The sequence below is a fragment of the Cantharellus anzutake genome (genome assembly GCF_015039405.1).
Source record: "Cantharellus anzutake strain C23 chromosome Unknown EI90scaffold_61, whole genome shotgun sequence".
In the NCBI taxonomy this organism is placed as follows: Eukaryota; Fungi; Basidiomycota; class Agaricomycetes; order Cantharellales; family Hydnaceae; genus Cantharellus; species Cantharellus anzutake.
The window spans coordinates 220,341-350,257 of record NW_024067011.1 but is presented as its reverse complement, the minus strand read 5'-3'; the positions used below and the strand labels follow the sequence as shown (position 1 = coordinate 350,257).

The following is a 129,917-nucleotide window of genomic DNA, read 5'->3' as shown; positions in this document are numbered from 1 at the left end:
CACAGTCTGGTGATTCAGGTTACAGCGAGCAGGACGCTGAGTTTAGAGAGCTAAGGCCTCTCAGCCCTTGCTCTACTGTGGTTGAGGAGTCTCTCAGCTTCAGTCCTAGCGATTATTCGTATCAGACGGCTGACGATGACGAGGTTAGAGATGAGATTAGAGCGCGAGTGTCTCAGTCGAAAGATCCTCCGGCAATGCGGGGTGACCTGTGGAAGATGTACGGCCCCTGTGGCTACTTCATGCCCTGGCACACATTCCCAGTTGTCGTGGATCCAGCGCAGAGAAGTTCAGAGCAGTTGTTGGGATGCGATCTAGAGATCGAAGCGCCCACGGAGTCAAAGTTAAGCGCAGCGCAGCCACCAATTCAGAAGGGCGGCAACGTGATCGAATTCGTTGAAGCACAACCTACGCGATCTGTGGCCACAGTTTTAGACGAGAACGAGAGTACAAGGACGAGCAGCTTTTCGTTTGAGCGCAACATGGCACAGAACAGTTACCCCAACGACGCAGGAAGAGAGGATGCCGCGAAAGCCTTAGAGTCAGACAGGAAGTTTGCGACGCAGCGGAGATTGGAGCACCAGAGAGGAAGTCGTGGATCAGGAGGACTGTTTGGTCCACCCCATCTTCAACTTCCTGCACCTGGGCGATATTCACCTCCAAGAACCGTAGCCATGGAGCCCAAGTCTGATCGTGAGACGGCTCAGAAAGTTGAGAATCACGCAGCGGAAGTGACCAAGTTGAGACGAGAGTTAGAAGTGGAGAGGCGAAGGAATTCCACACCCCCGTTAGTCCAGGGCACCATCACCCTCTCAGAGAAGTCGAACGAGAGAACGTTGGAAGTTAATGCGAGTACGCGAACAGACAAGAGGAGGCAGGTGAACGAAGATAGAACGACGAGGAAGAACGATGTCAGAGACGACAACAGCACGGTTACGTTGGCGCGAGTGCATCAGTCAACGGATCCTCCAGCCGAGCGCGGTGACTCGAGGATTACGGACGGTGTTATTCATGAAGTTTTCGAGTATGACGGTAATTCCAGACGAGTAGCGCGTGAGCATGAGTTTAAAGAGCTAAGGCCTCCTGGCCTTGAGCTTAGTCGAGTTCTGTGCGACGGAATTAGTGAGACGTGGACGAGCGATAGCAAAGAACGAGTGGCAGGAGTGGCCCAGCCTAAAGACCCTCCTAGCAGGCGGAGCAGTCTTTACATGGAGTCCGAGAGCAGTGACGGAAGCGAGTTCGGGTTCGAAGAGTTGAGACCTCCCGACCCAGACCTTACTTTAGACGAGAAGGGCGGTGTGAGGCAGGCAAGCTCGAGTTTTGACTTGTGGATGGACTTGGCGAGAGGACAGTTCCATCGAGAGAGATCGGCGACGAGAGAGACGGAGATGCGGAAAGGAAAGATCGTGGAAAGAGACGAGGTGAGGCCCTCGGTGGCCGGAACCTCAGGGTCTGTGCGAGGGAAGTTGTACTTCAAGGATGACCCGATGATGAGTAGCGAGAGCAGCGAGAGCGGGGTAGACAGATTGACCTCGGGAGGAAGGAAGTCCAAGAAGACTAGGACTTAGTGAAGGAAGTCATGACCATGTACGATAGGATGAGGACGGAAATTTTGTTTGGAAATATTTATGCGGGGACGGGAAGACATTTATGGTTTAACTTTAATTGTCGATGCTCGCAGGACGAGTCGTTCATTCTCAGGGGACCTCATGCGCATTGTGAGGGACCACAATAAGAGCTAGGCCTGTATGTAGGCGGGATAATCGCCCACGCGCAGAGCCGGCTCGGATACCCGCTTCTACGACTATAAAACGACTTTCATTCACGCGACGACTTGGTACAAATTTGGTATCCAAAAATAGTGCTAATTCGTATGATTCTGACGATACCAAGAACGTCCCAATCGGTGGAGATTTGACGGAGTTCTATGTTGGGCATGTTAGGCATGGCAGGTCACGAGTATGTGCGGGCGTGGGAATCTCAAGCGGCAACCCAGAATTCCAGCCTCACTCGTTCCCACGGCGTCTAATAAATTGGTAAAAATGCTCATTGGCTGCGTGAGAGTTATCTCCGGCTACATTTCCAATTTAGGCTCTTAATTCCGTAAATCCATTGAGATATCGCTTATTTTCTCTTATTTTCATATTTCACCATCATTTCAGTTATTGATTGATATTCTTTTATTGTTACTGTTACCCTTTTATTATTTCGCCTAATAAGGTACCCAGGTGCCATATGGTACCAATATTCACCATCTATTATTTCTAAAAATAATTATTTCTTATAATCCTGTACATACCGGATTTTTGAAAAAAAGTTCTCCCCTCCCCCAATTTTCTCTAAGGTGCTAGGACGCGCTAGAGTTGGTGTGAGTGTGTGGAATTCCAACAGTAGGAATAAGGGCAGCTGTCTAGCTCACAACGAGTGAGTAGTGGACGCTGAGCCCGGACCTTGCGGAAATCCCGGAGAACCCACCACGGAGTTAAGGATCGAGTCAAGCGAAGTTTAGAGAGAAAGTAGAGAGTTTAGGAGAGTTTGGCCCCACGAGCTTAGTCGGCATAGAGAGCCGCTAGCCCTCTTGCAACGCAGCGGGTGGTGTGTACTGCGAAGCGACGAGGGACCGAGGAAGAAGGAAGGTGGGGGAATGGGTGGCTTACCCGAAGCCAAGACAGAGGGTGCGGTCGACTGTGGGAGGTGGAGGCAGTCGGGCGCCAGGTGCTCGATGTCGGAACTAGACAACAGCAACGTGGAGTCCGAAATACTGTTAGAACCGGGCGGAAACAGACGACTCCGGAGTGGAATCGGAGACTTAGCGTGGAGGGACCTTGGCCTCAGTGACTCAAGCGGAGCGCTGTGCCATTGCTGTTTGTCCATTTGGTCCTTAATTTCACAGTAGGTGAGCAGGAAGTCTCTAGGGGGCATTTCAGGTCGATTTCGGACTGAACCAAAATGAGTATGTACAAGCACCGATATATATAATGGAGGGGGCAAAAGCACAAGGAAAACAAAGGGTACTGAATCGGAACGAAGACGTCTGAACGGGAACAAAGGGTAGAAGAAGCGGAGCGGTACCGAAGGTCATAAGGCAGGACCTGTGATACATCCGAAAGGAGGTAGGGAGGGCGAGGCCCAGAGGGGCAGGAGGATGAGGAGAAGTGGGGATGATGACTAACTGGCTAGAATGGGAAGAAGCAGTAGTCCAAATAGGGATGGGGGGTAAAGGCGAGAGATACATTACAAGCGGTGAAAGTGCCGAAGGCGATCCGCAAAGCTCAGGGGTTGCGGAGCTTACGGAGGTTACGGAGGCGGGGTTGAAAGTCCGAGGGATATTGGCAATGGTGTTTACGTAGTATGAGGTCACCAATGCAATGGATTAAGACTGAGGTGGAGTCAAAGTCTGAGGTAGGGACTATGATGGAGGCTCGGAGCAAAGGTACGAGAGGTGTCCGGGTACGAAGTACGGGACAGCGGTGGAAGGTCGTAACTTGGTGGGAGGGTGGCAGAGGAGTACCAGAGGGAGGAGAGAGGGGAAAGGTAAGGGAGGAGGAGTGGCGGAAAGGAGAGTTGTCAGGTCCGAAGGTGAGTATCGGAGTGGACGGGGGAAGCATAGGAGGGTGACGGGAGGGTAGAAGGAGGTGTGTTGCCAGGACCGGAGGTGAGTATCGGAATGGCAGCGGTAGGGTATGACTCCGGAGGTGAAGAGGGTGGAGGTCCGGAAATCGGGTAGGGGTTGGGTATGCACGGATATGACAGCTACTGTTAAAACAAGCAATAAAATAAGACAAAAATAAAACAAACTCAAGGGACACTTCAGACACAATCTAAACCCATTAACTGAGTAGAATCTTTGAAACTTCACCAAGTAGAAGATTTAATTCAAGTTAAAATCCAAATTAAAACGATCCTACACAGAATTACACCCAGACAAATTGAGAAATTACAATAGAGGAACAGCTCCGCAGGAATTTGTTTATCTGTAAGTCAATTCTCAGAAACTTTTAGACTAACCCATAAAATAGAATAAGCCAAAACGCTTGGATTGGTACTATAATTACAACAAATATTACTAGTACACTTCCCCATCCTAACTAAAGAACCAGGGAACAGCTTGGTGGTGGTCTCATTTGAACCTCCCAACTGACCTTCCTTTGTTCTCTCCTTCAGCGGTTAAAGGCCACGTGGGAGATGCCACATCACCTATGCACACAGCCACACTGTATCTCTGCAAGAGATCCCAGGAGTGTCTGGTGTGCAGGACGTCACCCAGTGTGTCTGGGTCCGGGTGTGTTGCACTGCAGCTGGGTCAATGGTATGTACATTGATGCAAGGAAAGTTGTCTGTGTAATAGAAAAGGAAAGAAGAAAGAAAAAAGGCAGGAAGAGAGAAGAAAGGAGGGAAGCAGAAGGGAAGGGGAGGAAGGAGGGCAGGGCACTGGATGAGGATAGTGGGACTGGGTGGAGTGGGGTCAGGCAGGTGTGCCCTGACATCACCCCCTCCTTAAGCCACTTCACCTTGAAGCGGCCAGGCGGTTCTCTCTCTCTCTCTCCCTGGGGTGTGGGGGTGCGTTCAGTGGAATTCCTCGATCCAGTTGGGGGCATGGACCAGGTGGTCATGGGGGAGCCATTGGTTCTCTGAATTTGGCCAGCCCATGAACTTTACCAGATACCAGAGTTTCCAGCATAGCCATTTGGAGTCTAATACCTTCTTGACTTCATACTCCTCTTCCCCATCTATGAGTTCCAGGCCTGGGCAGGGGTTGACAGGTCATTCCACAATTTCATCTGGGCAGTATGGCCTGATGTTCATCATGGATATGACCGGGTGGATTCCCTTCTGTCGTGTGGTGAGTTGGAGTTTGATGGCAGCAGAGGAGACAACTTTAACTATCCTGAAGGGGCCTAGCCATTTGTGGTCCAGCTTCTTGGTGGGGCGGTTGGTTGTATAGTTCTGGGCACTGAGCCAGACTTGGTCACCCTCCTGGTACTTGGGGCTGTCTTGCAGCCCCAGTCATAGTAGCGGGCCATCTCAACTGCTGCATGCCCCAGTGCTGCCTTTGCCTCCTCCTGCATCTTCATCATCCTCGATGAAAAGGTGTCAGCGGCCTCCACTTCAGATGTACAGGTGGGCTCTGTCCCCATTCTGGGGTGTTGCCCGGTGTCAAGTTCAAAGGGCATCTGGCAGGTGGATGAGTGGACGTGGTTGTTGTAAGTGAACTCTGCTAGCAGGAGCCAGTCTGCACAGTCATCCTGATGGTGGTTGACAAATACCCAGAGGCAGGCTTCGATCTCTTGATTGACCCATTCGGTCTGTCTGTCCGTTTGGGGTGGTAGGGTGTCGAGGGGGTGAGTTTGACTCCGAGGAGATCCGCAAGTTCTCTCAAGAAATGGGAGACAAAGGCGCTCCCTCTGTCGCTGAGGATTTCCTCTGGGAGTCCGTGGTGCTTCCAGACATGTTCCAGGAAGAGCTGCACGATGCCCACTGAGTCTATTGTCATCACTGTGGGGACCATGTGGATGCATTTGGATAAGTGGTCTACTACAACCAGGATGGCATTGTAGCCCTTTGACTCTGGGAGCTCTCCCACCATGTCCACTGAGATTACCTGCCAGTGGTGAGTGGGAACCTTATTGGGGGTGAGCTTCCCAACCTTTTGTGAGGGGAAGGATTTGACTTGGTTGCAGGTGTCACACCCATGAATGTACTGCCTGACATACTCTCCCATCTGGGGCCACCAGTAGTCATGGGAGATGAGTTCTAGGGTTTTCCACCACCCATGTTACGGATACAGAGTCTCCAACGGCCATATCCATCGCATAGTCAAAGACTTCTCCTCTCTATCGCTCTCCCTCTTTCTCCCTTTCATCCTCTATCCCGATACCATACCCTCCTTACTCGTTCTACCCTTTTTCCCCCCCCCCCTCATGCAAAGCTTTCCCCATTGGGGTTTTGGTGCTGGCCGAGGTTACTTGTGTTTCGCAGGAAATCCCGCGACTTTACCATTTGTAGATAGTCACGTGTCTTGTATGGAAACCGCCGAAGGCGGTTCCCACTAACTAACAACTACTCTCTACAACTGTCTTGTGTGTCGTCTTCTGTAACAACCCTTCCTGTGACTCAACTGAACCTGTGTGACTGTACAACTCACAACATGTCTTATAAGTCTGGTTATGTCGAGTCCTCTAACGGTCCTCACCATGAGAACTCGAGGTCATGAGTCGAAGACTCACGACATGTGTATCATCCTATGGAATCTGTTCCCTACGGGACTTCATCACTCCGCTCTCCCCCAGTGCTCGACAGATGACGTCACATCACGATCTTGGAGATCGTGAATACTCTGAGGTCCACTTTCCTGTGATGCCGGCACATTTGCTATGCGAACGCCAAGTAGCCGCCCATCCACTGTCTGTTCCCTCCTTCGTCAGTCATCATATTCCCCTGCCAATGGTACATTCCCTTTGGGAATGCCAAGTCACCGAAGGCCCCATTAGTCAATCCTCATTGCATGCTCATGATATCAACCCGCTACCGGTACGTTCGCGCTGCGAACGCCAAGTACCCGATGGCAGTTATACAAAGTTCTCACCCACCTCACGAGTCGCAACCTCGCACACGGTACGCTCCATTGAGGAGTGCCAAGTACCCGTGGCTGACCTGTCTGTCCTGGTCTCTCCGACTACCTACCATCAATTCCTTAATAGCTCACTACATCACCAATCACGATCGATGGGAATTCGATCATCCACTCCCATGCAAGACTGGGATCACTCATCGATTACATATCCCGTTATGGTACAGACTAGATATGACGTTCATCATCCCGCTATAAGAACGGATCAAGGAATGGGGATTTCCCCCCATCCCCATAACAACCCAAGGTGTCCTGTTGCCCATGCATCATGATGTAGCCATACCAGGTCATGGTGAAGCTGCGGGTCTTTCGGTACATACACCCTCCCCTGGTACAGGACCAACTCTCCCTGCTTCTCCCATTCATCTGACCTCAGCATCCCCTCTCCCAGTTCCTGCATGGCTTTCACTACCCTTTCGTTGTGGCCCTTTGCCTCACATATCCTTTCCAGAATGCCCACCCCTCCACCCTCCACTGAGATCGCCTCTGTTGCCTGGGCTTCAAACCAGGTTGGTTGGAGGAGCGTCAACCCCTGTCAGGGCATGCCTTCGGGTTGCTAGCGTAAGTAGCGCATTACCACATGACCCGTATCTCCATCAACTTCTACTTCTTTTCTTCCTCTTCATCTCCAATCTGATCCGATCTGCGGCTGTCAGTTATGACGCCGCATGATCTTCTATCATTCTTGATCCAATACTACCGGTTATTAGCTAGTTGACTAGTTACCGCCTCTACCATGTATATATGACTGTGTGCTGGGATGGGCATGTCCCCCAGCTTTGATATCAATTAGGTTTCTGGGGCATCCTTCGTTGTGAGCACGCACGACCCTGACAACCCCTCGTTGTTGTCTCTCCCCTTCAGGTGGTCAGCACATCGTGAGAGCATGTCTGGTTTCCCCATGAGTTTCCCTGGGAAGTGGATGAGGGTAAAGTAGAAGTGGGAGAGGAAGAGAGACCACTGTGCTTGGTGCTGGTTCAGCTCTGAGCCATGCAGAAGTACCCCAGGTTGCAGTGGTCCATGTAGATCTCAACTCTCTCTCTGGTGCCCTCCAGAAAGTGCCGCCACTCCTCAAGGGCTCGGATGATCGCAAGCATCTCCTTGTCATATACCTCATAGTTGTGTTCCACATCGGTAAAGCTTTTAGACATGAATGCCACTGGGTGGAACTCCCCATCCGACTGGAGCTGGGAGAGGACTGCACCGGTTGCGAAGTTGGAGGTGTTGCATTTGAGCCTGAAGCAGCCGGAATCGGTGGGGAAGGAGAGGACAGGGGCAGTGGTGATGGCCTCCTTAAGGGCATGGAAGGCATGGTCCTTGTCCAGGCCCCAGCTCCAGACCTTGGTCTTTCAGGTCAGCGCATGGAGTGGGTGTGCCTTCTTGTCAGGGACGGCTCAAGGAAGGCAGAGGTAGCGGCATAGCGCTTGGCGCTAGCGGCCTGGACGGCAGCGGGGCGGTGAGACCGTATAGTGGACAGCCCTTACTTGGGCTTACATCCCTGTGTGGCTTCTTAGGCTGAAGCGGGAAATGTATTGTTATTAGGGTGGGAAGCCAGACTAAACTAGGGTACTTGCCTGAAGCGGGAAATGAGAAGAAGGTTACTTCTTCGGTCCTGCTTCGGCTTAGTTTATATACATGTGTGAATGGGTCACGTGGAGGTGCCACGTCACCCTCGGACGAAGCCGGGTTACCGCGGGTGGTTCTGCGGTCGATCCCGAGTGTTGGAGGGGAAGTACAAGTAGAAGTGTGCAGCACATCCGGCATTGCGGTGCCCCTATGGGGTGCTCAGCGTCGGATGCATCCGTGCTACAAGGGTAGGAAAGAAAGAGAGGTCGTCTGTATAAAGATAGAAAAAGAGAAGAAGGAAAGAAGAGAGAATGAGAGGATGGGACAAAAGGAAAAGGAGGCGGCGGCAGTGGCGGCAGCGTGCCCTGACACTTCTCTGAGAAGTCCTTGATGAACCGGTGGTAGAAATTCACAAACCCTAGGAAGGACTGCACTTCCTTCACCTTGGTCAGGGCTGGCCAGTCAAGGACTCCCTGGATCTTCACAGGGTCCATTGCGATGCTTCCCTCAGAGATGACAAGTCTGAGGTACTCGATCTGTGTCTGCTTGAACTTGCACTTCTTGTCATGACCAACAAATCCCGGGACTCCGTCAGCGGTGAACCAATGCCGATAGGCGAATCTGCCAACCCGAAACCCATCCTAACCAGCCCCCAACCTGGTGTCTGGCCCCCTGCCTTATTGTGTGAGACTTGGCCAACAATCAGAACCTAGACCCTGCCGGCATTCCAACCTTACCTCCAGTTCCCAAGCCCTTGGCGCTCCCGGCATTCAGTCCCTCCAGTTCCTATGCCAGCCTTGTCTCCATCTGAACCACACTCATTGCTTCCCACTATGTGGTCACAGCCATGCCCCGCTTCCATGCATTCCGCACCCTCTGCCCACTCCATGCCCTCTGCCCATCTCTGCACCCTCTGGCCACTTCTGGTTGCCCTTGACACCTCTGGTCAGGTCAACACTCCCACTCCCCTCTGTATCTCTGTTGGCCTTCATGCTGTCCTTGTGTGACAGTGCTGACAGATCAACCTCTGTTCGCGGACTTGTGTCAGCACCGCACCGACCCCGCTTATTTGCGGACTTGTATCAGCGCCGTGCGCTGACCTCCACTTTTGTCCTCTGGCCATTTTTGTCACTCGGCAACATAACATTCATTCCTTGCCGAGTGCCTATTATGTTCACCCCAATATTGGCATTTGATCCGTGTGCTATTGCACTTTCCTATTCATTCATTTAATCTGTCAATATTGGTACTTGATCTGCTTTGACTTTATTCATTCCTTGCCTCCCATTTCCCAGGTTCTTGTCCTTGGTTTAGTTTGACAAGTCCCCGCTCATCTCCGCTTATTTCCACACCGGACCAACTGGTCCCTCTTTTGATTTCTCTTATCTACTTATACCTTGGAAATACTTTCGGGGACCTCAGTCTGAAATCAACTAGAGTACCCCCCCTGTCTGGTCTGAGTCTCTCCTTCTGCAAAGGGGGCTTCCCCCCTCTGAGTCTGTGCTCACAGAGTCCGCGCTCCTCCTACAGGTCCGCTCCACCCGCAAGTCTTGTTTGAAGTCCGCTGTGAGTGTCAATCCGTAAATATGGGATCTCCCCCAAACATCAAGCTCAGGGCACAGCACTCCACCTGAGTCGCTGAGGCCGCGATCCCACTCTGCTAACCTTGAACAGCACTTCCGGACGCGCCGCATATTTCCGCCCGCATATCCGCATGCGTGCTCCAACAGACCTCTGCATCACCTCCGACCTCAACTCAGACAGAACCCAATCCGCCTTCTATCCACCTTCTGACAGTGTTCCGACTCTGACAGTACTTCCATCTCTGACAATACTCCAGTCTCTGACACTTCTCCAGCTTCAGGAAAAGCTTCCTCTTCCACAGTGTCTCCAAGACCTCCTGGACAACCCTCTGGTGTTGTTGTTGTTGTTGATATCATATTTGTTACCCCGCAGTCACATTGGCATGTGATGTTAGAAACCACCTCTGCCTAATGCAGGCATTTAGTGTAATGGTAACACACTCTTGGTACCTATGCAGGGTTCTGCGGTTCGACTCCCAGAATGTCCATACTTCAGCATTTAGGTTCCCAAGACCATGTGTACAAATTCCAACATGGTGGACATTCTACAGAAGTCACTGAGCTGTCAGGGACAGCTCCGAAAGCGGCGAGATCCCGGCATGCGGGACTCGGTGGGACGAGTAGCAGCTGTGCGTAGCAGCGATCTCGTCGCGGGGTGAGCATCCCCAACCACTTAGTCTGAAGTGGGAATGTGAGTTATTATTAAAAGGGAAGGCTACACTACTTGCCTGAAGTGGGAATGTGAGAAGAAGGCTACTTCTTCGGTTCCCACTCCAGCTGTTATTATATACATGCGGGATCGGTCACGTGGGGTGCGCCACGTCACCCTCGCACACAGCCATGGCTCTCCGGGTGCCTCCGTGGGAGATCCCGAGAGGGCCCGCTGTGGGTGTGGGGTAAGTGCGGCGGTGATGGCGGCGATATAGGAACAGTGAGATACAAGAGGGGAAATGGGCGTGTGCGCCGGTGATACATTGAGCAGTGGGAAAGGTGGTCCATGTGAGAAAGAAAGAAAGAAAGGAGAAAGGAGAAAGGAAGGGGGAGAAGCGGTGCGGAGCGGGGGAGCGGAGCGAGGGTCGGGCGGGGCGTGCCCTGACACGAGCACACCCAAATCCGGTTGCTGCCACGTGAGATGGGCATGTGAAGTCAAGCATTAAATTAGCCAGCCTGACAAAGTTTCAGGGGGTGTAGCTCAGAGCACTAAGGACCCAAATCTGGCTGCTTCAGACCACATGATGCGGACATGTAGGAGATTAGCAGTAAGTCCGGCCTAAATATGAATTCAGGGGGTGATGGCTCACGGGCTGTTGGAAGCCTGGTGGTTAGGGTCACATGTGGATCACGGGCTCAATCCAATGTGAAGGGGGTGTGTTAGAAACCACCTCCACCTAATGCAGGCATTTAGTGTAATGGTAACACACTCTTGGTACCTATGCAGGGTTCTGCGGTTCGACTCCCAGAATGTCCATATTTTAGCATTTAGGTTCCCAAGACCACGTGTACAAATTCCAACATGTGACAGAGCAGCATATCCCACTACATTACTGTCAGGGCATGCCCTGTTATAGGAATGGACCTAGAATCTTATGGTCCGTGACTATGAACAATCAAGCCTTTGGTCCCTTCACCTTTATTTCATTGTCAAACCCCATGCCAAGCTTTCCCACTGGGTTTTGGTGCTGGCTGGGGAATTTGTTGAGTTTCAAGGGACTTCCCTTGACCATTGTGACTTTTATATTAGATAGTTAGAAGTCATATGATGTGTAAGGCAGATGCCAACAAATGTCTTTCTTCATCTAATACATAACCCACAAAACCTTGTACCGTGATTGTAACTGCCACACCATTGTGCCACCACTGTAAGCCTTCTTTGTAACATCTGACTTGGTCCATATCGATGTCTACATTGATATTCTTACAATCTGTGAGAAAACCTCAACGGCCCAGTGAGTGCTCAGACACCGGACCTCACCCTTCCTGCTCCCACCCCCCCACTGGGTGGTTGAGTGTCAGGGCACACCCGCCTGACCCGGCCCCACCCGGCCCCACTTCACCCGGTACCCCACCACCCAGTCTTCCCCTACCTCCTCCCCCCCTTCTTCTTTCTTTCTTCCTCCATTCCACTCTCTCTTTACTTATCTCACCTTCTCTTTATTTTCTCTTTATTCTACACGGACGACCTTTCCTTGTATCAATGTACCATTGACCCACCTGCAGCGCGCTCACGACACGCCCAGCCCGGGTGCCTCGGGCGACCCCCGCTATGTCCAGCTCGCGCGTTCACAGCGGACGCCCTCGGGATCCCCCACGGTGACACCCGGGTGACTACGGCTGTATGCGAGGATGACGTGGCACCCATCATGTGACCTAAGCTGCATGTATATAAACATACCTGAAGTGGGAACCGAAGAAGTAGCCTTCTTCTCACCCTTTTCCACTTCAGGTAAGTAACATAGTATTCCCTTTTAATAATAATAACACCCTTTTCCACTTCAGTCTAAGTGGCCAGGGACTGCCTCCTGAGCCGGGCCCGCCAGTACGCACCACCCCGCGAGGCTTCTAGTGTCGGGCATCTCACCCAGGCCTCCTCTACCCCGGATGCGTCCCTGACATTGAGCTCCCATTCCTACCCTTCCTGTAGTACCCTACTGGGTCCTACAACCCTACCTCCCTTCTTGGGAGGGAGAAGTGACTCAGGCAGCCCCAGGATGCCTGGCCACGTACCTGCGGGCCCAAATTCCCACGGTCACTCACTACCGTGCACTGGTCAACCAACCTGCCTGTCCCAACAAATCCCGCTACCGGTACGCTCCCCTGAGCGCCAAGTAACCGATAGTCGACCACTGGGCTACTCCCTCAAGGAGTGCCAACTACCCACGCTACCGGTACACTCACATGAGCGCCAAGTCACCGCTAGCCGACTGTTAGGTGGCTCCCCCAAGGAGCCCCCACTATACCCGCTGCCGGTATGCTCCTTGGAGTGCCAAGTCACCGTTAGCAGACCACCACACCCACTGCCAGTACGCTTGTTACAGGAATGGGTTCCGGGGAACCCAACCTGAGCCATTCGGCTCACTAATGGAGGTGGCTGCATAGCCATCGGAGGGAGAGCGGAATGGGATGAGTGTCTGGCAGTGTAACCTGTGGGTTGGCCAACGGTAACTTGGCGCTCCTGGGAGCGTACCGGTAGTGAGTATGACATGGGCTCCTTGAGGGAGCCACCTGGCTGTCTGCTAACGGGGACTTGGCGCTCCTGGGAGCGTGCCGGTAGCGGGTGTGCTGGGAGCAGTTGGCTAGTGGTGACTTGGCGCTCAATGGAGCGTACCGGTAGCATGGGATACTGGGACTCCCAAAGGGAGTCACCCAGTTGGTGGCTATCGGTGACTTGGCGCTCATGGGAGCGTACCGGTAGCGGGGGTTGTTGGGGAAAGCGGGCTGGTGGACCAGTGCACGGTAGTGAGTGACCGTGGGAAGTGGGACCTGCAGGTGCGTGGCCAGACATTCTGGAGCTGCCTGGGCTATATCCCTCTCCTAAGGAGGTGGGATAGGCTACAGTTCCTGATAGGGAACTTCTGGTTGGATGGGAGTGACCGCTCAACCACCCGGTGGACTGGTGGGAGCGGGCAGCAGGAGGTTGGGCGTGGGAATGCCCTCCTCGCTGCGGTTTTGTCATGGAGAGGATGAATAGGGAGGTGGACATGGTTCCAAGGTTACAGGTTGAGTTTACAGTGGTGGCACAATGGTGAGGATGTTACAATTGCGGTACAAGGTTTGTGGGTTATGTATTCAATAATGAGAAAACATCTCGGCAATTACCATACATATCATATGACTTGTATCTATCTAATACAAATGTTATAATGGCCAAAGGAAGTCCTTTGGAAATCAACAAATCCCCCAGCCAGCACCAAAACCCAGTGGGAAAGCTTGGCATGGGGTTTGGCAGAGAATGAAGTGAGAAGAAGTAAGAAATATCTTACCTGTGTGCCTGGTCTATAGGAGTCTAGGCCCATTTCCATAGCAAAGGGCCTCAAGGTCTGGTTGCCTGTCACGGACCATAAGATTCTCCATTTCCATAACAATGCTCCTCAGAGTGCCAAGTTACCGTTAGCCCACCTGGCCTCGGATCTCCTGCTCTCCCCTCAACAGCTATGCAGCCACCTCCGTCCATGAGCAGAACGGCTCAGGTTGGGTTCCCCGGAACCCATTCCTGTAACATGGATGTTCCCTCTGGGTCACACTACACAACTCTAGGAGCTGTATAGTTGTGGGCATGTGACCCATTCCTTTATATAGCAACCATGCGGGGAGATGAGACCTTTACCCTTCTTCTCATCTCATGCCCCACATAGGCAAGTGTACATATTTCACTTTCTTTTACTATACATCTGTAAGGAATGCCCTGCTATAAATAACATACAACACATGTAATTACATATATAAATGATGCAGGGTATGATGAATGGAGTTATACTCCTTTCCTCTACCTCATTGAAATATAGCTCTATTCAAGCTTATATCTTTGACGGACTTGAGGAGTGAGGAGATACAAGGTTGGCACCTACACCGACCTTACACTTTTTTAAGCTTCTTAGGCTATATTCTCACAGGCGTCGCTGCACGCACTATTCGTGTGTGCTGATCACTTGTGCGAAGTGTTGGCTCCCTCATGGGGCAAGATGCCAACAAAACCAGCAGTAGCTGGTCAATCTGCCTTCTATGACATGGAGTCTAGAAGGGTGGCAGGTTTTCCCACTGGCCTGCATAAGGCCAGATTTGCGCACAAAAGCACGTATGATTCCATGACCAATCCAGCCAATCTTAATCAGATCGGTGCTTCTGACGCATCTGGGAGACCTTCCTGGGTCCCTTACATGCCTCTGCCTGCCCCAATAAGGTGTACTGAGGCGACCAATAGGTCCGCATTAGGCACTGTCACATCATGTTCTTCAAACCGTGCGTGGACGTTCCCAGACGTGCACCTACACACCACTCAGTGGCAACCTGGCAGCAGATCTCCACCAACTTTCGAAGATCTGTGCAGGCTGCTAGGGCCTTCAATGACCTCTGAAGAGTTTCGAGGTTGTTTGAAAAGATATTTTTCCAAACCGGGTGCATCATTGTGTCAGGGTCATGCATGCTCGCAACAAAGGATGCCCCCAAAACCAAGTTGATAGCAAAGCTGGGGGACATGCCCATGCCAGCAAAGGATGTATATGTACATGGTAGAGACGGTAACTAGCCAACTAACTAATAACCGGTAGGAGTGGATCAAAGATGATAGAAGATCACATGGCATCATAACCGATACCGTGTGACTGGATCAAATAGAAGATCAGAAGTGGAAAAGAAGAAGAACCTGATGGGGATATGGGCCATGTGGTGCTGCGCTACTTACGCTAGCAACCCAGAGATGTGCCCTGACACATTGGCATGCCTTCTTTCCAAAGGCTTGCCAACTTCCACCTCCCCTACCTCCTGAGCTTCCCTCTCACTCCGAGAGGTCAACAATGGTCCGTTCAACCATCTTCTGACTGGTTTCACGTTGGAATAAGGACATCTCAGCATCTGCTGAGTGCCCGCTGTCTGAAGTGCCCTGCGCTTCGTCTTTTTCTGGGCTGGTTAAATCCCCAGCCCATGCTATCTCCTCTGGTTCTGAGAGGTCTAAGACAGTTTACTCAACTGTCTTCCATCCTGTTTCATGCCAGAATGGGGGCAGCTCAGCTTCTGCTGAGTGCCAGCTCATCGATGTGCCCTGCACGTCGATTTTCTCTGGAGCTGTCAGATCTCCAGTCCCAGCCTGTTCCTCTCGTTCCGAGAGGCCAGAGACAGTTCCTGTGACCACTCCCCCACCAGTTCTAAGTGGAGAAAATCGCTTACCAGCCCAAGCTGGGTGCCAGTTCATGGAGCACCCACGTGCTTTGACCTTTTTGGGGTCACAGTGCCCAGTGGTTCCTACCACTGCTCCTGTGCAACTACCTCCATCCATACATGTAGGAACATGCCATGAAGGCCTAATTGCCTTTGTGTTATACTTGTCTATACACTGAAGAGTGGAGGCCTAATTGCCTTCGCTTTCATTGTTTATTTTGATTTGTTCCCGATAAGTCGGGAATGTGGAGGCTTCTTCACCTTTACTTTACTTTTCTTCTTTTTGTTACCCTTCCTTTCTGTGCGATATTTAATATCGCAAGGGAGGAGGATGTAAGGAATATGTATTGAAGCCACATTACATCATGTATATACAAGTATATAAGATGTGCGGGTAGGAGGAAAGGCAACCCAGCCTTTACTCCCCCGTTAACAATATAGCTCATTAAAGTGTATTTGTGTGATGGACCGGGAGTGTGAGGCGCTTATAACCATGCACTTACAACATCTCATGCCCCACATAGTGAGGACAGGTTAGATGGGGGTTGAGGTCAGGGAGCCTCTGAGTCCAAGGCCAGGCCCTGACACTCAGCCAATTATGGCTGGCTCAAAGGTGGTGATCATACAGCTCAGGTCCTACTCAGACTGGGGAGTACTGTACTCACATGACCAACAACCGGTTCCCACAGTCTCCGGGAATTGCCGGAGGCACCCAATCAATTCAGTTGTGTTGATTTTTAATTCAATCCAAGACCTTCGTGTGACACGTGAAATGACCGGTTGTTGGTCGTGTTAGTACAGTAATCGCGATGGATACTTCACAAGTGATGGTGTAATTGAACAAGCATCAAACGCAATGCGGATCTTGACAGAGCATTACCCCAATGACCATCATGTCTTGGTCTTCAATAATGCATGTACTCACTCCAAACATGCTGAAAATGCCTTGTCAGCACTCAAGATGCCAAAGGGTCCTAAGCCATGGGGAGTATTGGTGAATGCACATGATGAGAGTGGTGCAATCATATACAAGCCCAATGGAAAATGTAAGAAGTGGTAACCCCACCCCTTATTTCCCATTACATAATTGTATAATTGTCTTGTAATAAACATGTATATACAAAGTACATACAATAGTGTGGGAAAGTGGAAAGAGCAACTTAGCCTTTTCCTCCCACTTCATACAAGTTAGTTTTGTTGACAGCCTGAGGAACTAGGCTAACCAGGGTTGGCACCTACACCAACCCCTTACAGAAAACCTCAAACCACAACTAAGCGTATGGCAGATACAATATGGGATGGTCACATACAACACCTTTATTACCCTGATGACCACCCTGATTATCCAGGATATTTCAAGGGGATGGCCAAACTCTTAGAAGAACAAGGCTATGATGTCACTGGGCTCCATGCTCAGTGTGACAGGTTCAAATGCAGTGGCATGGCAGCACAATGTTGCTGCCAAAATATCCTTTTTCATTCTGCTAATTTCATTGATATCAAATCCCTGCTTCAGACACACTGTGAAGCTGCTGGGTTTGGCATCCTATTTCTTCCAAAATTCCATTGTGAGCTTAATTTTATTGAGCAAGTGTGGGGGTATTCAAAGCATGTTTATCGTGAGTTCCCACCTTCTTCAAGAGTCAAAGATGTCAAACTAAATTTACAGAAAGCACTGGAATCTGTATCAATCACATCAATGCACAAGGAAACCTTTTATTTTTTCATACTTTCCAGATAACATTAATTCTCAGGTTTTCAAATCGCTCATTGCGATACATGGATGGTTATTGCCATGGTGTCAGGGACACGTCCGGGGTAGAGGGGGTCCGGATGTACCACCCGGCAGAAGGGCCCTCACAGGGTGCGAACCAGGTGTGCGTACTGGCAGGTCCGGGAAGGGACAGCAGTCCCTGGCCACTTAGACTGAAGTGGAGAATGTGAGAAGAAGGTTACTTCTTCGGTTCCCACTTCAGGTACATTTATGTACATGCGGCTTGAGTCACATGACGAGTGCCACGTCACCCTCGGAGACAGCCGCAGGCATCCGGGTATCCCCATGGGGGATCCCGAGAGCGTCCGCTGCATGCGCGTGTGCTGGGCACAGCGGGAAGCCATCCAGGGTGTGTGGGCCAGACGGGTCAATAGTACATTGATACAAAGGAAGGTGGTCCGTGTAGATAGAAGGAAATAAACAAGAAAGGGAAGATGAGAGGAATGAGATAAAGAAAGGGGAAGAAAGAGAGAAAGGAAAGGGGAGGAGAGGGAGGAAGGAGGAGGGAGAGGGTTGGACAGTGGGGAGTGGGTGTGGTGTGGCCGGGTGGGTCCGGGTGGACCCGGGTCAGGCAGGTGTGCCCTGACACATGGGTTGAATGGTTGTGAGACTGCCTGGGCAGTAAAGAAATACAAAGGGCATCATGGACTACCACCTGAAGCAGTACATGAGGTTTATCAAGAATTCTCAGCCAAAGGACATGTATAAAGTACATAAGTAATTTCAAAAGAGACAGCCAACTCCACCTAATTACATAACCAGCTATAGAGAATAAATATTTTCCACGTGACCTTGCAATGACCAGAAATATTTGCCGCTCACGACCTGCACTGCCACATTCGGATAATTCCGGATGGTAGTATTTTTCACTTTTGTATTCATTTCGGACTACTCCGCTCCCAAACTACATGGGAATTTCCATTCATTCAATTCCTTTTTCCCTCAGTTCTCTTTGCTTGAGACTGAGGTTAGTAACACCACATTCTTTAGTTTCATTCTCTGTTGCTTGAGACTGAGTTGCCACGCTTTACTAGCAATTCAATCCCGCGCTCACCTCATGTATGTGGCCTTCGTGGATAGGTCCGAAATGGCCAAGAGAAGTGTGACTTGTGGGGACAAGTCACATGGTCTAACCGGTCGGACCAACCTTCCGGCAACGTCCGGAAGAGGTCCCACACTAGTGCCTTTGGGCACTATATGCGCTGCCCTCCAACAGATTTTCTTCGAATTTTTGTGTTCTCATTCCGTTAACATCATGTTCCCACACTGTGCGCAGGACAATGTCCTCGGAATTTAAGCCTCCTCTTTGACCCGATCACCCATTTGATATCTTTTTATATAGCGCTCCTTTTCTCCTGAACAGGAACTTATTGTGTTACAACGGATTTGATTTATCCCGATCGTACCTTACAGTATTGGCCTTTGCGCACAGAAAAGAAAAATCAGAAGATAAAAGCAACCTTGTAAAAATGAGGGTTACGATGAAAGTAGAGATGGATGAAAATCAACAACAAACCAACCCAAACCAAAAGTACGCGAATGGGAAGTGCCATGGAGTTAGAACGCACAGGTTTCGTTTCCCGAATAGAGTGAACCAATCAATGGCGCCCGCATGAAATCCTCGAGCGTCACGTCGTCGATTCCCGACGGCAGAGGGACGCTATTGGGAATGTAGTAAGGGTAGAACACATCATCCATCGCGACCATCTCTGAAGGGTCTACGGGTCTCATGGCGACGGTCCAAGATGTCCCCAACAAGGAGTTGAAGGAATGGGTCATGGATGGGAGTTTTGGAGAGGATTTTAAATACGACACCAGGGGGACTTCAAGTGACGTGACGGGCTGCTTGCAAAGTTCAAGGTCGGATAAGTTAACCGTTGCTTGTGCATCATAGTGAAGGCCCTTTTCGCAGCGAGAAGAGGGTTCGAGGGGGTGCTGAAGGGTTGAAAGGGGAGAAATAGCAGGATCCGGCGCTAGAAATAGTTGTTCTGGGCATGGAGGTGACGTGGGGGGACACGAGAGCGTGGATGTACCCGGCACTGTCGAATGATACAAACTGGGGTTTTGCTCTGAGATTGCGGAGAGAAGTTGGTCCATATCCAAAAGGGACATTTCGGGGAAGTATGGAGGTGTTTGCGTGGGGGAAAGCGGAGTTGTCGCAACAACGGTCGTTGGGGTGTCAACTTCTGTAACATCCGATGGCGTCGACTCGTGAACTTTGAAAATGTGTTGTTGAAGGACACCTTTTCGCTTGAATCTGTGATGCAACCATTATTTAAAAGTCCTTCTCAGGTAATATACACACATGGCGTACACTTTGGCACAGAATGTGCATTTGAACGATTCCGTGCAAGGGGTATGCTGTTCCTTCATGTGACGACAGCGAACCGAACGATCGGCGAATGTCATCGCACAACCAGGAGAGTTGCAAGGGAAGGGGCGATCGCCAGTGCTAAACCAAACATTGGTCAGAAAGGTCAAGATGAGAGGTGAAGCGAGCTCACTGAGTGTTGACATGAGTATCCCTCGCGCATTTTTGAGCAAAGCCTCTGCCGCAGTATTTGCACGTGTAGCTCCTGAAAGTTCCATGAAGTCAGCTTGGAAATGAACGTAACTTGGTATTTATCACGTACTTGAGACGAAGATGTACATCTCTCACGTGTCGGGCGACGTCGCTCACGCGCGTAAACGGCGTACTAGAGCAGCCTTCCCAAGTACAAGGTATCTGGAGAATGAAGCCCTCAAGTCTAAGTAATTTGTATCAATCCGAAAATTATGGGCGACCCACTTTTGGGGTATTAGTATGGGAAACATATGATCCCGAACGAGCCGAGGACACCTCAGATCGACGATTTCGAGTAGGGGGCATTATAGGCGAGTAAAGTAGGAACAGGGTCAACCAGTGAAGGGGGCAGGATGGCGAACGAAGGGTGCGAAGGGAAGGGTTGTGGAGGATGACATGGTGGGCATTTTAAGCAACGATGAAATTGAGGCAATATCCCCCAAACCCCGCGGCCGAGGGATTCGATTCGATCGAAATCCAGAAGCGTCACTCCAGTGAATGGACGTCGGAGCGTCGCGCATCGGGGAAAAGGCGCACAAGACGAAGATCAGAATCACGACCAGAAGCCACACGCGCCTCAATGCGGTTGAATGTTAGGCAGGCACGACAAAGGGTGCCGTTCAACGTCGTTGCGTATAATGTTTCAAAAATCTCGTTGGTTCAAGGGACTGAAACATATTTCCAAATATGGCCCATCGGAAATAACCGCAAACTAAGCACCTTTTAGGTTTTCCATTCATTAGATTCGATATTTATAGGTCGGACGCGGACACGAATTTCCGTTACATTCAAAGGTGGAGCCAGCAAACAGGTATAAACAAAGCGCCGACGTATGGGAAATCCCAAAATAAATCGACCGCAAAACTCACCCCCCCACAAAAGATGCTAACACGACGCGTTGTTACTTTTAAGACAGACCTGAGCCTTTATTCTTTCTCGCAATTTCTATTCGATCCTTCATTTTTTGCCTCGCACTTTCCATGGCGCCTTCCAGCCTGCCAGACGAAGCCATAGCCAAAAGTAATGCGTGGATGGTACGGAGATGATTATGCCGACGGAGAGAATTCTCGAACTAATTTTGGACAATCGGTAATGGGAGGTTATGAACAAAACCCTGGGGAAATAATAACGATAATATACCTTCCATCGCTCCCTCTTTTCGTTCTCTAGTGCTATTTGTTGGGCCAAGGCAGATGCATGATCTGCTTGATGCTCGGCTTGAGCTTGTTCCAGTTGCCCCTCTAATTTCGGTATCGGATCGTCCCGAATAGCAAGTAAATTGAAATGCAACTGGGTCACCGATACGAAGCCGAGGACCAAAAGGGGATAAGTGATGTAGGGTTGGTCATCACAAAGAAAAGTCAATTAAATGTGAACGGAGTTGTCGCTCCGAAGACTCACCGATCCAGCTGGGTATGTCGCAATCCTCGCCTCGATCACCTCTTTGGCTTTGGGAGTCCAGCCTTCTGGGCCCTCAGAATACGCAACATGTCTGACTGGAGAGCGCTTTAGCCCATCTAATTCGTATATGTATCCTCGATGAGGGAGATACACGATAAAATGATAAGCATCTCCAGATTTCTCTCGTTGGATATCAAGTTCAGCCAGTGAGATGGACGGCGGAGGTGAGAGAGAATTATGTGCACTTCTGAAAAAATTATCCGAGGTTATGACTTCCCCTCGCGTCTAAATTGGAATAGGCGGGCGAACCCTTGAGAAGTTAAGAGCCTTTTCTGGTCGTTTGGGAGAGTCAGGTTGATTTAGGCTGACCTGGGGGTCCAAAGCACCAGAAAATTCCTTTAATTGCTCTATCTCTGTTCCAACTTTGAGACCTTCTATATTACATATTCCATTTATCACAGCAATTGTTGCGCATGCATTATTCACGACCTTGAAAGGACCAGTGCGCATCAAATGAATGGAAATCTAAAATTATAGACAAACGCAAGTTATCGTACCTGGTTAGCGAAGAATCCAGTAAATTCATCATCATATTCCCCCCCATTGGTACTTGCAACACCGCTCTCGCCGCTCCCAATCCACTTGAAGAGGAAGATAAATGCGTGAACTGGCTGAATTGCGGCCAGTGACTCCGCATCGAGCGAGTATAGGTCATCCACCGTTAATGGGACACCAAGTGTGCGAAGGAGCTCATCGAAAACACCTGGGTCTGCAACGATTCCCAAATTCGAATATAAGAACGTGCTACAATGAAAAACCTAGACTGTGGCAACGTACCAGACTCCATGGTCTGCCAGCCGCTCTCATGTTCCTCATCGGATGCCATATGGGAAACTAGCACCACTGTATCCCTCCTGTTGAAGCAGAAATGTTTTAATGCGAGATTGCGAGATTGGAAGTGCCCAACAGGGCTTCGTAGCGGTTCCTAAGCCCCACAACCTTTGCGTGACGCGTCAGGTTGCACCTTATTTGCATCGGCCTCGACATCAATAAAACACATTTAAGATTAATCCCGTGCTTTGGTCGCTGCTTGGCAAGACAAGCTGACTTCGTCTCTCCCCGCATCACTGGACATTGCGGAAGAACGACCGAGCTTTATTTTATGTCACAATATGTACCTCTACCCACTGAGAATGATGCGGAGTTGTCGGCGCATGAGACCCCACTAGACGAAGACTCAGCCCTGCAGCATGAAATGCAGATAGAGTTGGAACCTTCCATATTTCCAAAATATCATCACCGGTCTAATTCTGTGGCGAGCTTGACGGTAGAACAGCGGAGACGGAAGTGGTGGAGGGATGGTGTGACAAATCTCTTATTTATCCTGTCATGGTGAGTTCCTTATCGCTGTTAGAGTTTGGATGAAACGTAAACGCATATTCTTTGCCTTCAAGGTATGTGTTCGCTACGCTACTATCATTATACAACAAAGTGTGCCCTCTCTATATGATTGCGAGTGGACTACATAGACACTTACATCAACCCTTTGCTATTGCCAGTGGATGTTCGGACCTAAATACTTTGGTTTTCCTAACCCCTTATTTGTCACTTCCGTGCACATGTTCGTGCAGTTCAGTCTTTCTGCAGTTTTGCGAAGGTTTTGGCCAAGGCAGTTCAAGCCCAAGCATCAGCCCACAGCAGAGGAATATGGGTGGGTTGTACATACGGATTATGCTAACCTGCTTGAGTGAATTACAACTTGCTGCAGAAAGAAAGCTGTGCCCTGCGCGGTCGCCACTGCTGGTGACATCGGTTTTTCAAATTTAAGCATGAAGACGATCACTCTGTCCTTTTATAGTATGACACCACCGCTTCCACTTGGATATAGTACTTATGTATCTTCGTAATAGCTATGTGCAAATCCTCCTCTCTCATCTTTGTCCTAGCCTTCGCCTTCCTGTTTCGCCTTGAAAGCTTCTCATGGCGTTTGATAGCCGTCATTATGATCATCTTCACAGGCGTCGTCCTAATGGTGGCCACAGAGACACAATTCGAACTCATCGGCATGCTACTCGTTATCTCGGCTTCAGCACTAGGTGGACTCCGATGGGCACTTACTCAGATCCTGCTGAGGAAAAAGGGATTGGGAATGGATAACCCTGCAGCAACTGTATTTTGGCTCGCGCCTCCTATGGGCGTTACGCTTGTATTCCTGAGCGGGCTGATCGAAGGATTTGGCGTGTTCTGGGAAAAGGCCTTTTTTGGTGGAATTGGAGCTTCGTCAAGAACCATTCTATTCACTGTCCTCCCTGGGGTGATTGCATTCGTGATGGTCATGAGCGAGTATTAGTGAGTGGTAGTTTTGGATCGGGAACCAGAGTTCCCGCGATAATTTGAATGTTTGATAGCATCATTCAGCGTGTCGGGATGGTGCCTATGTCAATCGCGGGAATATTCAAGGCAAGAGATCTCCAGAAATTGGGTGGCTTAGTTAACGACTCGCTTTGTTTTTGAAACAGGAAGTTTCAACGATCATCCTTTCGGGAGTGGTGTACGGAGATGACTTGACCCTGATCAACATGGTGGGAGTGGGCATAACGGTTATAGGTGCGTTCATTATTTTACTTGAATCAGACTTGCGTGCGATGGAGTTTTGTGGTATTCCATGACTCGAATTTATCCAGATAGATACTTTTTTTCTTCTATTGTCGACCAACGAACTGACCCCACCTGCAGGGATTGGACTTTTCACGTATCACAAGTACGAAAAGTCGGTGTTGTCGCCTGTGCCATTGGACACGCATGAAGAAAGTGGAGGTGGCGATGAAGAAGACTTGGATGAGGCTGTGTCGGAGGAGGACGGGATATTGATGACATATCAGGTATGAGTAAGAAAGCTTGGCATCACCGAATCCTCCGTTGATGAGCACAAGCAGAGCTCAGCATCACAGCCGTTGATGAAGGGCAATTCCATTGAAGGGTAGCGCGATCTTCAAAGCTAGTTGGGTGGATCTTTTATATTTGCCTTGCATGGTGATCGTGTGTGCTTTTCGGGTATTTGAGTCGATGGCGTGTGTGAGAAAGTGATGAGTAAGAAAAGTTCTGTTGTTTATGATCAGAGAACGCGCGAGATGGTGAAAGCTGGCAATCCGTTTTGCTACGCTGTTCCTCATGGTGGACCCAAAACCCCATAGTTAAAGATGTGTCGGCAAATTGAAAGGGAAGGCTGCCGGAATCAGTGAAAACGGCTTTTGCAATGCCGCACCTTTTTCTCACGGTCCAAGTACCCAGTTTCACCTCATCTTTTCCTTTTCTCCCTCTTCCTCTTGCATCCTCCCACTTCTGCTTTCTCAGTCCATTCCGATAACCTGCGATGAGGGTACTCAACCCACTCCTTCTGCTCGCTGCCTCATCCCTTATCAAGGCCCTTCCACACGCTGATGATGGGCCTGCACCTCCACACCCAACTCACAACATGACAGAGATGAACAATAAGACTTCCACGCTATCACCCCCGCCTATGCATCACGAACCAACGGGTCATTCGCACGACCCGCACGAGCCTGTCCTCGATGAGCTGGATGAGGCAGAAATCCTACGGTTGATGGGTCCCGACCCACTTTCCTACTGGGAGTTTGACACCAACTCTACCACCGTCAATCGAACCCACGGTGACCTCATGATCGTCCACGCAGCGTCCATGTCCCTCGCATTCTTTGGCGCTTTGCCAGTTGGTGAGCACGACATTCCACCCCTTTATTGCCTTGGCCATAGTAATCCGTGCCGAGAGTTTCCTACTGAATTGCATGCTCATTTGAAATTGCCGTTCCCACGTGCAGGCATCGTGCTCCGGGCTTTTAACAATCCTCTACACTGCGTCGTTCAGACCATCTTTGTGATCCTGGTTGTATTGGGATGGCTCACGGGGTTTATTTATAATAAACTTACTCCTAGTCTGTTCGTGCAATCTTCGCCTTCTCACGAAAACTTCACACTCAGTCATTTCATAGATACCCCGGTGAGAAACATTCAGCATCAGGATATGTCACCCTGCTACTTGTGGCTGCGATCGCATCTCGAGATGTCATCGGCGTTCTTGGCCGTATCTGGACATTCTTCCGATCCGATGACTCCTTCAGCTTCAACACATTTTGGTCACAGATTATACGAGGAAAACCGCATCCGTTCAGCGTCCACTCTCCTTCCACCCTGTACACACCGTTTGAAGACTCCCCGGAGTTGAATCGACTTGTTGAGGAGCCTGACACATACGAATCAGAACTGGCCAGTCCCCATGATGCAAGCTCCCCACGCCGCGCTCACTTTGCCGATATCGATCTGTTCAAGAACACGGGGCCCGCACAGTCCAGCGTGCACGAAAAGGCACAACGTGAGACCAACATTAGCCTGTATGGGCCCTCTACACGGGCATCATACTCGCATCGTTCGCATCACTCCGAACAATCAACGAGCTCTACGTTGCACGAGGATGTTCCAGTCTGTGAATTTTCGCCTCATCATACTGGAATGAGGGCTGGCACATTTGATGGATGCGACGAAGAAGATGATGACCTTGATGCTGAATTGCAGAAGGGGAGAAGTAAATGGTCGAAGCTTATCTCTATGACTGTATACGTCACCGAATGGATTCTCGTCGCACTCGGGTTCGCCCAGCTGTTAAGTGGTGTGGCTGTTTACTCCGGTATCTGTCATGGGGGGTACCTCAACGGTTGCCTGGCTCACTTCATCAGTGCGTCGCATTCTTATTTCTGTTTGAAATGAACATCTAATCGCGGTCCCGAATTCATTTTCTTCTTCCGGCCTCCGATCAATCTTCATTTATTCGTCCATCTATTCATCCATTCATGGACTTTTGAATGACATCATGCAGAAGGTGGAGTTTTTTTCATCTACGGCATTCTCACTTTCTGCCGCTATCTTGGAGCGTTTGCGAAATATGGATGGGCTTGGAATCGGGTCACTACCACCTCCAGGCACTTTGGCGGGCCCACAGCTGAAATGGTCGAATCCACCGTCATCTTTACTTATGGGATCACCAATACTTGGTTGGAGAGGACCGGTGCAAAGCCTGGCGCTCCCTATAGCACCAAAGAAATCCAACATATCGGCATCGCCTTAATGTTCTGGTTCGCCGGCCTCGCGGGCATGGCACTCGAATCCCGTCGTGTACGCCGTCTTCTTTCACTCTCAGCATTCTCGGACGGGTCGCTCGCGCTTCGTACGGAACCTACTTCATACACTGGCTCCTTCAATCCCTTCCCTGCTATTGTAATTGGTGTGACTGGGGCTGCGATGGCCGCTCATCATCAACGGTACATGTTCGCTGTCCAAGTCCATGCACTATGGGGCAATCTCCTCCTTGCGTTTAGTGTGCTCAGATGTGTGACGTACGTGTTCTTGTGGCTCCGTCCGCCGACGAGTGAGAGAAGCCTGTTACCATCGAGGCCGCCCAGTGAACTCCTCGCTTCTTTCTTTCTGGCATCTGGAGGCCTCGTGTTCATTTCGAGTTCGGAGCCTATCATCTTTGGAGCGATGAGACACGGTAGGGGTGAGTTGTTTTCATGCAGCATAACTCGTACGATACTCAGCAGGGCTTTGTCGTAGATGATCTTATGATGATCTTGGATGTTGTGGTTGCTATTACCTGCTTCGTCTTCACCTGGTGTGTTGTCGTACTGGCCATCAAGGGCTGGGCGCGCAATCGTGCCGCGTTGCTCATGGCTGCGAAGATGGAGCCTTCTGGTCCTCGCTCCATCCGAGCATAATCACAGGGGCCACCATCTGTAAATTGTCTCGGATAACTTAAACATTCCGAACTCAAGGGTTCGCATTCGGTCGTCCCTGCCATCGACTTTGATTCTGTATCAGAGTTGATATCCACTTGATGACGCTCTGTGCCACAGTCACCACCGTGCCGTCCACGACTACTGGTTCCCCCCGTTTTTAATTCTAATTTCTTTCTTTTTTTCTGTACAAATTTCATTGAGGCGTTCTGGGCGTCACAACATGATTCTTCTCTTAAATGTTTACGAACCCAATGACCCCCATTTCTTGCATTTTACTCCCTTCTACTAACACATTGTATCCCAATAGTTTTCTTTCTCAACACTAGAATGACCAAGATGAGCAGCAGGATGTCATATTCCAATGCCACCCCATCGGGTGAGCCTGCAGTGAATTTGGCCAATTATTCGCTGCTCGTCCACGGTTTATCCACAATATTTTCTTCCATTCCTCTTTCCGCCCTCCTTCCGTTCGCACCATGTTTTGATGTTTCTATCACTCTGTCACCACCATTCCGCAACCTTCTGATACGACGGAAGCCATGTACCTAGTGTTGTTCCTTCAAACCTCATACCAACCGTTGTTATTGAGACTCGGTGGCAAATGATTGCCCCTGCGCTGCCAGTGCGTCCTCCCGTCATCAGTGTACACCACACAGATATGCACATGACTAGTAAGAAAGGGTATCCTGAGAGAGTGCCCACGGGTTGCCCTCAGCGCCTTTCCGATGCTCAGTCATAGAAGCCACCGATTGCGAAAGAACAGTCAGCTGTGCTAGCTCCACTGGCACCGTGATAGATCAATCCGTCAAATCGCGAAGCGCAGTCAAAGAAGGCCGAACGGTTGGAAAGCTAAGATTTTCTTCCTGGCAATACCCTATTGCCTACCTGGAAAATGGGAAAAATTACGGCACACAGTGTATCTTATACGACTGGCGCCAAAAGCGATTACCTGTGATAACCGACGATGAAAAAACAATCAAGACAAACAAGATTGAGAGCGCGTGGTATCGGTGAAAGATCGCGACTCTAAAACAAACGGGGTATAATCGTTGTTAGCCATGCACGATAATATAATCAAGTGAAAGTCTCATAACTCCCCAACCATCCGTCACAGCCGATCGGCAGTCGTCGATGTTCCGACACATGGGTGAATCATATCTCTTTTTTCGCCACCATCCGCCACACCTCCGTCCTATGGATTATCTCACCCTTGCCCTGGCGTTATCTGCTCTGCGATCGCATTTGAGCTGTGTCCATTATTCTTGGTCGGAACCGATCAATTCTAATTTAATATCCAATTTCATGGGACTAATCGGGGCCGGGCATGTGCAACTCAGACCCGTTCTGCAGCTGAGGGGTGACCAACTTCCCGGGTCCTATGTAACTTGCCTCCAGCATAAGTAGCTTCTACAGGACCTGCTCGCTCGCCTTCGCGCTCGCGCTTGGAGATAACGGGTAAGCTTCCCTGGCGCGGCTTGCAACTTACACACCCTACCATGTTCCCCTCTGGTCTCGCTAGGTTATCGCGCTCTTTGTTCTTGTTCTGTTTAATCATCGTAAGCTCATTCTCATTCCTAAATACTTTGCTTGCAACTTTCTGGTTTTCAGTTCATTGTTCCATCTTGCCTGCGCACTCTATCGACATTTCTTCCCTTCCCAGCTCCTCCTTTCGTGCTTTGTTGTCCTGGAACACTTGAGTCTGATTCTCATCATAGGTCAAAGTATAACCTGGTAGCAGATGTCAGACTCAGAAGTTCTTTTCATCAAAGGCTACAAGGTTGATCTCACCAAAATCCGGGAGAGATATGGAACTCGACCAGAGGATCCGCACAATAGCAGATTTCTGACACTCTGGAAGAAATTCCCCCTCCCTTTCAAATACCTTGGAGCCGGGGATGAGCCGGGTGGGCATATCGCCTTGGTCCTGGTCCTTGAAGATGGATATGATAGAGAGGATCTCGAAGGGAGAGAAATACCATCTCTCGGTGCTCCATACGACAGTGTTTTCACCCCAGGGATCTGGGTTAATCATTAAGCAAGGTTAGTAACGACTCTAACTTCTAAAATAATTTATCCATTACAGATCGATTGAGTTAGCAACAGGCAAAGGAATCACATGTATTAATAGCAGGCAGAATGTGGTTCTCAATATTTAGTGTTGTACAACATGAAGCATCAAGCTGAAAGAGGCTTCTCACGCGGCAATACAATCAACTCGTCATTGCAGAAACCGTGGTCCTCGAACACCTAGCACGGTATATTAGGATACTAGCGATTTACGCTAGCGTGTTACGCTCAGTCAATCGTAGTTGAACTTATGGATTGAAACTAATTACCTAGCGTGTCACGCTAGGGCACATGAGAGTACATGAGTGATGAAATAAACATGTAGTAAAAGCGCGGTCTCACCTCAGTCAATCGTAGTTGAACTGAGGGAGACGAAAGGGAAAAATTGTTCACTGCTTTTATAAGCAGTCGCCTCAATAGCGCACTGACTTTGGTAGCAGGAATACATACCAAGAAAGGAAATGCAGCGCCGCAAGCTCAACATCACACTGTGAGTTGGCCACAGCGCACTATAACTCCCAAAAAAAAAAAACAAGATTTTCAACATGGTAGGGAAAATGAATGCACGTCCCTTTATTGTAACCACCATAGCTAGGATATAGAGACGAAGTGTGAAGTGTACGTGTGACATATCTCTCTATCTAACTTATTACGAAGTCACAGAGGCTGGAGTCCTGCTTAGCATATCTCGGTTATTGTTGGGCAAAGGTTGGCCAATAAGGGAGCACTGACGAGAGGATTACGCCATCCTCAATGAAAGAACGGTGATCGGCGTTGGGTTGGGGGTTGGGTATGTTTCCTACATCCTTGCACATTATAGACTCATGTATTGCCTGCGTCGTAGCTAGCGGGGCGTACAATTATAGAACTCTTACACGAGTCTGAGCTAACGGTGCATAGCCTTTTTATCTTTTAAAAACTTGTGTCTGCAGGGGTGGATTTACGAAAAATGAAATAAAGGGATTAAGGCAAAGGCAAATGAGACGTCGTGCGGGTTGGAGTGATGCTAGTAAGGCTGACGGAGTTGCTTGGTAACAGAAAGAGATGGAAATATTTCCGCTCACGAAGCGCAAATGGCACCATATAGAAACCCAATCAATAGCGCGACTTTGCAAGCAACTTGTGAGAAAACGTTGATTTGACTGTTATGTCATATTGGACAAAGAATAGATGACTTACCAAGCGGAACCATCATCATGACCATCACTGGGTCTCCATCAGGATTAATATGAAGGCTACTGGAGAAGGGAGCAAAGCGTATCTGGCTCACTAATGCACGAGAAACAAACAAGGTCAAAGGTGTCCAACAACTCAGACATTGGATCAGAGGGGGTTGTCAAGCCAGTTCTTCTGAATAAGCCAACCTCAGAGTTGCAAAGGGGAGTTCAGAGAGGACCAAGGAAATGCAAAACATCCAGCCGCAAGCATCAGCATAGACTCGAGGGTCTAAAACTCGAAGTTGAGGCGAGAGGATCATATGATCGAGTTGGTGCGTAGTTGGGATCAAATAGCGGAGTTGGTGCTGCTCCCCGAGCGCGAGTAGCAGGAGGTGGATACGGAGACAAACTCCCCTGCACTGGTAGTGGTGTTCTGCTGGCAACGGAGCAGGAGCGTTCTTGGGATGTCAATTCCTCCGTTGACAACACGTTTGCTAGAGGAGGCCGACCCGGTCGAAGTGTTATGTTCTGTTCGCAGTAGGGCGCGAGCAATTAGGGTTGGGATTGAAGGTTGAATGGTACTCGACAAGAAAGCACCCACAGGGGAGCAAGAACTAGACCTTCGATACGGTATGAAACTAATAGGCTGTTGGAAGGTTCGCGAGCCAGTGGATCCAGGAGTTTGGGTATCCAGAAGAATGTCTCCAGACGCCGCAGCAGCTTCAGCTGCTCTCGCGCTCCGTTTTCACTCACGGGCGATAATTTCGTTGGCCTCTTTAACAGCCGAGGCAGTCTCCTCAGGTGCCCTATTCGTTTTGGTAGTGTTCACGTCTCAGAGTCAGAGCTATTAGCGGAGCTTCCATTATCCCTGTCCTTTCGTGAACGCCGTGCAGATTTGTATCCGGGATATCGTCTCTGTCTCTGTCAGGTGCAATCGTCAGAACGTTGAACATGTTCAAACGGAGGCGAGAGGAATCGAGTAAGGACGAAAACCGAGCAAGACGGCGTACCATACATTCCTCCTTGAGTCGTCGAGCCTGAGCTCTTTCTTTGATAAATGTTCCAAGAGTATTCCAACGATAGCGCTTACATTTTTTGCACGGAAATTGCGATAATCAAGTCATACCACGAGCTGTGTTTTCAAACCTTCACTCACGTTGCTAGTTCTTCTTTTGAGGGTCCCCCTTCCGTACAGGTTGTTTCGCGGCCTTGCCCAACTCCGATATAGCAAAAGGCAATCGGGAGGCCGTGGGATGTTTTCTGATTCCTTAGCAGCACGACTGACAACCCTTCTAGCAGCTTGTGATTGACTCGATCTGCGTCCGCCAAAGGCAATATGCAATTGTCGTTCGAGTTGGAAAATTGGGGTCATGGAAGTTAAAAGTTCGAGGAAAGTAAAGGACCCGTGCCTGGCTGGGCGGGCTGAAGCTGGTCGGCTGTTGGTGTCCCGCTGAAGAGGGGATACAGCAGGAGACGGTATGACAGAGTGCAGTAATGTCGAAGAGGGAATCCGAATGCGGAGATTGAGGGGTTTGAGGTTTCATCCGAGGCGCCAGTTCCCTCTGAAGAAGTAGATGATTTGAGTTGCGAAAGGAACGTGGAGGGGTCGAGATTGGGCTGGAACTGGAATGGACCCGGGCCGGTATCCAGAGGACGTGAATGGCTAGAAGAAAAGTGATGCCAAGATGAGTAAATTGGGTGCTTGCGGAGAATGAGGGGATTGGGTCGTCAGTACCAGCCACCTGTAAAAATGCGACCGACTGAGCGAGTAGAGTCTACCTGAATGGAGTGTACTCTGAGCTGCTATTCTCCGTAGGTCATTGCTTGTTGGAACAATATATTGGGCGTGTTTTTTCATCCCCTATCTGAGGAGCAAACGAAAAGGTCCAGCCTGCTGATGACAATGCGTTTCTATGGCCGGTGAGGGAAATCATGTTGTTGTTCCCGTACACTGAAATCATTGTATTCGTCTCTTCTGAAGTCGTTGCAAATGGCTCAAAGATGAATGGGATGCACAGCCCGTGGAACCATTTGTACCGTTGTTCTGATGCTCGCGGAACACCTTCAGGTAACATATTTAGATCGACAAAGGGAGAACATAACGGTTTATACTTGCCCGATATAACTCTTGTGCCGCGTCCGAAACGTCGGTTTGGGAAGAACCCTGGATCACTATGCAGTGAACTATGAATCACCCAAAGAAAACCCTCGTGCAAGCACCATGGCTTCCCGAAATTGATATTTGGCACGACATGTCAGCACCATGATGTTGACCAAGTTCAGGAATAACACTCCACCTCCGGCAGCCGGTGAAGACGCTCGACAGCGATATGAGGCGCGCTTCAAAAAAAATATGAATTTCATTTTATTGCATACAGATGCGAATGCACGTTGACCGCTTCCTTCGCAATCTTGTGGCCCCTCGAATTTGACGCTTAAACCAGGAATTCTTGTTTCTCCGGGGGGATGTTCGCTCGATCGTAGTGATGATTTCTGCAGGAGGTTTAGATGTAGCCAGATATATTATATTATTGAGAAACATACCACCCAGTCCCACCGAGGTCCCATTAAAGACGGGGCTATAGATGACCTCCCAGATCGATGTTGCCTCACAAGTATATCTGGTGCACATAATCAGTGTACTGTCAAAGGTGAACGCCTCTTCCGTCTTCGAACGGACTTCCAGATTGAGCTAACCGAAGAAGCGATGCTGTTCCGCCAACCTTCAGGATCATCGGGTCTTCCTATCTGTGGGTCAGTCTAAAAGTGACGTGTTCATACCAGCCTTGTTCTCATACGCTACCTTCGATCATTGGTGTCCCCGGACTAAAGCAGACAGACGGTTGTGGTTGTGACGTTGACAAAGTTGGGAATGGCACCAGTGGATTCGCATTCTGTAACATGACAACCGAAGGGGCGGCACTAGCTGATTGCAAGGTTAGATTGCATCGCAAACCCTCATCAGTCGGTGGTATTATGCGCGCTGATGGCAGGACAGGTGCTGAGGCTGCACCCCAGCCAGTTGGCATAGCACCTCGCACCTTGGGCTAAATGGAGGATAGGCACAGGGTGTCATGGAGCCGGTAATCAAAACTGAAGGATGAGGTCAACGCAAGTGCCATAATGATTGATGGGAGTGGCTGTAGGTAGATCATGATCCTCAGGCCATTGTAAGCGCGATTTTTTCCAGAAGGTGGAAGCAGAAATGATGAGTCACGGTCCCCTATCATGTGTGGGTGAGAGGATATTTTATGCAACGCGCAATCTGAAAACTCGCGGGATTGAAACGTAGCATCAGCTTCATCGATCCAGGCTAGGCTCACAGCCACATCCCAAATGAGCCTGAGGCGGTGATGGGCTTCAGTCTACAAAAAACATCTAGAGAAACCAGGCGCTACAGATGCGCCAGGTAGGTATGGGATGTACGCAGGTGGGCGATAACGCATGCGGTCCCAGTGTGAATCACGGGTGAAGGGATAAGCCGCGCCGACGATACCCAGTCGGACATCGTTGACATAACATTGATTGAAGATCTAACGTACGGGCAGGCACACATAAAGGCAAATACTAGAATTGAAGTAGATGGCATGTTAATCTTAATGCCAGTTTGAATGAATACACTGCACATCGACTCCTCCGAGTCTGACACACACACTTGAGGAATAAAACACAGAAAGTAGGATGTCAAAAAAGGGAATGGATAAAGATTCGATACTAGCGAATCCTACGGCAGATAATAGCGCGAGATGGAGATAACACCGATCAGAATTTCTCCAAATTCTGGAGCAAGATGAAGGAGCGTGAACGATATGGGAGATAGGTACCAAAGTTGGAGGGATAAAAAGAAGAAAATAAACCAAAATGATATGTTACAAAGCGTTTCAGTAAGGGTGGACCCCGTTAGAAGAGACCCCTAAGCAAGCAAGCCTAATTGTCTAAACGGACTGGGGTGCGTCGGTAAAGAGACCAGCTCCTCCAGAAGTCGATAACACCACTGCCATTAGCAGCGAGTCAACAGGCCATGTTGTGCTAGGGTCACTCCAAGTTTCATCCACCTAATTCCCGTTCATGCGCTTAAAGCAACTCCAGCCCCAACTCAGAAAGCCTCCACTTCAATCATGGAGACTCGACGATTCCTGGATTCCATGAGAGATCCAAGGCCCCCGATGGCTCTGCGCCTGATGCGGGCAGCAAAGTTCTTCGCACCTAATTCCTCCACACCAGAGGGAGGTCCACGTGGTTGCCTCGCTGGCAATGAAATCTGGCGAATAATCTCTGTTTGCATCGCTGGTCGGCCAATGCCCAAGCTCTCGTATAACCTCTTCGATGCTTCTTCACGAGCGGAGGAAATGGAAGAAGTGCCTGAGGTGGGGGTAGCTTCCCTACTGTCATCTTCCTCAGGAGTGACGAGGACCTGCCCCGCCATCCCATCCTCAGTGGCATCATGAAGAGTACTGAGGTTGAAGTGGAGAGGCATAGGGCGCGGCTTTACTAAAAGGGTCATTTGAGAGGTACTCCTAGATTCCGTGGGACTGGTCTCCTCTGGAGTTGAGACGTAGACAGCTGGTGGCGACGAGGGAGGAGAGGATCCGCGGGTCAGAGGCGCAGTCGGACTTGGGGGACCGGATGTCGTTGAAGAACGTCTCCACGAAGCAGCGGCATCATGCTTTGCCTGGCTCGCTCCCAAGGACGTGCCTCCGCTAATGACAGTCGTCTGACACTGACCGCTCTGCACGGTGGGGACTGTGTTCGACACCGACCTCCAACTATTCGACGTGACACTGGCGGTAGCGGACTCGCCCATCTTGAACGCAGCAGCATTCGGGTTGAGGCTGGATGCCGCGCGGCTTGTGGGGAACCGGCTGTCGAGAGCAGACGTAGGAGGGGCGATGTTGTCCACATTTGTGCCAGAAGCATTGCGGGAACGTGCCAAACTGGGGAGACTGAACACCGAGGGAGTGGATCCGGCAGTCGTAGGTTCTGTGGTACGACGGCGGGGGAGCGAAGTTTGCTGGAGCTGCTGTTGCAACTGGGCCTGTGCAAGCATCTGAGCTTGAAATTGCTGTTGTTGCTGTTGTTGCAATGCCTGAAAGGAAAATGAGCCATGGCTAGTCAAGGCCAGTTCGAACCATGGCATACCTGAAGCTTGAGCAAGTCAATTTGCAGCTGAATGGTCTGTGGGTCAGGGGAGACACCACGATTTGCATTGGCTTGTCCAACCAAAAAGGCGCGCTGCATCGCCTGCGCTTGCATTTGAGCCTGTAGAAACACGGCTTGGGCATGTTGCTGTTGCATATTGACAAAGTTACCACCGTCCAAAACTGAAGCAGTCATTGGCGCCCCAGGCGGCAGTGTATCAAAAGAGTCGGAATAAAACTGGTCAGAGCCTTGAAATTCAACGACGTTGCCCGACACGAAGGGAGAGGAATGACGAGGGAATTGACCGCCAATAGCGGCTGTCATGGGTGCATTTGGGATCTGACCAGGGTTCGAAACCGAGCGAACACCACCAGTGCGGAGGCCAGCGAGGAGGGAAGCGCGATGATTTGACATGTTGAAAGAGAACGAGGAAGCCCGAAACGACTTGATTTTACAAGAGATATTTAGAAAGCAGACCGCCGGTAACTAATACGCGCAGAGATGATTGGTAGGAAGAAATTTGAAGACTGCAAACAGAGTGAGGTAGGGGGAGGCGTATGTGTGAGTAAAAAGCGAGGCCAAAACTTGTCGCCTGTTGGAGACGCACAACAATATTATTACTTGAAGTGAGCTATAGGATGATCTGAGATGGAAAAAGTAACGATGCGGGAGAGAGACACAGAGAGACAGAAAGACAGAGATGGATGGGTGGGATAGGAGATGGGAGGACGAAAAGGTGAGGGTAAAAAGGAGATGAAAACTGACGGATTTTATCCACCTTAACTCCGAGTTCGACTGAATTTCAACGATGAGGCTGGTTGTTGTCCTCGAGACCATCGCAACAAAAAGAAGCCTGGAATTAAATTAAATCCAGCGAGCGCCTGATCAGGTTCGGGCGCCGTCTGACGCCAACAATGGCAACAACGACGATAACCGTCTTAGGCATCCTTTTTCATTGATGATTGATGACGACGAGGGAATTGGAGGACATGTTGATCATCATTCGCGCGGGTGATACAACACTGGTCATGTCGGCGTTGTTTTGTAAGGACTGGCGCGTATTTCATCGTCCGTTTGACACGCATCGTGTTGTCCGATTCAGCCAGCCTGCAGCGCCAGATCATACAACATGTAAATGTCCGTCATCATCGTCCTTCTGCTTGTTCGAAATCATGTACATATATGCATTCACAACCACCCACACCAATATCTACTCTCCTATTTACAAGTGCTTCTTGGCAACGGCCCGTACTTTGGCATCAAACACTGGGCTACGAATCGCCGTGTGAGCGGTGTGGAATGGATTCATAAGGGTCTGGACAACGAATCAATGCGCCACCACAAAGGGCGTCAAATTGGAAACACAAAAGAAGACGTTAGATCAGTAGTATTTCGCTGCCATTGTACTCTTACCTTGATATACAGCTCCCAGAGTTCAGTGAAAAATCCTTTTACCCCATCATCACCCTTTGCATCATGCAACAAAACGAACTTCATGTCTGATGTGTAGTCGAGTGAGTCAATTTTCCATGAGGTCTGTCCCTCAAAGTTCGATACGTACTCCCCGGGGTGACAAATGCAGACACCGTCCACTCGTTAAACTTATCCACTGCCCTCAAGTACCTGGCGCATGGCCGCATAAGTATCTCAATCCCACGTTCACTTGTGCTTTGGGGGTGATGTACCTACATGGCTGGATTACTTCGCACCGTATCCTCAATCACATCAAGGCTCGCATTCGCAATCATCTGCACAACATGGCGATCCTGGCCGCCGCCGATAGACGCTGGTATGTTCTTACTCATCACTGATGTGTTTGAGACCGACGTCGCACCAGACAACGATGCGACCGTGCCCGCAAAACCTGCAGTCGACCATGATGGAAGGTTCGCAGTGAGTGGTGAAGCTGTCGAGGCAGATGGACGTGTGGAAAGGTGAGTAAGCGAGTACAGAGGCGTATCTGAGGGTGAAAGTAAAAACAGATGGTGGGACATGACTGTATATTAACAATGCAATTGTCCAGAGCTTTGGGAAAGCTGTGTAAATGACCAATCCTTACGCAGACTCGTACCCGTTGGAGGAGCTCGTGGACGCGCAACAAAAGCGATTTCTTTCTTTGTGCAACGTGATCGCGTTTGTGCTCGATACAAAAGATCACATGCTCCGGAGTTAAACACATATCCGATTATCTGGGCAAAATGTAATGGCTGTGCTACGGGATCAATTTTCCCGCGCGGCCTACTCACCTATAAACACTTCGGAAAACTTAAAATTGAAATCCGCAATGCTAGTATTCACACATGAGGAGGCTGTACTTATAGGGACAGAGAGTGGCCTTTGGTGAAGATCATAGAAGATTCAGAAAATCATAAATTCTGGACCTAGGATCAACATGGGACAAGCCACGGATTCCATGGCGCGGGAAAATTGAGGGCGTGTTTACTTACTTAACTCCGTGGCATGTGATCTTTTTATATGGTACATAGGATGAAAATAGCATTTTTTGTTATCACAACAAACCATATTTCACACATTCAAGGCCTATCACATTTAGCGCCCAGACTCGGACTATCAACTCTGTGATTCGGAGGCCTTGTTCTCATGCACCGGATTACATAATTGTAGAGGTGTAAGGTCTCACGTTCGGTGCAACAGCCGTAACAGCGTTACGCGCTCACGATTGTAGACCTGTCGCCTAGGATCGTCATCCACCTACCGAAAATACAGGTGAGCTCGAGATCACTCCACGGCACGTCATCCCACCTCGGTCCAAGAGAACTTTTTTCGTAAAAGAGCGAAGAAACGCTTGTCCGCCTAGAAGGGAAGGTGCAGGGTTGGAGACCGAGGGGGATTGATACGAATCCAACCTACTTTGCGTCTCTTCCTATAACAAAACAGCACCTCTGCATGCAGATTCCCCATGTACAAATCATCCAAGGTTTTCACTAGCAAAGGAAAGGCTGATTCAAGGTACACACAATCGGCAGCCAATATTATTGAAAATTGGGAACTCGACTGGACGGCTGGGGGAAGAGGTTCACCCCTGATACAAAGCGGTGATGCCCAAGTGTGTTAGCGCAGAGGGGAAAAAAATCAGTGCGCGTACCAATTGAGTTCTACGGCGGAAACGGACCGTCCAAGTCCGTTGAGCTCTATGTTGCTTCTCATTATGGGCAGAAGCGGTCTATTGAGTGTAAAAGCCCGTTAGCTGAGGGTTGCTTCAGCTGAGGTGAATGGGGGAAGAAAGATGCACAGCTGATCAGTAAGGACTACTTCGCCTCCCAACTTTGCGGCCACCAGTCCGACAAGTCCAGTACCCGCCCCTTGCATAGAGGTCAAGAAATGGCGGACATAAAGATTCTAAGTTTAAAGTTGTACCAAGTTCTAGGATTCTCTTTCCATGCAATGATTGATAGCGATAGACGAGGTACTCTGACAGGACCTGCAAAGTGCAGGGGGCTGCGTGACAGATGTTCTAGGTCGACTTGTAGTTGAGGACACTGACTCGGCCAGCTAACCAAACGTTCCCTCCGCAGCCAGGGCTCCCATCAACGGAAAGAGCAATAGTTTGACTGTCCGGGAAATTTAGATGGATCGTTCCCTTTTGTATGGCTGGTTGCTCGGGGACGATGTCCGAATCGTAGGATTTGAAATGCTGAAGGGGATCGGTCTCATCCCCGCTGTGGGTGGAAGGCATCTTCCGTCAAGCTACTGGGAAATGAGTCGATGACGGTGAGAGGTGGCAGAAGATGTTGGCAATGATCAAGATGAATGGCACAGCCAGCCCAGATCAGGCAACCTCGGATTGATGCTTGAGGTTGCGGCGTGAGCACTGCATCTTTGACTAGCCCGTTTGAGCAACATACAGACAGTGAATCAGATCCGAACCTGATGTTTTGGTATTGGTATTGTCAAAGCGAATTCTCCGCAGTTCAATCGCTATAGAACATGGACACTACGAGTGTTCTTTTCGGCTGCTGTTCGTGATAGTCAGCATCATGCAAGACTGCTTTCGGATCTCACCAGTCTTTAAATCTAGATGTTCCCTTCTTCTTGCGGTCTCCCTCATCTTCACCATCATAACGAGCGTTCGTTACCACTCCCAACATGCATGGGCACGACTGTGTTCGCTTCATGCGAGCGCACCAATTTTGGGCAAGATGGAAGCGGGCACAACGGCGGAATAAAGGCACCAAAGACGCTCTGGATTTTTTCCTAATAAGCCCTTTTTCCTTCTCTGACCCAGCAGCCATGAGCGATGAGGGGTTGCCCCCAGACCACGAAGAAGAGGATACCATCATCTATATCACATCTCAATCTAATCCCCTTCTTTCGTCTCTCTCCTCCTCGGAAGAGAGCTTATCGCGACCCACTACCCCGCACGCAGAGGCCGAGCCCCCATCCATGACTGTGGATAAACGCCTACCACGTCCACTCCCAGTTGCTCCCGGAGTTCCATTAATACCGACCCGCAAGGTCCGAGCATTACCCACTCCACCGGATACCCCACCGGCCACTCAACGAAATCCCATCACCATACCCCCACGGCTGGAGATTGCCACCAAAATGCTTCAAGCCCTCGCAGACGCCACCGATTCACCGATCGTGCTCGCCACAGGGCTACCAACCCCTAGTCGCGGCTGTCTTACCCCATTTGACTTGGAGATTCAATCCATCTCAACTCCAATTGACTGGAAACTTCTGGAGGAGGCATTAGGATGTTGCTAGAGTCTTGATCACACATCGATGCACTATTTATTGATGTATCTTTATTGCACGTCGATAGCTTTTTGGACCTTTTCCCTTCCGCGCATTACTTGGCTGTATATATGCATTATAAGAGATGTGAAGCTTGGACGCATGAAGTGAACTGTATATATATACATGTACTGCTCATTGTTTTTTTTTTTTTTTTTCAAATACACAGTACCACTGACTCTGCCAAACTAGCGAACAGTTCGCCCAAGAGCGGCTACATCTTTGCAGACTCAGCTGGGGGAGACATCGATCAGCGGCGTGCCAATCGTCTGTTGCAGTCGCAGTCGTCTATTTAGATTTGGGAACCGCCGTTGATAAGATCCCCGATTACCCAACAGCAATGCACAGTTCGGTAGGCGCATCACCGTATGCACTGGAAGGGATAGAGCATATTTTCCCTTGCTACTCAAAGGTGCCGATTATATTGTCAGCAAAGTCACAGCCCCCAAGCTGTGCGCAACTATCATCAAAGCCACATCTATCTTCGTCATGTCAGTTCCCCAAGAACCGTCATTTTGTGTCTGTCCCAGTCCCTCGAAGGTTTGGCCAACACTATGCGTGGTCGGATGCGCCTCATGACGAACACCTCAGCGAAGCCTCACGCTGGAGATGATATATGTAGTAATTACTTCAGAATGTGCAAAGACACGTCTGGTTGTCTTGGGTGTATGCAGCAGTACTCATGGGGGCCTGCGGATATGCAGGCCACACAGGCGATAACATCTACGGTAGCGCAGAGTGAAATCCCTGGTTTGTGCCAAGTCCCACATCATAGGCATCCCAACACCCAAGCCTTCGGTGTAGACTTTGGTACTACGAGATCCCGGTGATGTGTAATGACTACGAGCCGCCTTGCAGAGATCCGAATATCCTACTCTAATCCCTCCAGCATTGACGCAAAGGAATTTTGCGAAATTCCATGTGTCGCGGCTCAATCCCTCATTTCGAAACGATGCATTTCCACAAGTATTTCCACAAGTATGGCAGGGGAGGCCCCCGCGGATAAAACTCCGTCCTTGCTGACGAATGAGGTGCGTATCCGGGAAAAGCATAACATTCTAACGCCGGTCTTCCGGCCTCGGAATTCCAAAACAACAATGCGACCGCCAAATGATGAATAGACAGAGGGGACACTCGGCCTGACGATCATTCAAGATCGGACCTTTTCCCCGTCCCCGAAATAGAGACGCCACTCGGCGGATCGGAGGGAGGATTCCCCTGACCAACAGTACTAGTCCAAGAATTCTCCGAGAGCATTATGCATTTGGTGGACCCCAGAAATTCGTGGTGAGACGAAAAAATCCCATCAGGCGGCACCCCGGTCCCTGACTATGCACAGTGGTCTCCGACAGAGCGGTGCAGCAGAGAAACATGCCTTCTAAAACATTAACTCTCGTGATCCACTTTCAGGTTTGTGTGTCTAGGCAGGACTCCAGCCTTGGCCACTTCGCCTCTGGTGCTTGCGAGGTGTGAAGCACTGAAAACAGCTGTGTTGTTCGGGTCCTGCCAAGCAGACAGCTTATCAGTGTCCGGGAAATGCCTTTCTTCTCGTTCCAGTCAAGCAGGGGTGGACGTTTCCTCTGCAACGCCTTTATTCATTTACCCCCGCGACTCAGAAAGTCATGGTCCATCTATTAAGCTTCAGCGCAGCGGACCAAGCCATGAACTTAACTGCCAACTGCTGTGCTGCCTTTTTAGAATGTAACAGAAGAAGCAAAAGCCATTAACATTGCATTCGTTATGATCCACGAAGTGACGACACTGAGGCCTCTAGTGAAATGGATACCACCAACAGTGTACGTAAGTACTCTCGTTCGTTATTGTGATAATTTCTGCGCAGATTGGCATCCTTGGTCCAGTTTTAAACCGTTCAAGACGTAAAGGCCATCATCGTTGTCTTTGAACATATGTTTCAGGTAAAGCTGGCACTGGACACCAATTAAATTAAGCAATAGCCAGATCATTTGTAGCCAAGTCCGGAATGTGTTCAGAACGAATAAATACGTTCAAATCTCACTGGGAGGGACGACGGGTTTCTTTAGGATCTTGAGATGGGCTGTAACACCATTAGCATAGAACCTGAGCATAGTATGGACATCGCTGACCATGGGTGAGTAAAATTTGTCTTTGGGCCTCCGGAGACGTGGGGTCCGCACTGCGGTCGGGTTCCTTTGACTGGTAATCAGCCTCTACGAATACAAGGGTCCTGCATAATAGAAGTCATAATAGTTATAGCGACGAATACAGTCAAACACAGTGTCACTACTCACCCCTTGACCAAGGTCCTCAAGAAGTTATTCTGCGATTCAGAGAACGAAATGATCTTATGCCAGCTAGTGGTAGGTGGGGGTCGGACTGCAAGATTCGGGTGAGCAAGGTCTGGTGGGCAGAGCACGAACTGGCCAACCTCCTTCCGGACCAGGTGCTAACGACGGATTTGTTGTCCCAACCAAATAGCTAGATCACGAGTTGCATCACCATCGATTTTCCATATGCTCTACTACTCACGTCACATACTCCTTGTTATTCCGTGTGGTCCTTGTTTCTGGGTCTTTCCCAAGACGACCAACGAGAGTAAGTCGAGCCACATCTTGAAAAGTCGTCGCAGATGACGTAAAACTCTACATATGACACTGAATCTCTGAAAATCCTTTCCCCCCATTCCAGCATACTTACACGACGAAAGGCAGGCGCTTGTGGGCGAAAGATGGTTCGAAACATGATGAAGGTGAATTTCCCACGGTCTGATCGCCCTCAAACCAGTCACAACTTTGCCTCCCGCTCCCACGGTCCTCACAGCGACGACAACACAAATGAGCACTATTATTGGGGATAGTGTATACTAGATAGTCATCTAAATAATCACAAAAATATGAAGGAGCAAAGTGTGAATCTTTGACATGGCACAATTTATATTGAAAGTGCATTCCCGTCCAATGCAACACACTACTCACCCTCATCCTCTGAACTGAGACCATCCTCACTTGAGCTCCCCAGGCCCAAAAAAATCATCATTAATACCCTCTTCAACCTGTTCCTCCAATCCAGAGTCTGTTACTAGTGCCTAAACCTCTGCACCCGCGGCAACACGCGCTGTTGTGGAGGTTTCTCACCCCGGCTGTAGCACACTTCCTTGAGTGCCTCCCAATTTTGTAGTAGCGTTTCGTTGTCCAGCTTAGCAGCTTCCCATGCTTCTGCTCTTGAGCGCTGCAAGCTCTCTACAGAAAACAATTTCGGATCCGGTTTTTTGACTTGTTGATGGGCACTTGTATTCTTAGGGTTGACCAATTTTTCTTTTGGTATAGTTGTCATTAAAAATGAGAACTCTTTTGTCTTTGTAAAAGTACAGTTGAGCCCAGGCAAACCCTGGAAAATTTCTACAGCGGCTTGTGCTGAATATATAAGCTTCATTTCTCCACTGGACAACTCCTTTTCGATCTAGCTGCCGAAAAATACAATGTTCAGATATTTACCTGTTTTTTTTAGCCGCGGCAAAATTTTTGACCCAAAATCCAAATGTTTTTTTTTTTTAAAATAAATCTGCATAATCAGTAGCCACTATGTAACAAGAGAATTAAAGGAGATTTAAATACAGGAGTTCAGCTAGCATACATTGATTGATCTGGCGGAAGAGTATCTAATTCAGCCATAGCATCCTCACATATAGCGTGATGACTCTTTTGTTTCTTCACAGCCCAGGCTGCAAGCTTCCCAGTAAGGCCCTTCCGGTAGGCATCCATGAAGCGCCAAGCTCGGTTGATGAATTTTCGAATTGTTTCATCTGGACATGCATCCAAACACTGTATCGCTGCTGTTTTTGCATTGGCAAAAGTAGTTTTCCATATTTCACGATATCGGTATTTTGCATAACCCCAATACTATAGATGTTATAGTTAGAAATTGGAACTAGTTCAGACAAGAAAGGTTTTAACACACCATCTCAATCGGGTTCAACTCACAGTGGAACTTCGGCAGGAATATGTACAGGTGTCCTGCCTGCGTAATTAATTCTTCCAGCATTGAGACCTGATTTACAAAATCAGCCTGATGACTGAGAATGCGGGCAAGGCAGCAGTCTGTATTTTCAAATGGGCAGACAGGCTTGCACTTAGCTCGTTTCCCATGTGTATTGAAACCGCGCTCCATCAAGACAGCCTCAAGGCCCTTGGGTTCACCTGCTTCAGTCACCATTGACTGAGGCATCCCCTGCTTTGAGCAATCAGGGACAGTGTCATCATTTGGGATAACAGTGTCATGCCGCTTTCGTTGTTTTCCACCATTAGATTTGTTCATATCAAATGCATTGAGAGCATTGGGACCAAGTGATGCATGCGCTGAAGACTGATCGAATATGAAGAGAGCCTGGCAGTTTGGATGAGCACATTCAAAAATTGGGACTGCCTTTGTGCAGATCTGCTCTAGAAGTTGCTGAGTATCCCACCAAGGGTCACCATTGGCACCGGGATAAATGATTTTGCAAGCATCATTCCCCTCTGAAACTATTCCATTGTTGTCCCGGATGATGAGTCGGCCACTTTCTTCATTTATAAAGTCGGAAACATGGATTAGACGGCCTCGACTCTTTTTCTGGAGCACAGACTGCCCCTCGGAAAGCCTTTCATTATAATTAGTTTGCACCACATTCTTCATTGAAATTGATGTGATGCTCACCAGGCACTTCTCTTGAACTCGTTTGTGTGGAAACAGCTCTCATCGTGCCAGATTGGAATGATCTGCTTTTCATTCTCACCCAGCGCTGGCTCATTTCGCTCCAGAGAGGTGCCATTGAAGACATGCTGGACCATTCTGGCCTCGTACTCCTTCATTTTGGGTAAAAAAACCTCGTTCCGGTACTTCACAACATCCTTGCGCTCGTGCCCATCCATGTAAACCCCTTTTTTCAACACACTCCTGCGATAGCCTAGTTTAACAAGCCAGCGGCATGCTGTCTGGTGTCCCAATGGTTTCTTCAAGGTAATACCAAGTTCGGGTAGGATTGCTGTGTTGAGGGTGTGACGGAACAATTCTGGGGTCAAATTTTTTGCTGACTGCAATGCTAGCCATCCCCGGACCGCTTTTTCAACATCAGGATCATCAAGGTGACAAGTCCCCTTTCGTTTTCCTCCCCAGCGTTCAATGGGAAGTGACTCATGCTTTTCATAATAGCGTGCCAATGCTCGGACACGCGCCGCAAAATATCTCCCATTTCCATTGTGTCGGTCAATTGCAATGTGAATACTTGCTGGGATCCGCTTATAACCTTTCATACGAAGGGTAAACCAGCTCCGTAGGAGGTTATATTGAGTAATCTAGAGCATGGTTATCGACAATGTCACTGGTGTGCCCATGCAGTCATGATTTCAAAACTCACCTGAGTTAGCGGCATGCTGACTATGTTCTTCTTTTTCTGGTCCAGCAGAATGTCGTCAATCTTCTTCCGAAGCTCTTCCCATGTTTTTGGCTTGGTCAATGGAGTAATGGGTGTCACGTCACTCATGAGCTCCTCCATTTCCTCATCTCCAATGTCTTCACCCTCAATCTCATTTCCCTCTTCACCCACCGCTGCTCCATTGTCATTACTGTCAAACATGTAATTAACATCTCTGCGCTGCCATTTACCTTCAGCCACACAGGAGTCGCCATCAGTTGTCAAGGGAAGGCCCAACACATTGATGGCACGCTTCCGCTTGGCTTGGCCACTGATGACAGGTGAGGAAGAGTCGCAATCTCGATTATTAATTGGGATACTAATAATGTTGGATGGATCATTCAGGGGTGGGGTGCTAGAAGTGGGCACGTCGCTGGACATTGTGGAGGTGGTGGGTTCAAGAGTGGTACTGGGTTTCTTGAGAAGGAATCCATCCAGTCGTGTCTGTTTCAGACCTGCCTGATGGTCTTTTCTTGCATAAAGTCTCCGTGTTCACTCTGCTTTGTTGGCGATTACTGGTCCCTTTCCATATGGGCCTCGAGTCTGTGAGTGGCACATCACTGGAAATTGATGAGTAAGTGGTTTCTTATTGTTAATAATGTCACAATGAGAGTTTGGCTTACCAACTTCCTTCACTTTAGACTGCTGCGCACAATCTGACTTATTTGTTGCATAGTTGAAGCCATACTTTGGACGGTATGGCATCTCTTCCACAAGTCTATTAGCAGCTCTGACTCTCTTTGCCAGAGTTTCCACTACTTCATCCTCCCCACATCCATGGACATCTTCACTGTCGGGATCTTCATCGCTGCATGCTAAAAATGGTATCCCAGGGCTCAGTTCACCCCTGCAGCGGTAAGGGTCCCATTCATCCTCATCACTCAAGTCCGAAATATAATCAGAGACCTTTTCAATAGGTCCCAAGTATTCCAGAATTGACATAGACTTAGGTGTATTCGAGTTTAGGCCTGATGGGTTGGCGGATCGGAAGCAACTTTGTCTCGTGATTCAGTGGCCAAACCAAGTTGCACCATTTGCAGCGCCATTATTGCATGTATCACAAAGAGCTATTCAGAATAATGTTGCCCTTCGGCAGGCCTTTCAAATGGTGCTAGAGCCAGGCTCTGGCGCTTATTTTTTAGCCCATGGCAAAATTTTGCGGTTCAACAAAAAATAAAATTTTGATTTGGGCAATTGTGACAAACGGAAATGATACCGACACACAAAATGAAGCATTTCACACATATTCAGGGGTTTCCGGGGAAAATTTAGGTCGACGAAAAAACTTTCAAGTGTTTGCTTGGGCTCAACTGTAACTATATGTATGGAGTTTGAATTAGCAGCAGGCGGTGGGTTCAGTAAAGGGTCCGGGAGAAAGTCATCTGACCTCGGGAGATGCCGGGTCATGAACTGAGGACCCCGGCATACTCCATTAGAGGTCCGATCGGAAGACCCCCATTTCGGCCCTCAAATTTTGAGTCCCCCAGCCTCATTTAGGCCCTCGACCTGCAGAAAAATGCCAGTTCGGCCCTCAAACAGATCAGACATTAAAATTTTTTTTCCACTTGGGTGGCATGAAGTGTTACCACAGTTGAGCTAGCAATGATATTCATGCAAGAATTATTAACCTACTGTAATCCAACACACCCCCCCACAGACCCTCCTGCAGCTTCCAGATCGCAACTTTGATTGTACCAACATTCATCTTTCTCATACACAATGTATATTGTCTCGGGAATAATTAACTTGTCAATCCGCAGCGAGTGGAGTATTGACGGAATCGCATTGTGTTTCTATTCAACTTTGCCACATTGATTGAGGGATAGACGAACATATTCAGGCTTCAATTGAGCGAATGCTATGGTTGGGTACAAAGTTGGAAAAGCGACCAACATCCTGTGACGACAAAGAAAATGGTGAAAATAGTCGTACGCTGAGATAGGATGGGGCCCCGATTGAGGTGACGCTTTCAGTATACTGATGTAGAAGGCTTCGGCCATTATTTCGATAAATTATCATGACTTGGTTGATTTCTTATCAGAGAGTCGTGCGATGAAGGAAAGCATGGGGAGGATTATTGCTGAGGCAAAGGACAACATTCAGGTTCGGCACACCAAGATGAGGTACAGGTGGAAGTGCAGAGACAGATGCCAATGAACCTAGTCCATAGATTTTCTTTTGTAGTCCTGATGGCACTAGCGGATCAAGATACATCTTGTGTGCAAAACAAGGTTGAAGCTGGTTGAGGACGGCTGAGTTTTTTTCGACAAGCCTTGTACGTCACCTTCATTAATTTATGCACGGCCGTCGAGTTTTGGCAGGTTTCGGCCCTCTACCAGATCAAGGCTTGATCCTAGCCTGCCCGAAAGGCCCTCAACGGGATATAACATTTTTCCGCCCAAAGCCAGACGAACTCATCACTCACTCTACCTGGTCACTTTTAACAGGAGATAACTGTTGGGATACAGTGATTCGTGATCTGTGGACCCAGGCTGCTGGGCGGGGGCACTGGGACCGACATCCACTCCCTCTGTTGTAAATCACTGTGCCCTTTGTTTGGTGAACTCGCCACCTTGCCAGCTCTCTGACCGCCATGCGCCGGTGTCCCATTCGTTCGCCCTTTACCCCTCCTACAGGCACCGGTATCCATAGGGCCGCTCCACCCCCAGAACGTTGTCCAGTTGAGATAGATCCGAAGAACCGGATGAAGGGAGTCAGTCGAGCGCCCACTACTAAGGCGCAGCGCTGTTGGGATGTCCAGATCAGGGTAGGCACATTGCAGTTCATGACCTGGTGGCCGTTGGACTTGGTGCACCCGACTGTGCCCACAATAAGCCCAAGCATGATGCCACCATAGCCGGTATCTAGTAAAGCCCTTTCACTTTTCTCTGTTAATGGGAGCCACGGCTGGAGATGTTGGTCGCAATGACGTCTCCCTTGCTTAGCAATGTATGTGCCCCTGACTTGGACTGGGGTTTTGGGGGCCTTGGCCAAGAGTGTGCGTGGCTCAGGAACGTTGATGTTTCTGTTCAGGAGCGTGCCTGCTGGTGGTGGAAAAGTGAAGTGTTCCTGCTGAACACATGATGAGGCTTACGAGCCTCTGGTCCTGCTGGGGTGGGATGGGATGGGATGATTATCTGCCCATTGGGTGAATCGTCTTATATTCCAAAGCTAAAAGGCATGGATATGGGCAATTTAACGCACTGGTTGTTGTTTAATGTCTTCATTTCACAAGACTAATCACGGGTTAGCAGTCTGCCCCCAGCTGACTTCAGGTTTCCGCCCTTGTTTGCCACTGGCTGGGAAACCTGACTGCGCCCAGTTGCGACCGCTTTGGCATTCACATGCCTTCTCTCACCGATCGCGGTTTTCCCATGATTTATCGCGCAAATTAGCCTGAACGGGTCAAATCACGCTGCCTCAGTCGTACGCTGAATGTTTTCGGCGCAGATGCGCAAAGCGGACCATTCAGTGGAGGTACGTACTGAATTTTCGCTGTTGAGGAGAGGTTTCATACTACCTTAGGTTTCGTACTACCTAGGTCGTGCCTATAAAGGGGCCCTGACGGATCCCTTTTCCCCTCTCCCTATCGCCTGGTGTCTCGCGCTCCCCTGGTGAGTGAGATCCAATTTGCCGCTTGCCTTTCCGGGCTCACGCTTTTGACCCGCTGCCGCTGCTGCCACCTGCATATTACTCTATCCCGGATTTGCTGCTGCCAATACCGCGATTCTCGACTACATTCCCATCTGCTCCAGCCCCTAGCATATTTTCTTGTCTCCCTCCTCCTCCCCGATACTCCTCCATCTCTTCTTTTCGAACTTTTTCACATCGTCTGTTACTCTCTCTCTTCATTGTATTTCACCTCTGTACATTAGCTTCTGTTTGCTGTTTTAGTTGTTAGCGCTTTCAATTGTGGCTGTCATCAGTTCTAGTAATTTTCCTGCTCTTCCTTTGTATGTACGAGAACGCGGGTCACGCGTCGCGCGCATGCGGCAAATTTCACATGGGCCCTTTGTGGCCGTTGCCCACTACCAGCAATTGTTAGCCCTGATTAGCCCTTGAATATATCTCAGTTTAATCCCATTTCACGTGACTAATCAGGTGGATCCGCGCGCGCCTCAGAGGAGGCCGTCTTGTTCTGCACTGTCGCAGTGCGGATGGAACAAGACGGACGAAACCCTCCTCCGGGCCCAAACTTGGTCTCAGACCAGCTGCGGGAAGAGACAAGTTGCATCCGGGAGCGAGATAAATAGCGCACCTTATCCACTCCCCACCTGCCTGCGCAATCGTACTACAACGTCTAACTGGTAAGTTAACGGTAGTGCGATGAGGCTTCTAACCGTGTGTGCTGGCCCCGCTCCTCAGGCCTGCACACGGTTATCCCTGCTCTCGCTATCCACTAAACGCGCGCTTACTCTTACTTTCATAGTTCTTAACTGAATCTCCGCGCTTCCCACCTCCTTCCCCATCGCCTCCGTTGCGTTACATCATTTTTTCACTTGCTACCCTCTCCTGCATTTACTATTAATGTATTTAATTGACGTACGGCTTGCATCGCTGGCTCGCTGGCGCACAATCATACGCATTGCAGGTCCATACGGACCGTGTCCACTAACTCATGGACCGCTCACGGAACCGAACTGATTAGTGCGTCCTTAAGGCTCGGTCCAACAAGTACCACGTCACGTTTGGTTGTATTTATAACGAGATTTTGCAATATTTACATTTTCCCATTGACAAATGTCGGCGATGTCTGAGCCTGGATGTTGGACACTCACTGCAAATTGATTAATTATGAGGCCCAATTTACACATTCTTTCTACATCCTGAACACTCCCATTCCGCGCCCATTGCCATCCCATGTTGCGGCGAAGAGCTTATCCAGATGACCTTTGGCGGCGGAGGCAGCAGAGAGCCCAAGGGCTAAGCCAAGGATATCCCGAGTTTCAGTTGGCTTTATGATGCCATCATCCCAGAGACGAGCAGTTGCGTAGTATGCTGTGGATTGACCCTCGATTTTCTCCTGCAACGACACGTGTTGAGAAGGATCCCTATTATTTCTTGTCAGCGGCCGTCGTCTGATGAAGATGTGTGCTCACTTTGATACTGAAGACATCACTTGGGACAATTGCGCAGAACCCATAACAGATACTTTCGCATTTGGCCACATCCAAAGGAATCGGGGAGAGTACTTGAATGCACTTACTAGAGCGTATCTGGATTTTACGATGACACTCACTGCTCGTCCGGCCATACCATAGTTCCCGGCTCCGTAAGATCCTCCAACTATAACGGTAAACTTAGGCACATCAGCGCAGGCTACCGCTCGAACCATCTTTGCACCATCCTTTGCTATCCCTCCCTTCTCGGCTCGCGACCCTACCATGTAACCTGAGAAACATTGTTTCATGAAGGAAAATTGCCGGCATCAGGTGGGAACAAACCTGTCACGTTGACAAGAAAGAGAAGGGGGATTTTACGCTGGGAACATAGCTCAATGAAATGAGTTGCTTTCAGAGCACTTGGCGAGAATAAGATCCCGTTGTTCCCAATAATGCCCACTGGATACCCGTGTATATGGGCGAAACCCTTCACAGCGCAGCCAAATAGAGATCAAAATCTCTTATGGGTCTACATGGCAGCCACGTACGGTGATGATGGAAGGCCCGTATTCTTTCTTGAATTCGCGGAACTTGCTACCATCCACGATCCTAGCGATGACGTCGCGCATATCAAATTGCTGCCGCAAATCTGTGCCAACAATCCCGTGTAGTTCAGAGGCTGGATATAATGGATCCTCAGGCGGTTGGGGAGGCTGAAAGCACGTGTGTCCGTATCAGCCCAAAACCAGCGAACACCGCACATACCTTGGCTGGCCGTGGTCCCGCTCTACCGAGGTCACTAATGATGGTTCGAGCTATTGCGATGGCATGGGCATCGTCCCTCGCGAGATAGTCCGTCACTCCACTCTCAGATGAATGCATCTGACCCCCACCGAGCGTCTCATCGTCCACTTGCTCACCGGTGGCTGCACGGACCTTCGATCCACGGACAACCTATATCAGGAAGGGTGCAAGCCACTTAGGAGAGAATGCGACGAACGAGAGGGGGGCCAGCCAGAAAGATCCTCCCCTGTTTTGCCACGATAACGTTCTCGTCAGCCATTGCAGGGACATAGGCACCACCTAGACGACCTCAGTACTTGTTCGAACGGGGAAATACATGCCACCTCACCTGCAACGGATATTCCATGGACAACGGCAACTTGAGGAATGTTCAGGGCAGACATTTGCGCCTAGTAGGGGCCAAGTCCAGAAAAACGGGCGACTATAGACAAAGGAATTTACCATATTGTAGAATATCCTTCCAAAGTGTTCTCTGTCGGGGAAAACCTGTTGGGGAGGTTTAGGCAAGTCGAGATTGAGCACTACTAGTCGAACAACTCGCCTCTGCTTGATGAGGGAGGGAAGCGCCTCCAGATTCAACTAATAGGAATATCTCTCAACCATCCGTGTCAACTGGTCAATATGGTGCAAACCGACCCAAGTAGATGCAAGGAAGACCATGTTCGCGGGCTATTTCCTGAGCTCTCAGTTGCTTTTTGACCTGGTATTATTCAAACATGAGCTCGGAAGGGACTAAACTGAGTGTTAGCGTAGGCAGGTACCGTTAGTGGTAAGTAACTTCCTCCCTTGACGGTGCAGTCATTAACAATAACCATAATTTCGCGCCCAGAACTTCGCCCAATTCCAGTGATGAGGCCTGCTCCGGGAACATTCTGGCCAGGATACACCTCGTGTGCCGCTAAAGGGCTCAACTCCAAAAACGGAGCGTCAGGATCCAGAAGTAACGAAAGCCGTTCCCGTGGGACCTTCTTTCCCTTGGAACGCATCTTCTCGAGTGCCGCTTGACCACCACCGAGCCTGCCCTCTGCCAGCTTCGCTTCAAGACCCGATACAAGAGCATCCATAGCCTCCGCACGAGAAATGAATTCAGGGGAACTGGTAGAAACAACGGATGGTAATGTAGTGAATCCCTGGCGGGTGGCATTCAGAGAAGTCATATCTTGGAAGGTGCCCACACTGCAATTCCTCAAGATCGGTATTAATTGGCTACCCAATCTCGGGATGCATATGGTGCTTCGCGTTCGCCACTGAAGTCCCCGAATCATTGTGATGTAAATCACAGTCACATGCATCTTGACTACTAATTTATTCAAATAACGTCCGCAGATGAGCCTGCCATTTTGCAAGCCATCGTACCACTGCTTCAATGCCTAATCACGGTTGACCTTGATGGACTTCAAGACTCATCGATGAACAAATTCACACATGTCTTCTGTGAATTGGTATTTCTAGAGCTCCAGGTGAAGGCTGAAGCAAGGCCCTCACTTGCAGCTTCGACCCCTAGGTCCACTCACCCTTCCGCCACGCTACACCTCAGATATTCTAAGCTTTGTGTGGGCTCACGGCGCACGTTCTGTGCAACATGAGACTCCTCGACCTTCTATATACTACAGTTCCTGGGTAACCCTTTCGATATCTTCACTCGGTGAATTCCTTATCACATACGAGCATGCCGAACTGTTTCCGACCTACATCTCGTTGTCAACAACACAGAGAGATTTGCATGCTGGCACTAATGCCCTTTACAACTAAGTCGCCCGACGAGTCTCGCTCGTTTTCTCGAGCCAAATTTTCCGCTAAATTAGAATCATTGAACAATCCGGAACGTGTCTCTGGGAACGCAGCCCCCTGGGGAGGAATCAGATGCTAGATTAACGCTCAACTGAGCACAGAGGATGCCTCTTTGGTGCTCAAGGTCTACAGATGGTAGATGAAAGGGTGGACCGTGGTTCATTCGTTCAGCGCTACAGTATGCCCGAACGTCAAGTGGATGAGACCAGAGCTACGAGGCACCGACCCAGCATAATTGGACAAGCGACAATTTGCTGAACAGCACAAGAAGCGAGCCGGATAGGATCGTGCTCGCGAACTGCAGTGAACTTCGTTTCGCGTCCCTGGCGAGCCGGCTTAGTGTACCGCATTCTGTTGCTGCGGGCCATGTGAGTTGAAGGAAAGTTGTGCGTAATCAGGCTCATTGGGAGGATAGATTGTGGAGTAATACACCTGGAGCATACCCAAACATTCTCGCAAGAAATTGAAAACCCTGGTAGCAAGTCTTATTCGAGCCTCGTGGAACGGATCTCCGCCAAGCCCAGACAAACTGGTCGGTGGTTGCACGATGATCTTATCCATGAATACAGCACCAAGTGGCAAGACCTATCACATGTGGACAGGCCGTCGCAGAGAAATTTCGGATCCGCTGCATGGTGATACTCTGTGACCCAGAGAGACAAGGTCAGACCAAATACCTACTTGGATTAAACCCATAATTTCGAGCATGCTCAAAAGCCACATGTTGTGGCGTTATATGCGCGCGGGGGAGCGCATCCATCGTCACTCCGAGCTACCATTCAATAGCGCACAGATAGCGTGGATCTCAGCAACCTCCCCTCAGCCATCGAATTTTTCCTTTCCTCCGTAACTCATGCTAAGCTATTTGCGAAGAAGCACAAGTCCATAAATATCAGTTCCATTTAGGAATCTTGACTCGAGGCACCCCGGGTGCCTATTCCTCAGCTTTCTCTTGATTCTAATCTAACCCCATTTCTCCCTCCATCCCATCAGTTTCTTTTGGCGTCCACCAGTGGACGACGATATAACTCTCTCCCACACATACACACACACACACCGAGTACATAGATTAAGGATCTCTTGGTTGATGCCGTTGCCCAACCCCTGATTGGACGAAATGGTTCTCGAAAGTTTATGTCTTTATTTTCATGTTCTAATCAACCCAACCCTCAGCTGAGCTTCCCAACTTCCATGACCTGTCTCTGGCACAAATACTCTCAGAGTGCTTTCCAAAGCGTATATATAGGCCATGAAACCGCAATATGCAGCAAGTCAATAACTGATTGTCCGGCTACGTGGCTCTCGGCGTGGTTTCGACTCCCGCCCCTGAAGTAGCGGTATCATTCTTCTAGACAATGACAAAAGTGAGACATCAAGGAGTGGTTTGTGGACTGTAACATGGAGACTTTTTGGTGAACCGTCTAGTTCAGATGGGAACATACTATGCTGTGAATTGAGGTGCTCCTTGTAAGTACAGTGTGCTTGGCCGTCGCACTCAGAAGCCCGACTGAACAGGGAGCCTTGCGAAGATTTTCCTTTTTTTTTTTCTTTGGTGGAACCGCCCGTAGCTTTCGCTGGGTAGGTTACCTACCTGGGGGTTTGAGGGTGGGGAGTTATCCCCGGGGATAAGGTGTATATACACAGACGTTATCGTGGTCGTGACCGGATGGATAACTGTCCATACTCCGGCGGAGATGGCTTGATTTCTGCTCGTGTGAAGGCACCAATTGCCATCGTCGGGTTTTTAATGTCCAGTTTTATTTTGTGAACTCGGTCAACTTACACCGTACATATAAAGAGGTCCGAAATTTTTTTTTGGCAAAAAAGAGGCTTCATTTTCGGTATGTGACCTATATGTACGATCTGTCGCAAGGTGGGAATTTGGCCATAATTTCATGTTGGATCCGACAAGGCTATTACTATCAAATCGACGGCGAATAGGATCGCACAAATTGTTTGCTATCACGTGTTCCGTTGAGTTGCTTGCCCTGCTGTCATGTCACACTCAGCTAGAAACGCAAACAACCTAGGCTCATTAGTTCAAAAGAACACGGGTGGCCCATCGGATACTCAGCGGAGCAATGGTTCAAGTAATGAGCGGCCTCTCAAGCTGAACACGTCTCTTTTTCGAAAGGCGAAGGTTCACAATGCGAATAGGTTCACACCTGGCAGCAGCAACAGTCATAGGTTTGCACCCCCACAACCACCTTCGGCTGTTAATCAGGGTCGGAATGGGCCCATAAAAGCAACTGTCTCCCCAAGCTTTAGTGAAATTTCGCCACTCATGGTTGGTGAATCTGATCCTCCAAGGGACACGCAAAATCACGATCCCAATCCATACTCGAGCTTCATCCCTGCTAGTGAAAATGGCCCTCAGCTCAATAGAGTCGATTTCCCTACCACTCCAGAGTCCTCCTTTAGCTTTCGTCTAGACCCGGTCAACGCAATACAAGAAGCTTCATTCACTTTGGATCCCACTTGGGATGGGACTTCTGCGTCTTCGCTCATCATCAAACCCTCCAAAAGCCTCAGGTTGGGATTGGAGGGCGGGCCAAACGCACAATCTGGCTTCGCAAGCAACCATAGCACCTCTCCACCAGCCAGCACGCCGCAGACGGCCGTCTCAGGCCCAGCAGGCTTGTCGGATGCTGAACGTCACCATGGACATCGCGAAAGCAATAAACGTCCTCTCGAGTCTCCAGGGACTAATATCGATGACTCAAAGAAGCTGAAGACAGCGCAATTCAGGGTGTGCTCCCTTTGATAGCAGCTAGAGATCTCTCATCCCAAGCCTTTTGCTCTGGAACCTGTCTTTATTAGATGAATATTGATGGGTTGAATGCCTCTCATAGTCCTAATAGTTCTCGCGATCATCAGCAACGGATCACTTTGGACCAGCATGCGGCAGACAACTTGGTGCTAGTGGAAACTATAAGAGCCAAATATACCAGTTGCACGCTCGATGAATGGTTTGAAGCCGGTCAAGGTGAGTGTGGAATTCCAATGATCTTTATGGAAATTTGTAATCCACACTGAATGCTAGTCCTTGCGAAGGAAATTTCCGGATTGGTCGAGTTTGTAAGTCCGTGTAATCGATCGCTTTAAGCGTTCGGCTCATGCATCTGATGGCAGGTCCAAAACTACATGCGGTAAGGGCATTTGGTTCCAATTTTCTCTTGTACTGGATGGTCGTATCTAGTTGCAGGATGGAGAAATATCTCACCCTTCACACCCGTACGGCTGCTTACTCAAGGGACGTACTGGACTCTCGGGATACCGCTTTGAAGGGTGCTACTGATAGCCTTGTTGCTTCTGCTGGAGCCCTGATTGAACCTACTTTGTGACTTGCGCCTGCCTGATGCTATCTCTTTTTCGGTGATACGGTAGCCTGAAACAACCAGTTACACGCAATGCTATCTCATTCTGCTATCCTACGCTTTGAACAGCGGTGTACCTGATTTCTAAGGCCAGTTTCTCCAGCTCAGCTTTTTTCCTCCCATGAGTGCATTTTGGTGCAGCAGTATTGCTGTTGTGAATGTACGCGACATTAAGGCTGCAGCAAGGTGGACATGCGCGCGCACCTGCACCACGCACCACGCGTTACTATGACAGCAATGTTGCGCTCTGGGCGATCTCAAGGCGCTTCCGCTGAGATTTCTGCGGAGATCAATGACGCAGAAACATGCCCGAATCGTCTAATTGGAAGCGCAGGTCTATTTCTGCCCAACGGGGACTCGGTTTTGTACATTTGGTACTCTCTTATTGTTGAGAGTGATACGGGAGCATACTGGGAATGCACTTGCTCAGAGTGTTGCACCTGTTCAGAATGGGAAGGTTGTGATGGCTCGAGCTTTGCTGCTTGATTTCGTTTCTCTTGAGAATTGGTGTCAATACTTTGAGGTGGGAAATGGCAGCGAGGTTATGTTTTCTTTCACCATACTGCAGCCTGCCCTTGATACGTCTGTCAACAGGGAAATGTGTGGCATTTTATGTAGGTGTGTATGTATGACCAGACTTTAAAATGTTTACCCCTCCGCGATTGATAGACATGTAGTCGCGCTGATCAGGACTGCTGGAACATTTGTCGCGTCGAAATGCTGATGTGATGATTTTGTCAGCACTCGTCTCGTACATGCTTCTGATCCACGCATCACGGTGTCACCCATCACATTCTTTGTAGCATCCAACTTACATCCAACACTCGCACCTTGTATAACCTGCCTGAATTGGTATGCAGAAGCAAATGCGATATGTTTCTATCACGCTGAATCCCATGGGTTGCCCAACCATCCCATAGTCGGCAAATCTTCCTAGTTCTCACTCATGGACCTCAATGGGCTGCACCTCACCGGCTCCTTGATAGTTCAGTCAGAAGCTCAACGATTGAGAAAATTCTTTAGGTGGCCGAGGGGAAAGTTATCGGGTTGAGCGGACCAACTGACTGATCATACTGTGAATCGAGAAGCGCCCAGAACCACATTATCATGGGCGGACGTTATACTTCCACCCCGAGAAACCAAGGAAGAGGCAAAGAAGAACCTCTCAGCAAAGATTCGCCATTATCAAAAGAATATGACACATGGAATGAAGGTTCTGCCAACGGTGAGCGTGCTGTGATGGGGGATATTGCACGTATCGGAGATGGGTGTCCATGGAACGAGGGATGATACTGTGCAATTAATGCAGTCGGGGCACAGTAGAGCAGCCAGCCATGATGAATGTGATCGAAAAGAGCGTGGTCGGAACAGAACAGGTCACTAATAGTGATGTGATGTTAGATAAAACCCAAAAACCCTCACCCGTGCAGCGGGAGGACGAAGGCAAGACAAATAGCCTCTGCAACAAAAGAGATAGCGAATGACCATATAAAACTACGCACTGGTTGGGGTCATATTGTCAGTTTTTGTCCACGTCAGCGCGTCCATAAATAACTTGAAGTGACTTACTGATAATCTCCCAATGAGCTCTTACAACAAGGGGACACTTCAGAGGCAAAGTAAGACTGCTCAGCGCCAACGATGAACAAAGTCCCGATTCACTCACTTGCTGAACAGAAGTCATCGGTGCTGTGAAATGGATAGCCCTCCTCGATCTTATTAGATGTTTGGGCGGAGGTTGCGTTGGTAAGGACTCAAACGAAAATGGGAGGTCGACGATAGTTTTCTCCCTTTTCCTGTTCTCCCTCCAGTCTTTTCTACCCTTATCCACCTTCAATCCTACACGAGCGTGGTCATGTGGCAGAAGTTGTGGTTCAACTGTGTCGATGGGTACGGTAACAGTCGTGTTACCACCGGCAAAGTGGGGGCGCTGGGATGATCGGATCAGCTCTTGACGGGAGGCACGAGTAACAGTGGATGGCAAAGCGGTGGGGTATTTCCTTGAAGACGTTTCGATCAATGAGCCCGGCCACCCAACGCTCATCTCATCCCTAGCAAAAACTCCAACTCCGCTCGACGGAATGGAGTGGACGCAAGACTGAGAACCAATCTCGTTCCTCTCTTGCAGATCTTCCATCCCAATATGGATATCCTCCCCTGTGCGACACTCGCCACTCTCCTTGATCTTCTCTTCCGTGCTTGAACCTCCATCGATAGAAACCTGCACAGGGGACTGAGGAGGGGAGAAATCCTCAGAGTAACTTTCTGAAATATGGATCCTGTCCAATCTCTTGGTACTCCGTCTCCCGTCAGCATCCTCCGTCCCGCTGGACGGTTCATCATGGCTTCCCAGGTCCGAATCCCTGCTACGAGTCCAATCAAGTGCGTGGAGATGCTCCTTGATTCTTTGTAGTTCCGCCTTGCGCTCCGCATCCTCCTTGGCTTCCTCAGCTTCCCTCTTGCGTTCCAGTCTCAGCTGAGCTTCTTCGTCGTCTTGTACATCTCGGGCACCGCTAACGGCACCGACCGCAGCACACAGCAGACCCCCGCTTTTGCCGCCTTCGTGCCCTGGTACATCCCTAGCGAATATCCTGCCAAAGCGTGACGGAATCGTGAGGGGAACGAGCGTCCCAGATGCGTCTGCTGCCTGTATCATGTCGACTCTGGTAGCAAGAGCATCATCTTCCCCGTTCTCCTGCGCTTTCGTCTCTGAATTGTTGGTGGTTAGAGGGTGACCGGGGACAGGCACTTTACATTGTTCGATCTCCCACGGAAAAAACTGCCTCGCGTGACCAAACAAGAACAGGCAAAAGCAGATCTAGAACATTTTTCGGAAGCCACATTGAATTCAATAAGGCTGGTCAACCCAAGTACTAGGTACGCACCCCATTCATGCACACACACACACCCCAAACGCCCCACCAAAAACACGCCAAGGCGGCGAGTTGGTACGAGAAGCCTTTACCCCAAACCAGATATCCCAGTAGAAACATGAACGCAGCGACGATCCATAGGGCAGAAAGGGAGGCTCCGAATGCTCCTCGAAAGTTTCTAAATATGTCACCTTACTTTCGCCCCTTGATTGACTCGAGGAGAAAACCTCACTCACCCAGTGTTCGTAAACGAAACATCAATGAATCTCTCCAAACTCTTCTCCAACTGCTTCTCCACCTCCTTCTTGATCAGCTCGAAACGTGCCGGGCTTGGGTGAACATGTCCTCTCATCCTACCTCCATCACCTCCATCAACTTCGTCCGCAATAAGCGGGTAGAGTAACTCCGGGTGAACCTTCAGTCTCAAATGAGATCTATACACCGGATTCGTAGCAGGCGTAAAATGAGAACCTTCCGCGACGCGGGGTAAGAAAAAGACCCTCTTCGCTCTGAACCAGCTGTAGGCCAACGTCTTGGAAGGCGTAGCGGAAGTTTTAGCCCTTATCGGGTTCCCCAATTCGGCATCGCATTCTTCTCGTATTTTTGCAGTGGCCGATCGAAGGTGCTGAGGTGGTCGTTGCTTCAGATGAGTGGCGCCCACCAGATCATCCATCTCAACCTCCTCAGAGATCTCCTTCAGGGGTCTCTCCCCCATCTCGAATTTCACCGCCGGATTCCTCATGCCGCTCCCTCCGTCCGATCTTGTGAGGCTAGTACCTCCAGGAGCAGCACCACTCCACCTATTGGGCCTACTGGAAGACTCGGTCACACTGCTGAAGTGTGACCTTCCCGCCGACATTGTGTCATTCGATCTATCCGTTCGGCCTGTTCGATTTGTATTGGTTACGCTGGAAGCAACGGCTGTTCTGGAAAGCGTGGATGCCCAAGCATTATACTGCTTTGCGTATTGGTTTAGCCAGAGGACGAAATATCTGTTGGGCGTCCTTGTAGTTCACAGACGTAATTAGAGATTCAAGAACGCACAAGTTCTGAACACCACCCTGCGGATCATCCGCCTCGACGTACGTCAGAAAATTCTCAAAGTCCGTTGAACTAAGCGGAGGTGAATGCTTGCCGAGGAGTATGTCTTGTATAGTGACGTGGAAATGGGGTTTGACTTCGATGTATGAGGTCGGTGGTTCGGGTTGGAGTTTGATGGAGACCGAGGATGCGTTGCCAAGGAGTGAAACCGAGGGATCAGTGAGTTTAAACTTGATTCCGTCTCAATGTGAATAAAGATAATGGAGGGTGCGTCTTGGAAGCGCCAGACCTAGCCAGCGAGCGCTCATTTGACAATTCTAGCCCCTGGAGCAAGGGAACACCACGACGTTTCCATTTGCCGGCGGAAAAAGCTTAATCCTACGGACATAAGCTTCCGTGGTGACTGCATGCTCGACCCCGACTTTGACCCGAGGAGAGAGAAGGAGGGTAAATGAAAGAAGAGAGCTTACCACGATAACTTCTAATCCTCGGTGCACCAGGATCAGGCGGGTTCATGATGCGGTATGGGAAAGTAGAAAGTCCTTGAAGACTATAATAGTGTTCTAGTGGAGGGCTAGTGTGCGAATGGAGGTTGGAGACAGTGAGAAGAGCCATGGCTCAAAATCGTAAGCGCCTTGACTGAAAAATGAAATTCAAGTGAAAGGACAGGTCTATCTTCGCAGTTTGTGAAGAAGGAAAGGACGAGGAAGAGGATTGGGTGGATGATATCAACGAAGTGCGATGGAAAGCGGAGACGGTGGTGTTGTTATAAGTCGACGAGAGAAGCGTGAAGGAGGGAGACTGGCAATTCTGATACGAGGGGCGAGGAGTATGCACATATATGTAAAGCCGAGGATAAGCGCGCGGGGAACGATTTATACACTAGGCAACGCTGGTCTCCTTGATATGGCCATATTGATTCTCAGCTCGTTATCAGCACGACACCAGACTGTACCTTTCCCGGACAAGCACCGCGCATCTTCCTGTAGCCAGCTAGCTGCAATGTAGTAGCCATCACAGGTTCAACGTGCGAGCGCGTGGTCCCCGCGCCCGAACCGGTAGCACCTTGCTCCCCATGCATTGTTGCAAAGTGAATGTTGCGGTGCTGATCATTCAAATAAGGCTAATTCCTGGCTCCCGAATATCGACTTCGCCGATCAGTCTCGAACAAACTCAACTTCGACTCTTAAATCTGACTATACTGGTGCAGCAATTGGTCCTTATATCCAACATCGCAATTACCCCCTTCCTCGCAACAAAGATGCCCCAAGGCCGAAGGAGGTTAAGTGATCGAGCCGTTGGAGATGACCATCGATCAGAGAAGTTGACTGCACTCTTGAACACGGATTGAGATGCAAAGAGACTCACTGGGAAGCCATAGTGTGAGAATCGTGTTTCTCGGAATGAGGAGGAGTGCGCAGAGTAAGTCAAACTCGTACTTACGGGGCCGACTGGGTGTGAGCTAACGAGGGAGTAAAAGTTTTAGCTACAACTGCTCGATATAACAATCCAACGTGGTTTGTTTGCAGAGGGGCTAAGTGTCTATCCCAACAGAGGGGTCTTATCTTAGATCTATGTATTGTGGTGGAGTCGTCCGAATTATATTGTCATATTGGAAAAGAGGACCTCAGGTTACAGGCGGCCCTATAGTGTGCTACGGAGTAACGGGAATATAGAGGGCTTGACCCCGTTGTGCGTTTAGAATCTTTAATCCTACTGTTCATATAATGATTACTGATTATTTGGTGAAGTTGGGCATGAAGTTTGCAGTTTACTGCTGCTCAGAGTGAACGGCACGTCACAATGGCTGTTGCCGGTTTTCCTGCCCCTGTCGGTGCACCAAAGACTGGAACAGTTACTCATGGCCACCTCCATCAATCTTGTCTGCTTGGTGGTTGACCATGTTGAAAAAATTGCCCTCAATAACCTGTTTGTTATGGATGTGTCGCCTCACACATTTGTTAGCTTCCTTCGCAGGGCTATCAAGTCTAGATTAGCCCACCAATTGAATCATCTGGATGCAGACCAGCTGGTTTTGTGGAAGCTCTCGTCGCCGATACCAACGGGGGTTACAGAAGCCGAAGTCAGAGCTTTCCATCAAAGGATCGAGGCCATTACGTTCCCTGATCCTGAATGCGACGAGGCGCTGGAGGGAATCGGCCCCGTACAGATTCTCGGCCCTGTAGCCAGGATATCTAGATACTGGCAGGAAGACCCCGAGGAAAGCCATCTCCATCTCATCGTCCAAGTGCCTCGTGGCAGAAAGCGGAAGCGTGAGGACCCGGGTAGGTCTTTGCGACTTTGAATTTTATGGCCACACTCCTCACTCCTCTGCAGTCGATGTTTCATTGAAGCTGTACAATAAATGGAACGTTCCACTCTCAATCACTCCGGACGTTATCGATTTGGGTGTCTATCTGGACGCACCTCTTGAGCCCGAAGAAAAAATTCCGATTTCCAACCTGGAATGGCGGAGCCTCCTGCACACAGATCCAAGCTTTCCTGAGCTTCTTTGCTCTTCAGAAGACCTTGAGACGCTCTTTGTCAAGAATGAGGACGAGGTGGCCAACTTCATCCGGCCACAGGGGGCAATTCTCTGGACCCCACCGGACTCATCTGGTACTGACAAGTCCTTCATTTCATTCTGGGACAACAACATTCAAAAAATTCTCACGGCGTGTCTTGGCAAGTCCAAGTGGATACGCAACAGCAACTACGGCACAAGTACTGGATCTTTCCGGCCTGGTTTTGGTCTCCTCTTGCAGTTGGCCTGCTTATTCCGGGGGGAGGAGGAAAGTCCATCGTTTTTCGGAAGACATCCTCGTCAGAAGCTCGCTGAAAAGACTCGATGGGTCTATGACCATGCTCCGTATGTGCTCGGTATGTGATTCTTCTCCAGCACTACCTGTTGTTGACCCACGTATTTAGGCTACTATGCCGTTGGTGCTAATATCACACTTGTAGCTATTCAGCCCGGCATTGATACACAGGGAGACGAAAAAATTGTTTTAAAAGACATTTCAAAGGCAGATCTGTCAACAAGGCGGGGGCGTGTCGGAAATGCGGTAAGAATGATCAGACTGGTGAAGGTTCTCCGAGCATTAGAACGTACCGTAAAAGAGGGCGTGGATGCTGATATGCTTAGATTGATTTGGTGAGTGTCATTTGTGTATCCTGTTTGCATTGAACCTAACCGTGGAGTTAGCGGTGATGGGAAATATATCGAATTTTTCAAGAAGAAGATACGGAAGTTCTATCGCATAGAAGATGAACTCAAGATTTCCTTTCTTGAATCGATCTATGACAAACTCAAAGCAAAAGGCGTGCCAAATGTTGACACCCTTACGAGAATTGAAATGTCCCATCCAGAACATGGTTGTTTTGTTGAACTTGCACCGCGAGGTGACCCCAGCGGTCCAGAGTCTGCCGAAGATGTTAAAAATGCAGTCATATGTGTCCTCGAGGCCCTCCAGGTAAGTATTTATATGGGATTAGTAGTTTGAGTTCATGTAGTCTGTAGGTGTCACACACTGAGCCACAGGTGTTTCATCGAGATATTCGTTGGCCAAACGTCATGCGAAGCATCACCAATCCCAACCAGTGGTTCCTCATCGACTGGGAAGATGCTGCCGTCCCTCCAACGAAAGCAGCCCCCAACTTGGATTCTGGAACACATGCACCACAAGTATTTGAGGATGGCCATGGTACGGAGGTTGACCTTTGGGGTGTTGGGAACCTCATTACTAGAGCTGGTGTGCCTGGTCTCCCTGAAAACCTCTGTTCTCTTGGAAGGAAGATGGTAAAGGGTTCTATTTTGTCAGCCGAACAAGGGCTTAGAGAATTAAAATCACTGTGATGTAGAAATAGTGCATGCCTTTCTCACTTTGAGAAAGTACTTTTACGGTAGGTTCCGATCGGTTCGGTTGTGTGGCCGCAAAATCTACGATAATTCTCTACATTCCTTTATGAATCTAAAACATCATATCGTTATTTAGAACAACGTCCAATTGATCCAATTACCTTGGAATGCGGCAGTCACTTACTCAGTGTGTATGTCTCCGCTCGAACCTGAAAAGGTACATCGGGTATAGAATTTCCATGTTGATGACCCCTTGTTCAACCACGAAATAGATGAAAACACTAAGGAATGGGACTGGGTGGAGCGTTATGCCCAGATACCATGAGGGAATGGGAGCCCGAGGAGCACTATCACGAGAGAACGGGAACTGGGGGAGCGCTATACCGATACTATCACAGGACCCACTCTTCCTGCTCTGAGAGGGGTAACAACCTCCTGAACTGTCACGCCTCTCTATGTTCTCTCGGCTCCACGAGTACCCTCCGAATTTCCTGACGCCCCATATGGACTGCGTCGACCAGAAATGCAGTACACTGGCCGTCGCGTGGAGGACTCAAATGTGGAGGACGTGTGATGCCGATGGATTTGATTGATAGGGCAGGTTTTTGGAGTAGTGTCATATATGTGCGAATATCCTTGCATGTCGTAGGCGGCATGTTGTGGATAGGTGCCCTTGAATATGTCCTATTGCACTGTTGGAGTGGGAGTTGCAACATAGGCCAGCTGTTTGAGGTGCCCCCCCCCCCTTCACCGGGCAGTGACGGGGAAGGATGCATCTCGGCATCAATTGCAGATCATTCTTTGGGACTCGAATGTTTACCTGCCCCGCAGCTTGCCCGATCTTCAGTAGTGCCTGGTTTATTGCGAAATAAGGTCCAGTGCTCAAGTGGCGTTCCCCACTGCTATTGTGGTTGCTCACATTAGTATGCCCCACCTACGCTACATCTGCCAGGACAGCCTCATGACTTCCATTGTGGCTTCATGTCCTCACTGGAGGGTATTTCGTGAAATCCTCAGCAATTGTCTATCGGGCGTAGATCCAACTTTTGGCAGCAAAGAACCGCCATTACGGCACGCAGTTTCTTGAGTCGTTATGCCTACTATCTCGCATATCTACTATCTGCCGCTGGGAGTAGCCCAATCGCGTCCTGACGGTTTCTCCCGAATCGAGAACGTAGATATGTTCTAGGCCCTGTTTCATTCACTACGATCTGCGACGTGGAGGCGCTCGAGTGTAGTGCGGCCGGTCCCTGGCTATAGGTGCAACGTCCGGATGCCACTGAGCACGGAGGACCCACCGACGGGGCCCTGTGTCCCACATGCCTAAAGTTTGACGGCTCCGCAATTATTGTGCACTCAGGTCGAGGTAGATATCAACTAACTATGCCACCATACTTGAATTCCTTGACTCAGGTAATTCAATGTTCAGCGGTAGAATCAACTAGGTATCATGCGTTCTCTATCATGGCTAGGCAGCATCGTTCCACCTTCCTGACGCACTTCGGCCCCTTCAGTAAAGGGACTTCAGAACACTCATCTGCTAATAATGGCGCCGGTGCCGTAGTGGTAGACAGCGTCGGGTACGGTTGTTCCGTTCAAAACGGCCTGTGCAGACCTATCCAGGATATTACCGGTGTTGGATTCACATAGTAACGAAGAATGCGCCATTGCCCTGCTTCCTACCGGACTGTCACGTCATTGCAGTGTATTGGGAGGGCATTAGAACATTGATAGGCGCGCGACCCTATTCGTGAAAATCGTGCGCATCACAACGCTCCTCAGCAGACAATTCATGATCACCAGCATTAAAACTTCGCTACTCTATCTGCTCCAGCCATCTCTTCGAATGAGTAAGCTGTGCCCAGGATCAACGGGGAGCGGCTCACACGGATCACCAGTGGGCTGCCTTGGGACACGGCCGAAACGGTGGGTCTGCAATTGTCATTGCTGGAAAAATAGGAAGCTCGTTATTAGAATCTACAGGCGACGTAATGAGGTTTCCTTTTCGGGCCATCTTCATCGAGACGAGCACAATTGTAAGATTACTGCTAGACGGGAGAGGCAGTGTGGCGGAAGGAAATCAGAAGTGATTGAGGGCATCTCGACTTGGAGAATTAGTCAGATGAAAAGCCAGCCATTCGAGATGACGGACAGAACTGGAAGAATACGTCAGAAAAAGACCCAAGTTGTACACCCGCTGTTTACGTACCGTGAAGGGAGCATAAATTACGTATGATGCTTTGCACTGGAAATCAGTAACCCCGTCCACGCCCCCTGCGGCAATCAATGAGCATGCTGTTCGATATGTTAGGAAATCGTAGAAGACTCACCTTCCTCGTCCCCGATAGTACGGAGAGTATCCAGGCGCATTGTACCCACGACCACCTCTATACGTACCCCTCCCTCGGCCCCGTCCTCGCAACATAAACGCAGGCAAGTTGGTTCTTTTTTCGGTGACCTTGACGCGAGCCCCTCAAAGTGAGTTGAAATAAACAAAAAAAATCATAGGCACATACTTTGATTTGTCGCCCGCGGAATGTGGAGTCATTCAAGACCAGTGCAGCTAGCACGTAAGTGGGATCAGCAAATTCCACGTATGCAAATCTAATACATACGTGACACAGACAGCGGTTAAAGATAAGCCTGATACACACAAAAACGGGACATACCCTTTTGGGTGCCCTGTGAACTTGTCGCAAAGAATGGTGATTCTATTGATGCTACCACAGCTTTGGAAATGCGCTTGAATCTCTTCGGGCGTGGCTCCGTAGTCGACCTGTGCAAGTGCCATTACATAAAGCGGTTAACTTGGCAAGACCTTGAATCGATACAGATCTGACCCACATTCCCCACATATACACTGCGGGCATCAACAATGGCAGGGTCCTCCTCCATTGTTGAATCTTCATTCGGTGCTTCAGCGCCAGCCAACAGGGATGTGGTAATTTGTGTGGTATTTGATGCTCCAGCGGGCGTTGGATCTACGCGAACCGCGGACTGTGCCTCAGATTCAGTCGTGAACTGCCTTAGTTTTTGCGCTTCTTCCTCCATTTCCTGGGCACCCTGGGTTAGAAAACTTCCTGAGCATCAGACTTTTACGTACTTTGACCCTCTGCCTCATCGCCTCGAGTTCCTTATTTAGGGAATGGCATGCGCGAGACGAGCGTGGTGCCAACAATCGCAGTTCAAACACGCGATAAGAGACGCCAGAAAAGGGTTCGAAACCAAAAAAGTTGGAGGCGGTGTCTGGAGATCAGTTACGGTTGTTCCTTCCTTCACATGGTGCGAGGTGAATGACTTGCCCTTTCGTCCGCATCATCATTCTGAGAAGTGCTCATTTTCTGTGACTTTTCGCCCCAAGTTCTCCTTCTGGTCGGTGGCGCTGACAACGGGGCAACTGAGGTCACGCTTCCGTCCGAGTCCAATTCAATTTTTTTAGCGCCTCAAGATCCGACAAACTCGAAGATGATGGTGTCGGCTCCTGGTCTGATCAGCCTTACCTCTAGGATGCTTGGCGGTGTTGGTATTTCCCCTCCCCCTGTTTGCGTATACGCGTCGAACATCTCGCGACGACTCCCTTATTGGGCTGCCTTCAGGATGGGCGCGGCACTGTCGCCAATGAGCGACGGGTGTTCACGGAGAGCCATTGGCGCATATCAAACAAGAGGCATACATTGCAGCTACGCGCGAACGTACCCCGTCGCTGGGAAGAAATCTATTGTGCCATCGCCGCAATCCTGGGTGTCACGCCTGCCATCCAATGTGCAACGGTACGCACTGCTCGCACGAATGGACAAACCGATAGGGACTTTGCTCCTTTTCTATCCATGCGGTAGGCATCCAGTATTCTCTTTGTGTCCAGACACCCTGCACCCCAATTTTTCGTATGTTTAGTGTGATGAAATGTTCACCGAAAAATGAACGTTACAGTGTGGTCTATCCTGATGGCGTCATACGCGCATCTGTCTCCGCCCACGGTCCCCTTGACATACATTGCCTTGTTTGGGACTGGTTCCTTAATTATGAGGAGTGCTGGCTGTACGATTAACGATATGTGGGATCGTGATTTGGATCGGGCTGTGGGTAGGGTATCGTTTGGCTTGCGGGGTTCATTACGTTTTGAATACAATGCTGCATATCAGACAGGACGAAGACCCGGCCAATTGCCAATGGAGACATTACTCGCGTGCAGGCATTGTGGTTTTTAGGAGGACAGCTCACGATGGGATTAGGTGTCTTATTGCAGTTGAATTGGTACAGGTACGCGCCTATCAAAGGTCGATTGTTAAAAATTCGTGTTTTACATTACATTCTTTTTCAGCATTGCCTTGGGAGCATCGTCCCTTTCGTTGGTAGTGATTTATCCGCTGATGAAGCGAATAACATATTGGCCGCAAGTTGTTCTAGGTGGAGTCGGCCCTGTTTGCTGTGATGGCTTGAAATTCAATCTAACTTTTCTTTATCCTTGATTATTAACGCTTCACCTCACTCGCTTCTACGATGCACAGGAATGGCCTTCAATTGGGGCGCGCTTCTTGGGTGGTCGGCGGTTGCGGGTGTCGTTGATTGGGGTGTGTGTCTTCCGCTTTATGCGGGGAGTATTTGCTGGACACTTGTCTACGACACAATTTACGCACACCAGGTTGGTGGATTTTGTTCCAAGACGCTCCCAGGCTCCATTTCATTCCCGCTCTATTCTTCGGCCTTCCTTCTTACTGGTTCCTAATGAATAACTGGGGGTGCACTCTTGCAGGACAAAACAGACGACGTCAAGGCGGGGATTGGATCTACTGCTCTTCTCTTCTCCGAAAATACTTTGCCTATCCTTGGAGCCTTTTCCGCCACTTCTCTGGGCTTGATTTCGTGCGCGGGATATATAAACGGACACGGGATTCCTTTCTACTTGGGTGTGGGTGCCAGTTCAATTCAACTAGCGCGCATCCTGAAAAGAACGAATTTCAATGATCGGGGGAGTTGTTGGAATGGATTTGTGAAGTGTGGGAACGTAGGCGTTTTCATCTCCTTGGCTCTCACGGGAGATTACTTGCTTGCGTATATGTGGTCAGATGACAAGACAGCGGAACCCCAAGCAAAGGAGTAGAAGTTGATAGTGTGGTCACAAATGCAGCATAGCGATATATCCATTATGAGTTCCAATTATGTACAGGGTGGGGGAGCATCTCTGGTAATGATGAAGAGTAGCAACACTAGTAGGGGTAGTAGCAGCAAACTAGGGTTCGATGCCCTGGGCCGTATGTAGCTTGGTGTCAGGAAATCTCCCCATGTGTGCATCGTCGATGTCGGCTACAGCCGCAATGATATAAGCCAGTCATGATGACTTGCGGCTTTGCAGGAGACCTCATACGTTTGGCTGCAACCTTGCACAGCATTGATTCCGCCGGAGCGCAGCTCCGGCTTGGAAGCATGTCAGGGAGCAACCAAAGGTGTGAGTTCCGTGATCGTCGGAGGGCTGAGTGAGGCAGGGCCAAGCCCCGAGGAGATATTCGCTTTTTGAATGTAGTACTCTTGCACAGCTTCCTAGATCGGGGATGCGTAACCACTGCCAGAACCGGGTCGAAACCAAACGAGAACGGCAATCTTCGTCCAAGTTTTTGATGTCCTCTCTGAGTCCAAAGAGCGTGGAGAAATGACGTTAACGTGGTGCTCATCATAAACTGTGGCCTGGAAACCTTGACCACCGGTACGCTCCTGTGCGATGGACAAATGCATACAACGGTTTGGTGGTGTAAAGAATAGTTTTTCAAAATCATCGGCATGTTCTTTGCCTTCATGCCAACCACTTCATTTGTGGCGGGAACATGACGGCGCCATGTGTGTGCATGCAATATATGCAAGCATTATGGGACTATGTAACACACCCTCCTGATTCGGTATTGTGTTATTGAGATGCTTACACATGTTTTTGATGATAGTTGTCTGGAGAGAAGGACGCCAACTGGGTGCAAGTGAATGTCGAGTCAGATGATCTCCAAATCAAAAGGAGGAGATTTTTGGTTATGGAACAGTCGAGATGAACACGAGTTGTGTGCCGTGCAAGGGTCAAACATGGCTATGTTCTTTTCTCAGCAGCTTCGAAAGTACCTTCCCGAGAATGGTTCGGTTGTGGACAGCGGGTGGAAAAAAGAAGAGGCAAATGGACTGTTTCATTTCAGTCGCGGTCAAGTTGCATGCTGGGATAGATTGATGTTACAACGTGAAGTAAGTAAATGATCATATTGGAAAGTGAGCAACCCGATCAGTGACGGTCGAAGCCTGAGGAACCGAAGCGGACAAGGCGCATATGTATTGAGGGGATGTCTTTGCAGCATGATCGCCTAGGGCGTTGATGTAAGCCGGTTACTGGCGTCCGTAGGGCCCCGGGCCCCGGTCCCCGAGCAGTCATCGAACTATCTTTGGAGTGGTCTGGGAAATGCGATTGGGTCGCCCTACGGCCGTCGTCAGGTATGCGGATCAGGATCATAAACCAAAGATGCATTGAACCAGCAGCACATGTGTAAACGGACGACTTGAATTGAGCTCCGCCTCCCGCAGCCCAAATAGGTAACACCAGTGGTGATCAGGCATGAGACATAGGGAGGATGGACAGACGCGCTGCTAGAGCTGTCAGTCGTCCGAGAAGGCTCGGGAAGGGGAAGGCAGTGGAGATCTGGGGGGGCTGTTACAAAATGCAGTGTCTTGCGGAGATCGTTAGATGGAGACGTAACAGATTTGAGTCGCGGCGTAGTCAATGGATACTGATAGGTTTGTGCTGTCGGGCCAAGACAGGCAAAGAACTTCTCCAGATTCATTTCTATAGTGTGTACTAGCGCCCGGATCGCTGTCACGAGAGCTACTAGTACGCCATGCGGACATTCTCCATCAAGATGAGATATGCATTTAGGTGCTCTCATTGGGCAAGTCTAATCGGGAAGAGAGACCTGATCTCGAGGCGATACGATGTTCACGGCTGGTTAGCAAAACACTACGAAATGCTGTGAGGGTGTTGTAGGTAGGCACATGAGGACGACAATGGGGAATTGGGTTGATATTTGATAAAAATAAAATATAACGAAATACATGACGCATCCAGGTTTGCAGCTGTCCCAGTGCGAGATGAAATGAGTTGTATTCACATGAGATAGTGTACAAGATGAGGAAGATGCATATGGAAGTTGAGCAAACACACTCACGATCATTCAGTAATAATACTAAAAATCAAAGATAAAACAGTAATCGTTACTAATTAAGCAGAGTCATTTCCTCGTTCATTTCTCAATGAATACGTATTCCCAATCAAGTGGAAATTTGCCAGATTGTGGGGGGACAGCCTTTGGGTGGAAGCGAGCTGGGATTCGAGGGATGGTGGTTGTCCATGACCGTATAGTGAGTTGGGTGGGATAACAATTTTAATTAGCCGTGGTAACGGACGTTGCGTATTTCCGTAGGCGGCGATGAATTCTCCTTGCCATATCTCAATTAAATTAAACTACACTTGGGATATTACTCAATCAATTCAATCCTTAGCGTCAAATACTGAATTGATTTGTTGTGTTGTTATCCCTTGAATCGGACCCCCCTCTTCTTTCAGGCACTTTATAGATAAATGCAGCAACAGATCCTCTCCTCCTCCCCCCCCTCCTCAGCTCTCACTCCTCTTCCTTTGCTACCACATCAGCCGTCGTACTCACCCTTGCAACTCACCCACCACATTTAACTTTTCCCATATCCACCCATCCACCCTAGTTCTCCTTGTTCCCCTCCTAGCTTCTTCCCAGCTTCCCCACACACCATCATGGCCGACCATCCGCCAAAGAAGCAGAAGACAACTCATCTTTCCCCTGTCGACATCGCCGATTTGACTTCCCGTCCTCTTCCCATCCAACGAAGGAGGGTGTGGCGCGCTTGCGAATCTTGCCGAAGAAAGAAAATAAAATGCGATGGTCATGAGCCTGTGTGCTCCCAGTGCACGCAGACTAATAGTACTTGCACTTGGATCCAAACAAAGGACCGCGCAGCCACAAGCAGACAGTAAGTGTTCCCATTACTATAACCAATCTTTTCGATTAACCTCCCTCTGCAGCTATGTGCAGGAATTGGAAGCGCGTCTCATACAAATGGAAGGTCTTCTCACTCAAGTGGGTGGTGCCACCGAGCTCCTCACTGCCGATAGTGCTCGACGATTTGCTCCGGCCAATGCTCCCACTCCGGCATCCTCCTCGCCCGCCTCAGCACACACCGCCTCTTACCCTACTCTCCAGGACAGTTCAACATACCTTACCGACCTGAATGTCAGGCAACCCCAATCTGATTCCGACCAGTTCGGCCAACTCGCTCTCGACGCCAACGGCCATCTTCGGTGGATTGGAGGCTCCTCCGCCATGACACTCGTCGATGCCTTCAAGAACATATCCACCGCAGCCATCTCAGGGTCTTCAACTCCCCAGGGTGACGTTAGTCATCCACGTTTCCTTGCAGGTGAAGGCAAGCATCCTGCAAACAACCTCTATTTCCCCCCGAATGTGCATTCAAATGCGAGGCCTCGTGCCCTCCCTGGTCCGGAAGAGGTGGAGTTCCCTCCCAGAGATCTTGCCGATAAATTAGTGCGTTCCCATTTGCCGCACTCAAGTGAACCAATTTCTTTGCTAATGGCTCTTTTCTTCGTAATGTGTTTGGCAGGTGGCCGCTTATTTCACCCACTTTCATCACACACTCCCTGTCGTTGACTCCACTGCCTTTCTGTCTCAATATCGGAGGCTCATGGACGATCACCGTATCCTCTCTCCCGCAGACACTGGCTTTCCCACCGTCGTCTTTTCTGTCTTCGCTTGCGCAGCTCGCTATGTGGAGGATCCCCGACTGGAGAATGCAGAACCAGATGCACATGAAGCCGGCATGGCACACGTATATTATGAACGGTTAGGGGTTTCCCATTCATTTTCATTCCATCGAAATGTATCGCCTTATTCTGTTCTCACAGGGCAATGATCCTATATTACACAGGCCACACGGCTACACAATTGGCACACGTTCAGGCGTTCGTTCTTCTGTCATCTTATTTAGCCTCCATCAACTCGTTACCCCAAAGTTGGCTGCTTTGTGGCCAAGCTGTTCGCATCGCTCAGGACCTTGGTCTTCATGTGAGTTATCATCAGCATTCACACCATGTTATGAATGCTATTTGAGCGGCCATCAACATCTGACTGAGCGGCTAATTCATTATCAGCGTTCCCCCCGACATTTATCCCTCACTCCTATCGACAAAGAGACTCGGAGAAAAGTGTGGTGGTGTGTTTATGGTCTCGACAGGATGCTTGCTGTCGCACTCGGTCGTCCCCTCGGTATCGATGACTCCGACTGTGATATTGAGCTTCCTCTCGATATCGATGATGTGGCTTTACCGACGTACTTTACTGCTGGCCAAAATACATCTGCCAGTCCAAGCAGCGAGGCAGACGCTGCTGCCAAACAACCGAATCTTCCCGAATCCCCTTCGCTCATGAAGGGTTTCAACGCCTTGACATGTTTGTTCAAAATTGCGGGACAAGTTTTGCGGCAAGTGTATGCGATCGATAAGTGTAAAGAGAACTTGGATCCAGAGAAGATGGCAGAATTACAGGCATCTGTCGACCGACTCGATCGTTTGTTGACGGAATGGTGTGACAAACTCCCCACACCGTTCAAATCAAATCCACAGACATCCCAGCAGGTTTCCTTGGGGGCAATTTTATGTTCTTGTCAGTTTATTCTACTGTCCATTGGCGCGGCGATGCAGGATCTCTCGTGCTAACTCGTCCTTCTCCTAGGCTACTATGCTGTAACCGTCACTCTCCATCGTAACTTTATCCCAACGTCTCTTGCGGCATCTTCCATGCCTCGGTCTTCATCCATTCCAAAAGCGGTCACTGCTTCTCGATCGTGTATTTTCCTAGCTCAGTCCATCAAGGACGTTATTCCCTCTTCACATTGGTTGGCTTTCTTCAGCCAATACTTGTTCAGCTCAGCGATCATCATACTCCTTTGTGTGATGCGTGCTACTGATCAAGGAGCTGTTACCACCGCCATGAATGAAGTTGGAACCGCAATCGAATGCCTCGCGTCTCTTGAGGCTTCATGGCCTGGTGCTAAAAAGTGCAAGGAGATCTTGAAAGAATTGGCCGACATAACTCTTTCCAAGGTCAGGGAGACAATTGCCCTGTCATCACCTGCCAAACGGGACCGCTTGACGATCGCAGCCGAGAACATTATGGCGCACTCCCCATCAGCTAAAACAGTCAACGGCGCTCCAAACGCTTCGTTCAACACTCAATCAGCCACAACGGGATCATTAGGTACGCGATGACCTTAACCTTGGCTTTATCAACTGTCAATTGAGCCAGCATTCATCTGTGATAGAGTTGCGGTCCGAAGCACGCCAGCCCACTGCGACGCCTCGAAAGCGCACACTGGGTGCGGCGAATGAGCCAGATGACAATGCGGCAACCCACTTGGCCGGGTACAGCTTGTCACCTTCATCGCCCGCATCCTCCATCCAGCCTCAACATCAGCACCTTTCGACACCCAGTCCTCTCGGTTACGGCCATCAAACTCTGTCATCAAACTTCTCTGATACCATTTCCCCTGATTTAAACGCACCAAAGCAGTACTCTTTCGGGCAGTCGCCGGTCTCTCCCACCACACCGCGATGGAGCACTCCCCACTCCTCTGGCGCAGCATTATGCGGTGACACGCTAGGCCCTGCCGATTACTCGGCGCAGCACAGCAGCTCCGATGGACTAGAAGCGGCTGCAACTCAGTCATATTCTTTCAATCCATCCTCTATCCCTAAACCACAGCATCTTGATTCTGCCTACCTTCCCTTCACTTTCCCTATTTATGAGGACTCTGCATCCAACAACGCTCCATCTCCCGCACACTTTGATCTTTCTGACCTCCCATTTTCGGGGATCGATTTCCTCCAAAGTTTTGCGTCCGTGCCAGATAGTACATCAGGCGTAAACGAGGGAGACCCACACGACTCATTATGGTCTCAGCTCAGTGCATCTCCATTCAAAATGGGCCCGGAACTGCCATTCACTTTGATAGAAGGGCAAAGTTTGTCATGAAAGAACTGCATTTCCAATTTCAAACACAGTAACCCCCCCTTAATCCGCATTCGTTACGAGTATTTTGTACCCACCTCTAAGGTGTTGTCCGTGGTTGATGGTGCCACCTTTCTTTCTGAGTTGTATATGTAATGGAATATTCACAACTTGTCACAACGAGGCATGTGTACTATGGGTGGAGTTGGGACCTCTGCTCTAATCTATGGCTGTTGGTGGGAAAGAGGATTAGAATAAAGGGCGGCAGCACTTCGCTCCATAAGATCGCGCAGGGGCCCGAGTAATCGTGTGAAGGCATCGGCGTCGAGGGCTGCAACCTTTAACGGCCCCTGCTTATTTGTGACCGCTGCTTTGACTGTTGCCGCCCTTGGTGTTCGGTGTAACAACGCCAACTCTAGGAAAACGAGGGCATGAGCCGAAAGAGTGGGATCATATTGTCCGCACTCACCACCAAAGTAGTCTCCTCGTTTGTACCGTTTCACTATCTCTTGAGTGATGCCACCGCTGGGACTTTTGATATTCTTTAGGGCTAGAGCTTCGCCCTCCTCCACAATGAAGAATTCGTTGCCAACATCCCCTTCTTTTACGACTATCTCTCCATCCCCGTACTCACGCGACTGAAGTACATCGGCCAGTTTGCCCCGCTCTGCATCGTTCAGGCTCTCCAGTAATGGGACAGAGGCCAGGAACGCCTCGTAAGATCGACGTGTCCTGGCAGAGATGTCAAGAAGGATAGTTTGAAATGTGACTCGGTCCAGGGCCCACAAAGTGCATGGAGAAGTGGTGATAACTGTGGCAGCACGTTTCGCATAGTACATGAGCGCTAGTTCGCCAAATGTTCCCCCACGCTCATATTGGAAAACTTTCTTCCCATAAACAGGATGCCAATCGGGGGACGTTGTCCCCTGTGATCCTTGGTCCCCATCATTCTTATAGACGTCAAGCGTGCCCGAGTCAACAACATAGAAGTAGTCACCATCATCACCCTGGGTGATGACTGGTTCGTTTGGGCCGAAATGCATTTCTTTCATTGCGCCGAGGACGGCATTCCGTTTCTTGGTATCTAGTTTGCGAAACAGAAAGGCATCGCGGATAGCATCCTCAAGGCGTTTCATTTGTTCCTTAGTCTTCAAGAAAAAGGGCGGGGGACGCTCAGGACCTGTTGAAGGAGAAATGGATTCCGCGGAGACGGAGACGCGTCGCCCAAGGGCAGATGGAGGAGGGCCTAGAAAACCATTGCTTAAACCCAGATTTGATTTTTTCTTGGTCAGAGGATTTAATGGCTTGGCTGGATGCTCGACAACTCCAGTACCGTCATCCTCCTCTTGAATCGTGAGAAATTGACGATGACTTGGTTCGGGTTCCCCTGACGATGGGGGTAATGCAGCATTCCCTGGCACATTTAGAGTACCAAAAGGACTTGCACTGGGGCGACGAGGCGGGTCAACGCGCAATGGAGGAATAGTTGGGGGTGATTTGGCCTCTGGACGTTGAGGCGATTGATCTGCGGCCATAACAAAATCAATTGAGTACAAAGCCTTGAAAGGGCTGAACATTGCATACCAATGGGTCCAACTGATCTAGATGGAAGGGAAAATGGTAGCACAGCGCCCGGAGGGCGTTGGGCAGGGAGTGATGTTGATTGGTGGTGCAGTCCGCCGGGAGCGGAATGTCCACGAGAACGGATTTGCACTGTTGGGGGGAGGAGCCTTGTTCGAGGATATCCCGCACCCGCGTTCGCTGCTCTTGTAGGCGCGCATTAAACCAATTGGCACAAAACTGGAGAGCATCACGAGGCTGCGCGCGATTCACGTCTCTCGTCAAGTCTGCAATAAGGTACTCATAGGTAGACCTAGACAAATTATCATTAAAATAGCCTAGCATCAAGACTGCTGGGGACATTACGTACATTATCGCAAGACGTGGTCCCACTATGAGGAGCAACAAGGGGCAAAAAGTGCTTGAAGTTAAGTTATCTGGAAACTTGCCGTCCACTCGACAAAGGCGGGACCTCCGGAAGCAAAGTTTGGATCTGAGCCACCACCTACTTACCTTGCCTAGGGATTGTGTCAAGCAGCAAGTGGAATAGCATTAGACTGGCGACATGGATGGGCTTAACTCGATCTCTGCATACTTCGCCATTCGGTACGGAAAGTCTAAAGCAATTGGTGAAGAAGTTTGACGGAATTTTATGTATTGTCAGCTTCCCCACATTCACGTATTTCGTTAAGGCGCTCTCCTGCACCATCGGTCGTCGCCCCAGTGCTGCGAATGCGCCAGACCTTATACCTGTTCATGTCGACATAGACCTGGGCCCACTGAAAAGCGTATCTAGGCTGCATGCCCGAATCGAATTTGATGAAGATTACGATGGCTTTGTCATGTATGTGCTTGGTCGTAACGGCGCTTGGGTTGATGGGGATTGGGTACGGAGCGGATCCCGTGTTTTGCTGCATTCAGAGTCCGTTGTTTCACGACCATGAGTTCGCTGTCTCTCTGTTCTCACTTTCCTGTTAATGCTCAAGGTCAAATGTTCAGATAGCCTCCCGATCCTTCCAGTTCCTCGTGGCCCCTCACGCTTCACAAACGCGTACCCAGTCTCCCACGCACGAATCGGCAGTAGATGTCGACGAGGAAATGAGCACGGTGTCATCGCAAGCGTCAGTCCCTGCCCCACCTGCGAGTACTCAGACCGCAGGCGAGCGAGCACACTCTATGGAAGATGCATGTTCTGCGGCCATCGCTACATATGGAGGCGAGGCCTCCATCAAACAAATCACTCAATGGTTGAACGATCAATATGACTGGTTTCGACGTCGGTCCGATAGTCAGGTTCGCATTGACCGAGTTTCTCTTCCCTGGAGCCTTGATCTTTTTTCTACAATTTTTCTACGATTAGGATTTGGTGAAGGAAACAATTATGCACAATCCGCTTTTTGTCAAGGTGAAGGGCATACGAGACAAGACGTCCAAGAGAAAAGCCGTCCTCTTCACCATTAATCAGCAATACTATTCGCAGCACCTCGCTGGGACGAAGGTTCCCTCATTTTGTAATCATCGCATAATAATCAGATCCACATCCATCAAGCAGGAGACCGAGGATGTTGATATAGATGGCGTTAGAGGTAGTCCACCTCTCATCATATCACATCCAACGCAATTCGCTGCAGCCGGGGTTGCTTCTCCAAGCGACGCTGACGAACCACTTCGCCCACAGCAGAATCCTGGGACGGTTTCGCATCCCCTACGTATCTCGATGGGCGATCGTCTGACAAAAGCTTTGGAGCGATACTCCCTGCCTTCCTCGGTCATCCCTCCTGCCCTGAATATCTCACTAGAACCATGCCATTTCTCGAAGAAGGTTCGACTCCCTATACGTGTTGGCGCAAACCTTAGTGGAGCCCCTGACGCTCCAACGTTCAAGGATCAACACATTATACTGCGAGAAGGTGAACTTATTCTCAATCCTAAGGTTTTCTCCGACATTCCAGAGGACATTCTTGCTCGTATGAGCGCGCTTGACACCGAAGCAGTCCTCGAGATCCTGCAAAGCGAAGTCAAGCTATATCTGAAAGAGCAATATCGTGCTGTGAACGGCCGCGGCTCAGGGAAATACTCACGGGCCCAGAGGCATGGACGTGGGCGTGGACGCGGGCGTGGGAGGGTAGATGGGCATGTGGAGGGGGCAGTTGTAGCCAGTCCTCTTTGAGAGAAGCAGAGAACTCTTGGTCGCAACCTGTTTGCCTCACTGAATAATAATAGTTCACTTCAATCACTACCACGGCTTCATATGATAATTTGACACCCAAAAACATTTATACACGAGCTTTCATTGTCCCCATGAAAGCAGCTTTCTCTTCAAAGGTTTGGAATGCACCGTGCTACGATGGACAATTAAGCCATGTACGTGTGAACGTAGAAAATGGATTGATCCACTTACACCAAACTTGGAGCTAGTATCGATGAACTTTAACTGAACCTTTTCGAGATCCCGACGGCTCGTGGGCACCATCAAGGATTTACGTATTGTGGTAACACGCTTCTTGGTGCCCGGGACAGCACCTTTCAACATGAGGAAATCGTTCTTGACAACTCCATAGTGAGGAAAGCCACCCATTGGCGTAATCGTTTTCTGGGTGACATCATGTTCAGTCGAAGCGTTCGCCTTATCATCACCGGAACCTATGCGGTAGATCTTTTTGTTCAGCTCAGTGCGGTGATGGTAACCGTCTACGTTTTGTCATATTGAGCACTTTTGTGATGACAAGTAGTGGGGAAATTGCTTACTTTGACCAGCGCGAGCCACAGAAAACATGACCTTACTGGGATGCCAGGCGCCAATACACGCTACCTTACGGAGCCCCTTGTGAGTTTTGCGGGGCAACTTTCGAGTCCCCCATCGATGGGTTACACCCTCAAAGCCATGTCCTTTTGTCACAGCAATGACGTCAACGACTTCATCTTGCTCGAAGATAGTGCTGATCTCGACGGGCTTCTCGAAAAGCCCATGGGCGAAGGCAACCTTATCAGCGACCGAACCGCCATTTACTTGGATCTCCATAAGATGGGCCTTTTTTTGTTTTAGGCCCGTTTTACGAATTTGAGTGTGGGCAAGGACACGGACAACGGTGCAGTATTTGCGGATGCGTTCTAAGTTAAGGGCAATCGATTTTCCACCATCTTCCGCGTGCTTCTTGGCATACTTAGTGAAAGCCTTTTTCTTGGCAGTGTACCATTTTTTGTAGAATCGGCGCTTCACCTCGTCTGACAAGTGGGTAGCCCAGACAGTGGCGAGAGTGCGGAGACCACGGGGTGTCTCAATGTAACCGACCACACCAACCACTACCATGGGAGGAGTTTCAATAATGGTGACCGCCTCAACGACTTCACGCTTGTGCAGTTCTGGGAGGAAAAGAGTCAATGTAGAGATGCTTAAGGATAATGGTACTCTTACTGGATCCGGGGCGATCCAAATCACGGACAATATGGGTCATCCCCGCCTTATAGCCCATAGCAGCTGTCAAGTGAACTGGTTTTCTGGGGTCATCCTGGGAAACATATTAGTCATTCAATTAGGACGCGATGAGGGGGAGAGGGCATTTGCCTTAGGAAAGGATTTGACCTTGCCACGGTGACGAGACGAGCGCTTTCGCGGAAGGAAGCCCAACGAGCCGTGGCGGGGAGCTTCGTACTAGACAAACGAGACAAATACGTGGGTGACCGAAAGAGATCACTGTTTGAAGCCTGCCAACCTTACGATGACTACAGAGTGACAAAGATTAAACCGTGATCAACGCGCTGACAGAGAGTGAGCTCACCTCATGGGACAGATGGAAATGGTTGAAGAGACTGTAACAGTTTTTCGGATGTTGCCTGCCCATATGTCACATGGTCAATAATTCGTGGGAATTATGTGACTATTGCAAATTCGACTTTAAATTCACATCACATGTATAAATTTACAATTTGACCTCGTGATGCTTGCTTCGATCGTTTGTTCACCCAGGTAACGAGGCCGCGGGGTAATAAAATAGATCCACCACCACCACCCACTTCCTTTGACCAACGGTAGCCTCAGGCGTTGAGCGTGGCCCTCGTCTCCTCCATGCACACTTCCTTTCCGATCTATGCCTACTGCCTGACATGGATAGCCGGTCGTGTTGATCGCGCTGCTGGTCCATTCCATGTAGGCAAGCCTCTATAAGTATAGACATTCCATGATCGGGACGCGATCTATGGTTGATGTCTGACCAAGGATACCGGTGGCGTTTAGCACACTGCTGGTCTATTCGATGACCGGCTTTGCTATATCCTGGTGCTTCGTTGTCTCCTTGTTCAGCTCTTCGAATAGTGAGTCTGCCTGCTTCAAAGCCTCACATACTGGCCGCGTGAACAGTGATTCGTCGAAATCTCGCAATAGGCGTATTATTTCCCTTCACAAGCTCCTCGATAACGCAACATGAGCACTGAATGGTGTCAGTGCGCCAGTAGGAGGTCGATCATTGCGTGCGCAATCGTTTGTCCCTGCGCAGGATAGTCAGTGAAAGCATACTATCATTAATGGGGAGCTGTCTCCGCTTCACTGATTTCGTTTTGCCTTCAGTTCGTCTGCTCCTCGGGGAAAATCGGTACAACACCTCCGGGTAAATCAGCCTGCACGAGAGGTGGATCCAGGCCGTGCAAGCGAACCAGTGCGAAAAGGCAATCTTGGATGGCACAAAGCTCGTCGATGTTGCACACTTTGCCATCGACGAAAAGGTTGTGATGACCTCAAATTAAACATGGATCTGATTGTTGCGAACGGTATTCGTGGTGAAGTTGTGGATCACCCTTGGTCCGAGGGAGGCTGAAACGGCTGGACAGAGGCTAATATGTTTGTTTACAGTGATTTTCCAAAGCCACTGTGTTCCATTCCTCATCTTTTGATGATAGAACAAGCTTCTTCAGTGAGGATAGATGCTGGCCATTTCAGGTTCCATAGCGACAGTGCCCAAGGGACTCGACCCATTCTGGATCCGAGATTCGCATCTGTTCCTTCAAATCACCGCGGTTTTAAATTTCTCGAATAGAATGCTCTGTAGTGCTACCTCAGGAGAATCCGGGGGTGGTGTGGGCCAATATAGTGGCGCAGTAGTTCCCTCACTAGCGGGAGGGAAGTCACAACAGAGAATGACATTTAAACCACCGAAAGGCTCGTCTCGGTGTACCTCATGATGAGGCAAAGAATTGATGAAATTTTCACCACAAATGTTCGTGAAATCATTGCAATGATAACAGCCGGCATTGCCCCGTTCGGAGGGAATTACCTTGCTTGCAAGGTCTAGTCTCAAGCTAATGCGCGAGAACTATAATATTACCTAATGCTAAAGCTATAAGGTAATATACAATGAGTTACAATGTATAAGAAATCAGAGTAAAAGAATATTGTAACTAACCTCAGTCTCAAGCTAATGCGCGAGAACTGAGGGAAAAAGGAAACTAATCCAAATGAATGAATATAGTTTGTGGACTTCGCGGATAAGTCCGAAGTGACCAAAATAAGTAAGAAGAAAAGGTGTTGTGACCAAGTAGTCACGCTACCGCGGGAATGTGGCTGTCTGGGCGAGTTCCTTGCTCGGGTGTGGGAATGTGGCTGTACGAAAACTCGTCCGGCCTCCCATAGCACATGGTTCCTCCAACAAGGTCACTTTCGAGTCCGGAATTCTTAGCATTTTTTCGACCCTCTTTATATTGTTTGTTTTTTCCACAGACCTCACATACTGGCAGCTGTTTCAGCTCTGCTCTTGCTATATCCCCTGTAATCTCTGGCTTGCTTGGATGCAACATGATCTCAATGATTGTGCCATGTGCCCCATTTTCAATATTTCTGACCCTGATGGTGGGTTCTGAAAATACCTACTCCACCCAACCTCTGAACTACTCCATCACTGTTCCGGTTCACTTCCGGTTTGTCCCCTCCCTCACCTCCACCTCCGATCTCCAGTACCTTCTCTGGTACCCCTTATCCTCATCATAGAAGTTTATTAATATTTATATCTACCCAACATTACTATGAACCTCCTAGGACCTCTGCCAACTGTCACAGCTGTGCATTCCAGCCTGTTCCCCACCTGTCCCGATGCTGCCTGAACCCATCCTGCTGTGTGAGTGTGAGCACAAGCCCTGACCCTCATCCCTATTCTCCTTGAGGACCCCCTGCTCACCCCCCTGCTTGCCCCTAGGCTCCCCTGCACCTGGCCGACTCCCCTCCAGCCACACCAGCCTTCCCACCCCGAGTCTGCCTGTTATAAAAATGGGGCCTAATTGGCCCATTGTCAGGGTTCAGCACCCTGCCCTGGGGTGCCCCAGACTCCCCAACCAATCCCTTCCTTCCATTCCTTCATTGTTGCCTTGTTGTTGCCTTTCTGTGTTGTGTATCCGCGCACATGGGATAGTGTGGGAACTTTCTGAGCAAGCAGCTCGCCCAGAATGTTCCCATGGGTCACAGCCACAGTTCTGGGTGAGCAACTTGCCCAGAACGTTCCCACGCTTACTGGGCACTGCCACCTGGATGTTCCCTCCGGGTCACACTACACAACTCTAGGAGCTGTATAGTTGTGGGCATGTGACCCATTCCTTTATATAGCAACCATGTGGGGAGATGAGACCTTTACCCTTCTTCTCATCTCATGCCCCGCATAGTGTGAGGACAGGCCAGATGGGGGTTGAGGTCAGGGAGCCTCCGAGTCCAAGGTTGGGCCCTGACACCCATTTCTATAGCGTCCAGGTGCAGGGAGTGGCCATGACATCAAAATAGTGTTACAGTTAATGTAACAGAGGTCTAACAGTTGTCTTTACAATGACATTAACAAGGTGTGGATTTTTGTGATTGTTGTTGGTTAAGTTGTTATTATTTACATGTTATGTGACATTGTACTGTACATGTTACGGATACGGAGTCTCCAACGACCATATCCGTCACATGGTCAAAGACCCCTCCTCACTATCGTTCCTCCTTTCTTTCTCCCTTTCATCCTCTATCCCGATACTCTATCCTCCTTACCCGTTCTACCCCTTTCCCCCCCCTCGTGCAAAGCTTTCCCCAACTGGGGTTTTGGTGCTGGCCGAGGTTATTTGTGTTTCGCGGGATTTCCCGCGACCTTACCATTTGTAGATAGTCACGCGTCATGTACGGAAACCGCCGAAGGCGGTTCCCGCTAACTAACAACTGCTCTACAACTGCTTCGTGTACCGTCTTCTGTAACAACCCTCCCTGTGACTCAACTGAACTCGTGTGACTGTACAACTCTCAATATGTCTTATAAGTCTGGGTATATCGAGTCCTCTAACGGCCCTCGCCGCGAGAACTCGAGGTCGAGAGTCGAAGACTCTCGACATGTGTATCGTCCTATTGAATCTGTACCCTATGGTTCTTCATCACTACGCTCTCCCCCCAGTACTCAACATACGACATCCCATCACGATCATAGTGATCGCGAACTCTATGAGGCCCCTCACCCGCGATGCCGGCACGTTCGCTACGCGAACGCCAAGTAGCCGCCCATCCGCCGTCTGTTACTTCCTTTGCCAGTCAACATGTGTCCCCGCCAACGGTACGTTCCCCTTGGGAACGCCAAGTCACCGAAGGCCCTAATAGTCAGTCCTCATTGCACGCCTATGATATCAACCCGCACCGGTACGTTCGCACTGCGAACGCCAAGTACCCGATGGCAACTACACGAGGTTCTCGTCCATCCCGCAAGTCGTAACCTCGCACACGGTACGCTCCATTGAGGAGCGCCAAGTACCCGTGGCTGGCCCATCTGTCCTGGTATCTCCGACTACATATCATCAACCCTTAATAGCTCACTACATCACCCATCACGATCGATGGGAATTCGATCGTCCACTCCCGGGCAAGACTCATCGATTACACTTCCAGTTATGGTACAAACTATACATGACCCTCGTCATCCCACTATAAGAACGGATCGAGGAATGGGGAATTTCCCCCATCCCCGTAACATTGGTGCCCCAACCCCGGTGCGAGAAACTCGCACCATGCCACCCAAGACGGTGTCCCTGTTGGGAGACGAACCAGTCACCCCGGCCCAAATGACGCACGAATTGTATCCTCCTTCCCGCCCCACGAGGATTAGTCAGTCAGATCGTAGATCCAATTCAAGAGATACATCGCCAGTAGGCGAAGACGTGCATTCCTCGCCTGGCGCATTCCTACGACAACAAGCTCTCAGGCAAGTCATCGAAGCTCTTGGAGAGTTTGAAGGTGGAATTTTTGAGGAGTCGAATAACTACATGAAACGTATACGAAATTGGCGTCGTCTCGCTCCCGCTGATCTCGAGAAAGAGTCTGTTGGAGCCGGTCTCGAAGGAGAGCCTTTGAGATATCGACTAGGGACCGTCTGGCGGGTCGAGCTAACCGACCTGCTCATGAAAATTACCGAGTTCACCCAGCTAGCCACCAAGGCCAACTTAGCCGCAGGTGATTTCGTAGTGGATCCCCGTGGCGACCTAGCCCTGATATTCACTGTAAGAGGATGGTCGTCGCCAAAGGAGTTCAGTATCGCATGGAACTTCCTAGACCAGCGTCTCAATTCCTTCGAAAAACATTTCGACGCCATCAAGAAAGCTGCTCGTCCTTCACGGGAATTTGACGAGTCGCGCATGAGTGGACTCAGGTTGGCGAACGTCTCGCCCGCCAAGTTTACGGATCCTGGGCAGGTCGAGGAGGCGTGGTCGACCGAAATGCGACCCACACGTCAACCTGAAGCCCTCCCGTCGGGATGGACTACTTTCGAAGATCTCATATCTCCCGCGGAAGAGACCACCTTCGTTCGTAAACGCACCCTACCGTCCAGGGCCTTCCCGGTGCCTAGACCAAGCATTAATGTCGCTGCAGGGATGTTACCCAGAGACGAACCCTCGATGCCATTCGTCACAGTTCGTCGAGAGACCAACGCTTTCGAGAACCCCAAGGAGAACGTGGGTTACACGGAATTTGTGAAAGGTCTGAGGGTCGGAAGGAAGACAGAGTTGGGACCTATCGAGGAGAGGCTCGATCCCGACAGCCGTCGACCCGAACCCCCTCGTGTCCCTCACCATCCGGCGAATGAAGGACCCATTGGGTCCAGAGATCCAGGTCATGATCCGAGACAACCGCCTCTCGACCCCTGGCAGCCGCCATCACGAGGTGCGGGTCCACCACCCCCATCAGGACCACCACCTCCACCTGGACCACCTCCTCCGCCCGGTGGGGCTCCATACCCGGGGTACATCCTACCCGTCAGATATGCTGGGGCACCGCCCCCTCCTCCGCCTCCCGGACCTGGAGCGTTGGCAGCGCCTCAGCAGAATCCTGGATACAGACCTCCTCCTCTCGACCGCACGCAACCTTACGTGGATCGCAAATATACTGCGTCAGACTTCCCGGAGTTCGATGGTTCGATCGACAGCTATATAACGTGGTGCAGCATATGTCGGAACCTGGCCAGGCACTCGCCTGAATTCGCCCAACAAATGACCCGCGTACTCCCTGATCGTTTCAAGGGTGCTCTGGCAGACTGGTGGTCGACTGTACTGGTCGCCGACAAATTGTATTTTACCACCAATTGGGAAGATCTACACGGATATGTGTTGCACTTCTTCTTAACACCCGCCTTCCTCGACAAGATTCGGGATCGATTCCACGCTTGTAGGTACCGTAAGGGTGAAAGGTACTCTAAGGAGTCCCCACACGACTTTGCGACACGCAAACTACGACTCTTGCGCATCCTATATCCGCTCGCCGATGTTCCCGGACCAGAGGTCTTGAGGGGAGAGGCCCGAAGACTTCTAGAAGACATCCCGAAGGGATGGTGGGCCCATCTCAACATCGATCAGGTCGACACAGCCGAAGAACTCTTACGGCTAACTAAACTTAAGCATGACGAATTAGTAGCTAGCGACGAATTCAGCATCGACGCTTTAGCAAACCGAGTCGCCCGCATTAATTTGGAGAGGAATAAACGCGGAGGAGACCGTATCGAGACCAGAAGTGTCGCCGTCGCGTCCGGAAGCCAGACCTACCCTACGAGCGACTTCAAGTCGCGGAAGAAACCGCCCAGACCGTGTCGGCACTGTGGAGGTGCGAACCATTGGGACAATGACTGTCCCCCCAGGAAGGCTGATCGAGCCAGGAACGACCGCAGGGAACGTGACAACTCGTCCAAGTTGGAAAGCACCTACCGACGGGCTTATGCTGCCTTAGTGGAAGGTCAAGAAGCAGAATTCGCAGTGGCCTACACAGAGTTTTGTACCCTGTCCGATTCCGAATCGTCGGACATACCTGACATAGATAATGCCGAAGAATCTTCCTTTTCTTACATTGCGGCCTGTACGTGGGAGGAGATCCTGCCTGATGAGAGACTCATTGGGGCCGCCCTGGTCCCGGGTGAGATATATGAAGCCCGTAAGATATTCGAGCGACCCCCAGGTCAGCAGTCCTTAGGATCTGACGCTTGTCGAGTCCGTTGTCGTATCAACGCAATAGACGGGATCGAGATAGAAGCGTTGGCCGACTCTGGGGCAGCCTGCACGCTAATATCGACTGACCTGTACGACCGAATTAAAGGAGAAGGCACCCGCATTAAGCAAGGATTGAAATTGAATTTGGTTCAACTAACGGGGAAGGCTAAATGTCAAGGCTATACGACGATTGACTTATACCTGCCCTCACAACGAGGTCACGTCCTGTTGAGGGTGTGGAAGCCTACGTGCTCAAAGGGATGACTATCCCTCTGTTGATAGCCGAAGATGTGCAGACAGCGTTCCAGCTGCATACCATGCGTCCACCTGAACGAGAATTCTGGCAAGTGGCAGACTCAGACCACCAAGTTCCCCTCAAGAGTCAGATCCATCACGCGTCCGTCTATCCAGTTATAGCCGGCCCTTCTTTCTCTCGAGAACCTAAACGAGTGAACGTCTCGGGTACGGGTCGGTTAAAAATCACGGAGGATGTGACCCTAGAACCGTACACGGTCCGCCTGGTTGGGGTTACTGGTAACTTCGACCACAACTCGGGAGTACGCCTCGTCGAAGGACGGAGGACGGGTGGAAGCAGGGTGACTATCTGCCACCTCCGACTATGCTCGTAAACACCGCCCATTCCTTTAGGCTGCCCTTGACCAATCCGAACCCATACCTGATCAAAGTCCAGAGCGGGACTACGATAGCATCCATGCGCAATCCCAACGAGGATCTAGATGGCGCCGAACAACTAAGCGAGCCTCAGATCCGTGAGTTCCAGAGCAAAGGACTATTAATACAGGCTGTCGCAGCGGAAGCCAATGTCCTGGGACCACCCGAGGAAGTCCATGATGTCGACGGAGCCTTGGCCGGACCAAAGACAGCGGAGACAATACCTGGAGACGAGGTCCTTCCTGAAACCTTGGTAGATGTGGTAGACGTAAACCCAGAGTTATCGCCCGAAGAAAAGGAACAGCTCCGAGCCTTGGTGCAGAAGCACAGGAGGGCCTTCGCTACGGCTGGGAACCTGGGACGATATGATGCCCGCGTGCACATATCACTAAAAGAAGGAGCGAAACCCATCTCGCTTCCGCCATACCACGCCTCCCCTCTGAAAAGAGAGATCATCGATAAACAGCTAGACGCCTGGTTAGAGATGGGAGTAATCGAGCCGTCCCAGAGTCCCTGGGGCGCCCCGGTTATAATCGTCAGCCAAAGAGGGAAGAATAGGCTCTGCGTGGATTGGCGAAAACTGAATGAGGTCACTATCCCGGACGAGTTCCCCATTCCAAGACAAACGGATATTCTACAGGCCCTTTCCGGCTCCCAATACATGTCAACCTTCGACGCGCTATCAGGGTTTACACAATTGGAGTTCGATCAGGAATCGAGAGACAAGACGGCTTTTCGCACCCATCGCGGACTGTTTCAATTTACGAGGATGCCCTTCGGGTGGCGAAACGGCCCACCCGTTTTCCAAAGAGTCATGCAGGAAGTCTTAGCTCCTTTCCTGTGGCAATTCGCCCTAGTGTACATCGACGACATCGTAGTATACTCCACGTCATTCGCCCAACACTTGGCACATATAGATCGAGTTCTCGATGCTATAAAGAGGGCTAACCTCACGCTTTCGCCGCCCAAGTGCCACTTAGGGTACCAGAGTTGTTGCTACTAGGTCAAAAGGTATCCCGCCTGGGACTCTCCACTCACAGGGAAAAGGTGCAAGCCTTACTGGAGATCGAAGAACCCCAAAACAGGAAGGCGCTGCGCACCTTCCTTGGAATAGCGGTTTACTTCTCCTCGTTCATACCTCAATATTCACTCATTGCCAGACCCCTCTTCGACTTATTGAAAGATGGGGCTCCCTGGATCTGGCACGAGCCGTGCAAACAGGCCTTCTCATTGTTGAAATACGCCCTAGCTACGGCTCCGGTCAGGGGACACCCCATGAAGGGGTTGGGTTATAGGCTCTATACCGATGCGTCTGATGTAGCTTTGGCGGGTACGTTACAGCAGATACAGCCAATGACTATTAAGGACCTCAAGGGAACGCGCACCTACGAGAAGTTGAAACTCGCATATGATCGGCAGGAGCAGATCCCTGAGTTAGTAAAGAAGTTGAACGCCGGGCGAGACGACCGCCCCCTACCTGCACAGTGGGCGCCCGCTTTCGAAGAATCTACCGTCCAGGTGGAAAGGGTTATCGCCTATTGGAGTCGAACGTGCAAGGGTCCCGAGACCCGATACTCGGCTACAGAGAGAGAAGCCTTAGCAGCTAAGGAATCGTTAGTCAGGTTCACGCCGTTCATCGAGGGCGAGGACCTGCTCCTAATCACGGATCACGCGGCACTGCAATGGGCGAGGACCTTCGAAAACTACAACCGTCGCCTAGCGGCATGGGGTCTAGTCTTCGCAGCATTCCCGAAGATGACCATAGTCCACCGTCCAGGACTTGCACATTCTAACGTAGACCCCTTATCTCGCTTGGCCCGTACCCCGGAAACTATATCCCCGAACGTGGAAAAGCTACTCAGTCTAGAAACCAGCCTGGCTCAAGAGGACCTTATCCAAAGTTGGAGCACGTATCTGCGCAAGGACCCAGCGAAAGGAACCTTTGTGGTTACCAGGGCATGGTCCCGCGTCGTAGATAGGTTAGACCTATCGCGTAGCATGGACATCGTAGACGAAGATCAGGTGGAAAAGAGCACGACAAGTCTATGGTTAGGTTTAGCCCCGAGAACAGCCGAAGAATTCCGTCTGGCCTACTACATGGACGAAGAATTCGGGGACATATACCGCAAAACTCTTGACGGCGGTGTAGCAGGAGGTGCCTACCAAGTGTCGGAGGGAGGGTTATTACTTTGGGACGACCCGCAAACCAACCGACGCCTATGTGTCCCGAGAAGTCTGAGGACCACGATCCTCAAGGAAATTCACGACACCCCTCACGAGGCCGCCCATGCAGGTATAGAAAGAACGCTCAAGCGCCTGAAATCTAAGTGTTATTGGAAGGACCTCGGAAAGGATGCTCGACAATATGTGGAGACTTGCGACGTCTGTCAGAAGATCAAGCATGACAGAGGCAAAACGCCGGGTCTGCTGATACCCTTGCCTGTCCCAGACATGCCTTACCACACGATAACCTTGGATTTCGTGACTGGATTACCCCCTCCTAAAGGAACCACGCAGCCAGATGCCATCTTGGTAGTGGTAGACAAGTTCACGAAATATGGGCATTTTATCCCATGCTCTTCTACCACAGACGCGACGGGCGCTGCAGACTTATTATGGCGCCATGTGATTAAACATGTGGGGTTACCCGCAGTTATAGTCAGCGACCGGGACCCTCGTTTTCTCTCGACGTTCTGGTCATCCTTAGCGCATCACTTTAACACTAAGCTGGCGATGTCTTCAGCTGCGCACCCGCAAACGGACGGACAGACGGAAATAATGAACCAGCAATTGGAAGTCATGCTACGAGCTTATGTCAATAAGGATAGGGACGACTGGCATGAATTCTTGGACGTTCTGATGTTAGCGTACAATAATAGTCCTCACACTACTACGGGAGAAGCTCCTGCTACGCTACTGATGGGTTTCCGGCCCCGTCTGCCCAGCTCATTCCTGATTCCTGAGGAGTCCCTCAACGTCAGGGCGGAGGAAAGAGTGGACGCGTTGAACGTACGCAGAAGATGGGCACGAGAAGCGATCCATCTGGCACAATCGCGTCAAGTTAGAGCGCACAATGCTAAGCACAGGAGAGTAACGTACGAAGTGGGAGATTTGGTGCTGATCGATCCTCATAAACTCAACCTCCTGGAAGTAAAGGGTACAGGGAGGAAGCTAATGCAGAGACGCATTGGACCATTCGAGGTGACGGAGGTGATAAACGAGAACGCCTACCGATTAAAACTTCCCGACTCCTACCCTATGCATAACGTGGTGAATGTAGCGCACCTGAGGCCTTACCGTTCACCCGGTGACGTCTCAAGACCGCTACTGTCCAACCCCAGGGACGATATGAAGGCCTCGGAAGAGTTTGAGGTAGAAGAGGTGGTGGGGCACAGGAAGCGGAAAGGGAAACTCCTGTACAGAGTGAGATGGAAAGGATATGGGGCGCAAGAAGACACCTGGGCAACCGAAAGAGACCTCAGAAACGCCCCCGAGATCCTCGGAAGGTATAGATCGAAGGCGGGCCTGAGCAGACGTGAATAAGCGCCCACTCCCGATCGGGTATTCACACGAAGTCGATTAACGGCACGTGATCAGAATACACTTCGATCACCTTCCACCTCCATCGTTTTCCCTCTCGCGATCCCATCAACGAACCTAACTGACAATGTCTCTCGGATTGGCAAGTATGAGCTGCAGGCCCACCCCACGTAACTCGGTTGCGATCACGGACGATCACAGACGGGACTGCCCAGGTCTCGAAGCAGCCGAAGTGTCGTCCGAGCCCTTCAAGAGAGCCCCATCCGATCCTATGTGGTTAAATGGGCAGCTGGGACCTCTCGACCCTACTTTCTCGTACGTCGCTCTGCACCACATAAGACCAGGTGCTCGATCTCTTGATCGATTGTGGCTCTTACTACCGGAATATAACCACCTCAACGAGGCCGAAGTGCTGAGAGAAAACGGGAACCAGAACGTTCCGCCTTGAGCTCTGACCCCATTGTTGGAACGCTGGGAGTCCTCAAAGGCCGCCGCGCTCAGAGCTGAGGCCCTCACGAAATTACGATTGCCTAACGAATTAAGGGAAGTAATATACAAGGTCGAGTCCAAGTCGGGCGGCGAGCACGAGTTGGACAGTCACATCTTCGCCTTCCAGTTCGCTCCTTGGCAACACCCCTTCACCATAATATCTCGCTACACCTACATACTCCGAATCATTTCCCTCCTTACCGCCTTCGTCAATTACACCCGTATCCATGAACACCTGATGGAAGTAGACGTCCAAGAGGGACGCAAGATATCCTGGTTGGAACCCCCGAAGGGAATTTTTCTCGAAGAAAGTTCGACTGATGATCGATTGGCGGCAAATTCACCCGAGCTCGCTATATACCTAGCTTGTCAGCTGCCATGTCGCGTAATCAAGAATGGATTGTTCGAAGAGCTGGACCTGAGCGGACACGCCGAGGCTGCTCGTAATTATCGACTCCCGTTGGCTCAAGGGACTGAAGTTCCCTGGTTCCTCGACTGGCCCAGATGGGAAGATGCGCCCGAACCATTGCCTGGTGCTGAAGACAGGGAGGCCTACGAATTCCGACTCGTGTGGCCTGGTCCACCCCCATCCAACAAGGACCCGTCCACCCTCAAGTTGGTGGAGAAACGTCGTCAGAGCCGGACCTTCTACTACCCGGATACCGGACGCTTCATGACCCGTGCCGAGGCACAAGAGGTGGTCATGGATGACGCTGAGCGACAACTGGCACAGCCAGACTCACCGACTCCTCTCGACGAGGGCCCGGACGAGCTGACGTCAGGAACGTTGGGCTTGAACCTAGGAGCGGCTTCCGTACCGCCTCCATCTCCCAACTGGCCGGGTGCTGGGAGCTCAGCCTTCCTACCTCTTCCGAATGTGGCGGTGCCGCAACCAAGCGTTCATCCTACCAACACCCCATCTGCCCTTTCCACTGACAACTCTTCCGCCTCATCCTCTCCCTCGGGTTCGTCGAACCAAAACCGCTGGAGGAAATTGCCTCGTGAAGAGAGAAGATCCCATCCGTATCCCGGCCGAAGAGAAGGATCAGCCTCGGGTCACTTGGGACAGGCTCGTTGGCAAATGGGGAACGAATCCCGTCGAACTCGGATGGACTCTTATCGCCCTGAACCTAGTCGATCCGACTACGACAGAGATGTCGATAGAAGGTGGTCTTCTCGACCTACGTCCCGAGAATCGATTGCTCGAAGGGATAGCCGCCCTATCCCGAGAGATTCGAGTCCCGATCCTTCCCCTTCTAGTATGGTACCGTACAGCGCCGGAAGGCCACAGTCAATCCCGCGGACGCCAACTTTCGCGATGCCAGTCAATCCTACATGGGTGGTGGACAGCAACACCAACACCGCCGTGCCCGCCTTCGTCGTCAACCTGGCAGCTCCTCCTACGACTGTTCATCCTCCTCCTGTGGGCCGGCCCTACCCCCCGCCCGTGCAGTACCCGGGATCGGATCCGCACCCATCCTCCTCTGGTGGAGCTCAATACGATTCCCTCCATCCGGATTCCTATCACGAGCGCTGTTAGAGATGGGCGGAAACGGACGACTCCGGAGTGGAATCGGAGACTTAGCGTGGAGGGACCTTGGCCTCAGCGACTCAAGCGGAGCGCTGTGCCATTGCTGTTTGTCCATTTGGTCCTTAATTTCACAGTAGGTGAGCAGGAAGTCTCTTGGGGGCATTTCAGGTCGATTTCGGACTGAAAACAGACGAGTATGTACAAGCGCCGATATATAAGGAAGGGGCAAAAGCACAAGGAGAAACAAAGGGTGACCGAATCGGAACGAAGACGTCCGAACGGGAACAAAGGGTTAGAGGGAGCGGAGCGGTACCGAAGGTCATAAGGCAAGACCTGTGATACATCCGAAAGGAGGTAGAGTGGGCGAGGCCCAGAGGGGCAGGAGGATGAGGGGAAGTGGGGGTGATGACTAACTGGCTAGAATAGAAAGAAGCAGTAGTCCAAATAGGGATGAGGGGGAATTGCGAGAAATACATTACAAACGGCGAGAGTGCCGGAGGCGGTCCGCGAAGCTCGGGGGTTGCGGAGCTTACGGAGGTTACGGAGGCGGGGTTGGAAGTCCGAGGAATATTGGCAATGGTGTTCACGTAGTATGAGGTCACCAATGCAATGGACTAAGACCGAGGTGGAGTCAAAGTCCGAGGTATGGACTATGACGGAGGCTCGGAGTAAGGTACGAACGGTGTCCGAGTGTGAAGTACGGAACAGCGGTGGATGGTCGTAACTTGGCGGAAGGGTGGCGGAGGAATGAGAGAGGGGAAGGTAAGGAAGAGTAGTCAGGTCCGAAGGTGGATATCGGAACGGACGGAGATGGCGTAGGAGAGGTAAGAGGAGGGGTGTGTTGCCGAGACCGAAGGTGGGTATCGGAAAGGCAGCGGTAGGTTATGACTCCGGAGGTGAAGAGGGTGGAGGTCCGGAAGTCGGGTCGGGGTCGGGTATGCACGGATATGACAATGCGCAGGTACTGCTCGAGCGTCTGGTTCATCCGTTCAGTCTGACCATCTCCTTCTGGATGATAACTGGAGGTGAAGTGGAGGCAGATGTCGAGGGCCTTACCAAGTGAACGGAAAAAATGAGAGACAAACTCCGGACCCCTGTCGGAGGTGACATGGGAAGGAACTCCGTGCTTGGAGAACACATGGAGGAGGAAGAGCTTGGCCAGTTCTGGAGAGGTGATGGTGTCGTGGGTAGGGATGAAGATGCACTGTTGGACAGGCGGTCCACGATGACCAAGATGGAAGTGAATCTGGAAGAGGAGGGTAGCTGTTCAATGAAATCCATGGAGATGGAGTTCCAAGGACGTTTGGGGATGGGGAGTTGTTTGAGCAAGCCGTAAGGCTTATGATGGGGAACTTTGGCACGGGCACAAGAAGTGCAGGAGGATACATAACTCTTGACAAAGTTACGGATGCCCGGCCAGGTATACTCACAACGTACTAGATCCAGAGTCTGGTTTTGACCAAAGTGTCCAGAAAGTTGGTGGTCATGTTTGTCTCACAAGACACGGAGACGGAGATTGTTAGAATCCGGAACATAAATGCGGTTGTCCAGCCTTAAAAGGCCTTCGGCATCAACGGACCAGCCGGAATTGGGGAGGTTGGGGGAAGCGAGATGAGAAGAGATTGTGGTGTCAGAGGAGAGGGAGGCTAAAATGTCTCGATGAAGAGCCTCTGTGTTGACGAGTATGGCTGCTCGGATTACTGTGGCAGCTAGGAATGTAGCCTGTAAGGATGCAGTGAGCTGCTCCGAAGTGAAGACCGGTCGGAAGTTCTGCGGATTGACGCGAGCGTAGTCCATATCCCCTTCTTTGGGATAGATGTCCCAGCGTCTAGTCAACGCATCTGGTTTTACTCCGAGTCTTCCGGGATGGAATCGGACAGTCATGTGGAATTGGGAGAGGAACTCCGACCAGCGGGCTTGCTGCCGGGTCAAGAGTTTGGTGGTGGAAAAATACTCGAGGTTCTTGTGGTCGGTAACGACGTCGATTGGGGTTCCTGAACCTTCAAGGTAATGACGCCACAATTGGAATGCATCATGGATGGCGAGCAGTTCCTTATCATGGGTGTCGTAGTTGAGCTCCAGCACTGAGAGTGTTCTAGAGTGGAAAGCGACGGGGCGAATCTCTCCATCATCACAGCGGATGGACAGGATTCCGGAGATTGCGTAGTCGGAGGTGTCGGTTTCTACAATGAGGGGGGCATCAGGTAGCCAATGTGTGAGGATAGGAGCAGAAGTGAAGGCTTCTTTCAAGGTGTTGAAAGCAGAGCAACAATCGTCAGAGAATAACCAGGGGGCTCCTTTACGTGTGAGATGCATCAAGGGGACCACAATGTCGGAGTATTGGTGGATGAAACGCTGATAGAAGTTAGTGAAGCCAAGGAAGGATTGGACATCCTTGACTTTACGGGGCTCAGGCCAATCTTGGACAGCTTTGACCTTCTTGATGGACATGGTGAGTCTGGAAGGAGAGAGGCAGTATCCGAGATATTCCATAGTGTCCATATGAAACTCGCATTTCTTTGGATTGGCATATAGGCCGTGTTTGCGGAGTCTCCTAAGAACTTCTCGGACATGCTCCTGATGTGAAGCCATGTCTTCCGAGTAGGTAAGGATGTCATCTAGGTAGACTACCACAGAAATGTCCAAGAGGTCGGCAAAGATCATGTTGACGAATCGCTGGAAGGCCACAGGTGCATTTGTGAGACCGAATGGCATGACAAGCCACTCATAGGAACCATAGCACGTGCGGAAGGAGGTCTTCCATTTGTCGCCTGCTGCAATGCGAACCAGGTGGTAAGCATGCCGGAGGTCGAGTCTGGTGTAGACCATGGCACGGCTAGGTGCATCAAGGAGGTCGGAGATGCGGGGGAGTGGGTAGCGATCCTTTTGGTGATCTTGTTCAGCCCTCGGAAGTCAACGCAAAGACAGAGGGATCCGTCCTTCTTGTGGACGAAGAGGACTGGTGCCGCATGAGCGGAAGTAGTGGGGCAAATGAACCCGGAGGCCAGGTGTTCATCTAAGAATGCCCGGAGGGCCTCGAGTTCCGAAGTAGAGAGAGAGTACATAGTACTCAAGGGTGGGGAAGTGCCTTCCTCAAGGTTGATCTTTAGGTCGTGCTCACGGTGCGGTGCCAGCGTCGAGGCTTTGCTCTTACTGAACACACCTGCGAACTTGTGATACTCCTTTGGAACGGCCGAGAGGTCAACGGAATCAGTGTGGGATGAGGCAGCCCTCAAGCAGCTTTCCTCAGAAGGGATGGTTAGGCTGAAGGATACTGATCCTTCAAGTCGACAAGCCTTCGTGAATGCGGAACAGCTGACGAACTCGATAGATGGTAACGGAGGAGTGGGAGCCTGTGACTGAGGTGCTGGCGAAACATCAGATGGTTGGATGTCAGACGACGGCAGTAGTGCTGGAGACGACGGGGGAGAGCTCGGAGTAACTGTCTTGGTAGGTTCGGAAGCTCGGAACGTAATACTGCTTGAGACCCAGTCAATCAACGGATTGTAGCGGGTAAGCCAGTTGTGTCCTAGGACTAGGGAACATGATCCATCCAGGGATGTGACAAAGAAAGTCATGGGGGTGATGTTTCCGGAAGCGAAGTGGAGGGGAATATCAACGGCGTGGGCTATGATTGAGTTGGTGCTACCATCGAATAGGCGTAGTTGTAGGGGTTTAATCTGGTATGTTTTTAAGGCCAACTTCCTTACAAATGTGTCGTCGATGAAGCAGTCTGAAGACCCAGAGTCTATGAGTGTGGGTACGTTCTCATAGGAGCGGAAAAGTTTATTTTGTGTCCTATCATTGGATGGAGGAGAAACAGGAGAAGAGAAAGAAGAGAAGTGGAGAGAGGTGGATTGATCTACGGAAGTAGTCGGAGGGGGCGGAGGAGAGAGTGGTACATCAGCAACACTATCTACAACGGGTAGAACATTAACCGAAGGGTCAACATTGAGAGGAGAAAATAGACCATTTGAAAGAGAAAAAGAAACGGGAATATGGAGGGAGGATAAGTCGGAGATGGAAGACACATTTAAACGCACTTCTTTGAGTGCACGGAAGGAAGGATCGCAACCCCCGGTCCGTGCAGAGTCCACAGGGGTGTGGACTAATTTTTTGCTTCTGCGGAAGCGGATCCTTGCTCCTCGGTCTGGGCCGAACGGGCCTTAGATGCACGAGAAGAAGACTTGGGACAGTCCTTGACCATGTGGCCAGACTGACCGCAGAACATACAAAGTTTCTCGTTGAGATGACGCTTACGCTCTTGTGGCGTGAGCTTGCCGTTGTCTCCGAGTTTAGACGAAAGGTCTGGCTTAGTGGAGCTGGCCTCAGACTTCTTATTGTCCTTCGGAGGCCTACTACCGGAAGCGGAGTTGAAAGAGGAGGAGGAAGGGATGGGGTTGGAACGAGAAGCGGCAGTGGGCTTGTCGAAAACATTAGAGGAGGAGGGTTTTGCATGACGTGTAACTTCAGATTTACACTCCCAATAGCGCACATCGAGAGTTTGTGACAAGGTGCGAAGTTCCGAAAGAGTAGAGGGTTTACCTACTCTGGCAATATCATCCTTGATACGTTCCGGCAATCCATTATAGAAAAAACGACAAAGCGCGGCTTCTCTGTAACCATGAAGTTGAGAGGCATGTCGGTTGAACTCGACAATGTATTTATTGATGTGGTGCCCGTCCTTCATGTCCAGGGTCATTAGTTGAACTTCAGCGTCGCCCACAGGATCGTGAGGGCCGAAGTTAGTTTGAAGTTCATTAATGAACTCTTGATAGTCATTCATCCATCGCGGACGATGTTGGAGTAACAACAACCTGTGACTTACCAACCAACACCACATGATCCCTCTTACATCCGTATTTGCCTCGTGACACAATGTATATAATTGTATATACTGTTTTCGCTCTACTTTCCTTTTCTCCTCAGTTCTTCATTTACGGAGACTGAGGTTAGTATCATTGCTTTTAGTTAATTGTTACATTACTTACTCTGTACTCTTCTGTACTATAGCTCCCGCTTTAGGTTAGTACTAAACGTAGTAATTCAGTTCTTCATTTACGGAGACTGAGCTCCCACTTTAGCCCTCCTATTAGACGAAGCATAGAATTTTGATCGAATAATAGATCCGGCTCGAACCAATCGAGGGCCATTCCCTTGAGGTAGGACTGCACAAAGATGACCTTAGTGCGGTTGCTAGCAAAGGCGAGGGGACGGTCCTGGAAATTGAGTTCGCATTGGACCAGAAATACTCGGAGTTCTCGGGGATCCTTCCCGTCGAACTGTTCGGGCTCACGGACCTTGGTCCGGAGAGCAGAGGATGGTGGTGGTGGTGGACGTCTGGTGTGACGAGCCAGGCTGGCAATGGCTTGGGCTAATTGTGCAATAGCCACGTTGGGGTGGGTTTGGCATCGTCAGCAGTTGGGACAGTGGGGATGGGAGGATCAGCAGGAGGAGGATTGACGAAGTTGGGGACCTCGGAACCGAGTCCAAAGAAGTGGACGGGGTCTATGGGTCGTTGTTGTGGGGACAAGTCCGTGCAGGTCAAACCAACCCTTATCACGCATTTCACCCCCTACTGCATCAGGGACTAGGATTGGTGAGTCGTGGTAATAGTAGGAGTTGTAGAGACTGTGGAGGTGGTTCTGACGAGTCCAAGATCGTCGGATTTGGTGGAGTGGTTGAGGAGATTTGACCTTTTCTTTATTTTCCTTACTATTTTCATTCATTCACGCATGTGATTTTCCTTTTATATTTGTATCGGACTCTTCCGTGACAACTGTACAGACAGTTAGTTAGAGGTTAGAGACAGAGTATCAGCACCGTACTCCCAAGGACCATCCTACCTGAGAGATAGAGAGAGACCTACCCCCCCCAGACCTGGGTTGCGAGTCTAGATTGATAGACCCGTTACATCGTTCCGTGGTGTCTCCGAAGTCGGAATCTGCAACTGGTGATCAATTCCTAACAGGGCGCATGATTGGAGTGGATGGGAGAGGGGTTTCAAGGTTAGAAAAGCTTCGAAACTCAACTGGGTTTCTTGCCAATCAACTAGGACCAGGCTGTGAGGGTTCTGGGGACGGTGAGGCAGAGTTGGGAACTAATGTGCATAGTTGCAAACTAGTGCGAGGGGCTTTTGGTGCCATACAAGACATGTACTAGTCAGGGAGTAATAAAATACTGTCAGAGACCAGGTTGAGATGAGGGAGTGTCTCCGTGGCGGAGGGCTTCGGCCTCAGCAACTTGTGCCAGGAGCGCTGTGCCAAGTAACACGTCCGTGCCCTAACTTACTAACTGGCAACCAGAACTGAAAGGGGGTAAACTCTAGTCGATTTTATTACTGAAGTGTAACCTATGTACAAGTTGGATATATATAGTTACAGCGAAGACAGGTCCGCATATGGCAGAGCCGAGCTAACGGGGTTAAACATTAGCCGACTGAATATTACCAACAACTCGGGTTATGGGGTTAACGGAAAGGCAGGCGATAACCCAGAAATGGAAAGGAGGGATAGGCCCAAAGGTGGGCTCTGCAGGGCAAGCGAGTGTATTGCCCAGCGGAGGCGGGAGTACGCTAGCGGACATTGGAGCTGTCCGGAAGCCTTCGGGGCTCTGTACTTAGGGAGGCATAGGTAATAAATTGAAAGGAGGGGGTGGTGACCATCGAGGGGTACCGAGGGGATTGCGGAATACAGGAGCTCCGAGGTTTAGTGAAGAAGGAGCGGAGGTAGACTGGAGGGATCGGAGGGATCGGAGGGATCGGAAGTCGATGGCTGGGGATGGATATGACACACAGTGTGCATCCATCCATCAGGCAATCACCATTGAGATCGTCAGCCCGGCTGTGTTTGCCCAGACCACCTGACTCGATGGATCCGTCACTTTCTGCCTGGAAAATCTGTCCACATTAGCAGAGTTGCGCTCGACATCCATCTCATCTGACCCTGTTGATCTCTCAACTGTTCCTAAGGCTTATCACGAGTTTGCAGATGTTTTCAGTAAGAGTAAAGCCAATACTCTCACGCCACACCGTGAATATGACCTGAAGATCGAGTTGGAGGAAGGCTCCCATCCTCCCCTTGGCACCCTATATTCCCTTTCCCAGTCTGAGCTTGAGGCTCTCCATACATTCCTTGACAAGCATTTGGTGTCCAGTTTCATCCGTCCTTCGTCTTCAACCCACGCCGTGCCAGTGCTCTTCGTCCACAAGAAAGACGGTTCTCTACATCTTTGTGTGGACTTCAGGGGCCTCAACAAGATCACAAAGAAAGATAGGTATCCGCTGCCACTGTCATATCCATACAATTCCGACCTCCGCTCCGGGCTCCCGGAACTCCGAACTCCGACTTCCGGAGTCCTACTTCCCTTCTGTCACCTTCTCCTTGCTGAGTCCCAAGAGGCTATCCCACCTCTGGCTCTGACACCACCTTCAGTCCAACTCTGGAACATTCCGGGTCCGACCCCAACCTCAACACCTTCCAGGCAAGTATGCAACACCTATGCTCCTGACTCCGGGCCTCCGCTCCGGAATCCCGTTCGCATCGCCGTCTCCGGAACCTCCGGTCTTAGCTCCGACCTCGGACTTTGACCCCACCTCCGCTTATACCCATTGTATTGGTTAGCTCATTCCATTTAATTATGTTTGCCAATGTTCCGGAGTTTAACTTCCGAGTTCGGACTTTCCGGACTTACCTCGGACCTTGCAACTATTGCATTGTCCTATTCAATACCGCTATTCTCCCTCATTCCTATTTGGGCTGCTGCTTCCTTTCTATTCAGTCAGCTAGCCATTCCCCACTCCCAACCTCCTTCCTTCCTCCTTGGGCCTTGGCCCTTCATTCCTCCTTTGGGAAACACCATTGAGTCAAACCCTTGACCCTCAGTGTTGTTCCTCTTTCCATCTCCCTTTGTCTCCTTTCGTCCTACCCTTGTTCCTTTTGATTCCGGACCCCTCCTTATATACAATGTACCTAGTAACTTGTAACCTCAGTCCGAAATCGACCTGAATTCCCCCCAAGAGACTTTCCCTCTGCTAGATCTGAAACCTAGGACAACCAGCAATGGCACAGCGCTCCGCCTGAGTCGCTGAGGCCAAGGTCCTTCCATGCTAAGTCTCCGATTCCACTCCGGAGTCGTCCGAATCCGCCCATTCTAACAGCCACGTATCTCTGATCTCCTAGACGTTCCTAGCCGTGCGAAGATCTACACCAAGCTTGACCTCTGCCATGTGTACCATTTGGTGCAGATAGCAGTGGGCGATGAGTGGAAGACTTCCTTCCGCACGTGCTATGGATCCTACAAGTGGCTCGTCATGCCATTCGGTTTGACCAATGCACCTGCAGCCTTTCAGCACTTCGTCAATACCATCTTTGCTGATCTTCTTGACACTCGCATGGTAGTCTACTTGGACGACATCCTGGTCTATTTGGAAGATGAGACTCAGCATGAAGATCACGTCCGGGAAGTCCTAAGTAGGCTATGCAAGCATGGGTTATTTGCCAATCCGCAGAAGTGCAAATTCTCAACTGACACTACAGAGTATTTGGGCTACATCCTTTCGCTGACTGGTTTGTCCATGTCACCCGAAAAGATTCAATCCATTCAGGATTGGCCTGAGCCCCGTAAGGTCAAGGACATCCAGTCCTTTTTGGGATTTGCAAACTTCTATCACCGTTTCATCCATGATTATTCCAGTATAGTTCTTCTGCTGACCAGACTCACCCGTAAAAATGTGGCTTGGTCTTTCTCTGATGAGTGTCATTCCGCCTTCCTTCACCTCAAAGAAGCTTTCACATCCACCCCCATCCTTACTGACTGGGTACCCAATCGTCCGCTAATAGTTGAAACTGACGTGTCTGACTATGCAATCTCAGGTATTCTCTCCATCCGTTGTGAGGATGATGAGATTCACCTGGTTGCTTTTCGCTCGAGAACACTGACAGTGCCTGAACTCAACTACAATACCCATGATAAGGAGCTCCTGGCTATTTTTGAAGCTTTCCGCTCTTGGAGACACTATCTTGAAGGCTCTGGCACTCCTATTGACGTTGTCACAGATCACAAGAACTTGGAATATTTCACCACTACCAAACTCTTGACCCGCAGGCAGGCGTGCTGGTCAGAGTTTCTCTCGCAGTTTAACATGGTTGTCCGTTTTTGTCTGGGAAGACTTGGCGTGAAGCTTGATGCGTTGACTAGACGCTGGGATGTCTACCCCAAAGAAGGGGATAGGGACTACGCCCATGTCAATCCGCAGAATTTTCACCCTGTCTTTACCACAGAACAGCTCTCGGCCTCCCTACGAGCCACCTGTTTAGCCACCCCAGTCCTCCGGGCCAGCTCTATGGTTGATGTCAGAGACCAGATTTGAGACGAGGGAGAGTCTCCATGGCGGAGGGCTTTGGCCTCAGCGACTTATGCCAAGAGCGCTGTGCCTAGTGACATGTCCGTGCCCTAACTTACTGACTGGCAATCAGAACTGAAGGGGGTAACTCTAGTCGATTTTATTACTGGACTGTAACCTATGTACAAGTTGGATATATATATGGTTACAGCGAAGATGGGTCCGCAATTGGCGGAGCCGAACAGAGCGGAGCTAACGGGGTTAAACATTAGCCGACTGAATATTACTGACGAGTCGGGTCGTGGGGTTAGCGGAAAGGCAGGCGATAACCCAGAAACGGAAAGGAGGGATAGGCCCGAAGGTGGGCCCTGCAGGGCAGGCGAGTGTATTGCCCAGCGGAGGCGGGAGTGTGCTAGCAGACATCGGAGCTGTCCGGAAGTCTTCAGGGCTCCGTACTTAGGGAGGCGTTGGTAATAAATTGAAAGGAGGGGGTGGTGACCATTGAGGGGTACCGAGAGGATTGCGGAATACGGGAGCTCCGAGGTTAGTGAGGAAGGAGCAGAGGTAGACTGGAGGGATCGGAGGGAATGGAAGTCGATGGCCGGGGATGGATATGACAGTTGACGTCGAAGCTATCCACAAGGACATTCTCACTGCCCTGCCATCTGACTCCTCTGTTGCTGAATATCTCTCTGGTCCTATCCCTGCAGACTCTCATTGGTCCTTAAACGTGGACGGCCTATTAAGGCTTGACAAGCGTATCTACATACCGGACGCAAACAATCTTCGTCTCAGGATCTTGAGATACAAGCACGACCATCCACTCTCCGGACACTTTGGTCCGAACCGCACATTGGATCTGGTCCGTCGAGAGTATACTTGGCTGGGTATCCGTTCATTCATCAAGGACTATGTTTCGTCCTGTACTGCCTGCGCCCATGCCAAGGTCCCTTGTCACAAGCCCTATGGCTTGCTAAAACAACTCCCCATCCCTGGTCGCCTGTGGAACTCGATATCCATGGATTTCATTGAACAGCTTCCCCCGTCCTCTGGCTTCACGGCCATCTTGGTAGTCGTTGATCGTCTTTCAAAGCAATGTGTCTTTATTCCTATGCACGATACCATTGATGCGCCCGGTCTCGCCAAGTTGTTCCTCCATGTATTCTCAAAGCACGGCATACCCTCCCACATCACTTCGGATCGAAGATCCAAGTTCATATCCCATATCTTCCGCTCTCTAGGTAAGGCTCTTGACATCCGCCTTCACTTCACTTCGGGTTATCACCCAGAAGGGGATGGTCAGACCGAGCAGATGAACCAGACGTTAGAACAGTATCTTCGGGTGTACTGCAACTACCAGCGGGACAATTGGGCTGAGTTATTGCCCTTGGCTGAGTTCGCATACAACAATGCCCCCAATGCTACTACTGGCGTCTCTCCGTTCTTTGCCAACAAGGGATACCATCTGACCCTCTCCGACCATCCGGAACGAGATCTGACTTCAGTACGTGCCCAAGAGTACTCGGTTGATCTCAATTCCTTACATCAGTTCCTACGTGAGGAAATGTCCTCAGCGCAACGATGTTATCAGGGCCCTGCAGACGCTAGATGTTCACCCACACCCGACTTTGAGGTTGGTACTATGGTCTTTGTTAAGGCTAAGTATTTTAGATCCACTCGACCCTCAAAGAAACTCTCAGAAAAGAACCTCGGGCCCTTTGAGATCGTCGCTGCGCCAGGAACCCATTCCCACACCATCCACCTCCCTGAGACTATGAGAGCCGTGCACCCGGTCTTTCATGTGTCCCAACTCGAACCGGCCGTCCCCAACACCATCCCCAACCGCGTACAACCTCTGCCTCTGCCCATTGAGATTGACAGTGAACCTGAGTATGAGATTGCTGAAATACTAGATTCAAAGTTGGATCGTAGGCGTCGTAACTGTAAGTTACTGTACCTGGTACGTTGGCTTGGGTATGATGGGACGGATGAGGAGACTTCTTGGTTGCCGGCCACAGAGCTTGGCCATGCCTCTGACTTGGTTTCTGACGTCCACGTGCTGTATCCTGACAAGCCAGGCCCTCACTTTTCTTAGAGTGCTCACATGTCAACTGGCCATGTTTTGACTAGGGTATGGCATAATGGAGGTATATACAAAAATGAAAAAGAAAAAGAGAACTTCAGGGCGATGCGCCCACACCACGGGAAGTATATGTGGGCGGGTCACCTGCTCCCCCACCCTCCGACTTCTCCTTCTTCTTCCTTGACCTCTCCTCCCGCGTAATCTTGGCGACCTCGCTGGGCAACTGCCTCACAGCGTCAGTCAGCTCCTTGATGGTGTCAACAATCGCCTCACCCCACTTCTCCACATCACCTGTCAGGGTCATGCATGCTCGCAACAAAGGATGCCCCAGAAACCTAATTGATATCAAAGCTGGGGGACATGCCCATCCCAGCACATGGTCATATATACATGGTAGAGGCAGTAACTAGTCAACTAGCTAATAACCGGTAGTATCAGATCAAGAATGATAGAAGATCATGCGGTGTCATAACTGACAGCTGCAGATCGGATCAGATCGGAGATGAAGAAGAAGAAAAGAAGTAGAAGCTGATGGAGATACGGGTCATGTGGCAATGCGCTACTTATGCTAGCAACCTGAAGGCGTGCCCTGACATCACCCCCATCCTCATCCCAATCATCCTCCTTGTCCTCCATATCGTCTCCCCCATCCTCAGATGCGTGTACTGGCGCTTCGCCTCTGCCTCCCGCTCCCTGGCTTCCTCTTCCTCACGTCTTTTCTTCTCTTCAGCCACCTGCCCAGCTGCCTCGGCCGCTTTTTTGACCGCTTTGCGCCTCACCTGCTCATTCAGCTTCGCCTGCATCATGGCAGGCTTGTCATCCGTCGCCTCCTGGATGTCCTCCTTGTCAGGGCCCAGCCTCGGACTCGGAGGCTCCCTGACCTCAGCCCCCATCTAACCTGTCCTCACACTATGCAGGGCATGAGATGTATAGTAAAAGGAAGGAGAATATATACACTTGCCTATGCGGGGCATGAGATGAGAAGAAGGGTAAAGGTCTCATCTCCCCGCATGGTTGCTATATAAAGGAATGGGTCACATGCCCACAACTATACAGCTCTTAGAGTTGTGTAGTGTGACCCGGAGGGAACATCCAGGTGGCAGTGCCAAGCGTGGGAACGTTCTGGGCGAGTTGCTCGCCCAGAACTGTGGCTGTGACCCGTGGGAACATTCTGGGCGAGCTGCTCGCTCAGAAAGTTCCCGCGCTATCCCGTGCACGCGCGTGTACACAACACACAAAGGCAACAACAAGGCAACAGTCGAAGAATAAAATAGGTGGGGAGTCCGGGGCACCCTAAGGCAGGGTGCTGAACCCTGACACTCCTCCTCCCAGGACGCGATGTTGTGTAGTTCGAGATTCTTGGACATGAGGGCGGGGTATTGAGTAAGTGTGCTGGGTAATGACTGGACTTGATCAGAGGATGTTTGTTTTCACACATGGATTCAAAATTCGGAATTGGCCGAACGATTCCCATGTGCACCAATTGGGCCTCCAGGGGCATTGGCCCTAAGAAGGGGATACTGTCACGACCCGACATATCCATCACTTCCCTCTACATGTCCTAGTGCCACTTGGTCTGTCCCTCCCGCTACCATCATCATCCGTCCACCCATCCGTCCACCCGTCACCCTCATCCGCACTTCCTCCCTTGTGTGCATACCTACCAACCTGGTTGCCCGCTCCATTGTTGTCCGCCCCCAGCCAGACGGCTTGCTAGACGGCTGGATGGCCTTTTCTCTTTTGTCCGCTTGCGGACTATTGTGTTCCTTGCTTGCCTTTTGTTGACCAAGTTTGCCGATATTGATTATTTGTTCCTTCCTTCATTCATTAATATTGCGCTTGATCCGCCACTCCTTCCGGGCCAGTCTCATTTAGTTACTTGTGGTGATAACGTGTGTAGGTTACACCAGATGTACCTCAGTTCGTATATCGACTTGGATTCCCCCTCTAGACTCTTATCCTCATCGTAAGGCTTCTGTCTGAAATTGGGACACCAACGTAAGAACAAAGCGCAGCGCTCCACCCGAGTCGCTGAAGCTAAAGTCCCACCCCTCCGACCTTACAAGTCCGGACGACTTCGCGTGCCTTGCAGGTCACCCGGATATGTGTCTGGCACATTCCTGACACTGGCCAAGGTTGTTTGTATTTTGCAACTACCATGGCTTGCTACAAACTACCTTGTGCATTGTCCTTTGTAACAACCCCCTCTGTGACTCAGCTGAACCCGTGTGTGTGTGTGTACTACTCTCAACATGTCCTATATGCCTGGTTACATCAAGTCTTCTGGCGGTTCTAGCCATGAGAACTCAAAGTTGCGAGTCGAAGACTCATGACTTGTGTATCATCTGTTACAGGCCTCACAGGGCTAAGGCACAAGAGATGCGGACAAGGTCGGAAGCAAGGGCTCAGATCACAAGGGAACAAGACAAGAGAGAGGCTAGACGCTGAGATCAATTGAGGCATGTAACCTGTGTTGATCAGCTGAGGGTAACCTTAGCTGATCAACAGTCTATATATACATCGAGAGTTACAGTTTTAGGCTAACCATAACATCATCCACTGGAACCCATATCCTATAGGATGTCATGCTATGATATTCGTGATTGTGACTGCTCTGAGGTTGATATTCCTGTGAGGCCAGCATGCTTGTTACATGAGCACCAAGTATACCATCCATCAACCATCTAGTTTCTCCCTTGCCAGTCATTGCACCTCACCACCAATGGTACGTTCCCTTTGGGAACACCAAGTCACCAAAGGCCCCACTAGTCACCCCTTACTGGACACTCATGATAATAATCCACTACCAGTACATTTGTACTACGAATGCCAAGTAACCGATAGCAACGATACAGGATCTTCACACATCGTACAAGTTGCGACTGTGCACATGGTATGCTCCACTGAGGAGTGCCAAGTACCTGTGGCTGACCTATCTATCCTGGCATCTCTGACTACATGCAACATTCTGTTAAGGTACAAACAAGATCTTATGATCATCTTCCAACTATAAGAATGGGTCGAGAAGGGATCCCCATCCTCATATCACATGATATTCGACACCATGTCAAAGGTATATGGCAGGCATGAAACTTGGATTGCTTGACAACTACAGATTCATTTGAATGAGTCAACTCCATTTTTGAGACAGTAACTGGCTCAGAGCTTTCCCATGGCATGTTATAGGAATGGAGTCTCTCACGACCATGTTGACTGAATGTCAACCACAGTGGGTCCTCCTTGTCCACATCCTCCCATCTCTTTCTTACATTCTCCCTGTTCCCCCCTTTCTTATACACCCACTCCACGCTAAGCTTTCCCTTATTGGGTTTTGGTGCTGGCCGGATTATTTATTCCATTTCGCGAGACTTCTTGTGATCATTCACATTCAATAGTTGGCATCACATTCATGTACAGCTACAGCCGAGAAAGATGGAACTTAATGAATTACACACTCCCACCTTCTGTGCAACAACTGTAAACCTCCTTGTACCAACATTGTAACATCTGTGTAAGGTTGTATATGTCTCGGACACCATCTATATGGGTCATCCCTGCTGAGGTTGGCGACTCTAGCCATGGATCGTCAAGTTCATGCACGATGTTGTGGGGACAAGTCCGTGCAGGTCAAACCAACCCTTATCACGCATTTCACCCCCTACTGCATCAGGGACTAGGATTGGTGAGTCATGGTAATAGTAGGAGTTGTAGAGGTGGTAGAGGTTGTTCTGACGAGCCCAAGATCGTCGGATTTGGTGGAGTTGTTGAGGAGATATGGCATTTTCTTTATTATCTTTACTATTTTCATTCATTCACGCATGTGACTTTCCTTTTCTATTTGTATCGGACTCTTCCGTGACAACTGTACAGACAGTTAGTTAGAGGTTAGAGAGAGTATCAGCACCGTACTCGCAGGACCCACATCTACCCTGAGAGATAGAGAGATACCTACCCCCCCTAGACCTGAGCCTCGACTCTAGATTGATAGACCCGTTACAACGACTCAACTCAGGTATGCATGAACATCTTCTGTTACGACTCATGTCGCTTGCCCAGGTATCAGGCTCTTGTCTGTCTCACCACACAGTGAGAATCTGGTTAACTTTATAGATGGATTAGTACTCGACACAAGCCTGTTCCCCTTGTCACTGGTACACTCTCGCGAGCGCCAAGTAGCCACCAATCCCACAATGTGTCATTTGACCTATGAACGACTACCCCCTCCATCACTGGTATGCTGGTATGAGCGCCAAGTACCCATTGACATGAACACAGACTGTTTGCCCAACAAACGGTCTTATACCCCATTGCCAGTACACCCATCTGGGTGCCAAGTACCCATCAACCCAACCTCAGGAAGCTCCCTCAAGGAGCTGTTGTATCACTCACTACCAGTACGCTCCCTTGAGCGCCAAGTACCTGTTAGCCCCCTGCCCTTGACTGGTCCAGCTTGGGATATCCCCTTTACTTGTGATCCTATACATACGCACATGGTATGCTCACGTAATGAGTGCCAAGTACCCATCACAGCAGACTCCCATTCACCACGAGGTCCCAGCTTTCTGTCAAAGGCTCTAAGGTTACCAGATGATGCTCATTACACGATAAGGCCACCCTCAGTACACGAGGTTGATGATTCCAAGTCATCTATAAGGACAGAAAGAAATGGATTACCCAGAACCCATTTCTTTAACATCCAGGCATAGCATAAGTGGTGGCACATAGCTGTCATATCCATACATACCCGATCCTGAACCGACTCCTGGACCCTCATCCTCATCACTTCCAGAGTCCCACTCTTGCCACACCTCCCTTCATCCCTCTCTTACCCTACCTCTGTCCCCTCTGATATTCACCTTTGGACTGAACATCACTCCTCTCACCACCCTCCTCCTTACTCCTCCTCACGACACCTCCACCCTTCCGTCACTCTCCTACCCTACTTCCGTCCGCTCCGATACTCACCTTCGGACCTGACACCATTCTTCCTCCTCCACTCCTCTCATCACCCTCCACCCTCCTCCCCTCTTCCACCAAACCTCTGGCAAGTTACAACCTTCTGCCACTGCCCTGTACTCTGTACTCAGACACCGCTCATACCTTTGCTCCAAGATTCCATCATAGTTCTGACCTCGGACTTTCAACCCCACCTCCATAACCTCTGTAAGCTCTGCAACCTCCAAGCTCCACAGATCATACTTGGCACTCCCACCGCTTATAATGTATCTTTTGGGCTTTCCCCTCATCCTTATTTGGACTGCTGCTTCTCTCCATTTTAGCCAGTTAGTCATCATCCTCACTTCACCTCATCCTTCTGGGCTTTGCCCTCCCTATCTCCTTTTGGATGTACCACAGGTTCTAACCTATGACCTTTGGTGCTGCTCCACTTCTGTCATCCCTTTGTTCCCATTTGGATGCTTCGTTCCGCTTCAGACCCCCTTTGATTTCCTTGTGCTTTCATCTCCCTATTATATACAGGCACTTGTACATACTCGTTTTGGACCTTCAGTCTAAAATCGACCTGAAATGCCCCCTAGAGACTTCCTGCTCGCTCCCTCTGAAATTAAGGACCAAATGGACAAACAGCAATGGCACAGTGCTCCGCATGAGTCACTGAGGCCAAGGTCCCTCCTTGCTAAGTCTCTGGTTCCCCTCTGGAATCGTCCACCCTTGCCCAGTTCTAACAGTAGCATGAAATGAGATGCAGGGGCAAGGTAGCGTAAATGAATGGAGTGGTTCTGTTGTTGTCAGTTGATCGGTTGGTGGCCATGATGATGACAATGACAGTTAAAGAAAATAGGGGGAAAGCCAGAATGAAGCACCTTGTCATATCCATCCCCGGCCATCGACTTCCAGTCCCTCCGATCCCTCCGGTCTAACTCCGCTCCTTCCTCACTAACCTTGGAGCCCCCGTATTCCGCAATCCTCTCGGTACCCCTCGATGGTCACCACCCCCTCATTTCAATTTATTACCTACGCCTCCCTAAGTACGGAGCCCCGAAGACTTCCAGACAGCTCCGACGTCCGCTAGCGCACTCCCACCTCCGCTGGACAATACACTCGCCTGCCCTGCAGAGCCCACCTTCAGGCCTATCCCTCCTTTCCGTTTCTGGGTTATCACCTGCCTTCCCGCTAACCCCGCGACCTGACTCGTCGGTAATATTCAGTCGGCTAATGTTTAAACCCCGTTAGCTCCGCTCCGTTTGGCTCCGCCAATTGCGGACCCGTCTTCGCTGTAACCATATATATATCCCACTTGTACATAGGTTACACCCCAGTAATAAAATCAACTAGAGTTACCCCCCCTTCGGTTCTGATTGCCAGTCAGTAAGTTAGGGCACGGACGTGTCACTAGGGACAGCGCTCTTGGCAGAAGTCGCTGAGGCCAAAGCCCTCCATCACGGAGACTCTCCCTCGTCTCGAATCTGGTCTCTGACACACCTAATAAAACGAAGATGGATACAAACTCGAGAGCATGGCAATTCATTGAAATAAAGTTGCAATTTCTGAATTGGAGCCATCATCAAAATCCAGTCCCAATCCAAGTCAAGAAGAAGCCACTGTTAGACTGTTGAGTGAGTCAGATGATTGAAAGCCAGACAGCAAAAGAGAGAATGGTGCAAGCATTGAAGTAGTGCTGACTTTATAAGCGGACATGTGAGGTCGAGTGAGGGTCGAAAGTCAGACGTATCAGGGGCACAACCTCCTGTATCGTTTAGTAGTATTGTTTAGTAGTCAAATGAAAACCAGGATGTCTGGTGAAGGAACACATCAGCGTCTGCATTGCCATTATGTCGTTGCAACAGGGAGACACTGAAAATGGGAGCTTAACAATGGGTACAGAGTGTCAGGGATCAGCCCCTGACCCCACTGTCAGGGCACCCAACCACACCCCAGAACCACCCTCCCAGACTTCCCCCACTTCCCTGACCTCCCCATCCCTACATATCTCTCACAACTTCAGCCCGCATGTGAGCCCGTGGGAAAAATCACGTGGGTCAAGGCGAGCAACTCGCCTTAACCCATGTGACACCTTTTCCGAGTCACAGGAACATGCCTGGCTTCTACCCAGAGTCATGTTACAAACTGTACAGTACACTTCCCTTTTATAGTAGCCAAGCAGGGAATAGGGAAACTTACCCTTCTTCTCAACTCAGTCCCCACTTAGGCAAGTTGTAGTTACCCTCTGTAATACATGACAACTCAGTCCCCGCTTAGTCCCTTCAGTGAGTTTGAGGAGCTGAGGACAGGGTCTAGTGCCCAGCCACCTGGAACACCGCACACACCTAGGGCCGAGGTCAGGCTGTCCCCAATCAAGGACCGAGCCCTGACACAGAGTTTGCTGATGGTTTAAGGTAAGTGGCAGCAATTTATCGAGTTATTTAACCTATTCAACATGGGAGAATCCAAAAGCAGCTGCAAATTTAACCACCCATTCAATTTATTATCCATATCGAGGGATGCTCATGTCAAAATGCAATGTTTAACCATGTTGTGAATAGATAAATTTTTGTCAAATGGTTAAATCATTGGGTCTCCATTCAAGGTTTCTAGAAAGGTGGTTAGATCAAGAGATCCCCACCACTTAGAGGCCTGAGGCTTCTGCACAAGGTAGCAGCACTACAGGTGTGCATCTCCACCCCAGTACAGCCCCCCTGCTCAACTCCATGACTCCTGGCAATGTTTCAACAGTTTTTGCGCTCCTGCATTGCCTCTGTGGAACTAATTCAATGCTTCTCAGGGTTGTCATGAATTTGGCAATAACGGACTCAGTGAAAAATCAAATTGGTTCAAATTTTTTTCCTCCCAAATTCATTCTTGTTATTGATAATCAACTATGCATTAATTATTTATATACAACAAAAGAATAAAATAAAATGGGGGGGATGGAGGGGTGGGGGTTGATAGTTTTAGGTGGGAGACGGTGTTGAAGGATGAGGGATGGGTGTCAGGGCTCGGTCCTCGATCGGGGACAGCCTGACCTCAGTCCTAGGTGTGTGCGGTGTCCCGGGTGGTTGGGCGCTAGACCCTGTCCTCAGCTCCTCAAACTCACTGAAGGGACTAAGCGGGGATTGAGTTGAGAAGAAGGGTAAGTTTCCCTATTCCCCGTTTGGCTATTATAAAAAGGAAGTGTACTGTACAGTTCATAACGTGACTCCGGGTAGAAGCCGAGCATGTTCCCGCGACTCGGAAAAGGTGTCACATGGGTTAAGGCGAGTTGCTCGCCTTAACCCACGTGATTTTTCCCGCGGGCTCACATGCGGGCTGAAGTTGTGAGAGGTATGTAGGGATGGGGAGGTCTGGGAAGTGGGGGAAGTTTGGGAAGGTGGTTCTGGGGTGTGGTTGGGTGCCCTGACAGCGGGGTCAGGGGTCGATCCCTGACAATGGGTGAGGGGGGTGGTGATGTGGCATGACAGCGATGAAGGGGTGGCAGACTCCTCGGCATTTGTGTCTGCAGAGCGGATTGTGAAATGTAAATGAATGAAGATTAGTTATTGAACAAAAGGAAGAGGTTGAACAGGGGAAGGAGGGAGTCCCCCTTGTCATTGAGCTGGAGATGCACCTGCAAGGGGATCCTTCAGACGATCATGGAGGGTGCCCAATCAGACTCTGAGTTGGGGATGACATGTAGGGAACACATACAGCATGCATTGGGGGCCATAGCGCAGGTGTGCAAGCATGTGTCATTGATATGGCATCTACAACAGAAATAGAGTGTAGGAATTCCTGACACACTCACACTAACTCTGACACGTCCTAGCGCCTTAGAGAAATTGGGGGATGGGAGAACTTGATTTTTCAATCCTGGTATGTACAGGAATATAAGGAATAAACATTTTTTGAAATAATTGATGGGGATTCTTGGTGCCATATGGCTCCTGAACCCCATCATAAGCAAAATATTTGAAAAGGGCATCAGCAGAATAAAAGAATATCATCCAATATATCAAATGGTAAAAATGTGAAAATATGAGGAAAATCGGGAATTTATCAATGATTTCACAAAATTAGTAGCTGAAACTGGAAATGTGGCTGGGAATAACCTTTACGCGGCTAAAGAACATTTTTCCCAATTTATTTGATGCCTTGGGATTGTGTGAAGCATGCTTTTCTGACTTGCCACTTGCCTAAATTGAACTTCCCATGCCCACACATGACCAGATCAATGGATATCGGAGCCAGCTCTGCATGTGGGCAATTATCCCGCCTACAGCACTTCCATTTCATGCCTTGCACTGCCCATGCAAGACCAAAGCCTGTTGCATGCACATCGAAAACCAAGCACCAGGAGCCTATTTGGGATGCCCAGGTCATGCTGGAGTGTGGTTGAACTGGTTTGGGGGCTGGCCACATGACCCCTTGCCAGGTCTGTCCTGTTTCCTGGTTTTCCAAACAAAGGCTGGGGCACAAAAGCTCCCAGCGACAAATGCGGTAGGCATGTGAGGCAGTGAGGGATTTTTGTTTTTAATCATTTTGCATTGTGGAACTGAATGGAAGAAAAAAACGAAAGAGACCCAGAATCAGATTGCAAGTTGGGCATGAGAATGACCCAGTTAAGTCAATTCAACCATTCAATTGTTAAAACGTAGGAGATATTGTGACTTAATAGAAGCCCTCCCTCCTGGGGAAAAAATTACCATACATGGAAATTTCTATAAAGAGAAATTTCCTAAAAGGGAAACTCCATAAAAGGAGATTTTCCATAGAGGGAATTCCCTCTATGGAAATTTCCTATTATGGATGGAACATCCCAAATCAGGAATTACCCAATATAGAAATTTCCTTTGATGCTACCATTTTTGGAGAAAACATATGCCTTGGATAAGTATGTTCCCAAGTGTTAGAATGGGGCAAGTGCAGATGATCCTGGAGTGGAACCAGAGACTTAGCAAGGAGGGACCTTGGCCCCAGCAACTCAAGGGGAGTGCTGTGCCATTGCTGGTTGTCTGTTTGGTCCTTAATTTCAGACATAGCTAGTAGTCTCTGGGGGGCATTCTAGTCGATTTTAGACTGAGGGTCAATTGAGTATGTACAAGCACCTACATATATGTAATAGAGAGACGAAAGCACAGGAAAACAAAGGTGGTCTGAAATGGAACAAAGGCATCCAAAAGGAGTTACAGAAGTGGAGTGGTACTGAGGGTCAAGGGTTAGACTCTATGTGTCATGACCCAACATATCCGTCACTTCCGTCTACACGTCCTAGTGCCACTTGGCCTGTCCCTCCCGCTATCATCATCATCCATCCACCCATCCGTCCACCCGTCACCCTCATCCGCACTTCCTCCCTCACATGCGTACCTTCCAACCTAGGTTGCCCACTTCATTGTTGTCCGCTCGCCAGCCAGACGGTTTGCTAGACGGCTGGATGGCCTTTTCTCTTTTGTCCACTTGCGGACTATTGTTCCTCCTTTTGTTCCTTGCTTACCTTGTTGACCAAGTTTGCTGATATTAACTATTTGTTTCTTTCCTCATTCATTAATATTGCGCTTGATCCGCCACTCCTTCCAGGCCAGTCCTATTTAGTTACTTGTGTTTATAACGTGTGTAGGTTACACCAGATGTACCTCAGTTCGTATATCGACTTGGATTCCCCCTCTAGACTCCTCTCTTCATCGTAAGGCTCCTGTCTGAAATTGGGACCCTGTCAGGGGACGGAACCCGGGTCACCATGACCCCTCTCTATGACCCACAGGCTAACCTGTAACAGCAGCCCATCCCAGGGCATAACACTACTGTGGGTAAGAAAGTGTATAGCTAAATAGAAAGTAGGCTACACTTGCCTACTGTGGGTAAGAAAGTGAGAAGAAGGTTAACTTCTCACCTTCCCACAGTGGCCCCAATATGGCGAAAACTTCTGGGGATACCCAGAAGTCACATGAGGTGGGATCCGGGGTCGGATCATGCGGCGCGCAGAACGTGCGGTGCAGGAAGTGCGCGGGAAGTGGAGCAGGTCCGGACGCTGCAAGAGAGCTAGCGGCTCTCTATGCCGACTAAGCTCGTGGGGCCAAACTCTCCTAAACTCTCTACTTTCTCTCTAAACTTCGCTTGACTCTCGATCCTTAAACTCCGTGTGGGTTCTCCGGGATTTCCGCAAGGTCCGGGCTCAGCGTCCACTACTCACTCGTTGTGAGCTAGACAGCTGCCCTTATTCCTACTGTTGGAATTCCACACACTCACACCCTCTCTAGCGCGTCCTAGCACCTTAGAGAATTTGGGGGAGGGGAGAACTTCTTTTCCAAAATCCGGTATGTACAGGATATAAGGAATAATTATTTTTAGAAATAATAGATGGCAAATATTGGTGCCATATGGCACCTGGGTACCTTATTAGGCAAAATAATAAAAAGAGTAACAGTAACAATAAAAGAATATCAATCAATATCTGAAATGATGGCAAAATATGAAAATATAAGAAAATAAGCGATATCTCAACGGATTTACGGAATTAAGAGCCGAAATTGGGCATGAAGCCGGAGATAACTCTCACGCAGCCGATGAGCATTTTCACCAATTTATTAGACGCCGTGGGAACGAGTGAGGCTGGAATTCTGGGTTGCCGCTTGAGATTCCCACGCCCGCACATACTCGTGACCTGCTGTGCCTAACTCCTCCAACACGGAACTCCGTCAAATCTCCACCGATTGGGACGTTCTTGATATCGTCGGAATCGTACGAATTAGTACTATTTTTAGATACCGAATCCGTATCGAGTTGTCGCGTGAATGAAAGTTGTTTTCTGATCGTGGAAGTGGGTATCCGAGCCGAGTCTGTGCATGGGCGATTATCCCGCCTACAACGCGGGTCCGGGTCCGGGCTAAGTCAGGGTATGTGCCCTGACAGACCCCAACATAAGAACGAAGCACAGCGCTCCACCCGAGTCGCTGAAGCTAAAGTCCCTCCCCTCCGACCTTACGAGTCCAGATGACTTCACATGCCTTGCAGGTCACCCAGATACGCATCTGGCATGTTCCTGACACTATGGTACATCTGAAAGGAGGTAAGGAGGGTGAAGCCCAGAGGGGCAGTGTCAGGGCACACACCCTGACTAGCCCAGACCCAGACCTGCATGTGCACTTCCACCCTGCACGCTCCATGCACCACATGCTCTGGGCCCAGTTCCCATTCTTCATGTGACTTCCAGGTATCCCCAGAAGTTTTCGCCATATTGGGGCCACTGTGGGAAAGTGAGAAGTTAACCTTCTTCTCACTTTCTTACCCACAGTAGCATTGTGCCCTGAGATGGGCTGTTACAGGTCAGGTTGTGGGTTATAGAGAGAGGGGTCATGGGGACCTGGGGTCATCCCCTGACAGGCAGGAGGGTGAGGTGAAGTGGGGTTGATGACTAACTGGCTAAATGTAAAGAAGCAGTAGTCCAAATAGGGGTGAGGGAGAAGTGTGAGATATACAATACTGATGGCAAAAGGTGCTGAGGTAGGTCCATGAGGCTCAGAGGTAATGGAGCTTATGGAGGCGGGGTTGAAAGTCTGAGGAATATTGGCAATGGTGTTTATGTAAAATGAGGTCACCAATAGCTGAGGTGGAGTCAAAGTCTGAGGTCAGGAGCATGATGGGATCTCAGAGTGGAGGTACGAGTGGTGTCTGAGTACAGGGTACAGGATGGCAGCAGGAGGTCATACCTTAGCAGAGGTTAGTCAGGAGAGAGGAGGTGGTGTTGGGTCCAAAGGTGGAGATTGGAGTGGATGGGGATAGGGTAGGACTCCAGAGGTGGTGAAGAGGAGGGTCTGGAAGCCGAGTTAGGATTGGGTATGCATGGATATGACACCTATCAGATGTACTGATCCTCCAAGTCCTTCTGTCATGAGATTTCAGGATGGTGAAGGGCCACTCTCCCAGGTCATGGAGCAAGAGAAATCTCCTGTCCTGGGTTGGAGGTGAAGGCTTCTTTTTGACTTGCACAACTCTGATTGTGATCTCCTACTGAGTAAGAAAAGAGTGTCTAACTTAAGAGACCACCAACTCCTGGAGAAGATGTGTCCTAGCATCACATTCAGAGGCACATGGTGACCTAGCTGAAGACATGGATACATGGGGATGCTAGTCTGAAAGGGTATGGGGTAGTATAAAGTTGTAGGCCTTGGGGGAAACAAAACTGTCAGGGCAATAGCCCTGAACCCTGAGTCTTATGCAACAAAGGTGTACTTAAAGTCACATGGTTAAGCGGCAACTTCCAGTTACCACTTAACACTACCATAAAATACACACCATTGTAACACTTACAGACTAGTGTGCCGAGCGACCCACAAGACCTCACAAAAACCCACCCCACCCAAGACCCAAACACCTAATACAACCACCAAACAGTTAGTTACTATATTGGGTCATAATATATCCTTTATATATACATTATATAAGTTTATATTTGTCTTTGGTGCATGCTTATTAAGCTTTCCATTGCTTATTTAAGTGTGTTGGGATGTTTCCCTTAAAAACATCCCACTGTCCCTGTGCACAGACTGTCCTCAGAAAATATAAATACCTTAAGGGCAAAAAGCTGATGAGTCTCAGACAAAAGTACATGAATCTCCTGTGGGATAAGGTCCTCCCTTTTGCTCTGTGCCCCTCATCTTCTAAAATACTCGATTACTAAAAACACATGATTTGTCTTCAACAACCCAACCCAACCCAACCCATTTCCCAATCTATCTACTCATTATATCCCACTCCAGAAGACCCCACATTTTTCCATCCTGTCACAGCCATGCATTCTGTTAGAACCAGGCAGATTCGGACGACTCTGGAGTGGAATCAGTGACTCAGGTGGAGCGCTGTGCCATTGCTGGTTGTCCTGGGGGTCCCTAATTTCGGATCTAGCAGAGGGGAAGTCTCTTGGGGGGAATTCAGGTTGATTTCGGACTGAGGTTACAAGTTACTATGTACATTGTATATAAGGAGGGTCCGGAATCAAAAGGAGCGAGGGTACTCCGAAAGGAGACAAAGGGAGCTGGAAAGAGGAACAACACCGAGGGTCAAGGGTTTGACTCAATGGTGTTTCTCAAAGGAGGAATGAAGGGCCAAGACCCAAGGAGGAAGGAAGGAGGATGGGAGTGGGGAATGGCCAGCTGACTGAATAGAAAGGAAGCAGCAGCCCAAATAGGAATGAGGGAGTATAGCGGAATTGAATGGAGCAATGCAATAGTTGCAAGGTCCGACATAAGTCCGGAAAGTCCGAACTCGGAAGTTAAACTCCAGAATATTGGCAAACATAATTAAATGGAATGAGCTAACCAATACAATGGGTATAAGCGGAGGTGGGGTCAAAGTCCAAGGTCGGAGCTAAGACCGGAGGTTCTGGAGACGGAGATGTGAATGGGATTCCAGAGTCGGGAGCATAGGTTTTGCGTACTCGTCTGGAAGGTGTCGAGGTTGGGGTCGGACCCGGAATGTTCTGGAGTCGGACCGAAGGTGGTGTCCAAGCCAGAGGTGGGATAACCTCTTGGGAGTCGGCAAGGAGAAGGTGATGGAAGGGAAGTAGGGCTCCAGAAGTCAGAGTTCGGAGTTCCGGGAGCCCAGAGCAGAGGTCGGGATTGTATGGATATGACACATTCCAGCCACCAGCCACCTGTCCCAATGCTGCCCAAGCCCATTCCCGCTGCGCAAGTGTGAGTGCAAGCCCTGACCTCATCCCTATCTTCCCTGAGGACTCCCTGCTCACCCCCCCACTTGCCCCTAGGCTCCCCTACACTTAGCTAACTCCCCCACAACCACACCAACCTCCCCACCCTGAATCCACCTCTGGCACTGTGCCTAGCATGACTCCATGACATTGCCTACTCCACCTGCTTGGCCCTCACCAGGCCACTACCATTCCCATGCCAGACTCCAGCCCAACTCTGAGTCCAGCACCGCTACCATTACCATCGCTGCTATCACAACCTATGCTCCTTTGTTTATTATCTGTTATTGTTTGTTTTGACCCACAGTCATTGCCAGCCATTATGTGGCCAACCCTGCTCTTTACTTCTGTTTATAAAGCAAAAAAGATAGGCTGTCCTAAGAATAGTTAATCTTGAGTTTCAACAAGACTGGGTCCATTATTTCATAAAATAGTGGGAAAACTACTTGCCTTGGATATAAAAGGCTCCATTACATTCTAGAGCATTGTAGCTTTCTGTTGCATATTTTATCATATTTCTAAGATAACTACAAAGTATGATAAATCTGATTTCCACCCAAAATCAACCAAGATTAATAGGATTTCAGATGTGGGAATAGGAGCAAGGGTCTCCTCTTTCTACCTGAAACTTCAGCCCAGGACAATTACTATCTTTGACAACCCAACCCCACATTGCTCTGAACCCTGGACTTTTTCCATATGCCCTCTGGAGAGACTTCCATGAAAAGGTATGTTGTAGTACTGTGAGGTTAGGAATGAGATTCAATTTTTGTGCAGTATCCCAACAAATCACCAGCTACCTACTCTCATCACCACCAAAAATTCCATGACAATTTTTCCCAAACAGTAAGCAAGTACCTCAGGGAATGTAGAAACCTTCCAGTGAGACTGGAGGTGACACTGACAAGGAGGCCAGAGGGTTGCTCCAAGGAGCACCCAGCTTTCTCAAATGATGAATGGGCTGCAGCAGTATGATGGGTTCTGACCAGGGAGGCCCCATCAAGTGTGGATGAAAATGTGGAGAGTTGGCAAGAATTTAGCATGGAGGTATGCATGGATGGCTGGTAAGCTGCAAATGAACCCTGACACAACCACAGAATCCATCCCATAATGAACTTGAGTGGATTGGGCTCTACTATCCACAATATGACCTCTTCCAGGACATAGAACATCAAGTCCATTGTTCAAGGTACTTGCATTGAAGGGATTTCTGGTACCATCACCCCAACATGCACTGTGGGAAGCCCCTCACTGTTCACCTCACTATTCTTCCCCTGCCATCTCCCCACCATCTACATCAAGTATACTTCTATCTCTCTGAGACCCACTCATGCTTGGGACCTATGACCCCTGCAACGGCTTTCCCCTGTATTTATGCACTGAGAAAAGTAAATCCATGGTAATATTGCATCTGCCACATGACAGAGGTTTTACCATAAAACATGATTTTCTCCTGGCCTGGTACATGTGATGAGTCCCACCTTTTTCACGAATTTGACCAAAATCCTGTCATGAAATCCTGACTTGCAGGAGGATCTAATCAGTTTCTCCTGTGAAAATTCACAATATATTTGGGACCAATTCTGCTTCACACTGAGATCTAATCAGTTCTGAACAACGTAGTGGACATGGCCCATGTTGGGCCATGGAGAATGCTGATTTGCAGGATACAAAGGGCAAGGGTGAGCTGCAGACCAAGTACAGTTTAAGAAAGCAGGAAAAATTTAACAGCCAAAGGAGGAGTTGGGGGGGTGGAGGGTGGTGGAGGGTAGACAACAAAAAGCAGCATGGACAGGAGCTAAGGACAAATAATGGTGAACAAGGGGTTAAAAGGGAAACAGTGACAAATGAAATATAAAGCAATAACCACATGATAAACCAGAGGTAAATGGCAAGTGAGCATGAGTTAGAAGCTCTGCTGCATGTCAGGGATGGTGCAGGAGGTGGGGGTAGCCGTATAGCACCCAGCACTAGCAGCCTGGGTGGCAGCAGAGTGGTGGGAGTGTATAGTGGACAGCCCTCACTTGGGCTTGCATCCCTGTGTGGCTTCTCAGACTGAAGCAGGAATGAGAAGAAGGCTGCTTCTTTGGTTCTGCTTTGGCTCATTTTATATGCAAGTGGGAACAGGTCATGTTACAGGAATGGGTTCCAGGGAACCCAACCTGAGCCATTATGCTCATGGGCAGAGGTGGCTGTGTAACCATCAGAGGGAGAGTAGAAAGTGAAGGGTGTCTGAAAGTATAACCTGTAGGTTGGCCAACAGTAACTTGGCACTCCTGCGAGCTTACTGGTAGTGGTCAGCTAGCAGTGACTTGGCACTCAATGGAGCATACCAGTAGTGCGTAATTCTGGTCATCCAGTTGGTGGCTATCAGTGACTTGGTGCTCATGGGAGCATACCAGTAGCAGGGGTTGTTGGGATATGTGGGTTGGTGGACCGGCACACAGTAATGGGTGACCATGGGAAGTTGGACCCATGGGTGCATGGCCAGGCCTCCTGGGGGAACATGGCTGGTTGCCATCACCATTGACAACCTCAACTGATTTGTCAGGGCCATCACCAGGCCCTGGAGCTTCACCTGCTCAGGGGAACCAGGTGTGAACTGATTAGGTTCTACTGGTGTGTTGGGTGGGTCCTCCTCAGGGAGGAGGCATGACCACAGCAGGTACATAAGATCAACATTCCTTGATCATGAAACAAAGGTAACCATAAATCATGGACATTTGCACCCAACCCTGTTGAGAACCACCCTGGGACTGCTTTGCAAACTGCTGTGCATTGTGCTGCCTAATGCAAACTACCTGTCAGGGTTCAGCACCCTGCCTTAGGGTGCCCCAGACTCCCCACCTACTTTACTCCCTTCTGTTCTTTGATTGTTGCCTTGTTGTTGTCTTTGTGTGTTGTGTGCACACATGCATGGGATAGTGTGGGAACTTTCTGAGCGAGCAGCTCACCCAGAATGTTCCCACGCTTACTGGGCACTGCCACCTGGATGTTCCCTCTGGGTCACAATACACAACTCTAGGAGCTGTATAGTTGTGGGCATGTGACCCATTCCTTTATATAGCAACCATGTGGGGAGATGAGACCTTTACCCTTCTTCTTATCTTATGCCCTGCATAGGCAAATGTACATTCTCTTCCTTTTACTATACATCTCATGCCCTGCATAGTGTGAGGACAGGCCAGATGGGGGTTGAGGTCAGGGAGCCTCCAAGTCTGAGGCCGGGCCCTGACACTAGCCCCAGTTTCTCGCATGGGCCCCCACCACCCCTAGCCAACATGCTAACCCTCACTTTGCTGTGCACTGTGTCAGCTGACTCAGACTTTCTGGAATTTGATGGTGCTGTTATGTCTTCTGGTGTTAGAACCGGGCGGATACAGATGACTCCGGAGCGGAACCGGAGACTTAGCGTGGAGGGACCTTGGCCTCAGCGACTCAAGCGGAGCGCTGTGCCATTGCTGTTTGTCCATTTGGTCCTTAATTTCACAGTAGGTGAGCAGGAAGTCTCTAGGGGGCATTTCAGGTCGATTTCGGACTGAACCAAAACGAGTATGTACAAGCGCCGATATATGTAATGGAGGGGGCAAAAGCACAAGGAAACAAAGGGAAACCGAATCGGAACGAAGACGTCCGAACAGGAACAAAGGGTAAACAGAAGTGGAGCGGTACCGAAGGTCACAAGGCAGGACCTGTGATACATCCGAAAGGAGGTAGGGAGGGCAAGGCCCAGAGGGGCAGGAGGATGAGGAGAAGTGGGGATGATGACTAACTGGCTAGAATGGGAAGAAGCAGTAGTCCAAATAGGGATGAGGGGAAAACGCGAGAGATACATTACAAGCAGCGAAAGTGCCGAAGGCGATCCACGAAGCTCGGAGGTTGCGGAGGTTACAGAGGTTACGGAGGCGGGGTTGAAAGTCCAAGGGATATTGGCAATGGTGTTTACGTAGTATGAGGTCACCAATGCAATGGACTAAGACCGAGGTGGAGTCAAAGTCTGAGGTAGGGACTATGATGGAGACTCAGAGCAAAGGTACGAGCGGTGTCCGAGTACAAAGTACGGGACAGCGGTGGAAGGTCGTAACTTGGTGGGAGGCCGGTGGAGGAGTACCAGTGGGAGGAGAGAGGAGAAAGGTAAGGGAGAAGGAGTGGCGGAAAGGAGAGTTGTCAGGTCCGAAGGTGAGTATCGGAGCGGACAGGGGAAGCGTAGGAGGGTGACAGGAGGGTGGAGGTTGGGTGAAGGAGGAGCAGAGTAGGAGGAGGGGAAGTAGTAGGAGGGTGGCGAGAGGGGCGGTGTTTGGTCCGAGGTGAGTATCGGAGCGGACGGAGATAGGGGAGGAGAGGGAAGGAGGAGTAGAGGTGGTGTGGGGGGTAGAAGGAGGTGTGTTGCCAGGACCGAAGGTGAGTATCGGAACGGCAGCGGTAGGGTATGACTCTGGAGGTGAAGAGGGTGGAGGTCTGGAAGTTGGGTCAGGGTCGGGTATGCACGGATATGACATCTGGCCACAATCTCACCCAACACTCGCATGTCTTCTTGGGTGCAAACCACAATGCAAACTGCAATGTCATCTTTGGATTGGGTCCCTGGCCCAATGGATAGTCTAAGACAGTCTCTGAGTGTCTATGATCAGCCAGATGTTGCATCACCACACAACCAAATAGCTAGTCAACTCTTGGCCCAATGTGATACAGATCTATGGGAGTGGAATGACCATATTGCACATATGACACACACAGGCAAACAAACAGATAGTTGGGAATAATGGACTTGACAACAGAGTTCTGTTATTCATCTTTTAATGCCAGAAAATTGGCTTTGGCAATGATACTGGGTGTTATTGTCACAGACTGTTCCTGGAAGCCATCCAAGTGCTTCCAAGGCAGGTGTCATGTGGAGCTCAGGGTTCTGGGCTGTCTGATGGTAGGGTGGAGGCCAGCCAGAGATGGGGTGGAGCTCCAGGGGTGATGAGGGTGTTGAAGGGACTTGGCTTCAGTGACTTGGAGCGGAGTGCTGCACCCATTATGTTACTGCATCCCCAATTTGTCAGGGGGGTTGGCAATGAAGGAACTGGGTCACCAGGGAGGAGGGGCCAACTGGCCACACTTTACTACTTAATGGCAGAGGCATTAGCAAGGGTCAATCACTTGTCATGCGATTCATTGGTTATCATACCAAGTGCCTTAAGTGCATGTGTCACTCAGGACTGGTTTGGCATTGATGAGAGTGACTTAGGCGGGCTGGAAGATGGGGGGGTCAATGGACTTAATATTATATCTGGTTCTATTCACTAGGAGGTTTACAAGAGTATATTTGAGTCTGATGGTAAACAAACATTACCAAGGGGAAGTGGAAGTGAATAATCAATGACTCCACAGGACAAATGGGTTTTAGGTGAACAAGTAAATAACAGAGGTTAAGTTTGTTCATAAGCAAGCAGGGGTACCATGAGGAAAATGTCTGGAAATGTCTGAAACTCTGAAGTTGTACTCCAGGATATTGGGTGCAGGGAAATATAATATTAGGAGTAATTAAAGAATATGATGAGTGGAGGTAGGGTAGTGCCATGCACTCTAGCTTAGGTGGATAAGGGTTCTTTGCTTGTGCATGTTCTTCTACTATTTTGGTTTTTGCAGTAAAGCTATCCTCAACAGTGTCCATTAACATGGACTCCAAAAATGGAAATATTGGGCAGGAAATGTCGGTGTGCAAGATATATATATCATCTCCAGGACAATTAGCAGTCCACAGTGTACAAATCAAGGGCCTTCAACACTCCCATCGCTCCCAGAGAGGAAGGCAACCACCTTGGACATTGGTGGATGGTCCACAATATTTATTGAACAACAAGAGGACAGCAGTTGCTGAAGGGGCACCTTGGACCAGGTGCAAGGAGGATGGAGTTTGGCTGTCCTCATGACTGTCAAATCATTATTTATCCAGTAATAAGGAGGGTGGTGAAAGAGGATCTTTTTGACCCAATACTAAGTCCCAATCACCCTAATCATTTGGGCACTCCCACTCACTTGTACACATGTACACCCAAAAGCATAACCATTGCTATTGATGGTAGGGTGCTGCTTTCCCAAAATAATTCCAGTGCAGTGAACTGAACTGAACCTCCTAAAATGGAGGTTGTTTGCCCTGTCAGAAGACCATCAAGGATACCAGATACTCCAATGCTGCACAACTGTGCTTGATGTGAACCATTGATTAGGATGTTGGACTAGCCAACTCTGGTCAGGAGTGTCTGTGCAAGCAATTTCTCAGTCTGACACATACTGGATTAAGATCTGCATGGATGATAGTAGGATTGTGTCTGTGGAGGTACAGCAGTCCCTAAGCTCCAACTGATATCTGTATTTATGCTGGAGGATCAACCAAAGCATGAGATTGATTCTATTGAAACACTCACCAGCATCCCACAATCAGCAGCAGGATTCTGGGCCAAATATTGGACAACAGGGCTGTTTATGCACCAATGTGACACCAGAGCAGCAGAACCTGCCACATTACTGATGAAACACAATGTTGGGATGTTTAAGGTCTTCCAGATCCTCACTTCTCTGATTAGGTGCTGGAAAACAGTGATGCCAATAAGGATAATGGATCATGACTCCCAAAGAGATAAATAAGGCATCACCTTTATGACTTTCCTGGTGTTCTCAAGTGTATTCCTGAGATGGTCAATTGAACTAAGTGGTTTATAGCATACTTAGAGAAATCATGGATTGAGTCAGCCAGGAGTGATATATAATGGCAACATACAGGGATTTCAGCTCCAGTGCAAGGACCCCAGCATGCACAGAATGCATCTGAGTGCCCCCCTCTAACATTGGGGTTGTAATACATATCCTCAAGCTGACCAGTGAGATCCTGAACATTGTAGGCCTGCTTAAGTTCCTCAAAAAAAAACAGACATGGAATCCACTTGTTAGATATCAGTGAGTTCAATGAGTGCATGGTTGCCATAGGAGCACCATTGTGCATCCAATGATCCAAAACATCCCCTCTGCATCTCCTGGAGATGTGGAGGGTCCAGACTTAGCAAATGGGGCCATTTGCAGTACCTCCCAAACAAGGGGAAATTCCAGGCATCATAGAGCATCATTTGGATAGTGTGTATTGAACTGGATCCATGAATCCCAATTCCAAGGAGGCTTGTTTCCCAGGGTCCCTGAAATTATCTGGTGGTTTTTCATGCTGACAAAGGGTTACAGGTTGAGAAATATCTATCAGATTAGCATCACCAAATCCATAACACCATCAGTAAGGCTGGATGTTTAGTTCAGATGTTTGGCCCACTGTAAGGCATGTACATGCAAATGAATAGATTTTGCTTTCAATGCACTTGTCCCCTTGTCCTGATATTAGCTCTGGAGACACATGGCTAAGGAGGATTGGCCAGAAAGCTCATTGTTGAAGTGAGACAATCCAAAGTCACATATCACTCACTGCCCTGTGGTCATTGTGATGAGAATGTTGAGCTTTGGTATGAGTGAGCAAATGAACTGATGAATAAAGGGAGTTTGCTGATGGGCTTAAGATCCCCATGAATAACTGGTGGCTTCCAATGGTGTAAATTTTACAAAAATGGGGCCAGAGACACCCATTTCCATCCATTCTTGCACAGGAAGAGGGAAAGTGTCAGGGCACGCCTGCCTGACCTGGCTCCACCCACCCTGACCTGGTATCCCACTCACCTCCATTCTTCACCCTTCACCACTGTTCCTCATTTCTTGTTCTCCCTTTTGTCCTTCTGTTCTTTTACTCCTTTGTTCTTTGTTCTATCTTTATCTGCATGGACGACCTTTCCCCATATCTATGTATTATTGACCTGCCCATGATGCACACACAACACACCCAGCCCTGGACAACCCGGACAGCCTCACAGTGCAACTGTCATGGCTGTGCATTCCGGCCCATTAGCCGCCCGTCCCAATGCTGCCCGAGCCCATTCCGCTGTGCAAGCATGAGCACAAGCCCTGACCTCAGCCCTATCCTCCATGAGGACTCCCTGCTCACTCCCCTGCTTGCCCCTAGGCTCCCCTGCACCTGGCTGAATCCCCCACAGCCACACCAACCTTCCCACCCTGAGTCCACCTCCAGCACCCGACTCCTCTACCCCGCCCACTTGGCCCCTACAGGGCCACTACCATTCCCGCGCCTGACTCTGGCCCAACTCCGAGTCCAGCGCCGCTACGATACCATCACCCGCTATCGCAGCCCTATGCTCCCTCCTTTATTTATCTGTTATTGTTTGTTTTGACCCATGGTCATTGCTGGCCGCTATGCAGCCAACCCTGCTCCTTATTCCCTTTTGCTTCTGGACCCTTTGGCCTTCGGCCCAGGTCTGCTTCCATTCATTCTTCCTCCCTATATATATCCTGTGTGATACTTTATTGTACCTTAACTCTAATATCGATTTGACCATGACCCCAAGTCCTGACCCCAGCAAAGCAACCCCAGTAAGTCTGAAATGAGGGCCAAGAGACAGCTAGGGGCACAGTGCTCCTTTAGAGTTGCTGAGGCCAAATGCCCTACCCTCGGGCCTTGTTCACAGCATCATGGCCATCACGGCCTACAGTGGCCCACTAACAGCGACCCTCGTGCCAACCCCGGACCAGTGTCTAACAGCAACCCAGCACACGTGCATTGAAGGAGAGAACGAAGGAAGGTCAGTTGGGAGGTTCAAAAGAGACCACCACCAAGCTGTTCCCTGGTTCTTTAGTTAGGATGGGGAAGTGTACTAGTAATGTTTGTTGTAATTATAGTACCAATCTGAGTGTTTTGGCTAATTCTATTTTATGGGTTAGTCTAAAGGTTTCTGAGAATTGACTTACAGATAAACAAGCCCTGTGGAGCTGTTCCTCTATTGTAATTTCTCAATTTGTCTGGGTGTAATTCTGTGTAGGATTGTTTAATTTGGATTTTAACTTGAATTAAATCTTCTACTTGGTGAAGTTTCAAAGATTCTACTCAGTTAATGGATTTAGATTGTGTCTGGAGTGTCCCTTGAGTTTGTTTTTTTTTTTATTTTATTGCTTGTTTTAACAGTAGCAAAATAACTGTTTTGTGTTTACACTTTGAAATCTGGAGTGTTAACCAGCTCTCCTGTTGAAATATCTACTTAATATTTCTCTCCTTAATTGCTGCCTTTTACTACAGTGGCAATCTTAACTGTATATCACTTTTTTCGCACTGGAGTGACAACCAGAAATGCTTGAGAAAAATAATACTCTATTTTCTTACTTCTCTGAGGGGGGAAAAGTCGCAGAAAGGGTCTCCCTTTTATACTCCTTGGGTTGCCTTCCTTTTTCACGCTCTACCTCATATTTACAGGATTTATTTACAGTGTATTTTCCTCAAACTGAATAAAAATGAAATTTTCACGCTATAGTTCTACTGCTGCTGCAGCTTGCTGCTGCGCTGAACTGTGGTCTACTGCGGTCAGACTGCCTAGAATCCTTATTGTCCTTCCTCCTAAGCTATTTTAATGGTTAATTAGAACTTGACTGTGCTGCATTGTTGCAGTTTCTATTTCAAATTCCTCATATTTACCATTAAGTTTGCTATGACTGGTCATTCTGAATTCAAACTTCGCATTACTATGTAGGCTGCCTGAGACCTTCAGCTGATTTATTCTATTTTTATCCAGTGACATTTAGTTAAAATGAGACTTGAAATGATAAATGAGTGAATTATTCAGGTTTAGAACTGAAAGAAAAAGTTGCTAGTAGTCAAGAATTGCTCAAACGAATGTGTTATAGCTCTGCTTCATTAGTATATCGTTCCCTAAAATTCCTGCCATGGTCCGTCGTAGTTTAGTGGTTTTCTGGATTTCGTCCATCTCCCCTGATTCCCCTTTGTATTATTGCATCCTAGTCCTCCATATGTATTGTTCGTTGTTATAGTAGGTCGTCCTCGAAGAT

The 129,917-nt window shown here is 49.7% G+C and overlaps 27 protein-coding genes and 2 non-coding genes across 29 annotated transcripts in view; 13 read left to right on the top strand and 16 right to left on the bottom strand.

Moving 5' to 3' along the window:
• The window catches only part of EI90DRAFT_3075387 (uncharacterized protein), a gene marked incomplete at its 5' end in the record, with an annotated part of 2,856 nt that extends 1,132 nt beyond the window's left edge, over nt 1-1,724 (top strand). The window contains 3 exon segments of the mRNA XM_039061570.1: nt 1-612; nt 709-1,567; nt 1,579-1,724. The exon segment at nt 1-612 is cut by the window's left edge and continues 1,132 nt beyond it. Coding sequence (XP_038911560.1) covers nt 1-612; nt 709-1,565 — 1,469 coding nt within the window. The 3' untranslated portion in view covers nt 1,566-1,567; nt 1,579-1,724.
• An 8,468-nt stretch (nt 1,725-10,192) lies between these two features.
• On the top strand, nt 10,193-10,265 carry EI90DRAFT_t205. The gene has a single exon. It is a non-coding gene; the product is annotated as a tRNA-Thr (tRNA).
• A 907-nt stretch (nt 10,266-11,172) lies between these two features.
• Nucleotides 11,173-11,245, top strand: EI90DRAFT_t206. The gene has a single exon. It is a non-coding gene; the product is annotated as a tRNA-Thr (tRNA).
• Nucleotides 11,246-18,766: 7,521 nt separating this feature from the next.
• On the bottom strand, nt 18,767-20,650 carry EI90DRAFT_3292129 (uncharacterized protein). Its single transcript, XM_039067316.1, has 5 exons — nt 20,211-20,650; nt 20,056-20,147; nt 19,927-19,998; nt 19,737-19,874; nt 18,767-19,679 (listed from the first exon to the last, which is right to left on the bottom strand). Exons 1-5 carry the CDS (start codon nt 20,289-20,291, stop codon nt 18,980-18,982), a joined length of 1,083 nt encoding a protein of 360 aa, XP_038911559.1. The 5' UTR covers nt 20,292-20,650; the 3' UTR covers nt 18,767-18,979.
• Nucleotides 20,651-20,745: 95 nt separating this feature from the next.
• On the bottom strand, nt 20,746-22,272 carry EI90DRAFT_3282010 (ubiquitin carboxyl-terminal hydrolase; the record flags this gene model as incomplete). The annotated part of the gene is made up of 6 exons (XM_039066869.1): nt 20,746-21,057; nt 21,126-21,275; nt 21,387-21,671; nt 21,756-21,875; nt 21,944-22,155; nt 22,224-22,272. The coding sequence occupies 6 exons, from the start codon at nt 22,270-22,272 to the stop codon at nt 20,893-20,895; spliced, it is 981 nt and encodes a 326-aa protein (XP_038911558.1). The 3' UTR covers nt 20,746-20,892.
• A 369-nt stretch (nt 22,273-22,641) lies between these two features.
• Nucleotides 22,642-24,274, top strand: EI90DRAFT_2934554 (triose phosphate transporter; the record flags this gene model as incomplete). Its single annotated transcript, XM_039055112.1, has 8 exons — nt 22,642-22,778; nt 22,841-22,877; nt 22,946-23,101; nt 23,159-23,243; nt 23,297-23,735; nt 23,795-23,876; nt 23,906-23,993; nt 24,123-24,274. The coding sequence occupies 8 exons, from the start codon at nt 22,642-22,644 to the stop codon at nt 24,272-24,274; spliced, it is 1,176 nt and encodes a 391-aa protein (XP_038911557.1).
• A 632-nt stretch (nt 24,275-24,906) lies between these two features.
• EI90DRAFT_2934701 (uncharacterized protein) lies at nt 24,907-27,172 on the top strand (the record flags this gene model as incomplete). The annotated part of the gene is made up of 5 exons (XM_039055118.1): nt 24,907-25,120; nt 25,226-25,347; nt 25,386-26,136; nt 26,278-26,955; nt 27,012-27,172. 5 exons carry the CDS (start codon nt 24,907-24,909, stop codon nt 27,170-27,172), a joined length of 1,926 nt encoding a protein of 641 aa, XP_038911556.1.
• A 1,354-nt stretch (nt 27,173-28,526) lies between these two features.
• Nucleotides 28,527-29,225, bottom strand: EI90DRAFT_3019573 (uncharacterized protein; the record flags this gene model as incomplete). Its single annotated transcript, XM_039057382.1, has 4 exons — nt 28,527-28,634; nt 28,680-28,767; nt 28,828-28,921; nt 28,982-29,225. 4 exons carry the CDS (start codon nt 29,223-29,225, stop codon nt 28,527-28,529), a joined length of 534 nt encoding a protein of 177 aa, XP_038911555.1.
• A 1,538-nt stretch (nt 29,226-30,763) lies between these two features.
• EI90DRAFT_3019572 (uncharacterized protein) lies at nt 30,764-33,446 on the bottom strand (the record flags this gene model as incomplete). The annotated part of the gene is made up of 12 exons (XM_039057381.1): nt 30,764-30,945; nt 31,171-31,223; nt 31,247-31,338; nt 31,428-31,461; nt 31,574-31,733; nt 31,821-32,080; nt 32,368-32,479; nt 32,530-32,581; nt 32,638-32,757; nt 32,794-32,910; nt 32,962-33,038; nt 33,221-33,446. The coding sequence occupies 12 exons, from the start codon at nt 33,444-33,446 to the stop codon at nt 30,764-30,766; spliced, it is 1,485 nt and encodes a 494-aa protein (XP_038911554.1).
• Nucleotides 33,447-34,513: 1,067 nt separating this feature from the next.
• On the bottom strand, nt 34,514-35,970 carry EI90DRAFT_3129901 (uncharacterized protein; the record flags this gene model as incomplete). The annotated part of the gene is made up of 2 exons (XM_039064251.1): nt 34,514-35,503; nt 35,557-35,970. The coding sequence occupies 2 exons, from the start codon at nt 35,968-35,970 to the stop codon at nt 34,514-34,516; spliced, it is 1,404 nt and encodes a 467-aa protein (XP_038911553.1).
• Nucleotides 35,971-36,695: 725 nt separating this feature from the next.
• EI90DRAFT_3075358 (Sedlin) lies at nt 36,696-37,381 on the bottom strand. Its single transcript, XM_039061569.1, has 4 exons — nt 37,246-37,381; nt 37,118-37,179; nt 36,970-37,055; nt 36,696-36,871 (listed from the first exon to the last, which is right to left on the bottom strand). The coding sequence occupies exons 1-4, from the start codon at nt 37,359-37,361 to the stop codon at nt 36,779-36,781; spliced, it is 357 nt and encodes a 118-aa protein (XP_038911552.1). The 5' UTR covers nt 37,362-37,381; the 3' UTR covers nt 36,696-36,778.
• Nucleotides 37,382-38,193: 812 nt separating this feature from the next.
• Nucleotides 38,194-39,253, bottom strand: EI90DRAFT_3146858 (putative methyltransferase-domain-containing protein; the record flags this gene model as incomplete). The annotated part of the gene is made up of 7 exons (XM_039065464.1): nt 38,194-38,268; nt 38,320-38,370; nt 38,428-38,599; nt 38,663-38,740; nt 38,810-38,879; nt 38,935-38,998; nt 39,062-39,253. 7 exons carry the CDS (start codon nt 39,251-39,253, stop codon nt 38,194-38,196), a joined length of 702 nt encoding a protein of 233 aa, XP_038911551.1.
• Nucleotides 39,254-39,278: 25 nt separating this feature from the next.
• On the top strand, nt 39,279-40,469 carry EI90DRAFT_3075355 (uncharacterized protein). The gene is made up of 2 exons (XM_039061568.1): nt 39,279-39,535; nt 39,596-40,469. The coding sequence occupies exon 2, from the start codon at nt 39,664-39,666 to the stop codon at nt 40,282-40,284; it is 621 nt and encodes a 206-aa protein (XP_038911550.1). The 5' UTR covers nt 39,279-39,535; nt 39,596-39,663; the 3' UTR covers nt 40,285-40,469.
• Nucleotides 40,470-42,017: 1,548 nt separating this feature from the next.
• EI90DRAFT_3292122 (uncharacterized protein) lies at nt 42,018-43,626 on the bottom strand (the record flags this gene model as incomplete). The annotated part of the gene is made up of 8 exons (XM_039067315.1): nt 42,018-42,370; nt 42,420-42,520; nt 42,585-42,669; nt 42,722-42,771; nt 42,823-42,904; nt 42,991-43,134; nt 43,269-43,345; nt 43,385-43,626. The coding sequence occupies 8 exons, from the start codon at nt 43,624-43,626 to the stop codon at nt 42,321-42,323; spliced, it is 831 nt and encodes a 276-aa protein (XP_038911549.1). The 3' UTR covers nt 42,018-42,320.
• A 6,935-nt stretch (nt 43,627-50,561) lies between these two features.
• On the bottom strand, nt 50,562-52,805 carry EI90DRAFT_2934650 (carboxyl transferase; the record flags this gene model as incomplete). The annotated part of the gene is given in 12 exon segments (XM_039055114.1): nt 50,562-50,793; nt 50,842-50,933; nt 50,982-51,133; nt 51,187-51,331; nt 51,393-51,557; nt 51,610-51,780; nt 51,845-51,927; nt 51,977-52,037; nt 52,090-52,169; nt 52,186-52,227; nt 52,285-52,348; nt 52,410-52,805. The coding sequence occupies 12 exon segments, from the start codon at nt 52,803-52,805 to the stop codon at nt 50,562-50,564; spliced, it is 1,683 nt and encodes a 560-aa protein (XP_038911548.1).
• Nucleotides 52,806-53,306: 501 nt separating this feature from the next.
• EI90DRAFT_3075340 (uncharacterized protein) lies at nt 53,307-54,282 on the bottom strand. The gene is given in 3 exon segments (XM_039061567.1): nt 53,307-53,807; nt 53,855-54,249; nt 54,264-54,282. 2 exon segments carry the CDS (start codon nt 53,998-54,000, stop codon nt 53,651-53,653), a joined length of 303 nt encoding a protein of 100 aa, XP_038911547.1. The 5' UTR covers nt 54,001-54,249; nt 54,264-54,282; the 3' UTR covers nt 53,307-53,650.
• A 1,090-nt stretch (nt 54,283-55,372) lies between these two features.
• Nucleotides 55,373-56,769, top strand: EI90DRAFT_2332548 (uncharacterized protein). Its single transcript, XM_039052897.1, has 3 exons — nt 55,373-56,188; nt 56,260-56,517; nt 56,572-56,769. The coding sequence occupies exons 1-2, from the start codon at nt 55,436-55,438 to the stop codon at nt 56,473-56,475; spliced, it is 969 nt and encodes a 322-aa protein (XP_038911546.1). The 5' UTR covers nt 55,373-55,435; the 3' UTR covers nt 56,476-56,517; nt 56,572-56,769.
• A 999-nt stretch (nt 56,770-57,768) lies between these two features.
• EI90DRAFT_2332073 (uncharacterized protein) lies at nt 57,769-61,575 on the bottom strand. The gene is made up of 6 exons (XM_039052895.1): nt 61,201-61,575; nt 60,734-60,836; nt 59,926-60,681; nt 59,702-59,867; nt 58,386-59,634; nt 57,769-58,317 (listed from the first exon to the last, which is right to left on the bottom strand). Exons 1-6 carry the CDS (start codon nt 61,343-61,345, stop codon nt 58,235-58,237), a joined length of 2,502 nt encoding a protein of 833 aa, XP_038911545.1. The 5' UTR covers nt 61,346-61,575; the 3' UTR covers nt 57,769-58,234.
• Nucleotides 61,576-62,355: 780 nt separating this feature from the next.
• EI90DRAFT_3075323 (uncharacterized protein) lies at nt 62,356-64,742 on the top strand. Its single transcript, XM_039061566.1, has 6 exons — nt 62,356-62,422; nt 62,482-63,015; nt 63,068-63,610; nt 63,659-63,884; nt 63,936-64,203; nt 64,251-64,742. The coding sequence occupies exons 2-6, from the start codon at nt 62,592-62,594 to the stop codon at nt 64,584-64,586; spliced, it is 1,797 nt and encodes a 598-aa protein (XP_038911544.1). The 5' UTR covers nt 62,356-62,422; nt 62,482-62,591; the 3' UTR covers nt 64,587-64,742.
• Nucleotides 64,743-66,841: 2,099 nt separating this feature from the next.
• Nucleotides 66,842-67,710, bottom strand: EI90DRAFT_3146850 (uncharacterized protein; the record flags this gene model as incomplete). Its single annotated transcript, XM_039065463.1, has 6 exons — nt 66,842-66,863; nt 66,920-67,047; nt 67,106-67,193; nt 67,259-67,365; nt 67,434-67,643; nt 67,693-67,710. The coding sequence occupies 6 exons, from the start codon at nt 67,708-67,710 to the stop codon at nt 66,842-66,844; spliced, it is 573 nt and encodes a 190-aa protein (XP_038911543.1).
• Nucleotides 67,711-67,893: 183 nt separating this feature from the next.
• On the top strand, nt 67,894-68,652 carry EI90DRAFT_2332130 (uncharacterized protein). The gene is made up of 2 exons (XM_039052896.1): nt 67,894-68,421; nt 68,484-68,652. Exons 1-2 carry the CDS (start codon nt 68,055-68,057, stop codon nt 68,486-68,488), a joined length of 372 nt encoding a protein of 123 aa, XP_038911542.1. The 5' UTR covers nt 67,894-68,054; the 3' UTR covers nt 68,489-68,652.
• Nucleotides 68,512-69,943, top strand: EI90DRAFT_3075315 (4-hydroxybenzoate polyprenyl transferase). The gene is made up of 5 exons (XM_039061565.1): nt 68,512-68,672; nt 68,732-68,849; nt 68,911-68,996; nt 69,098-69,231; nt 69,343-69,943. Exons 1-5 carry the CDS (start codon nt 68,534-68,536, stop codon nt 69,688-69,690), a joined length of 825 nt encoding a protein of 274 aa, XP_038911541.1. The 5' UTR covers nt 68,512-68,533; the 3' UTR covers nt 69,691-69,943.
• Nucleotides 69,706-70,575, bottom strand: EI90DRAFT_2332682 (uncharacterized protein). Its single transcript, XM_039052899.1, has one exon. The coding sequence runs from the start codon at nt 70,379-70,381 to the stop codon at nt 69,857-69,859; it is 525 nt and encodes a 174-aa protein (XP_038911540.1). The 5' UTR covers nt 70,382-70,575; the 3' UTR covers nt 69,706-69,856.
• A 202-nt stretch (nt 70,576-70,777) lies between these two features.
• Nucleotides 70,778-71,611, bottom strand: EI90DRAFT_2332616 (uncharacterized protein). Its single transcript, XM_039052898.1, has one exon. It carries the CDS (start codon nt 71,498-71,500, stop codon nt 71,048-71,050), a length of 453 nt encoding a protein of 150 aa, XP_038911539.1. The 5' UTR covers nt 71,501-71,611; the 3' UTR covers nt 70,778-71,047.
• Nucleotides 71,612-72,116: 505 nt separating this feature from the next.
• EI90DRAFT_3075309 (fungal-specific transcription factor domain-containing protein) lies at nt 72,117-75,989 on the top strand. The gene is made up of 7 exons (XM_039061564.1): nt 72,117-72,617; nt 72,670-73,189; nt 73,266-73,504; nt 73,567-73,726; nt 73,813-74,323; nt 74,393-74,917; nt 74,982-75,989. The coding sequence occupies exons 1-7, from the start codon at nt 72,382-72,384 to the stop codon at nt 75,689-75,691; spliced, it is 2,901 nt and encodes a 966-aa protein (XP_038911538.1). The 5' UTR covers nt 72,117-72,381; the 3' UTR covers nt 75,692-75,989.
• Nucleotides 75,641-77,985, bottom strand: EI90DRAFT_3075308 (cyclic nucleotide-binding-like protein; the record flags this gene model as incomplete). Its single annotated transcript, XM_039061563.1, has 5 exons — nt 75,641-76,082; nt 76,137-77,192; nt 77,252-77,397; nt 77,454-77,527; nt 77,971-77,985. The coding sequence occupies 5 exons, from the start codon at nt 77,983-77,985 to the stop codon at nt 75,892-75,894; spliced, it is 1,482 nt and encodes a 493-aa protein (XP_038911537.1). The 3' UTR covers nt 75,641-75,891.
• Nucleotides 77,986-78,001: 16 nt separating this feature from the next.
• On the top strand, nt 78,002-79,625 carry EI90DRAFT_2331812 (uncharacterized protein). The gene is made up of 5 exons (XM_039052894.1): nt 78,002-78,171; nt 78,231-78,520; nt 78,588-78,725; nt 78,780-79,049; nt 79,113-79,625. The coding sequence occupies exons 1-5, from the start codon at nt 78,168-78,170 to the stop codon at nt 79,395-79,397; spliced, it is 987 nt and encodes a 328-aa protein (XP_038911536.1). The 5' UTR covers nt 78,002-78,167; the 3' UTR covers nt 79,398-79,625.
• EI90DRAFT_2331616 (60S ribosomal protein L3) lies at nt 79,451-81,093 on the bottom strand. The gene is made up of 7 exons (XM_039052893.1): nt 81,007-81,093; nt 80,941-80,950; nt 80,793-80,879; nt 80,643-80,736; nt 79,976-80,590; nt 79,629-79,918; nt 79,451-79,569 (listed from the first exon to the last, which is right to left on the bottom strand). The coding sequence occupies exons 1-7, from the start codon at nt 81,009-81,011 to the stop codon at nt 79,504-79,506; spliced, it is 1,167 nt and encodes a 388-aa protein (XP_038911535.1). The 5' UTR covers nt 81,012-81,093; the 3' UTR covers nt 79,451-79,503.
• A 39,593-nt stretch (nt 81,094-120,686) lies between these two features.
• Nucleotides 120,687-121,845, top strand: EI90DRAFT_3019553 (uncharacterized protein; the record flags this gene model as incomplete). Its single annotated transcript, XM_039057380.1, has 5 exons — nt 120,687-120,715; nt 120,765-120,833; nt 120,977-121,034; nt 121,085-121,176; nt 121,596-121,845. The coding sequence occupies 5 exons, from the start codon at nt 120,687-120,689 to the stop codon at nt 121,843-121,845; spliced, it is 498 nt and encodes a 165-aa protein (XP_038911534.1).
• Nucleotides 121,846-129,917: the final 8,072 nt, after the last annotated feature.

What these genes read in the sequence shown, in the direction of transcription:
- EI90DRAFT_3292129 (XM_039067316.1), bottom strand. Translation starts at nt 20,291, where the DNA reads ATGCCCCCTACTCGAAATCGTCGATCTGAGGTGTCCTCGGCTCGTTCG. An exon ending in GATGTACATCTTCGTCTCAA is followed by an intron (nt 19,999 to 20,055) that starts GTACGTGATAAA and finishes TGGAACTTTCAG; the next exon opens with GAGCTACACGTGCAAATACT. An exon ending in TGCACATTCTGTGCCAAAGT is followed by an intron (nt 19,680 to 19,736) that starts GTACGCCATGTG and finishes GTTGCATCACAG; the next exon opens with ATTCAAGCGAAAAGGTGTCC.
- EI90DRAFT_3075358 (XM_039061569.1), bottom strand. Translation starts at nt 37,361, where the DNA reads ATGAGTAAGAACATACCAGCGTCTATCGGCGGCGGCCAGGATCGCCAT. An exon ending in TGCATTTGTCACCCCGGGGA is followed by an intron (nt 37,056 to 37,117) that starts GTACGTATCGAA and finishes ACTACACATCAG; the next exon opens with ACATGAAGTTCGTTTTGTTG. An exon ending in TCTGGGAGCTGTATATCAAG is followed by an intron (nt 36,872 to 36,969) that starts GTAAGAGTACAA and finishes TTCGTTGTCCAG; the next exon opens with ACCCTTATGAATCCATTCCA.
- EI90DRAFT_3075355 (XM_039061568.1), top strand. Translation starts at nt 39,664, where the DNA reads ATGCATGGGCACGACTGTGTTCGCTTCATGCGAGCGCACCAATTTTGG.
- EI90DRAFT_3075340 (XM_039061567.1), bottom strand. Translation starts at nt 54,000, where the DNA reads ATGGATAAGATCATCGTGCAACCACCGACCAGTTTGTCTGGGCTTGGC. An exon ending in CAGGTGTATTACTCCACAAT is followed by an intron (nt 53,808 to 53,854) that starts CTATCCTCCCAA and finishes CCTTCAACTCAC; the next exon opens with ATGGCCCGCAGCAACAGAAT.
- EI90DRAFT_2332548 (XM_039052897.1), top strand. Translation starts at nt 55,436, where the DNA reads ATGTCACACTCAGCTAGAAACGCAAACAACCTAGGCTCATTAGTTCAA. An exon ending in TGAAGACAGCGCAATTCAGG is followed by an intron (nt 56,189 to 56,259) that starts GTGTGCTCCCTT and finishes TGTCTTTATTAG; the next exon opens with ATGAATATTGATGGGTTGAA.
- EI90DRAFT_2332073 (XM_039052895.1), bottom strand. Translation starts at nt 61,345, where the DNA reads ATGGCTCTTCTCACTGTCTCCAACCTCCATTCGCACACTAGCCCTCCA. An exon ending in GAGGATTAGAAGTTATCGTG is followed by an intron (nt 60,837 to 61,200) that starts GTAAGCTCTCTT and finishes TCACTATACAAG; the next exon opens with ACATACTCCTCGGCAAGCAT. An exon ending in AGCTCATTGGGAGATTATCA is followed by an intron (nt 58,318 to 58,385) that starts GTAAGTCACTTC and finishes GACCCCAACCAG; the next exon opens with TGCGTAGTTTTATATGGTCA.
- EI90DRAFT_3075323 (XM_039061566.1), top strand. Translation starts at nt 62,592, where the DNA reads ATGGCCACCTCCATCAATCTTGTCTGCTTGGTGGTTGACCATGTTGAA. An exon ending in GCGGAAGCGTGAGGACCCGG is followed by an intron (nt 63,016 to 63,067) that starts GTAGGTCTTTGC and finishes ACTCCTCTGCAG; the next exon opens with TCGATGTTTCATTGAAGCTG. An exon ending in GTGTCCTCGAGGCCCTCCAG is followed by an intron (nt 64,204 to 64,250) that starts GTAAGTATTTAT and finishes TGTAGTCTGTAG; the next exon opens with GTGTCACACACTGAGCCACA.
- EI90DRAFT_2332130 (XM_039052896.1), top strand. Translation starts at nt 68,055, where the DNA reads ATGATGGTGTCGGCTCCTGGTCTGATCAGCCTTACCTCTAGGATGCTT.
- EI90DRAFT_3075315 (XM_039061565.1), top strand. Translation starts at nt 68,534, where the DNA reads ATGGCGTCATACGCGCATCTGTCTCCGCCCACGGTCCCCTTGACATAC. An exon ending in TGATTTGGATCGGGCTGTGG is followed by an intron (nt 68,673 to 68,731) that starts GTAGGGTATCGT and finishes GCTGCATATCAG; the next exon opens with ACAGGACGAAGACCCGGCCA. An exon ending in TTGGCCGCAAGTTGTTCTAG is followed by an intron (nt 68,997 to 69,097) that starts GTGGAGTCGGCC and finishes TACGATGCACAG; the next exon opens with GAATGGCCTTCAATTGGGGC.
- EI90DRAFT_2332682 (XM_039052899.1), bottom strand. Translation starts at nt 70,381, where the DNA reads ATGAAGGCAAAGAACATGCCGATGATTTTGAAAAACTATTCTTTACAC.
- EI90DRAFT_2332616 (XM_039052898.1), bottom strand. Translation starts at nt 71,500, where the DNA reads ATGAGAGCACCTAAATGCATATCTCATCTTGATGGAGAATGTCCGCAT.
- EI90DRAFT_3075309 (XM_039061564.1), top strand. Translation starts at nt 72,382, where the DNA reads ATGGCCGACCATCCGCCAAAGAAGCAGAAGACAACTCATCTTTCCCCT. An exon ending in CGCGCAGCCACAAGCAGACA is followed by an intron (nt 72,618 to 72,669) that starts GTAAGTGTTCCC and finishes CTCCCTCTGCAG; the next exon opens with CTATGTGCAGGAATTGGAAG. An exon ending in GGGGGCAATTTTATGTTCTT is followed by an intron (nt 74,324 to 74,392) that starts GTCAGTTTATTC and finishes TCCTTCTCCTAG; the next exon opens with GCTACTATGCTGTAACCGTC.
- EI90DRAFT_2331812 (XM_039052894.1), top strand. An exon ending in GACGTCGGTCCGATAGTCAG is followed by an intron (nt 78,521 to 78,587) that starts GTTCGCATTGAC and finishes TTCTACGATTAG; the next exon opens with GATTTGGTGAAGGAAACAAT. An exon ending in CATGCCATTTCTCGAAGAAG is followed by an intron (nt 79,050 to 79,112) that starts GTTCGACTCCCT and finishes CCAACGTTCAAG; the next exon opens with GATCAACACATTATACTGCG.
- EI90DRAFT_2331616 (XM_039052893.1), bottom strand. An exon ending in TTTGGATCGCCCCGGATCCA is followed by an intron (nt 80,591 to 80,642) that starts GTAAGAGTACCA and finishes TTTTCCTCCCAG; the next exon opens with AACTGCACAAGCGTGAAGTC. An exon ending in TGTGGCTCGCGCTGGTCAAA is followed by an intron (nt 79,919 to 79,975) that starts GTAAGCAATTTC and finishes GACAAAACGTAG; the next exon opens with ACGGTTACCATCACCGCACT.